Raw genomic sequence first — 141,357 nt, forward strand, 5'->3', positions numbered from 1 at the left:
AGAGACAGAAAGAATGGTTTAGAGACAAGAAAGAAATAATGGTTCGGGGAGGAGACAGACAGACAAAAAGAATGGTTCAGGGACAAGAGAGAGACACAGATAATGATTCAAGGAGGAGAGACACGCACAGCACAGTTCAGGGAGGAGAAAGGGTCGTAGACAGAATGGTTCAGGTAGGAGAGAGACACAGAGAGAGGATGGTTCAGGGAGGAGAGGGAGAAGCAGAGAGAACGGTTCAGTGTTCTTGTGTGAAGTACATTTTAATCTTTAGATTCCAGCTTTGTCTCCGGGCGAATGTAGCCTTGACAGCACAGCTGCATTGTCGTGTTTCGCTGACTGATGGCACATAGGAACATTGGAGTTAGAGAAGAAGCTGACAAATTCAGCACTTCAAGCTTTCGCCGCCATTCAATCAGATCATAGCTGATCTCCTAGTCTAAATCCACCTGTTACCTTCTTCTTGAAACCATTCAACAATTCAGACTCAATCGCTCTATAGGGCAGTGAGTTCCACAAATTCACCACCGTCTGCAAGAAATGGTTCCTTCTCAGCTCCTACATCTTGGTCAGAACCCATCTCATCCTTCTAAACTCTAGCAAGGACAAGCCCAAACTGTTTAACTTTTCCTCATATGTCAACCCATTCATTCCTGAAATCAATCTGGTGAACCTCCTCTGAGCTACCTCCAATGACATCATAATCCCTTCTCAAATAAGGAGACTAAAACTGGACACAATACTCTGGATGTGGTCTCACCAACAACTTAGATCTTGTATGAGTTGGCTGACAGCACCAATGCACATCTTTGCAACTGAGCTGCTGCCCAGGACGGTATCCCACTTTACGGTCCTGTTAGCAGGAGAGAATTAAAAAGAAATCAATCAATGCTTAGGTTTGGTCCTCACATCAAGCAGTTTATGTTTGCTGGCAAGGAGATGGCTTCTGTTAAACCCAGTGCCTCTCTCCCACGAACAAAGGAAAAACACCATTCTTATACATTTTTTCAAACATCTACACAGCCCATAAACAGCTGGACCTCGTCCAATAATATTGATTACAGATTACATACGGCAGTCACATATCCAATGAAAAAGGTATTATGTAAGGTGGGTGTGTGCGTGATCAGTTCATGCACAACATTAGCAGTCAATATTATCTTTCTCCCAGCTAGAGTCCTTGAGTGTACAATATTCCTTGTCCAGTAGGCCTTCTTATCATTTTCCGTGACTATCCTCCCTAATCCTCTGTGTCTAATTTTTATCCAAGACCTCAGATCATAGACCAGCACCAGTCACCAGTATCTATGGTCTATTGTACATAAGCTTATGCCCAAGCCAGTTAATGATGTTCAGGAATGTGGCAAAAAGCTAGCATCCATCTTGCATTGTTTTATTGTCCTGAGCTCCTGTTAACATCATGGAGTTTTCATGCATGCAAATTCATACATATTATTTATTACATATTTATTCCCACTAATATAAATTGCTATACAGGTACCTTTGAATAGAAGTTGTTATACAGGCACCTAAACCAGAGATATTGTTCCCACTAAACTCATTCTTTAAACCTCCCTTCAACAATCCCCCCTTTCAGTAAGCGGCTGACCCCACCAGCCCCTGAAACCAAAGTTATATAGAATATATTAAAATTTTGGATCACACAGGATTCCCTGCCTCATTGTGCTGCAGTCAAATGATTTCAGGAATAATTGTCAATTATATCAAATTGAATTTGACCGAATTACCGTGCCCACCATGTTGAGTCATGGCCCGTTCATCCTTTTGTGTTGCTGGTATTTCTTGCAAGACCAGCAAGTGATAATTCCCTATGCAAGGGCTAGTAGTAGTTGTAGGCCTACTATTGTGTGTGAAATGATTCGAATCTAAGGCTGTATATTAACATTTAGGCCCCAGTGCCACACACTCAGCCACCAGCAATACTATTTTGGTGTCTTTTTCCAAAGTCTGAATTTTTGTTTTGTAGCTGGTGGTTAGTTTAACGTCTGTGGTAGGTAAAATGTTAGAATCCGTCATTAAGGAGGAAATTGCGAGGCATCTTGAAGGGAATTGCTTGATAGAGCAGACGCAGCACGGTTTCATTAAAGGGAAGTCGTTTCTGACAAATTTACTGGAGTTCTATGAGGATGTGTCTAGGGCGGTGGATAGAGGAGAGCCGGTGGATGTGGTCTTTCTGGATTTTCAGAAGGCGTTTGACAAAGTACCTCATAAGAGGTTATTGCAGAAGGTCAGGGGACTTGGAGTTGGGGGTAGGGTGTTAGCGTGGATAGAGGATTGGTTGTCAAATAGGAGGCAGAGAGTGGGGGTCAACGGGTGCTATTCGGATTGGCGGATGGTGACTAGTGGAGTGCCCCAGGGGTCGGTGCTGGGGCCTCAGCTTTTTACCATTTATATAGATGATCTGGAGGAGGGAACTGAGTGTAGGGTGTCGAAATTTGCAGATGACACCAAGATTGGGGGAACGGCAAATTGTGCGGAGGGTGCGGAGAGTCTGCAGAAGGATCTAGATAGGCTGGGCGAATGGGCCAGGAAATGGCAAATGGAATTTAATGTTGGCAAGTGTGAGGTGGTCCACTTTGGTAGGAAGAATGGTAGGAAGGACTATTACTTACGTGGCGAAAAACTGCAGCAGGCGACGGTGCAGAGGGACCTCGGGGTCCTTGTGCATGAGTCACAAAAACCCAGCTTGCAGGTGCAGCAGGTGGTCAGGAAGGTGAATGGGATGCTGGCCTTCATCGTGAGGGGGATTGAATATAAAAGTAGGGAGGTCTTGCTGCAGCTGTATAGGGCATTGGTGAGGCCGCAGCTGGAGTACTGTGTGCAGTTTTGGGCGCCGCACCTGCGCAAAGATATTTTGGCCTTGGAGGGAGTGCAGAGGAGGTTTACTAGGCTGATACCGGAGTTGAGGGGGTTGAGCTATGAGGAGAGGCTGAATAAACTAGGCTTGTACTCGTTGGAGTTTAGAAGAATGAGGGGAGATCTCATTGAGACGTATAAGATGATGAATGGGATGGATAGGATAGAGGTGGAGAGACTCTTCCCGCTCAAAAAAGACAGTAGGACTAGGGGGCACAGCCTCAAGATAAAGGGGGGGCGTTTTAGAACGGAGTTGAGGAGGAACTTCTTCACTCAAAGGGTGGTGAATCTCTGGAATTCTCTACCCGTTGAAGTGGTGGAGGCTGCCTCGCTAAATATTTTCAAGAAGCGGGTTGATGGGTTTTTGATAAGAGAGGGGATTAAGGGTTATGGGGAGAGGGCCGGAAAGTGGAACTGAGCCACGACAGATCAGCCATGATCTTATTGAATGGCGGAGCAGGCTCGAAGGGCCAGATGGCCTACTCCTGCTTTTATTTCTTATGTTCTTATGTTCTTATGGTATAGGTTAACTTTAAATCTTAGCTCTCTCAGAGCTTCTGCTAGGTGTGGGATAGTGGCCAGTTCTGGTTCTTTACTGTCCTGTAAGGTATCTTGGATGGTGTCTGTAACATTAATAGCCTCTATGATTCGGTGCCTAACTTGAATGATCCTAGCTAGGCCAATAGTGATGGGCCGAAGGCGTGTGAAACAAAAGTTGGATTGGGGGACAATGCATAACAGGCCACTATAATGATATGAGGTCATGGTGGTGGAGACACAGTATTTGCCTTTGCCTGCACATCATGCGGGCAAACTGCCCAGAGGCTGGCTCGTATCCCTCAGAATGATTGAAGCTACATTCATCCATGTCTCACTGTCCCACAGGGTGGGGCCACACAGTAATGTCATCCCTCTACTTACACACCACAAGTGAGACTCCATAGAAGGAACTATTCTGATGTATGGCTGCTGTCTTGGTCAGGTGATATCGGAGGGAGGCATTTCCTCACACTACCCCAATGTTTTCCAGCTGGAACAAGGGAACTGGTCCTGAGCCCATTGTAACTATAAGAATCATCTGAACCATCCCCACCCCAGTAGATTCAATCATTCCACAATCAGGGACTACTGGGTATATTCTGGTGAGGCCTTTGAGGGTGCATTTTTCTAACTTCTCTGTCTGCCTGGCTATCTGTGCCAGGTGGGATCTGTCAATCCAACCGGGTACCTTCCCCCTTTGGATCTGACTGAGATTGTGTCCCATCTGTTCCACCATCCATAGGCCATATACATAACAAAGTTGTAATCGTGCAGTGTCCTCCCTTTCTCTGTCTATCAGATGGTTAATCATGCAAGCATGGTCCTCCAGCACTGTTATTGCATCTAACTGGATTTCCCTACCCACCTCCCCCAAAGTTGCTTGTGTCTCTTGTGTTTTCTCTGATCATTTTAGGAGATCCCTCATGACCAATTTAAGTTGCTTCATCTTCTCCTTAAACCCCTGTATTCTCAATGCATTCACTAGGGACATTCCTGTGGTTACTCCTGTGATCACGTCACTAACTGTTCATCTTTTTCTCTGCTGTTTCTGAACTCCGGTGATCCCCATGGTGTCAGCAGCCTGTCTCAAAACAATTTTACTTAACAAAATATACATGTTTTTGAATTGTTCTGAACAGCATTCTGGCATTTGAATTGCAGAAATATCGATCAGGGCAGATACACGTTCCACATTATCATATAAAATTTTTCCTTCATTTAAAAATACAATGCTGTTTTCTGGTCCCTTAAAAACCATGGGACATGGCATATTACTGGAGAGGGAGTCACAGTGGATGTTCTGATGGTGGAGTAGTAGGAGGGGAAAAACAAACATATAGGGACTGTGCCACTGCATCCATCTCCTCATAATATCTGCCTACTCCGAGACCTTCCTTGGGCAGTTGGGATGGGCCAAGTCCAGGTGCATGTATAATTCCAAAAATAGTAAAAAGTCTGGCAACACCAGGTTTCAGTCCAACCGATTTATTTGATAGTAAACTCACTAGCTTTCAGGTTAGCCCCTTCGTCAGGTGAATGGAGAGTTCTGGCCTCAGACAGAGCATATAAAGCACAGTTTACAGATTACTGATTAGAATGCAAATCTTTACACCTAACCTGCTGTTCAAGTCTTAAAGTGGCTGACAATGTGAGTGGAAGGAGCACTGATCACAGGCTAAAGAGATGTGTATTGTCTCCAGACAGTACAGTAAGTGAGGTTTTGCAAACACAGGCAAGTCACGGGGGTTACAGATAGTGCAACTTGCCTGGGTTTGCAAAACCTCACTTACTGTACTGTCTGGAGGCAATACACATCTCTTTAACATGTGATCAGTGCTCCTTCCACTCACATTGTTAGCCACTTTAGGACTTGAACAGCAGGTTAGGTGTAAAGATTCGCATTCTAATCAGTAATCTGTAAACTGTCTGTGCTTTATATGCTCTGTCTGAGGCCAGAACTCTCCATTCACCTGACAAAGGGGCTAACCCGAAAGCTACTGAGCTTACTATCAAATAAATCGGTTGGACTGAAACCTGGTGTTGTCAGACTTTTTACTGTGTTTACCCCAGTCCAACGCCGGCATATCCACATCATAATTCCAAAAACACATCCATCCTTATTCTGCACTTCCCTGTGGTTTACACAACTGGCGGTCCTATTGGAAGTACATTTGACACACATGCAATCCTCGCCCAGATAAACTTGTGATCAAGTATTAAAGTAAGTCCTATCTTTTCCTGCCAGAATGCAGATTCCGTTAGTGAAGTTGTACAATGTTCCATAGCCCATGGGATTTTGGCCTTCCAAGCTCTGTTGCATATGAAGAATCGGGTCGACATCGTTATGGCTGGATGTTTCTGAAGAGACTCCCAGGACGATTAGTCCACAAAGCTGAAGTACCCATTTGTATTTCATGAACTATGGGCTTAAAACAAAAGGAGCCTGGGGCGCCATGTGTTAGAAATTTGTACTATTAATTTAACTCCTTCCATGCAACCTGACGTCCTAAGGGTAAAAGGAGAGAATCTGATTTAGTTAGGGGAGTCTTAATATTTCTATTTCCGAAGGCTCCAGCTAGAGATGACTTGGTCTAGTCCACAATATTTAAAAATAACATAAACCCATATAAAAGAAAAATCAATGTGAATGTCCAATTGCAATGTGTTGCAGAGCACTAACTCACACCTGCTAATGTTCAGCATACCAGGTGTTTTCCCATATCAGGACTATGGTGGACTCAGCCATTATCCTTTGGATTATAACTCTTCAGTTTTCATATCAATACATGCACAAGTGTCACTGATCATAGCGATGTCATCGGATCTGGTCCATTTGGGTGCAACCTTACTTGTTCAGGGATCACTGTCACTAATACTCTGACCCTGCTGCTGAGCAAGTACGGCTGCCTGCATTCCATCATTTTCCTCACAGAAGATGTGGAATAGTTTGGTGACGTCAGACAATCCCAAAGCTGGGGTGACCAAACTGATCACAGTTTAAAGAGATGTGTATAACTCCAGAAAACTGTGATCAGTGCTCCTTCCACTCACATTATCAGCCACTTCAGGTCTTGAACAGCAGGTTAGGTGTAAGGATTCGCATTTTAATCAGTAATCTCTAAACTGTCTGTGCTTTATATGCTCTGTCTGAGGCCAGAACTCTCCATTCACCTGACGAAGAGGCAGTCCCCTCGAAAGCTTGTGAGTATATTATCAAATAAATAGGTTGGACTAAAACCTGGTGTTGTCAGACTTTTTACTGTGTTTACGCCAGTCCAACGCCGGCATACCCACATCATGTCCTCTGGAACAGAGCAGCAATGGATGTGATGCCAAAGAAAAGCCACTTATAGCAGAACAGGCCCCATGTGCAATTATTAGTGGTGGTTGGGAATCCTTCACTAGCCGTATCTGCAGCCTGAGATAGGTCCATCTTGGACATTTTTTTCCCCCTGCCAGGCAACTAAATAGGTCCTCTATGAGAGGAAGCAGGTACTGATCTGAACACAGAGCTGGGTTTAAAATCCCCACAGATTCTCAGTGATCCATCTGATTATACAACTGGAACAATTAGAGTGGTCAATTCACTGATGATCACTAGTTCCAACACCCCCAGATCCACCAGTCATCCCAATTCAGCCTCCACTTTAGACCTAATAGCATACAATATTAGATATGCCTTCCAACCCTTGGACCTGACAGTCCATCTGGTTTCAACTGTAATTTAACATTGACACCTTCATCTCTCCCAGGGATCCTTGGAAGATATCCTTTTTTTAATGTTTCTTGTAACCTTGTATTTGAGTTCACAATCTAGTTAGCATGTCCCAGTTTAATTTCAACTTCTGTAACAAGGAGCAAACACATAATGAAGGATGGTTCTGTACATTGGTCACTCTCTATACCTTCATGAGCCCATAATCTTTGTGGGGAACCATTTGCTCAGTATATGTTCCCAATGTGAACTTTGCAGGCTTCAATAGCAGGGCTTTTAACTTCTCCTGGCTGCTCCTTCTGAATCAGACACAGCTGCCCCCGCATCCACTTCCATTTTCACTGATTTCCCTTCCAGTTCAAGGAGAACCCAGAACCAATCGGCTTCACCTTCTACCAATAGAATGTTTAGCCTGAGTTTTTGTTCATTAAGACTGTTTGCTCTTTCTGCAGACCTGACTGACACCCTACCCTCTCCATGGCTGGCAGCATCAACTTTTTCTTCCAGTGTCTGGGCTTGGTTGCAGCCAGCAGTTCTGGGCAATGTGACATACTCACTTACACTTACGACATTGGGCCTCTCGTGTCATCAATTCGATTCCTTGTGGTCTGTCCTGCCACATTGGTGGCTTTCTACTTGTGGTGCCAACATCTGCAGGGCTTCCACTACCTTGTGTACCCGAGTGTTGACAAACAACTTTGCTGCTTCTCAGGTAGCTAATTCCATGCAAGTTGTAATCTCTAATGCAGACTGAAATTGTAAATTATTTTCAGCCAATAACTTCCGCTGAATGGCTTTGTGCAAGCAGCCACAAACCAGCCAGTCCCATACAGCATCCTGAAGTATGTTTTCAGACTTGCAGTGCTCAGCCAGTATTTTCAGAGTTGCCACAAATCATGTAATGAACTCCCCCTCGAGTTAGTCTCATTTGTAGAGTCAAAAATGCTAAACAATCATCAATGGTTTTGGAGAGAAATGAGACTTTACTACATTGCACAATTCCTGGAAAGTCTTCTGAACCAATTTGTCTGCTGGTAACAGACTCCTCAGAGCAGCGTACGTCTTGCTCCCTCTGGTACTCAAGAAGTTGAAGTTTATTTATTAGTGCCACAAATAGGCTTATATTAAAGAAGTTACTGTGAAAATCCCCTAGTTGCCACAATCTGGTGCATTTTCAGGTCTATTGCAGGAGAATTTGGCATAGTCAATACACCTAACCAGCACAACCTTCGTATTATGGGAGAATACCAGGCACCAGAAGAAACCCATGCAGACATGGGGAGAATATGCGGACTCTGCACACACAGTGATCCAAGCCGAGAATCGAACACAGGTCCCTGGCATTGTGAGGCAGCAGTGCAAAACACTGTGCCACTGTGTTGCCCCATACTGGTACTATCAGAATCTAAGCCACATTATTTGCCACCTAATAAGCTGTAGAGCGCTCTATAAGGTATCCAACTCAGGACCCTGTGATACCAAATCTCACTGCCATTTTGTTTTTTTTTGCTGGTGGGATGTTTTCCCACCAAAACCATGTAGTCCAGAAGCCTCCACCCACCATCGATGCAGCTACCTACACCCTGGGTCACCTCGGCATCCACTTTCACATGACTCTAACTTCAAAACTTCCTTCTGCTGTCACCGATAGCCAACTGCAGCCCAAATTCACTTGCTGCCCATTTCCCATGTTACTTTCCCTGGCAAGTCTTCCCAAAAGGACCATTCAGACTGAAATAATGCAGTTGGAACACCTACCCCTTCCTCATAGGGTCACAATACTGTCGTTCTTTCTCCCAGTGTCGATGTTTGACCGCCATGACCTTCACCAGAATGGAATGCCAGTGAACGTGTAAGCCATGACACTGGCTCATAGCCAGTTATTACATACTCTACCATGGACTGGGAGAGGTGGGCATAACAAATCACAAGGTACATTTGAAATCATCAATACTGGGAGCTGTTTACAGAAAATGTTAACACATTCACATCCATGTCTCAGACTTCCCAATAGGGTCCCACACTAGGTGGAGCTACTAGCTCAGGGGTCATCTGACCCAGATGCTTAAAGGGGCAGTTCACAACGTAAATTACAATGTACTATACATACACATATATATCACAAACACATTTAACATTCCCTATCTCTGAAACTTCTTCCAGACACAGAACCCTTCCTATCTCAGTATGCTCTTGCAACCCCTCTGTCTCCTTGTCTCTGTAACATCCTCCACCTTTTACAACCTACTGAATTCAGTAACATACTTCAGTCCCTACAATCCTCCTTGACTCTGTCATCCCCTCCACTCCCAAAAGCCCTTCCTTAATGCAGTAACTTCCTTCAGCTTTAAAACCCTCCCTATCTTTGTAACCTCCTACAACCCCTTCAATCCTCCCTACTGATGTAATTTTATCCGGTGACATAACCCACCCTACCTCTATCAAATTCTGCAGCCTCTAGAGCCTGCCCCATCTTGGAACTTCCTTGAGCTGCTCCAACACTCTCAATCGCTGTAACCTCCTTCAGTCCCTACAACCTTCCCTATCTCAAAAACCTCCTCCAGCCCCAACAATGTCTCCTATCTCTGTAAAGTCTTCAAGCCCCTACAACCTTCACTATATCAGTAAATTCCTTTAACCCCTAAACCCTCCCAATCTCAGCAACCTCCTCCAGCCCCTCTACCCCCCTATCTCTGTAACCTCCTCTACCCCATTCAATGCTCCATATTTCCAAAACCACTTCCATCTCAAACAATACTCCATACGTATGTATTATCTTCTAGCCACTACAGCCCTCCTTGTATCTTTAACATCCTCCAGCCGCTAAAATCTTTTCTATCTCTGTAACTTCCTCCAGTCTCACACCCTCCATATCTCTGTAATGTCCTCCAGCTCGACAATCAACCTCATCTTTATAAACTCAACCTGTCCCTGCCATCCACCTTACCTCTCCTATTTCTCCAATATCTACAATCCTTCATAGCTCTGTACCATCCTCCAGCTGTTACAACCTTCGCAATCCCTCTATCCTCCTCCAGCCAATACAACCCTCACTATCTATGTCATCTTCTCCAGCGTCTATAACTCTCCCTATCTCAGTAAAGCTTAAAGCTTATTTATCAGTCACCAGTAGGCTTATATTAACACAGGGAGATATTAAGTTGCAGAAATTGGTGTGAAAAGTTACAAAGACACAGAGATGGATTTCACAAGTGGGTAAACAATTTCAGATTCCGTTTTCTGAGCTTGCGTGAATGCCAGACACAGGAAGTAACATTCTAAATAATACAAATAAATCTTTCACCGAAACATATTCATGAAAAAGCTTCACCTTTCTTCCTACCAAACTCTTGCTACATAGCAAACACACAGTAAAATAAATCAGCCAATTCTTGCTCTCAGTAGCCAGTGGTTAAGCATGAAACTCCAAAGATTATGTTGATAGCTTTTACACGAGGTTGCATGGTTGCCAACTCTATGCTTAGATGCTTTCAATTTAAAACCATGCAAAATAGAACAAGATACTGCTGAGATTTGAACTTCAGATCTGTTGTTTACTGGGCATACATATTTACCAACTAAGCCACAGCGTTAAATAATTAGTGCCATTTACAATATAATGTTTTGAATTGGATTGTAGTATTTTGTTGTGAATATCTTTGTGCACCTCTTAAGGAGTTGCCTGACAGTGAGAATTAAGAACTTATATTTGATAGACAACATGGCTGTTGCTTTACAGCTTTGTGACGATTCTAGGGAAGAACATTCTTACAACTCACTGAAAACCTGAAAGATTTGAATTTGCAAAAACTGTACTTCTAATTTTCCAGCTTGTGCGCAGTCAACAAAAAAGAATGCTAAAATCTCCACTCACTGCTTTCTTGATCACTGCAGGGAAGTTGCAATCAAAACAGAACATGTTCGAAAAACTCAGCTGATCAGGCCGCATTAAGTTGTAAGTCCCTAACAATTTTCTTCAGGGCTGCTAACAGACCTGTTATGTATTTCTCAAGCTTTCTGTTTTTATTTCAGATTTCCAGCATCCATAATATTCTGCTTTTCCATGAGTAAATCTACATCATTTTTTTATTTGTTCATGGGATGTGGGTGTTGTTGGCTGGGCCATCATGTATTCCCCACCTTTGAGGGCAATTAAGAGTTAACAACATTGCTGTGGGTCTGGAGTCACATGTAGGCCAGACCAGGTAAGGATGGCAAATTTCATTCCCTAATGGACATTGGTGAACCAGGTGAGTTTTGTCCTGTGAACAATATTGTGAATAACATTGAGGCTTAAAATCAAATAATGAGGCATGATTGGGATTCAATTTGTATCCTTCATCTGCTGTTCAATTAGTTGTTATGGGTGACTATTGTGAGTTTCACACAATCCCTTTCAATTTGATATTAGATGTGATTTGGGGGTGGGATTTCTGTATAAACCTGTCAGCAAGTTGAATTGGAAATAATTTATTGCTCTCTTGCTCTGTGTGAATACTGCTGTTCTTCGCACATAAAAGATTAGACGATGACCTAATAGTGGTTTTCCAGATGATGTGAGGTTTGAAGAGAGTAAATGGAAAAGATTCCCTCTGTTTGAAGATCAATACCAGGCATCGTGGATTCAAAGTCATTAGAAAAAATAAAAAGGCGATTGGAATAGAGACATCATTTTTGTTTTGAGTTGATGGGACCTCAAATGTTTGCCCTGAAGAGATGGTAAAAGATAATTTCAACAATTTTAAATTGGAATTTGAAAGATATTTGAAGACAAACATCCTAAAGACACACAATAAACAAAACCACACTGGAATGATAAGTAAAGAACATGCAGAAAGGTAGCAGCACAAACTCACACAATGACATGCACACATGTGCGCAAGCACACAGACAACTACATGTGTAATTAGACACAGAATGGCTTAGACAAAGGGAGGGATGGCCAGAAAGAAGACAACTGAAACAGTAGTTCAACTGATTCTGGCTGTACCTACAGTTGACATTTTGTGTATAAGAATGAGAAAAGTGTGGGATATTATATTACTGGAGGCACAATTTGGCCAAAATAAACATGGAAACTGATTGAGAAGTGGAAAACAACATAGCTGGCAGGATTCAAATCTGCACAAGGGAATCCCAAAGGATTTCAATATGATCATGTCTGATCTATGCCAGTCTCCAGTCCTTCTCTGTACCATTTCACCAGAGCCCTAGATTCCTCAATCTACCCAATATTTACCTACGACTAGCTGAAATACATCTAATCGTCCAGCCTCCACTACCCTTTGCGGCAGAGAATTCAAAAGATTTACCACACTCTGGGAAAAGAAACTTCTACTCACCTCTTTTTTTGAATCACTGGCCCTTTATCTTGGAGCTATTTCACCTTGTTCAGACTCTCCCAATAGTGAAAACATCTCTATCCTATCCAGCCCACTCAGGATCTTATGTTTGAATAAGGTCACCCCTCACTCTTAAATACTTCAGAAATACAGACCCAGCCAATTTAGTCCCTCTTGATAGGACAAACTTCTCATCTCAGGAGTTAACCTGGTGAATCTCCTTTGGACTCCCCCAATGTTAGTATACCCTTTTAAGGTAATGGGACCCAAAACTGTACACAGTATTCTGGATGAGGTATCACCAAGTCCCGATATAATTGCAACAAACTCTCCTTATTTTTAAACACCAACCCCACTGAACAAAGGACAGATACTGGTTGCCTTCTTAAATACATGTTGGGCCTGCTTGCTGTTTGTGATTCAAGTACTAGAGCACCCTCTGTATTTCACTTCCCTGCAGTTTCTCTCCATTTAGATAATAATCTGTCCATTGCTTCCTCCTAACAAAGTGCATGACATCAAACTTCCCAACATGAAATTCCATTTGCCAGTGTTGGAGAAAATAAAAATCCTAGTAGACTAGAGAAGTTTCAAATAATCAGGGATTTAAGTCACTAATAAAATAGTGACCTCAGATGAGACAAACAGTTTAACAGAGAAACTGCCTGCGTGACAGCATATAAGAATGAGATTTGACAAGTATTTCTGATTCCAACATGCATTTCAATATTTTAAATGTATGAACTGTATTTTGTAAAGTAATTGTGCACATTAGTCAAGAGCAGGCCATGAGGGATGATGGGATGAAACCTTATCAGAGAGAACCACATTCTCGAAACAACAAAACCTCAGAATGTGCAAGTCCTTATCAGGATAATTTGCTAGCAGTCAGGATCTATACTTATGAATAAATTATTTCACACTGTTCAGATAAGCCAGTTCCCTACTCAGATGTGAGAACATACATCTATCTGGTTTGGCCAGTGACATAGCAGGAGTTGGTGGAAACCTTAATTTTGACCTTTGTTGCTAAGCATCAGGGGTCACTTGACAACAGAGGAAGAAGCATCAGCAATAGGAGAATGAAGCATCTGGATTCTATGGACCAAGGAAGTCCCATGATGTCAGAGAGTAGAATGCAATTGGCTGAGGTATGTGAATAGTGTTACTATTAACTGATTTATATTGAAGAATATTGGGTCATAATTAATGAAATGTGGCAAAATTTGATGTGAAAAATATAGAATTGATTGATCTATGTATTGTAACCTTGGAGTTATATTGGAAAGCTCAGAGCCGTCTCTGTCAAGAGGTATTGGAAGGACCAATGATATCTCTCTCTTCAATTGTTGGTTAATAAAGATACGTCTTTAAACTGGGGCACTGTTTTTTTTGTGAGTCTTTGTATTGACTGAGGTTTTGGCGATACTTAAACTCCAGAAAACCCCATAACCACCAAGTTTTCACCCTGTCACCCAGTTTGTCTATATCCTGATGCAGAATCACTATATTCTCATCACAACCTATTTCATCTATCTTCGTATCATTGGGAAATGTAGAAATCTTACATTCTGTTCCTACCTCCAGGGCATTAATGTAAATAGTGAACAATTGCAGGCCAAGAACTGATCCCTGAGGTACTCCACTAGTTAAACTCTAAAAAAGGTCTCATTTATTCTAACTCTGTCTTTTCAATCTGACAGCCAGTTTTCAATTCATATTAAAACTCTTCCTTCAATTCTATCGGGTAGAACGTGGAAAGGTCCATTGACCTCAAGTGGGATTTTACGCTTTCAGAATGACCGCTGCCATGAAATCACGTCTAGTGTATTTAGATTTCCAAATGGCATTTGACAGGATGGCAGAGAAATGGTTAGTATGTGAAGTAACAGCCCATGGAATTGCGTGTTATGCAGATAGGAAATAGATTTTGAATAAATGGGTCCTTTTCAAAGTGGAAATAGATAACTAGTGGAGTACCTTAGGCCTTCAATTGTTTCACTATATCTGCAGGCTCCCTGCCATCTATTCTCTGTTATATCTTAAAAACATTGAGCAAATTTGTCAACCATGATTTACCTTTCATAAAACCACGTTTACTAAATTTTATTATATGCAGCTTTCTTAAATCATTAGCTATGTCCTCTTTGATTATTGATTCCAACATCTTGTCACTAGTAGTTGTTGAACTAACTGACCTATAGTTTCCTGCCTTCTGCCTTTCTCCCTTTTTGAGTAAGTGTGTCACATTGGCTGTTTTGCAATCTTCTGGTATCCTTCTGGAGCTTAGCAAGTTACAATTAAAATTCAAGCAATGGGTCCACTATCTCTGCAGCCACTTCCATTAAAACCCTAGCATGTAGTTCATTGAGTTGTGGTGACTTAGAAACATAGAAAATAGAAGCAGAAATAGTCCATTTGGCATTCAAGCCAGCTCCACCGTTCATTTTTGTCATGGCTGATCATCAAACTCAATATTCTAATCCTGCCTCCCCACCATATCCCCTGATCCCATTAGCCCTAAAAGCTATATCTATATTGACTTGTCTACATTTAGCCCTTTGATTTTCTCTAATACTCCATCCCTTGTGATTGGGACTTTTGTAATTTCTGCCTGTCGTTCAAAGTTAGCCTATCTAATGATTTAGGAGTATTTGCAATATCTTCCATGGTAAAGACTAATACAAAAAATTATTTAGCATAATCCACCATTTCTTTGTTGTTAATTCACCCATCTCAGTCAGTTGGGATTCCACATTTACCTTAGTTGCCTGCTCCCTATTTATATGTCAAAAGAAACTCTGTTTGTTTTAATGCTGAATGCAAGTTTTCTCTCAAAAATCATTTCCTCTCTTATGAGCTGTTTACTGTTTAGTTGCTAACAAAAACTTCACAATCCTCTGGTCCACCACTACCCTTTGCTACTTCGTATATCCTGCTTTTCAATTTAACATTATCCTTGACCTCCTGCATCAACCATGGATATTGCCTCTTCCTTATTGAATCTCCCTTATTGATTGGGATAAACTCCTGCTGAGCATTTTGGACCAGTTGTTTGACTATATGAACTGCTCATCTACTGAACTGTATCTTAATTTGTATATCCTGTTCACCTTAGACAAACCACCCTCATACCATTATAATTACGCTTTTACATAGTTGTAGGCCTATGGCGATCACCCACAAATTGTACCTGGAATTCTGTTATATTGTGGTCTGGATTGAGTAGACTTGGGTTCTAACTCACTTGTATATGATATTCCAGTTTGTACATTTTGTTCCTCGCGCTTTCACTTCTGTTTGAATTTGAACCTAAAATATCGGTTCGGGCAGGAGGAGGAGGAGCTGGATGGTGAAAGACATTTCACTGCTCTGTCTGTCTCTCAGTCTCCTCCCCGTCCCGCCTCTCTCTCTCTTTCTCAGTCAGGTCGGGGCGAGCTGTATAATAAAGGAAGCTGCAGCAGCTCCTCTCTCATTCAGCAGCGATTTGACTGAAGAAGAATCATGTCTGGCAGAGGGAAAGGAGGCAAAGGACTGGGGAAAGGTGGAGCAAAGCGGCACCGCAAAGTGCTTCGTGATAACATCCAGGGCATCACCAAGCCAGCCATCCGCCGCCTGGCTCGCCGTGGCGGGGTCAAGCGGATCTCGGGCTTGATCTACGAGGAGACCCGCGGGGTGCTGAAGGTTTTCCTGGAGAATGTGATCAGGGATGCGGTCACCTACACCGAGCACGCCAAGCGCAAGACGGTCACCGCCATGGATGTGGTGTACGCTCTGAAACGCCAGGGCCGTACTCTCTATGGATTCGGCGGCTAAACAAATCCACCCAATTCTCACAAAACCCAAAGGCTCTTTTCAGAGCCACCCACATCCTCACATTGAGAGCACTGACCTTGGTACAGTGGTTTGGGATCGAAATGTTTGTAAATGTTTTGAAAGATCTGACATTTTGATTTTCAGTCATAAATTTTAAAGTTTTATTTGATATGTGTGGTGATACTCCAATGCCAACTGGATCATTCTGCCTGATCCTGTGCTTGTTCCGTTACTGAACCACCAGCATTATTGTTTCAGAGAGATGTCTGTGATTGTTAATGTGTATCTGATAGAATGACATACTGCCTGGGAGGCTGAAAAAAAAGGATAGAATGTGTCAAACTATATACTTGACGTTGCAATTTGTTAATCCATTATTACCATTAATATTTGCAGGTGTTTTAAGCTGATGTATCTTTAAGAACATAAGAAATAGCCTTACTCCTGCTCCTATCTAGCCCTTCGAGCCAGCCCCGCCATTCAATAAGATCATGGCTGATCTGTAAGTGGTTCAGTTCCACTTACCTGCCTGCTCCCCATAACTCTTAATTCCCTTATCGATCAGAAATCTATCTACTTCTGACTTAAACATATTCAACGAGGTAGCCTTCATGCTTCAACGGGTAGAGAATTCCAGAGATTCACTACCTTCTGAGAGAAGAAGTTCCTCCACAACTCTGTTCTAAACTGCCCCCCCCCCCCCCCTCTTATTTTGTGGCTGTATCCTCTAGTTCTTTTTTCCTTTCTAAGTGGAAAGAATCTCTCTGCCTCTATCCCCTTCATTATCTTATATGTCTCTATAAGATCACCCCTCAGCCTTCTAAACTCCAACGAGTACAGGCCCAATCTACTCAATCTCTCCTCCAAGGCCAATATATCCTTTCGGAAATAAGGGGACCAAAATTGCACACAGTACTCTAGTTGCGGCCTTACCAGTGCCAATTGCAGCAAGACCTCCCTGCTTTTATATTCTATCCCCCTCATGATAAAGGCCAACATTCCATTTGCCTTCTTGTTCACCTGCTACATCTGCAAACTGAGTTTTTGCGATTCATGCATATGGACCCCCAGGTCCTTCTGCTCAGTAGTATGTTGTAATTTTTCACCCTTTAAATAATAGTCTATGCCATTCCTTCGTTGATCTCCAGCAATTCACTTCCTTTCAATCGTCTAAAGCTTGTTTTTGATAATTCTTAGAAACCACAGAATCCCTACAGTGCACAGAGGCTTTTCGGCCCATGGAATCTGCACTGACTGTCCCAAAGAGCATTTTGGGCCTACCCTTGTGAAACTGCTCTGTACTCACCATAATGTCAACTTCTCAGAAGTGTAAGATTGCTTGGGTTTTGTATTTTGATCAGGTGTACCTTTTTCCAAACATTACATTCTTGCTTCATCGCACTATTTTCACTGTCTTCTCTTCTGTGTTCTATTCGTGGTCATTGAAACATGCAATTGACCAGAAGCTGAGATTGATATTTACCAGTCTTCACCGATGCGGAATATCCCTTTTGTCCCTTAACATGGAAATAAACAGTCCCATACACGTGAAGTTTGTGTGACACTCCATTTTGCGCAGGTCACTCGGAAGTTTTATCCCAGCTTGTTATAGATCTATCACGGAGTGAATCTGAATTTATTCCTGGCGTTAAGAAAAGTTTTTTTTTAAAACATTGAGACAATTCGCTTCAGTCAGTTTTCGTTAATTTCCGTTTCTTGTCCCTCAGAGATCGACGAGCATTTTAAATTGGTGAATTGTCAGTTTCGCAAATCAGGCCCCGGAAACCCTTGCCGCCCAATCACTCTTTACAAACTTGTCCACGGGATGAGGCAGCATCCAGTCAGGAGCAGAGGGCGGTGACTAGAATGTATTCAATAGACACTCACAGAGCGGCGCCAGCATTCTCAGCCTTTGTGTCCCACACAGTTACACATCATGGCCAGAAGTAAACAGACTCCAAGTCCTTTGCAGAAGGATATATTGGCCTTGGAGGGAGTGCAGAGGAGGTTCACTAGGCTGATACCAGAGATGAAGGGGTTGGCCTACAAAGAGAGACTGAATAGACTGGATCTATACTCAAAGAACAAACAACAACCCAGCACGGGAAACAGGCCCTTCGGCCCAACGAGCCCGCGCCGCCGCATCACCCTACACCTATTCTACCCTGCATGTCTACAAATGGAACCCCTAACTTAGCCAGATTCAGGGGAGAATAGTGTCAATTTGGTAAAACCAATCAGCCTAAGAGCACATCTTTGGGGTGTGGGAGGAAACCGGAGTGCCCGGAGGAAACCCACGCAACCACAGGGAGAATGCACAAACTCCCACAGACACAGGCCCAAATCCACGTATGTGCACAGCTAGCAGTGCTAGTCATCGAGCTGTTGCGGCGCCCGTCTACCAGTCCAGGATCAAGCACCCACACCGACACGAAGTGGTAGGCCACTCCCGGAACCTCCAAGAGCAGCCCATGCACGACCCACCGTGTGCATGCCCCTCGTTTGACAACGAGGTGGACCTCCACCTGCGGAATAAAAAGACAAAAACGTTAATCTCACAAGTCTGCTTTTCCGGTGTCTCCCGAGGTTCTAACCCTCATTTAATAGCCCCTACCATAACCCTCCATCCTCTTTTCACTCATGTGTCTATCTAAGTGAACCTTAAACGAGTCCAACATTCCTGCCTCCACCACCCTACTCGGTAGCGCGTTCCATACCCCCACAACTCTCTGGGTAAAGAACCTTCCTCTCACATCCAAATTATACCTCTCCCCCCTCACCCTTAAATCATGTCCTCTCGTATTTGTACCCAGTCTAGGGAGCAGTCTCTCACTATTGACTCTATTCCCTTCAGTATCTTATATACCTCTATCATGTCCCCCCTCAATCTCCGTCTTTCCAAGGAGAATAGTCCCAGTTTCTCCAACCTTTCCTCGTAACCCAGCCCCCCCATGCCAGGCAACATCCTGGTAAACATCCTCTGCACCCTTTCCAGAGACTCCACGTCCTTCCGGTAGTAAGGTGACCAGAACTGGACGCAGTACTCCAAATGCGGTCTAACCAATGTTCTATACAACTGAAGCATTAGACGGCAGCTTTTGTACTCTATACCCCTTCCTATAAAGGGTAGCATTCCATAAGCCTTCCTAACAACCTTCTCCACTTGTGTTGCAACCTTCATGGATTTGTGAACCTGCACTCCCAGGTCCCTCTGTATTTCTATACTCCTAATCTGTCTACCTTTAATCACATAGCTCCTGTCTGCATTACTCCTTCCAAAATGCATCACCTCGCATTTGTCAGGATTAAATTCCATCTGCCACCTATCTGCCCAATGCACCAACCTATCTATATCCTGTTGTATCACCTGACAATCCACTTCAGTACCCGCCAACCCTGCCATCTTGGTGTCATCAGCAAACTTGCTGATCACACCACCTACGCTCTCTTCCAAGTCATTTATGTATACTACAAAGAGGAGAGGTCCCAGTACTGAGCCCTGCGGCACACCACTGGTCACTGGCCTCCAGCCCGACAAGGTCCCCTCCACAACTACCCTCTGTCTCCTATTACCCAGCCAGTTCTCAATCCACTTAGCTACCTGACCTCGTAACCCATGCGCCTTAACCTTTTCTACCAGCCTACCATGAGGGACTTTGTCAAACGCCTTACTGAAATCCATATAGATGACATCAATGGCTCTCCCATCGTCAACCGTTTTTGTCACCTCCTCAAAGAATTCCACAAGATTCGTAAGGCAAGACCTCCCTCTAACAAAGCCATGTTGCGTATCCCTAATCAGATCACAACGCTCCAAATGCTCATACATCCTACTCCTAAGTATTTTTTCCATTAATTTCCCTACCACCGATGTCAAACTCACCGGCCTATAATTTCCAGGGTTATCCCTACTACCTTTTTTGAACAGCGGTACCACATTTGCTACCCTCCAGTCTTCTGGGACCTCACCTGTGTCCAAAGAAGAGACAAAGATTTGCGCCAGAGGCCCAGCAATTTCATCTTTCACCTCCCTAAGCAGCCTGGGATAAATACCATCAGGCCCCGGAGCTTTATCCGTCCTTACGCTACCTAAAAGCCCTAGCACTTCCTCCCTTGTAATAGATATTTCCTGCAACTGATCCTCAGCTCCCTCCAAGAGACCGCACGATTCCGAACCCCTCTCCTTTGTGAATACCGACGCAAAGTATTCATTCAGGAGCTCCCCCATTCCCTCCGACTCAATACATAACTCCCCACTTTTGTCCCTAAGAGGACCAATTTTCCCTCTAACTACTCTCTTGCTCCTAATACAGGAATAAAATGCCTTTGGATTTTCCTTAATCCTACCAGCCAAAGCCATTTCATGCCCTCTCTTCACCCTTCTAATTCCCCTTTTTAGCTCCCTCCTACTCTCTCTATATTCCTCTAGCGCACTCTCCGTACCCAGTCGTTTCGACCTAACATACGCCTCCCTCTTCTTCCTGACCAAGTCTTCAATACCCCCTGTAATCCACGGCTCTCTAATCCTACCTTTCCCATCCTTCCACTTAACCGGAACATACCTCCCCTGCAACCATTTCATTTTGCCCTTAAAAGCCTCCCACTTGCCAACCGTGGACTTGCCAGCTAACAGTCCCTCCCAATCAGTGTCCTGCAGCTCCCTCCTAATCCTGCCATAGCTCGCCTTTCCCCAGTTCAGCGCACTCCCGTTCGGCTGGCACTCGTCCCTTTCCATTTTTATCCTAAAGTAGACGGACTTGTGGTCACTGTTAGCCACATGTTCGCCTACCTCTACCTCAACCACCTGCCCTGGCTCATTACCCAACATTAAATCCAGTATAGCCCCTCCCCTCGTCGGGCTAGTTACATACTGCTCTAGAGACCCTTCCAAAACACATTTCACAAACTCATCTCCCTCCGTACCCCCAGCTCTAGGCCCCCTCCAATTCACTCCAGGAAGATTAAAGTCACCCACTACAACCACTCTATTCTTCCTGCACCTGTCCAAAATGCCCCTGCAAATGCCTTCCTCCACTGACCTCGGGCTGTTGGGTGGCCTATAGTACACCCCTAGCAACGTAATCGCTCCCTTTTTATTCCTCAACTCCACCCACAGTGACTCAATCCCTGTCTCTTCCATAATGTCCTCCCTCTGCACTACTGTGATGTTTTCCTTTACTAACAGTGCCACCCCTCCACCTCTCTTCAAACCTCCTCTGTCACACCTAAAACACTTGTACCCAGGAACATTCAGCTGCCAGTCCTGCCCTTCCCGTAACCACATCTCTGTTACAGCCACCACATCTAACTGCCTCACAAACATCAAGGCCCTAAGCTCATCCGTTTTCCCTGCCACACTCCTAGCATTGAAACAGATACAGTTCAACCCACGAGTGTCCCTCAGAACCTCCTTCTCCCTGATAATTTTCCTTTCACCCGACTCTCTCCCAGCCACCTCCCCACCCCCCTCCATATTAGTTTAAACCATTCATAAACACCCCAGCTAACCTCCCCGCTAAGACATTAGTTCCCCTCCCATTCAAATTCTCCCCACCCCTCCTGTACAATTGCCCTTCTCTCCTAAACACCTCCCAGTGATCCACAAAAGTAAAGCCCTCTACCCTACACCAATCCCTCAACCATGCATTCAGCTGCATGATCTCGTCATTCTTTGCCCTGCTGGTACTGGGCAGCAACCCAGAGAGTGCCACCCTGGAGGTCCTGCTCTTTAGTTTGGCCCCCAACTCCCTAAATTGCCTACTCGTTGGAGTTTAGAAGGATGAGGGGGGGACCTTATAGAGACGTATAAGATAATGAATGGGATGGATAGGGTAGTGGTAGAGAAATTCTTCCCACATAGAAAGGACAGCAGAACTCGAGGACACAGCCTCAAGATAAGGGAGGGGGGGCAGTTTAGATCGGAGTTGAGGAGGAACTTCTTCACTCAAAGGGTGGTGAATCTCTGGAATTCTCTGCCCCTTGAAGTGGTGGAGGCTACCTCGCTAAATATATTTAAGTCACGGGTAGATAGGTTTCTGACAGACAAGGGAATTAAGGGTTATGGGGAGACAGCGGGAAAGTGGAACTGATCCACTTCAGATCAGCCATGATCTTATTGAATGGCGGGGCAGGCTCGAAGGGCTAGATGGCCTACTCCTGCTCCTATTTCTTATGTTCTTTTGTTCTAAATCCACCGGAGAGAAAGTTCCCCGCCAGCAGCTGGCCACCAAATTACTGGGTGTTTCTTCCACTCAGCAATCTCCCTGATCACTGTGTGGGATGTATCTATTATCAGTTGTTTAGCAGTTGTAAATAATTTAAACTTAGCACTGGAGAGGCCCGAGTTTAATTAAATGCAGCAAGGTGAATCTTTGTGTTAACATCAAATCTCTCGCAGTAACCCGCCTTTCACAGGTACATTGGTAGCTTCTCAACTTAGTGAAAAAAAAAGGAATTCTCACATTCGCCAATAGAGAATGGATCGCCCTTTCACAGAGGAAGTGGGTGGCTCTGAAAAGAGCCTTTGGGGTTAAGATTTCAGAATGGTCGCTTCACTTGGTCTTCGGTGCCGCAGCGGTTTTCTTTGGCAGCAGCACAGCCTGGATATTAGGCAACACTCCGCCCTGAGCGATGGTCACTCCTCCCAGCAGCTTGTTGAGCTCCTCGTCGTTGCGCACGGCCAGCTGGAGGTGTCTGGGGATGATGCGGGTTTTCTTGTTGTCCCGGGCCGCATTGCCGGCCAACTCCAGGATTTCAGCCGTCAGATACTCGAGCACAGCAGCCAGGTAGACCGGGGCTCCGGCACCCACACGCTCCGCATAGTTGCCCTTTCTCAGGAGCCTGTGAACACGGCCCACCGGGAACTGCAGTCCGGCCCGGGAGGAGCGAGACTTGGCCTTAGCGCGAACTTTTCCGGTCTTTCCTCTTCCAGACATTGTCACAATCTCACAAAGACTTTAACAGAGAATGAGAAAAGCCGCCCAGATTCACTTCTCTTATAGCTTGGGGAGGGAGGGTGGTGCACACATTGCTGATTGGCTATGGGGAAAACCCTAATGAGACCTTCTCCACAATGTCCAGTCAGATATCTGTTTAAAGCACCAATCGGGAAAGGCCCCGGTGCTGAGGGCGGAAAGTAAGGCTGCCAAATTCTCAGATTCCGACCGACTCTTTATTTCAAATTTTAAGTACACGAAAATACACAGAAAAGGTTGAATAGGAATTGTAAAATTGCTAATACGCAATTCAGATTTCAGTTCAAGATTAGAATACACTCCATTTATTTCTCTTTATCATGCAGTTTCTGATGTTGTGTAGACTTTAACTGGCCCGAAGCCAAAAAAATGAACACACTGCCGGAAATCTGAATTAAAATCAGAGGGCGGAAAGTCGGGGGCCACGCTTTCAAATTCCAACCCATTTTTTTCACATTTAAAATTCCGCCAATGCGTGAAACAAATAATAAACCAGTTTTTAATGTGACTTTTAACATTCAGCTCTTCCTCTATTTCCTGATTGTGTGTGTCTGGTTAATAAGGGCAGGGCGGGAGGAAAAAAGCGAAGTTAGCAGAATGCCGAGACTTTTTTTAAGAATTCAACACGTGTGCGCTGCCGATACAGATCAGAAACGAGAACGTGCTTCCATCCGGAAACACCGCCTAATGACAATGTTTAGAAATTATCGTCTATAATTTTACTGGTTATAATTTTAATCACAAGTCGCTTTTACAGTGACCCATTCCGGCTCAATCTCGGTCTTTTTTGAAACTCGCTTTCCTGGCGGCGAGGTCCCATTTCTAATACTTCGGACGATAGTGGCGTCGATTTTAACAAATTAACACTGTAATATACAATATTCTAACACCGTCTCCGTGTGGTGCTCTGCTGCCTATTGGCGCCTCTCAGAAGCAGAGAACACATTTTGGTTTAAATTTGCCAGTATTGAGATTGAGGCTTCATAAAACATCGGGATTAACAGGGAATGAAATGATCGGTTACAGAGACAAAACCGGAACAGAACTAGAATTTTAAACGTGTACTTTATTTGCTCTCTCCCCTAAAGAGAGCAAGTGTCTGAATATCAACTCTTCTGAGAACAGGGGGGGTCAGTAGCCACAGTATTGATGAACAATCGTTAACAGACTCAACCAAACAGGCGAGAACAAAAAAAAATCTGACTGAAAGGCTAATGAAGGACAATTTGAAAAAATTCATAAAATTATGATAATATAGCTATCTCACAAAGTTGTGGGTGGCTCTTAGAAGAGCCGTTTGGTTGTTTCGGTGTATTTTTTATAATGCATTGTACATTTTCACTTGGAGCAGCTGTATTTAGTCACCGTCTTTGTTCTCTCCGACACTGTGTGCTTGGCCAGTTGCCTGAGCTGCAGCAGGCGCATCGTGGCCTACATTTCCCGGGAGCTGACGGTACTGCGCTTCATTTGATGAGCCCCGCGGGAAGCCTCGCCCGCGACCTTTTTTACTAGTGGTCGCCACTTCGTACACGCAGACGGTGTAACACTTTTGCTTGGGCGCCTTCTTCTTCTTTTTCTTCTTCCCCTTCCCTTTCCCTTTCCCTTTTTTCATTGTCCAATTCCAGGCTCTTTTAGTATACTTTTTGGGAGGCGGGTTTTTCTTCTCTTTAACCATTTCGCACGCACACGACAAATACAGAATAAATAATACTTTAACCGCAACCTCCCTTTTTTATAGACTAACGTAAGTAACTATGCAAATGAAGAATGGGCGGGAAACACGATCACCATTGGCTAAGCAGCAATGATGTGATGTATTCTACATATTGGATTGGTTAGTTAAAATAACCAATCATAGTTACTGCTGATCAGTCCACAAATTCTTTCTGCCGTCACGTGCTCCATTCCTTAGTCAGACATCCCCCCCCCCACCCATGCGGAGAAATCTCTCTGCTGGTAAAACCATATTATTCGACAAAATACTAATGACACAGTTCGCACCCTTTTCACTTTGTCACCAGCACCAACCGTTCCTCATTTCTTCCTGTCACTTGGATGTAGCAGTCCAGAATTTTTAAGTTCAAACTCAAAGGCTGATTAGCACTGCTACCTCACAGCGTCAGGAAACTGGGTTCCATTCTGGCCTCGAGAGGATCTGTGTGGATTTTGCACATTCTCATCGTGTCTGCATGGGTTTCCTCTACGTGCTCTGGTTCTTTCGCACACTCCAATTATTTACTAGTATCATAAGTAGGTTTACATTAACATGACAATGAAGTTACTGTGAAAATCCCCTAGTCGCCACACTTTGACGCCTATTCGGGTACATTGGTGGAGAAATTAGCACGACCAATACACTAAACCAGCGCCACTTTCAGACTGCGGGAGGAAACCAGAGCAATTGCAGGAAGCCCATGCAAATACTGGGAGAATGTGCAGAATCAGCACAGATAATGACCCAAACCAGGAATCGAACCCAGGTTGCTAGCACTGTAAGGCAGCAGTTCTAACCACTGTGTCACTGTGCTCTCCAAAGTTGAACATGATAGGTTGATTGGCTATGCTAAATTGCTTCTGAATGTTCCAACATTTGTAGATTAAGAAGTTAGCTGTATTAATACATTATAGGGATAGGGGGCTGAGTAAACTGTTCTTTCAAAGAGTAGCTGTAGCTTCGATGGGCTGGAATGGCCTGCTTCTGTACTGTAGAGAATATATGATAAACTGCGGCTCATGTGCACATTGCTGACACAGGTCCTCCAGCTGACATGGATAATATGCCAATGACAAAAACGTGACTGACAAAAAAACTCTGCAATCTAACTGACCCGCGTGCATATCTGTGGTTTTATTCTGTAGTAGACATTTTATGCTTCGTTATTACCATCAATACAATTCCATAATTTCCAGCTTCTGATGTGGAAGTTTTATTATTAACTCTGTTTCTCTATAAGTTTCTTGCAGATGTTCCAGTTTCCTCCCAAAATCCAAATGTGTGTACTTTTTGAATGCTAAGTAGCCCCTTAGCATTCAAAGATGTGCTGGTTAGGTAGATTGGCCATAATAAATTGCCCTTTAGTATCAAAAGATTGGCAAGTTAGGTGTTGTAACCATAGTTATGGGGAGATGGTAGAGGGCAGTGTCTGATTGGGATGTCTGGAGCTTCTTTCTGCACTGTAGGGATTCTATGGCTCTATGTCTGGGAGTTTTCAAATTAACCCATCAGCTGCTGAAAATTATGTGTGTTATTTTTACTCTGCTCATATCAGCACATGGAGGACGTAGGTTGTTCTCTGTAGCTGTCAGACTTAGTTAATTGCGTCAATCTGATTCTGTTAACCACGTGTAAGTGAGTATGTTATTTCATTTTAGTTTCTGTTTCTGATGAAGGAAATTATCGTGGTTCCAGTCCTTGTCATTTTTGGAGACAAAAACAGAATATGTTGAACAATCTCACCAGGTCTGACAGCATCTGTGGGAAGAGAACAGAGCCAACATTTCAGTTCTAGATGACCTTTCATCAGACTCAGAGCAAAGAGAATCAGCTGACATTTGTACCATGAGGGTGGAGTGGAATGGTACAACGCACAAATGGAATATTAACTGGGATACAGAAGGCTGAGAAGGTGCTAAAAAGTCTCCATTAAGTGATCAGAATGCAGGACAGCCAGAACAGAGGTGCAGATTGTTAAAGGACTGCCTGTGGAATATGGATAGGCCCTAAAAGGTGGGTGTGCGGGGGGACAGTATGGGAAAGGGGACAAGAAGAAGAGCTGGAATGGAAACTTGAGGTGAGAAAGAAGGGAGCAGACTGGAACGGCTCTGGCTCAAACAGGCTTCGGTGTGAACAGGCAGAGGCAAGGGTAGGTTCCAGTAAGTTTTTTGTTTCTTCAGAGTAGAAAGAATGCCAGACAGGATGTTGGAATGCTACTCTTGCAGGATGTGGGAAGTCAGGAGACCTTTGGTATTCCTGATAATGGCACCTGCTAGAGTCCAGCTGCATCTCCTAACAAACCGCATTAGGGAACTGGAGTGGCAGGTAGATTACCTCTGGAACTTTCGGGAGAATGAGGAGTTTATAGATAGTAACTTCAGGGAGGTAGTTGTGCCAAAGGCACAGAGCACAGGTAATTGGGTTACTGTCAGGCGAGGGAAGGGGAAGGGGCAGGCAGAGTAGGGTCCCCCTGTGGCCATTCCCCTCCACAACAGGTATACCGATTTGGATACTGTTGTGGGGGATGCCTTATCTGGGACAAGCTACGGCAGCCAGATCTCTGGAACAGAGTCTGGTTCTACAGCACAGAAGGGAGGGTGGAAGAAGAGGAGAGTGGTAGGGGACTCAATAGTCAGAGGTACAGACAGGAGGTTCTGTGGTCATCACAGACACTCCCAGATGGTTTGTTGCCTCCCAGGTGCCAGGGTCAGGGATGGGTCTGATCGCATGTACAGCATTCTCAAGTAGGAGGGTGATCAGCCAGATGGCATGGTACACATTGGTACCAATGATGTAGGAAGGAAGCGTGAGGAGGTCTTGAAGAGTGAGTGTAGAGACTGTGGTAGGAAGTTAAAAAGCAGGACTCCAAGGGTAGTAATCTCAGGATTGCTACCCATGCCATGTGCCAGTGAGGGTAAGAGTATGCGCATAAGAGTATGTGCCAGTGACGGATGCTCGGGCAGATGAACACATGGCTGAGGAACTGGTATACAGGGCAGGGTTTCAGATTTCCAGATCATTGGTACCTCTTCTGGGGCAGATGGGACCTGCAGAAGAGAGATGAGTTACAACGGAACTACAAGGGGACCGATATACTTGCAGGAGGGTTTGCTAGTTTTATGTGGGGGGGTGGTGGTTAAACTAGATTTGCAGGGGGGGTGGGAATCAGAGTGCCAGACCAGATAGTGGAGCGGGAGTGAAAATAAATGATGTTAATACTTCATGCAAAATCACAAATAAAAGGGTTGTGTGTGGTGGTAATAATCTTCTGAGGTGTGTCTATTTCAATGCCAGGAGTATTGTGGGGAAGGCAGACAAGCTGAGGGTGTGGATTGACACATGGAACTATGACATTATAGCCATTAGTGAAACTTGGCTACAGCAGATCAATGTTCCAGAGTTCTGATGTTTCAGACGTGATAGAGGCAGAGAGATGAAGGTGGGGAGGGTGGAGGGGAGGGGAGGGGGGAGAGGAGGGGGGAGAGGAGGGGGAGGGGAGGGGGGAGGAGGGGTACGTGGGGTGGCATTGCTAGTCAGGGAAAATGTTACAGCAGTGCTCAGGCAGGACAGGTTCACAGGCTTGCCTACCAAGGCCATGTGGCTGGAGCTGAGAAACAGGAAAGGTATGACCACATTAATGTGTTGTATTATAGACCACCCAATAGTCAGCGAGAATTAGAGGAGCAAATCTGCAGAGAGATAGCAGACAACTGCAGGAAACATAAAGTTGTGGTAGTAGAGGATTTTAATTTTCCACATATAGATTGGGACTCCCATTCTGTTAAAGGTCTAGACGTGTTCGTGTTTGTAAAATGTGTTAAGGAAAATTTTCTAAATCAATATAAAGAGGTGCCAACTAGAGAGGATGCAATATTAGATCTCCAATTAGGACAATTGACGGAAGTGTGTAAAGGGGGACACTTTGGTTTCAGTGATCAAAACACCATTTGTTTCAACTTGACAATGGATAAAGCTAGATCTGGTCCTCATGTGGAGATTCTAAACTGGAAAAAGGCCAAATTTGAAGAAATGAGAAAGGATCTAAAGAGTGTGGATTGGGATAGGCTGTTCTCTGGCAAGGATGTGATTGGTAAGTGGGAGGTCTTCAAAGGAGAAATTTTGAGAGTGCAGAGTTTGTATGTTCCTGTCAGGATTAAAGGCAAAGTGAATAAGAATAAGGAACCTTGGTCCTCGGGGGATATTGGAACTCTGATAAAGAAGAAGAGAGAGATGTATGACATGTATAGTCAACAGGGAGCAAATAAGATGCTTGTGTAGTATAAAAAGTGCAAGAAACTACTTAAGAAAGAAATCAGAAGGGCTAAAAGAAGGTGTGAGGTTGCTTTGGCAGTCAAGGTGAAGGATAATCCTAAGAGCTTCTACAGGTATATTAAGAGCAAAAGGACATTAAGGGATAAAATTGGTCCTCTTGAAGATTAAAAATCTAAAAGCATTTTACTCTTATATTAGGAGCAAGAGAGTGGTTAGAGGGAAAATTGGTCCTCTTAGGGACAAGGGAGGGGAGCTATGTATCGAGACTGAGGGAATGGGTGAGATCCTGAATGAATACTTTGCGTCAGTATTCACGAAGGAGAGGGGATTGGTGTCGTGTAGTGTCTTGAGGGAGCTGTAGATCAGTGGAAGGAAATATCCATTACGAGGGAGGAAGTGCTAAGGTTTTTAGGTAGCATAAAAACGGATAAAGCTCTGGGGCCTGATGGTATTTATCCCAGGCTGCTTAGGGAGGTGAAAGATGAAATTGCTGGGCCTCTGATGCAAATCTTTGTCTCTTCTTTGGACACAGGTGAGGTCCCAGAAGACTGGAGGGTAGCTAACGTGGTACCGCTGTTAAAAAGGGTAGTAGGGATAACCCTGGTAATTATAGACCAGTGAGTTTGACATCAGTGGTAGGAAAATTATTGGAAAAAATTCTTAGAGATAGGATGTATGAGCATTTGGAGCATTGCGATCTGATTAGGGATACGCAACATGGCTTTGTTCAGGGGAGGTCTTGCCTTACGAATCTGGTGGAATTCTTCGAGGAGGTGACAAAAACAGTTGACGATGGGCGAGCCGTTGATGTCATCTATATGGATTTCAGCAAGGCGTTTGACAAAGTCCCTCACGGTAGGCTGGTAGAAAAGGTTAAGGCACATGGGATACAAGGACAGGTAGCTAGGTGGATCGAAAACTGGCTGGGAAATAGGAGACAGAGAGTAGTTGTCGAGGGGATCTTTTCTGGCTGGAGGCCAGTCACCAGTGGTGTGCCGCAGGGCTCAGTACTGGGACCTCCTCTTTGTAGTAAATATAAATGACTTGGAAGAGGGTGTACGTGGTGTGATCAGCAAATTTGCAGATGACACCAAGATGGTAGGATTGGCAGATACTGAGGAGGACTGTCAGGTGGCACAGCAGGATGTAGATAGGTTGGTATATTGGGCAGATAGATGGCAGATGGAATTTAATCCTGACGAATGCGAGGTGATGCATTTTGGAAGGAATAATGCAGGGAGAAGTTATGTGATAAAAGGTAGACCGATTAAGAGTATAGAGATACAGAGGGACCTGGGAGTGCAGGTGCACAACTCTCTGAAGGTGTCGACACAGGTAGAGAAGGTTGTGAAGAAAGCTTATGGAATGCTAGCCTTTATAGGGAGGGGTATAGAGTATAAGAGCTGCCGTCTAATGCTTCAGTTGTACAGAACGTTGGTTTGACCGCATTTGGAGTACTGCGTCCAGTTCTGGTCACCTTACTACCGGAAGGATGTGGAGACCCTGGAGAGGGTGCAGAGGAGGTTTACCAGGATGTTGCCTGGCATGGAAGGACTGAGTTACGAGGAAAGGTTGGAGTAACTGGGGCTCTTCACTTTAGAAAGACGGAGATTAAGGGGTGATATGATAGAGGTATATAAAATACTGAAGGGAATGGAAGAGTAAACAGTGGTAGGCTTTTCCCTAGATTGGGGGCAATTACGAGAGGTCACAATCTAAGGGTGAGGGGGGAGAAGTATAATTTGGATATGAGAGGAAGGTTTTTCACGCTGAGGGTCGTGGGGGTATGGAACGCGCTACTGAGTAGGGTGGTGGAGGCGGGAACGTTGGACTCGTTTAAGGTTTACTTAGATAGACACATGACCGAAGCAAGGATGGAGGGTTATAGTAGAGGGTATTAAATAGGGTCAGAGCCTCGGGACGACACCGGAAATGTAGTTTTATATGTTAACGTATTGTCTTTTTATTCCACAGGGTCGGTCCACCTTGTTGTCAAACGAGGGGCAAGCACACGGTGGGTCGTGCGTGGGCTGCTCTTGGAGGTTCCGGGAGTGGCCTAGTACTTCACGTCGTTGTGTGTGCTTAATCCTGGACCAGCAGATGGGCACCACAACAGCTCAGTGACTCACTGCTAGCTGTGCAGATACATGGATTTGGGCCTGTGTCTGTGGGAGTTTGCGCATTCTCCCTGTGGTTGCGTGGGTTTCCTCCGGGCAGTCCGGTTTCCTCCCACACCCCAAAGATGTGCTCTTAGGCTGATTGGTGTACCAAATTGACACTATTCTCCCCTGAATCTGGCTACATTAGGGGTTCCACTCACATACAGACAGGGCAGGGTAGGTGTGGGAAGATGAGGTGGCGCGGGCTCGTTGGGCCGAAGGGCCTGTTTCCCGTGCTGGGATGTTCTTTGTTCTTTGTATTAGGGTGGTCGGCTATGTATGGAACCAAAAGAAATGGGGGAGTTTTTTTTTGCATCTGAATTTACTAAGGAAACTGGCATGGAGTCTATGGAAATAAGGCAAACAAGTAGGGAGGTCACGGAACCTAAACAGATTAAAGGGGAGGAGGTGCTTGCTATCTTGAGGTAAATCAGGGTAGATAAATTCCCAGGACCATACAGGGTATTCCCTTGGACCTTGAAGGAGACTAGTCTTGAAATTGCAGGGGCCCTGGCATATATATTTAAAATGTCAATATCCACGGGTGAGGTGCCAGATGATTGGAGGATAGCTCATGTTGTTCCATTGTTTAAAAAAGGCTCAAAAAGTAATCCGGGAAATTATAGGCCAGTAAATTTGACATTAGTAGTAGGTAAATTATTGGAAGGAGTATTAGAGATAAGATCTACAAATATTTGGATGGACAGGGACTTATTAGGGAGAGTCAGGGAATTATAGGCCGGTTAGTTTAATGTCTGTAGTTGGAAAAATGCTTGAATTCGTCATCAAAGAAGAAATAGCGAGGCACCTAGAAAAGAATGGTTTGATAGAGCAGACGCAGCACTGATTCATAAGGGGAAGTTGTGTTTGACGAATTTATTGGATTTCAATGAGGATGTGGCTAATGCGGTAGGCAGAGAGGAACCGGTGGATGTGGTGTTTTTGGATTTTCAAAAGGCGTTTGATAAGGTGCCTCATAAAAGGTTGCTATAGAAGGTTAGGGTGCATGGAGTTGGGGGTAAGGTGTTAGAGTGGATAGAGGATTGGTTGTCTAATAGGAAGCAGAGAGTTGCTATCAATGGGTGCTATTCTGATTGGCGGTTGGTGACTAGTGGAGTGCTGCAGGGATCGGTGCTGGGGCCTCAGCTATTTACCATTTATATAGATGATCTGGAGGAGGGGGCTGAGTGTAGGGTGACGAAGTTTGCTGATGACACGAAGATGAGTGGTAAAGCAAATTGCATGGAGGGTGTGGAAAGTCTGTAGAGGGATCTGGATAGGCTAAGTGAGTGGGCGAGGACCTGGCAGATGGAGTATAATGTTAGCAAATGTGAGATTATCCACTTTGGCAGAAATAATAGTAGGAGGGATTACTATTTAGAGAGCGAAAAGCTGCAGCATGCTACGGTGCAGAGGGACCTGGGGGTCCTTGTGCAAGAGTTGCAAAAACCCAGTCAGAAGGTGCAGCAGGTGATCAAGAAGGCAAGTGGAAAGCGAGCCTTTATAGCGAGGGGGATAGAATATAAAACAAGGAGGTCTTGCTGCAATTGTATAGGGTACTGGTGAGGCCGCAGCTGGAGTACGGAGTGCAGTTTTGGTCGCCGCACTTGCGCAAGGACATTTTGGCCTTGGAGGGAGTGCAGAGGAGATGAGGGGGTTGGACTATGAAGAGAGACTAAATAGACTGGGTCTGTACTGATTGGAGTTTAGAAGGATGAGGGGGGATCTTGTAGAGACGTATAAGATGGATGGATAGGGTAGAGGTAGAGAGATTCTTCCCGCTCAGAAAGGACAGCGGGACTAGAGGGCACAGCCTCAAGATAAGGGGGGTGGGTGCAGTTTAGATCGGAGTTGAGGAGGAACTTCTTCACTCAAAGGGTGGTGAATCTCTGGAATTCTCTGCCCGTTGAAGTGGTGGAGGCTACCTCGCTAGATATATTTAAGTCACGGGTAGATAGGTTTTTGACAGGCAAGGGAATTAAGGGTTATGGGGAGAAAGCAGGAAAGTGGAACTGATCCACTTCAGATCAGCCATGATCTTACTGAATGGCGGAGCAGGCTCGAAGGGCTAGATGGCCTACTCCTGCTCCTATTTCTTATGTTCTTATGTTCAACGTGGCTTTCTGCGTGGTAGGTCATGTTTAACCAATCTATTAGAGTTTTTCGAGGAGGTTACCAAGAAAGTGGATGAAGGGAAGGCAGTGGATGTTGTCTACATGAACTTCAGTAAGGCCTTTGACAAGGTCCCACATGGGAGGTTACTTAGGAAGGTTCAGTCGTTAGGTATACATGGAGAGGTAGTAAATTGGATTAGACATTGGCTGAATGGAAGACACCAGAGAGTGGTAGTGGAGGATTGCTTCTTTAAGTGGAGGCCTCTGCCACAGGGATCAGTGCTGGGTCCATTGTTGTTTGTCATCTATATCAATGATCTGGATAATAATGTCGTAAATTGGATCTGCAAATTTGCTGATGATACAAAGATTGGAGGTGTAGTGGACAGTGAGGAAGGTTTTCAAAGCTTGCAGAGGGATTTGGACCAGCGAGAAAAATGGGCTGAAAAATGGCAGATAGAGTTTAATGCAGACAACTGTGAGGTATTACACTTTGGAAACCTAGGTAGAACATACAAGGTAAATGGTAGGACACTGAAGAGTGCCATAGAACAGAGGGATCTGGGAATACAGATACAAAATTCTCTAAAAATGGTGTTGTAGATAGGATCATAAAGAGTGCTTTGGTACATTGGCTTTTATAAATCAAAGTATTGAGTATAAGAGTTGGAATGTTATGGTGAGGGTTCTGAAAGAAATGGCGGAGGTGATAGTGGATGCCTTGGTGGTTATTTTCCAGACGCTGGATTCCGGGGAAGTGCCGGAAGATTGGAAAGCGGCTAATGTTACACCGTTGTTTTAAGAAGGGTGCCAGGCAAAAGGCAGGGAATTATAGGCCGGTTAGTTCAACGTCTGTTGTAGGTAAAATGTTAGAATCCGTCATCAAGGAGGAAATAGCGAGGCATCTTGAGGGGAATTGCTTGATAGAGCAGACGCAGCACGGTTTCGTTAAGGGGAAGTCGTGTCTGACAAATTTATTGGAGTTCTATGAGGATGTGTCTAGGGCGGTGGATAGAGGAGAGCCGGTGGATGTGGTCTTTCTTGATTTTCAGGAGGCGTTTGACAAGGTACCTCACAAGAGGTTATTGCAGAAGGTAAGGGGGCATGGAGTTGGGGGTAGCGACTTAGCGTGGATAGAGGATTGGTTGTCAAATAGGAGGCAGAGAGTGGGGGTTAATGGGTGCTATTCGGATTGGCAGTTGGTGACTAGTGGAGTGCCCCAGGGGTCGGTGCTGGGGCCTCAGCTATTTACCATTTATATAGATGATCTGGAGGAGGGAACCGAGTGTATGGTGTCGAAATTTGCTGATGACACCAAGATTGGTGGAACGGCAAATTGCGCGGAGGGTGTGGAGAGTCTGCAGAAGGATCTAGATAGGCTGGGCGAATGGGCCAGGAACTGGCAAATGGAATTTAAAATTGGCAAGTGCGAGGTGGTCCACTTTCGTAGGAATAATGGTAGGAAGGTCTATTACTTACATGGCGAAAAACTGCAGCAGGCGACGGTGCAGAGGGACCTCGGGGTCCTTGTGCATGAGTCGCAAAAACCCAGCCTACAGGTGCAGCAGGTGGTCAGGAAGGCGAATGGGATGCTGGCCTTCATTGCGAGGGGGATTGAATATAAAAGTAGGGAGGTCTTGCTGCATAGGGCATTGGTGAGGCCGCAGCTGGAGTACTGTGTGCAGTTTTGGTCGCCGTACTTACGCAAGGATATTTTGGCCTTGGAGGGAGTGCAGAGGAGGTTTACTAGGCTGATTCCGGAGTTGAGGGGGTTGAGCTATGAGGAGAGGCTTGTACTCGTTAGAGTTTAGAAGAATGAGGGGAGATCTCATTGAGACGTATAAGATGATGAATGGGATGGATAGGCTAGAGGTGGAGAGGCTCTTCCCGCTGAGAAAGGACAGTAGGACTAGGGGGCACAGCCTCAAGATAAAGGGGGGGCGGTTTAGAACAGAGTTGAGGAGGAACTTCTTCACTCAAAGGGTGGTGAATCTCTGGAATTCTCTGCCCGTTGAGGTGGTGGAGGCTGCCTCGCTAAATATTTTTAAGATGCGGGTTGATGGGTTTTTGATAAGCGAGGGGATTAAGGGTTATGGGGAGAGGGCGGGAATGTGGAACTGAGCCACGACAGATCAGCCATGATCTTACTGAATAGTGGGGCAGGCTTGAAGGGCTGGATGGTCTACTCCTGCTCCTATTTCTTATGTTCTTATGTGAGGTTGTATAAGACATTGGTGAGGCTGAATTTAGAGTATTGTGTGCAGTTTTGGTCACCTAAATACAGGAAGAATATTAATAAGGTTGAAAGAGTACAGAGAAGATTTACAAGGATGTTGCTGGGACTTGAGAAACTGAGTTACAGAGAAAGGTTGAATAGGTTAGGACTTTATTCCCTGGTGCACAGAAGAATGAGGGGAGACTTGATAGAGGTGTATAAAATTATGATGGGTATAGATAGCGTGAATGCAAGCAGGCTTTTTCCACTGAGGCTAGGGGAGAAAAAGACTAGAGGACCTTGGTTAAGGGTGAAGAGGGAAAAGTTTAAAGGGAATATTGGGCGGGGGGGGGGGGCGCTTCTTCACACAGAGAGTGGTGGGAGTGTGGAATGAGCTGCCAGCTGAAGTGGTAAATGCGGGCTCACTTTTAACATTTAGGAAAAGTTTGGACAGGTACGTGGATGAGAGGGATGTGGAGGGAGGTCCAGGTATAGGTCAGTGAGACTAGGCAGAAAAATGGTTCAGCAAATAAGAAGGGCCAAAAGGCCTGTTTCTGTACTGTAATGTTCTATGGTTCTATGACAAAATGGATGAATAGAATGAAACACAATGAAATAATTTAAATAGAAATAAGCTCAAGGTGGAGGAGAGAGCTGATGTTCTGAAATTGTTGAACTCAATGTTCAATCCATAAGGTTGTAAATTGTCCATTTGGAAGATGAGGTGCTGTTCCCCCAGCTTGTGTTGGGGTTCAATGGAACATTGCAAAAGGCCAAGGGCGGACACGTGGACAGGAGAGCACGGTGGCGTGCTGAAGTGGCAAGTGACAGGAAAGTCCGGTCCTACTTGCAGATGGATGAAGATGTTCAGCAAAGTGATCACCCATTCTAATTTTGATCTCTCTCCAACATGGAGTAGACCACGTTGGGAGCACCAAATGCAATAGACCAGATTGAATGAGGTGGATCTGAAGCCTTAATTCACCTGAAAGGGGTATTTAGGACCTGGGGCAGCGAACAGGTTGAAGGTAAAGGGGCAGATGTTGCATCTTCTATGGGACATAGAAGATGCAACATGCATGCAAACATGCTGTGGACAGGAGTGTGAAGTGCTGGGTGGGATGGAGGAGTGGACCTAAGCGTCCCAGAGAGAATTGCCTGACAGGGGGGCAAGGGGAAGCTGTGTTGTGCAGTGGCATCATGCTGGAGTTGGTGGAAATGGCAGAGGATGATTCCTTGAATACAGAGACTGGTGGAGTGAAAAATGAAGACAAGAGGGACACTATCCTGGTTCTGGGAGGGAGGAAAGACTGTGAGAGCAGTGGTATGGGAGATGGGTCGGACGTGGTTGAGAGCCCTGTCAACCACAATGGGTGGAAAACCATGATTGAGGAGGAAGGAAGACATATCAGCAGTGCTACTTTGGAACTGGCATCAACAGAACAGATGTGATGGTGGGAAAGGAACTGAAAGAATGGAATGGAGTTCTGACAGATGTGAGGAGTGAAGAGCTGTAGTCAAGGTAGTTGAGGGATTCAAAGGGCTTCTTTGGTACAAGTGGATAATTTATCACCAGAGATGGCGATAGGGAGGTCAAGGAAGGAAAGGGAAGTGTCAGAGATGGACCATGTAAATGTGATAAAGGAGTGGAAATTAAAAACAAAATTGATGAGTTTTTCCAAGTCCAGATGAGACCATCAAGAGGCAATGAAATAGTTGCTGATGAACTGATAAACGAGTTGTGGGAGGGGACTGGAATAGGGAATGCTTCACCTAACCCATAAAGAGACAGGCCAATGTGGGTGCCCATAGACACATCTTTTATTTGGAGGAAGTGAGATAAGTTAAAAGAGAAATTGTTGAGTGAGAGAACCAGTTCAGCCAGATGGAGGAGAGTGGGAGTGATGGGGATTGTTCAGACCTCTGCTTGAGGAAGAAGCAATGAGCTGTGAGGCCATCCTGGCGGGGAATGGAGGTGTAAAGGGATTGGACATCCGTGGTGAAGAGGAGGTGGTTTGGGTCAGGGAACTAGAAGTCATTAATACGTTGTAGGGCATTAGAGGAATCACACATGTAGGTGGAAAGAGACTGGACAAGATGACAGAAAATGGAGCCGAGGTAGGAGGAAATGAGTTTAGTGGGGCAGGAACAGGCTGACATGATGGGCCTACTGGGGCAGTCCTGTTTGTGGATCTTGGGAAGAAGGTAGAAGTGGGCTACCTGGGTTTGGGAGACTGTGAGATTGGAGGCTGTGGAAGGAAGATCTCCAGAGGAGATGAACTCATTGACTATTCAAGAAAAAGTGGCTTCATGTTTGGTTGTCGGGTCGTAGTCCAAGGGGAGGTAGGAGGAAGGGTCCAAGAGTAGGCATTCAGGTTCTGTGAGGTAGAAGTCCATACACCAGACAACAACTACACTGCCCTTGCTGCTGATGACAAGGTCACACTTGAACCTAAGAGAATGACGTGCAAGTTCAGAAGGAGACAAGTTCGAGTAGTTGAGAACAGTGGAGGAATTTTAGACAGCCAATGTCATGCCAACAGTTCTCAATGAAAAGATCCAGAGCAGATATGTGGTCAGATGGGATCATCCAGGTGGAGGGGGAATTTCTGGAGGTGAATGAGGTGCTGAACAGATTGAGGACCCTTGCCCAAAAAAGTGAGCATGGAGACGAGAGCAGGAGAAGAAGAGTTCAGCGTCATGTTGAGCCGAAATTCACTTCGGTGAGTACACAAGGGCAGAAAGCCAAGTCCTTTGCTGAGTCATTCTGTGGTTCACTGATTGTTATCCTACTCAGTATCTGAGATTCTGGTACATGACTGGAATTTCACTCGTGATTTTCTTTTGAATTACTAGTATCTCCCACATTATGAGGACTCTAATCTGGACTGGGGAGGTTTTTATTATGGTGTATGGATTATGTCTGTATCTGTACATATTTTTATTTGATGTGTTTTGTGTATAAGTTAGCACCTGGGCGGCATAGTGATGAGAAACTAATTCTTTCTTTTGCATGTTATATTCAGAATTGTGAATGTGGATTTAAATCTGTACCCCTTTGATTTAGCAATCAGCATGTTTATTTTTCCTCTTACATTCCAATTTCTTTTCTTAAAAAATTTTATTTCTCCTTTTCCTACAAAACTGTTGTACTGATGGCAGTTTTGCTTGGGAGCTGTGAATTTCTGATATGTTAGTTGGCTTTCAGTCTGCAACTGTCAATTTCTGTTATGGAACGTAATATCAGTTACTTCCAGGCTGGTAAATATAGCATTATTATTAGCCTGTCAGCGTCTCGTGTTATTGTAAAAATACTAATGTGTGAATCCAGATTTGACTCAGCGCCTGTCAATTACAACTATGTAAATGAACGTTTCACTTTGTATATGGCAGATTCCAATGTATGAAAATCATTTCCTGCACATTTTATATTCTGGTAAGTTTATGTGGGGACTCTCTGAACCTGTCGCACTCTGATATATTCATTACTCTCTACTTGTCCTCTTTTGATATACTTTGTAACTGTCCTAACTTATCTATTACTTTTGACGTAACTCTGTACCATTTTATACTATATATACTTTTACTCAGCACCTGTCTGCTTCTGATAATGCGAGTCTGTATTTTTTTTAATCTATCTGTGAGTTACTTCATTATAATTCTGTCATAATTCCGTAAACATTTTATCTATAATATAATGAGGGTTTTCAAACTATATCTCTCTGTCTCTGGAATGTGGATATGACTGTTATTCACTATCTTTACCTGAATTGTAAGTGTTTTTTTTCCCCCTGTCTTGTTCCTCACATTTTAAAGTGAGTTGTACAATGTACGTCTTACAGGCACACAATAAATTGCACAAGATTAGGGCACATGGCTCAATGCTCCTGCCTCGCCACTCAATGTGATCACGAATGGTTTTGAATTTCAAACTGATTTTCCAAACTGTTGTTCCATACATTTCAGTTTCGCAAGTCACAGAATTCCATGGAATATAAACCTAATTTATCAGTCTCTCGTCATGAACGCGGTGAGCTTGAGGAAGAGTTCTTGAAATGCTGCCGGGATAGTTTCCTTGAACAGTGTGTGATGGAACCGATGAGGGAGCGAGCTATCTTAGATCTGGTGTTATGTAATGAGGCAGGTAGAATTAGGGACCTTGTTGTGAGGGATCCTCTTGGGAAGAGCAATCATTGTATGGTTGAGTTTTTGATGCAGATGGAGGATGAGAAAGTAGGGTCCCGGACCTGTGTCCTCTGTTTGAACAGAGGGGAGTACGATAGGATGAGAGAGGAATTGGCGAATGTAGATTGGGGGCACAGATTGGTCGGTAGGACTGCTGAGGAACAGTGGAGGATCTTTCAGGAGATCTTTTTCGGTGCTCAGCAGAAATTTATTCCGATGGTAAAGAAGGATCGTAGGAGAAGGGATAATCAGCCGTGGTTAACGAAGGAAATAAAGGAGAGTATTAAATTAAAAGCTGATGCGTTTAGAGTGGCTAAAAGTAGTGGGCAAGTAGAAGATTGGGAGAGGTTTAAAAATCAACAAAGATTGACGAAGAAGATGATAAAGAAAGGAAGGATAGACTATGAAGCTAAACTAACACTAAATATAAAAAAGGATAGTAAGAGTTTTTATAAATATATAAAGAGGAGGAGGCTGGCTAGTGTGAATGTTGGACCCTTAGAGGATGAGAGGGGGGATTTAGTGGTGGGAGATGAGGAAATGGCTGAGGCCTTAAATAAGTTTTTTGCCTCGGTCTTCACGGAGGAGGACGCGAATAGTTTGCCAGGTATTAAAGATAGAAGGATGGTAGGAGTTGAGGGCCTGAATACGATCACTGTCACTAGAGAGGTAGTGCTCGATCGACTAGCGAGACTGATGGTGGACAAGTCCCCAGGACCGGATGGAATGCATCCCAGGATTCTGAAGGAAATGGCAGAGGTGATAGTGGATGCCTTAGTGATTAATTTCCATACCTCGCCGGACTCCGGGGAAGTGCCGGAAGATTGGAAAACAGCTAATGTTACGCCGCTGTTTAAAAAGGGTAGCAGGCAAAAGGCAGGGAATTATAGGCCGGTTAGTTTAACGTCTGTTGTAGGAAAAATGCTTGAATCCATCATCAAAGAAGAAATAGCGAGGCACCTTGAGAAGAATTGTTTGATAGAGCAGATACAGCACGGTTTCATTAAGGGGAAGTCATGTCTGATGAATTTATTGGAATTCTATGAGGATGTGACTAGTGCAGTGGACGGAGGGGAACCGGTGGATGTGGTGTTTCTCGATTTTCAGAAGGCATTTGATAAGGTGCCGCACAAAAGGTTGCTACGGAAGGTTAGGGGGTATGGAGTTGGGGGTAAGGTGATAGCGTGGATAGAGGATTGGCTGTCTAAGAGGAGGCAGAGAGTAGGTATCAATGGGTGCTATTCGGATTGGCGGTTGGTGACTAGTGGAGTGCCCCAGGGATCGGTGCTGGGGCCTCAGCTATTTACCATTTATATAGATGATCTGGAGGAGAGGGCTGAGTGTAGGGTGTCGAAATTTGCTGATGACACAAAGATAAGTGGAAAAGCAAATTGTGCGGGAGGGTGTGGAAAGTCTGCAGAGGGATCTGGATAGGCTAAGCGAGTGGGCGAGGACCTGGCAGATGGAGTACAATGTTAGCAAGTCTGGGGTTATCCACTTTGGCAGGAATAATAGTAGGAGGGATTACTATTTAAAGAGCGAAAAGCTGCAGCATGCTACGGTGCAGAGGGACCTGGGGGTCCTTGCGCATGAGTCGCAAAAACCCAGCCTACAGGTGCAACAGGTGATCAGGAAGGCAAATGGGATGCTGGCCTTCATAGCGAGGGGGATAGAATATAAAAGCAGGGAGGTCTTGCTGCAACTGTACAGGGCACTAGTGAGGCCGCAGCTGGAGTACTGTGTGCAGTTTTGGTCGCCGCACTTGCGCAAGGATATTTTGGCCTTGGAGGGACTGCAGAGGAGGTTCACTAGGCTGATACCGGAGTTGAGGGGGTTGAACTATGAAGAGAGGCTGAATAGACTGGGCCTGTACTGATTGGAGTTTAGAAGGATGAGGGGGGATCTTATAGAGACATATAAGATGATGAGGGGGATGGATAGGGTAGGGGTAGAGAGATTCTTCCCGCTCAGAAAGGACAGCAGGACTAGAGGGCACAGCCTCAAGATAAGGGGGGGGGGGGCAGTTTAGAACAGAGTTGAGGAGGAACTTCTTCACTCAAAGGGTGATGAATCTCTGGAATTCCCTGCCCGTTGAAGTGGTGGAGGCCACCTCGCTAAATATATTTAAGACACGGGTAGATAGGTTTTTGGTAGGCAAGGGGATTAAGGGTTATGGGGAGAAAGCAGGAAAGTGGAACTGAGCCACTTCAGATCAGCCATGATCTTATTGAATGGCAGGGCAGGCTTGAGGGGCTAGATGGCCTACTCCTGCTCCTATTTCTTATGTTCTTATGAAGCCAGATACCAACTGTATGAACTTTTGCTGAACCATCTCAAATGTGAGTACTGTTAACCGTAGCAATTTGATTCTCAGAACTTTTTATGAGATTCTGGGTTTTAGAATTTATTGTTCTGCGAGTGGGCATTGCTATTGTTTGTCTCACTGTCAGAATAGTGTTTATTTTTCGACATCAGTCAGCCTGTGGTACTCTGCATGTTGTTTTTGATTCTTGACAGTAGAATCATTTTGTATGACAAGTGCTCTTAAGGATTGTGAATTCGGTGTGAGCATGCCACTATCTGTGTCATTCAGTGCCTGATACATTGCATAATTTTCAGACCACATTGTATTTGCTTGTTGGGTAGGTTCTGTATTCATGCAGATTTTATATGAACAAATTATTTTCCCAAATCTTCCATTTGAGAGAGTGTTTGTGACTTTGCGATTTATTATACAGATTTCAGTCCTGGCAGTTTCTAGAACAAAGAGCTGCATCCTCAATCTGTCGGCCTCTAGAATGATGTGTATATGTAAGAATCATTCTGTTATTATTTTTTCTCTGCTATGTGCTGGATGGAATTGTTCTTGTGTCTGTCTGAGGCAAGAATGTGAATGGCAGATTCATTTTGCAGCTATGATTCTCTGCTTATCAATATAAATGTACTTTTCAAATTGTGTCTCTTTTGTCATATGCAAGTATGGGATATTTTGTATCTGGACTTTATTTTTATATCAGGCATGGCTTTGGAATTTATTCCATTTATTATCTTAACATATTGATAGTTGTTTGTGATAATTTATAAAATGGATTTGATGCATGTTATAATAATTGATTAATCTCAGTAGCTAGATTTGATTTGTGGAACCGTGTTCGTTTGAATCTATATGAATAATAAAATGTGGATATATCAATCAGATTCATGGTGTCACGTGTAATTCCTGCAGCGTGTAGAAAAGGAATTGTCATTTCTGTTTCCTATAATGTGCTGGGATTTTTTTTATATATGTTAGACTGGATGCAACATGTGCCCTTGGCTGAATTATTGGGTAACTTATACAACTTCTGTTGATAAATTATACTTTGTCCATTCTAGCTAAGAATAGCTATTTAATTTCTGACAAATGTTACAAAGATTTTTAAATCTGCTGTTTTTAAATCCTGCAATTGAAGTCTCCTCCTGGGTTAGAGGGAAATGTAAAAAAGTCACCCAATGCTGTTCTGTTTGACTCTTGGATTGAAAAGTGATCTCTGATCTTGGGAACAGTGTGGGACTGAATAATTATATTCTTTGTTACAATAGGCCTGGTAATCTGGTAGTATCTGTGTACATATGAATGACACTTTTGCTGCATTGTGTCAGAATTATCTCAGCATTTCAGGTCTTCAATCTCTGTATTTTGAAATTGACACAATTATGCATCTACCTCAGTTACTGACTTCAGAAAGCATCAGGAATATCCATTACCCAGGTTTGCTTGCATCTTTCTTGTAAGTTTCAACCATCTACTATTTTAATGATTCTTGGCTCTAAAATGATTTACTAATTTACAGGCCTAGACTTCTGCTGCAACAAAGTTTCTATTCAAGAATTTTACATTGAAAACACGTCAGTGATAAGACATCTTTAAAGTTCTTATTTTAATAGTGACCTACTTCAATTCTGGACATATTTAATTAAATGCATTAAAATTATAGAAAATATGAGAATGCTGCATAAGTCGGGAATCAAATTATGGGCAGCATGGTGGCACAGTGGTTAGCACTGCTGTATCACAGCACTAGAGATCCAGGTTCAATTCTGGCCTCGGATCACAGTCTGTTTGGAATTTCCACCTTCTCCCCGTGTCTGATTAGGTTTCCTTTGGGTGCTCTGGTTTCCTCCAACACTCCAAAGATTGTACTAAGTCTCACAACACCAGGTTAAAGTCCAACAGGTTTATTTGGTAACAAAAACCACTAGCTTTCAGAGAACTGTTCCTTCATCGGGTAAGTGGGAGTTCTGTGCACAAACAGGGCATACAAAGACACAAACTCAATTTACAAAATAATCATTAGAATGTGAGTCTTTACCGGTAATCAAGTCTTAAAGGTACAGACAATGTGAGTGGAGAGAGGGTTAAGCACAGGTTAAAGAGATGTGTATTGCCTCCAGCCAGGACAGTTAGTGAGATTTTGCAAGCACTGGCAAGTCATGGGGGTCACAGATAGTATGACATGAACCCAAGATCCTATCAGTCTCTGCTCAGCAACCCTGTGTTGTTGTGTGTCTCCAAGGATTTGCAGGTTAGGTTAATTTTGCCATAATAAATTGCCCCTTAGTGTCAGGGGAATGAGCAGGATAAATAAGTGTGATTATGGGGATAGAGACTGGGTGGGATTGTGGTCAGTGCAGTTACAATGTGCCAAGTATCCTCTTTCCACACTGCAGGGATTCTATGCTCAATGGCTTGGAAGGAGCTCTTCTCACAGCTACCTGTTCATTGTACTTCACACTATGCTACATGCTCTCTATTTATAGAAATTCTGCATTTCCTTGATATTTAGAACTTCACGCATGAAGAACATAATAATTTGCAAACAGCTGAATCTAACTGTATGTATTTCCTGTTCCCTCACTCCAAGTTAAAATGTTTTTGAATGAATATTTACCTTCTATGCTTCACGTTCAACAGGCAAATGGCAACAATCCACAATAAACTAGATCTTGGCATCTGTGGACAGAAAATGGAAAGCAATGGGCCTCATGCTGCACCTGGCGCTGGTGTAGATAGCCTTCACCAAGAGGCAAATGCATCCTCATTTCCTTCATATAGCAGTTCACAATGCTTTTATTGTCTGCTGCTCCTGCAATGGAAAACGAACATTAGCTCTCAGTCACAGGGATTCATTTATGCATTTCTATTCTGTCCCTGTTTTCTCAGAAGGAAAAGTGATCTGGCTCCTTAAGTCAGTTATCTGATTCTCATTAAACTCCATGTGTTGATTTTTGCTTTGTGAGTGAATGGAAGTTCAAAACTGTTGTGTGAATTTAGAGGGTTGTGAGTATGTATTTTTCCCTCATGCTTTTTCCATCAGTTTCGGTTTTAGAAAATTATCAATAATTGACATGCGAGTGTGGGTCTTTATTTTGATTTGATTTATTATTGTCTCATGTATTAGCAGACAGTAAAAATTGTTGTATTTTACACACTATACATAGCATACCGCTCATAGAGAAGGACACAAGACAGTGCAGATTGTAGTGTTACAGTCATAGCCAGGATGTGGAGAAAGATCAATTTAATGCAAGGTAGGTCCGTTCAAACATCTGACGGCAGCAGGGAAGAAGCTGTTCTTGAGTCAGTTGTTATGTGACCTCAGACTTTTGTACCTTTTTCCTGATGGAAGGTGGGAGAGAGAATGTCCTGTGGGTGTGTGTGTGTGTGTGTGGGGGGGGGGGGGGGGGGGTCCTTAATTATGCAGGCTGCTTTGCTGAAGCAGTGTGAAGTGTCGGCAGAGTCAATGGATGGGAGGCTGGTTTGCGTGATGGATTCAGCTACGTTCATGACCTTTTGTAGTTCCTTGCAGTCTTGAGTAGAGCAGATGTCATACCAAATGTGATACAGCCAGAAATAATGCTTTATATGGTACATCTGTTAAACTTGGCAAGAGTCATAGCGGACATGCTGAATTTCCTTAGTCTTCTGAGAAAGTAGAGGCATTGCTGGGCTTTCTTAACTATAGTGCTTATAGGGAATGTTTCAGTTTTTGATAAAGGAATGTAAATATTACCCTGGGTTTCTCACTCTCAGATACGTGAGTGTGTCTTTGAGTCTATCTTTCAGTTTCTAACATGTAAATGTCTTTATACATTAAAAGTATCCATTTGTCTTATGTGAGTGTCACATTCATTCTGTATCTATTAATATTTTGTATGCAAATGTAGATTTACTTAGCTTCTTTCAGTAGTGTTATAGTGTTTGGTGTTTGTGTGCTTATGTTTCATTAATTTCTATTATTATGGAAGGGACTTTTCTCTCCAACTATCAGTTTCAACCTTAAAATTTACTGGTTTATCAATATAATCAACTGCTCTTATAGTTGTATGGCTTCATTCTATAACTATCCAGTCACATATGTATTGTTCTTTTACAATTTTTCACATGACAGTACTGTAAAGTTCACTTTATACCTTTCAATGTACTATGTGAGCATTCAACTTTCCCAGCAGTGTTTCCCAATTCACTCTACACGTTACAGTTGTGTGCACATGTTTACATGTTATAGAATCCCACAGTGTAGAAGATGGCCATTTGGTCCATTGAGTCTGCAGCAACCACAATATCACCTGCCCTATTGCCATAATTTTGACTTGGGCATATGATATTCTGTTCTGTAAGTGTGAGTTTAATCAGCAGCTGACCCTTTCAGGAATGAGAGTGTTGTATTCACTCTACCTGCTCATTTCCAGACTGTAATACAAACATGATTTTCCACTCACAAAGCCATGCTGACTGTCCCTAATCAGGTGTTGCATCTGTAAATGCCTGTAGATCCTGTCTCTCAAAATACCTTCCAACAATTTACCCACCACAGATGTGAGGTTCACTGGCCTGTAGTTCCTAGGCTTTTTCCTGCAGACCTTTTTAAACAAAGGCACAACATTTGCCACGCTCCAATCTTCAGACACCTCACCTGATGATTCAAATATATCTGCACGTTAATAATTGCTGTTGTGCAGCAATTTGATATGTGTTATTGACTGCAAGTTTTATGCTGAATTTAACATTTTTTGCAAAATATAGAAGGGTGATATTCTGCAAATAATGTGCCTGATTAGGATATACGTGCTTCAATCTCATTCTGTGTTTCTGAACTGTAAAATGTTTCCAGTATGTGTAGGTTCCATTCAGTATCATTAACTCTTTGGCACGTAATTGCAATTGTATATTCTTTCTGTAAATGTCAGGGTCATATATTTGGTCCATAAACTTATCCTGTGCCCCTTAGTTGATGGTAAACAAATGAGGATTTTAGTATTTCTCATCAATTTCTGGAATGAGACTTTAGGAGTTTAATATTTACTTATTAGATTCTAGGATATGTGTATTGTTTTTACTTTATATCTGTCATTGTCTGCTTCACTGTGAATGTCTGATATTTGAGTGCACTTTTTGCACTGAATTCAGTTTATACCTTTCAATGTATTTTGTGAACATTAACTTTTCTCACCAGTGTCTCCCAATTCACTCTACACATTACAGCTGTATGCACATGTTTGCATGTTATAGAATCCCATAGTATAGGAGATGGCCATTTGGCCCATCGAGTCTGCAGCAACCACAATATCACCAACCCTATCCCCATAACCCCATGTATTTACCTTAGCTAGTCAGGGGCAATTTAGCATGGCCAATCCACCTAACCTGCATCTATTATATCTAACCTTATCTGTTGTAGCTATCAATATATGTTTTCAGACTAAGTTTATCCTTCTTATCTTGAGAAGCTTGATATACCTGTTATTATATTTATGTTGTGCAAAAAGTGGTGTCATTCTGTGCCTCTTTATCTGTTTTGTGGGTTTAGCATTGCAACTGTCTGTCCACATCATGGGAATCTGGGTCCAGTCTGTATCTTTTTTATTCATCCATGGGACATGGACATCACTGGTCGGCCAGCATTTATTGCCATCCCTAGTTGCCCTTGAGAAGGTGGTGGTGAGCTGCCTTCTTGAATCGCTACAGTCCATATTCTGTGGATTGTCCACAATGCCATTAGAGAGGGAATTCCAGGATTTTGACCCAGTGACCGCGATGGAACAGTGATATATTTCCAATTCAGGATGATGAGTGGTTTGGAGGGGAACTTGAAGGTGGTGTCATTCCCATTTATCTGCTGCCCATGTCCTTCTAGATGGATGTGGTCATGGGTTTGACAGGTGCTGTCTAAGAATCTTTGGTGAATTGCTGCAGTAGAACTTGTAAGAACATAAGAAATAGGAGCAGGAGTAGGCCATCTAGCCCTTCGAGCCTGCCCCGCCATTCAATAAGATCATGGCTGATCTGTCGTGGCTCAGTTCCACATTCCCGCCCTCTCCCCATAACCCTTAATCCCCTTGCCTATCAAAAACCTATCAACCCACCTCTTAAAAATATTGAGCGAGGCAACCTCCACCACTTCAACGGGCAGAGAATTCCAGAGATTCACCACCCTTTGAGTGAAGAAGTTCCTCCTCAACTCCGTTCTAAACCGCACCCCCCCCCCCTTTATCTTGAGGCTGTGCCCTCTAGTCCTACTGTCCTTTCTGAGCGGGAAGAGCCTCTCCACCTCTATCCTATCCATCCCATTCAACATCTTATATGTCTCAATGAGGTCTCCTCTCATTCTTCTAAACTCTAACGAGTACAAGCCTAGTTTATTCAGCCTCTCCTCACAGTTCAACCCCCTCAACTCCGGAATCAGCCTAGTAAACCTCCTCTGCACTCCCTCCAAGGCCAAAATATCCTTGTGTAAGTGCGGTGACCAAAACTGCACACAGTACTCCAGCTGCGGCCTCACCAGTGCCCTAAACAGCTGCAGCAAGACCTCCCTACTTTTATATTCAATCCCCCTCGCAATGAAGGCCAGCATCCCATTCGCCTTCCTGACCACCTGCTGCACCTGCAGGCTGGGTTTTTGCGACTCATGCACAAGAACCCCGAGGTCCCTCTGCACCGTCGCATGCTGCAGTTTTTCGCCACATAAGTAATAGTCCTTCCTACCATTATTCCTACCAAAGTGGACAGCCTCACATTTGCCAACATTAAATTCCATTTGCCAATTCCTGGCCCATTCACCCAGCCTATCTAGATCCTTCTGCAGACTCTCCACACACTCCGTGCAATTTGCCGTTCCACCAATCTTGGTGTCATCAGCAAATTTCGACACCATACACTCGGTTCCCTCCTCCAGATCATCTATATAAATGGTGAATAGCTGAGGCCCCAGCACCGACCCCTGGGGCACTCCACGAGTCACCAACCGCCAATCTGAACAGCACCCATTGACCCCCACTATCTGCCTCCTATCTGACAGCCAATCCTCTATCCACACTAACACCCTACCCCCAACTCCATGCCCCCTGACCATCTGTAATAACCTCTTGTGAGGCATCTTGTCAAACGCCTTCTGAAAATCAAGAAACACCACGTCCACCAGCTCTCCTCTATCCACCGCCCTAGACACATCCTCATAGAACTCCAATAAATTCGTCAGACACGACTTCCCCTTATCGAAACCGTGCTGCGTCTGCATGGTTGTAGACAGTACAAACTGCTGCTACTGAGCATCGGTGGTGGAGGGATTGAATGTTTGTACATGTGATTCCAATCAAGTGGGCTGCTTTATCTTGGGTGGTGTCAAGCATCTTGAGTGTTGTTGGAGCTGCACTTATCCAGGCAAGTGATGAGTATTCCATCACACTCCCGACTTGTGCCTTGTAGATGGCGGATAGCTCTGGGAAGTAAGGAGGTGAGTTGCTCACTGCAGTATTCCTAGCTTTTGACCTGCACTTGTAGCCACTGTGTTTATGTGGTGAATCTGGTCAATGGTGATCTCCAAGGGTGTTGACAGTAGGGAATTCAGTGATGGTTACATCATTGAATGTTAAGAGGTGCTTGTTAGAGTGTCTCTCTTTGGTGATGGTCATTGCCTGGCATGTGTGGTGCAAATGTTATTTGCCACTTATCAGCCCACAGCTGGGTATTGTCCAGGTCTTGTTGCATTTGAACATGGACTGCTTCATTATCTGAGGAGTTGCAGATGATGCTGAACATTGTGCAAACATCCCCATTTTTGGCCTTTATGATGGAGGGAAGGTCATTGATGAAGCAGCTGAAGATTGTTGGGCCTAGGACACCCTTGTGAGGGACTCCTGCAGAGATGTCCTGGAGCTGAGGTGACTGATCCTCCAAAATCACAACCATATTCCGATGTACCAGATATGATTCCAACCAGTGGAGCTTTTGCCCCCTGATTTCCATTGATTCCAGTTTCACTAGGGCTCCTTGATGACAGACTCAGTTGAATGTGGCCTTGATGGTCAAAGGCTGTCACTCTCACCTCACCTCTAGAATTCAGCTCTTTCATCCATGTGAAACCAAAGTGGGTGTCATTGAGCAGGTTATTGCTCAGCAGATGATGCTTGATAGCACTGTTGATAACTACTTCCATCACTTCACTGATGATCAAGAATAGACTGATCAGTAATTGGCCAGATTGAATTTGTTCTGCTTTTTGTGTACAGGACATTTTGGGCAATTTTCTACTTTGTTGGGTAGATGTCAATGTTGTAACTGTACTGAAGAGCTTGACTACAGGAGTGGCACGTTCTGGAGCACAAGGCTTCAGTACTATTGCTGGAATGTTATCAGAGCCCATTGTCTTTGTAGTTCTACAGGTCCTGACCCACAATAAAACAGGTTTCCAGTTCCGATACCCCATACACAGCCTCTATCCATCCGGTGCTTTGATCACACTTGACAATATTTAGAATCTATCCACACCAGCACCGCTCAGAGGATGTCATTACCCGGCGCTACAAGTAGATTTCCTCAGATCTGGTTACAATTTCCCATTGTACTCACCATTTACTGAAACCAACAGCCGCTGCTAACACGTTTCTTTCTCCTTTCTCAGCTGGATGAGCTGGTGCCTCCGATCCGTGACAGTTACAGGATTGTTCCCATCCTCACTGTCCCGCCTGTTTTCCACCATTCACTGGACAATGCCAACAAACAAGCTGAGCCAGGAGCTGAACCGGGATTATACATCACAGGTTTGAGCAGAGAAAAGTCCGGTCATTTTCACTAGCAGCTTATTCACCTTGTGACTCCCTCAGCAGTGTCTCACACAGTCCCAGGAACTCCTCTCCATTCCCCCCGGCTCACTCCAATCCCGGAACAGGTTCCTGCTCCGCTCTGCCTCTTACAAACAGCTCCCGAATCTCCCTGAACTTCCCCCGAGTCAGTGAGGATCTCTGAGCCCCTCTGTGTCCACACTCCCCAATGGATGTGCTGCTGGGATGTGAACGCTGTTCCCTCGCTGACCTGGGCGCTGACATTTCCATTTCAGTCAGTTTCAAACAAAGGATTTCCGCTGACTGAGGAAATGGGCGGGGCCAGGGGAGGGCAGCGCGCATGCGTCAGAGCTGCCAGCAGGGCAGCATCGCGCATGCGCCTCTCTCCTCAATCATTCCGAGAACAAATGCAATTTGCTGAGTTATAATAAAGGGCAAAATACAGCGGATGCTGCAATCTGAAACCACAACAGAAAATGCTGCAAAATCTCAGCAGCGCTGACAGCATTTGTGGAGAGAGAATAGAACCAACGTTTCCAGTTAGGAAGAGGAAGGCTCCAAATACTCGCTCCATTCTCTCTCCACAGATGTTGTCAAACCTGCCGAGAATTTTCAGCATTTTCTGTCTTTGTCCCTTTTGCTCAGTTCCCCCCGTTTGATTTGCTCGCAGTTTGAGCAAAGGAAGCTGGATTGTGAAGGAAACCATGATGTGGAGATGCCGGCGTTGTATTGGGGTGAGCACAGTAAGAAGTCTCACTATAAGTCTGGTGTTGTGAGACTTCTTACTCTGAGGGAAAGGCAGAGAATGCTTCAGGTTTCTGGATAACCCTTATCTGAAGTTCAAACTGTGATCATTCCCTGCAGTGCTTTTGCTGTCCATCAGCACATCCTCACCAACACATCCTCACCTCGGTGTGTTTGCTGTGATATTACAGGAGCTAGTATCTGACCAGAACAGCCCCAGATTTATTCAAACAGACTGAAAATGCCACTGAGCACCTATTGAACAATTTGAGTGCGAATATTCCAGATAATTCCAGGGGATATAGGTGATGCGTTTCAGACATTATTGACCTGATCCTGAACATTCCAGGAGTTTGGCATTAATTATGTGCCTGCATCATGTACAGGATCAGTCAGAGATGAGTCACAATTTCTCCCGTCGCTTGGGAAGCTGCCAGAGTTTAGTAAGCTTGTTTTACATCGGACTTAGAGTTTTATATCCTTCGATAGTAACCTTTTCAAAGCCATTTCGTAAATGCGTTGTGCGGGAATGGAATATAATCTGGGATTGAAATGAGAGCAGTTTTACTCGTTACAGAAAGGACTGTATTGCGGTGGGAATATTACTGACAAGTCTGGAATGAATCGATCCGAGTTTCTAACTTGCTTGTATCTGATATTCCAGTTTGTACGTTTTGTTCCTCGCGCTCTTTTCACTTCTGTTTGAATTTGAATCTAAAATATCGGTTCGGGCAGGAGGAGGAGCTGGATGGTGAAAGACATTTCACTGCTCTGTCTGTCTCTCAGTCTCCTCCCCGTTCCGCCTCTCTCTCTCTTTCTCAGTCAGGTCGGGGCGAGCTGTATAATAAAGGAAGCTGCAGCAGCTCCTCTCTCATTCAGCAGCGATTTGACTGAAGAAGAATCATGTCTGGCAGAGGGAAAGGAGGCAAAGGACTGGGGAAAGGTGGAGCAAAGCGGCACCGCAAAGTGCTTCGTGATAACATCCAGGGCATTACCAAGCCAGCCATCCGCCGCCTGGCTCGCCGTGGCGGGGTCAAGCGGATCTCGGGCTTGATCTACGAGGAGACCCGCGGGGTGCTGAAGGTTTTCCTGGAGAATGTGATCAGGGATGCGGTCACCTACACCGAGCACGCCAAGCGCAAGACGGTCACCGCCATGGATGTGGTGTACGCTCTGAAACGCCAGGGCCGCACTCTCTATGGATTCGGCGGCTAAACAAATCCACTCAATTCTCACAAAACCCAAAGGCTCTTTTCAGAGCCGGCCACATCCTCACATTGAGAGCACTGACCTTTATACAGTTGATATATGTTTATCCTTTCTGCCAGATTTATCTCAACCTATTCTGATTTTTTTTCACTGACCCTGTGTCTGTCCCGCTGTGCTCTGAGCATTATTGCGGTTTGTTTTAGACAAATCAGAATCCCTGTAGTACAGAAAGAGATCTTTCGGCGCATCGAATCTGTACCGACCACACCTTATCCAGGTCCGATTCCAAGAATCCCACATGTTTACCTTACTACTTCCTCTAAAGCTATGGCTACGCTGAATGGACCAATCAAATTAACTCGCACATCTGAGGACTGTTGAGTAAACAGCTGTAAACCTACGCAAACATAGGCAGAATGTGCAAAGTTCACAGGTAGTGGGCATAGTAAGAAATCGCACAACACTGGTTTTGTACGACTTATTACTGCGCCCATGCCAGTCTAATGCCAGCAGCTCCGCAACATAGATAGTGATCCGGGGCCGGCATTGAACCCGGGTCCGAGCGATGCGAGGCGGCAGCCCTAACCATTATGCCACTATTCTCATGTGTATCTGGTAGACACATACTGGCCATGGGGAAGAAATAATAATGGATAGAACTAGTCAGATTGTTGTTGCAATTTCCTCTTAATCCATTATCATTAAAAAGTCTGGGTGTTTTTAGCTGCTGTATCATTCTATTCAATTTCTCCAATAGGTGGGAAAAAACCACGAGCCTCCAACTGTCTAAAACATATTTTAATCATTCTTTATATCCCACAAAACCTCAGTGCACAGAGACGACTTCACCGATTCTCCGAAAGAGTACCTGAGCCAGGCCTGTGGAACTGTTCTGAACTCAACATAATGTCGACTCCCCGAAGACGAGAATGCTTGTGTTCTGTTTTCTGATCAGGTGTAGGTTTTTTGCTCTCGCTTCATCGAACTGTTTTCACTGTCTTCTCTCTTGCGTTCTGTTCATGGTCCTTGAGTCATGAAACGGACAAGAAGAGGAAACTTACATTTACCAGCCTTCACCGAAACTGCGGATTACATCATTTCAAGCAGCATAAATGATGTTTACACTCCGGGGAATAAACGCAAATTCAGGCGCACATCAGAAAAGCGACCCCTTTGTTATCCCACCATTTTGTCCCTGCTGTTTTCAGCTAATCCAATAATTAGAAAATCACACATCAACATTATGAATTTGGTAACAAACACCGTTTATAAAAACACCCCCACCGTTCCACTGCATTAGAAAAATGAATAGACCGGTTGTCCCTTTAATATTTACGTGGCTTTGATATACATAGCTCCACAAACACGATAAAGATTTTATATCTAATACTCTACATATCACTCGGATTTTATCTCAGCCTGTTATAGGCCTATCACGGAATGATTGTGAATTTATTCCTGGTGCTCAGGTAGTGAGCAAACATTGAGATCGTGGCGATTTTTAAAATTGAGACAATTCGCTTCAAAGGCAATTTTTTTCATCTCCGTTTCTTGTCGCTCAGAGATCGGCGGGCTTTTTAAATTGGTGAATTATCAGAGTTCCACCAATCAGGCCCCTGAAATCCTTGCCGCCCAACTACGAGATGGGGCAGCGTCCAGTCAGGAGCAGAGGGCGGTGACTAGAATGTATTCAATAGACACTCTCAGAGCGGTGCCCACATTCTCAGCCTTTGTGTCTCACACAGTTACACATCATGGCCAGAACCAAGCAGACAGCGCGCAAGTCAACCGGCGGGAAAGCTCCCCGCAAGCAGCTGGCTACCAAAGCTGCCCGCAAGAGCGCTCCAGCCACGGGCGGAGTGAAGAAGCCTCACCGCTACCGGCCCGGCACTGTGGCTCTGCGGGAGATCCGCCGCTACCAGAAATCCACCGAGCTGCTGATCCGCAAGCTGCCCTTCCAGCGCCTGGTGCGGGAGATCGCTCAGGACTTCAAGACCGATCTGCGCTTCCAGAGCTCGGCCGTCATGGCCCTGCAGGAGGCCAGCGAGGCTTACCTGGTGGGGCTCTTTGAGGACACCAATCTGTGCGCCATCCACGCCAAGCGAGTCACCATCATGCCCAAAGACATCCAGCTGGCCCGCCGCATCCGCGGGGAGCGCGCTTAAACCCAGCGGATCCGCTGTTAGGCTTTGAAAGCCAGAAAAGAACACAAAAGGCTCTTTTCAGAGCCACCAAATCCACGAAAAAGAACAATAATCGGTGTGATGTGCATGTTCCGTTCTAGGGTGGCTGTTTTTGTTTTGTGTTAGCTCAGAGTCCGATTTTGTACTTGAATGAGATAAGCTTTTAAGATTCAGTTGTTAAATCAAAATATTACAAATCGAAAAATGGACATGTGGGCCTCGTTCAGTTGCTCTCTCCTGGCCCCGCCCATTTCCTCAGTGTGCGGAAATCCTTTGTTTGAAACTGACTGAAATGGAAATGTCAGCGAGGGAACAGCGTTCACATCCCAGCAGCACATCCATTGGGGAGTGTGGACACAGAGGGGCTCAGAGATCCTCACTGACTCGGGGGAAGTTCAGGGAGATTCGGGAGCTGTTTGTAAGAGGCAGAGTGGAGCAGGAACCTGTTCCGGGATTGGAGTGAGCCAAGGGGAATGGAGAGGAGTTCCTGGGACTGTGTGAGACACTGCTGAGGGAGTCACAAGGTGAATAAGCTGCTAGTGAAAATGACCGGGCTTTTCTCTGCTCAAACCTGTGATGTACAATCCCGGTTCAGCTCCTGTTTCGTTTGTTTGTTGGCATTATACAGTGAATAATTGAAACAGGCGGGACAGTGAGGATATGAACAATCATGTAACTAACACGGATCGGAGGCACTCAAATGAGAAACAAGAAAGGAACGTGTTCGCAGCGGCTGTTGGTTTCAGTAAATGGTGAGTGCAATGGGAAATAGTAACCAGATCTGAAGCAATCTCCCTGTAGCCCCGGGTAGTGACATCATTTGAGTGTTGCTGTGGATAGAGTCTGGGTGTTGTCTCGTGTGGTCAAAACACCAAAAATAGCGGATGGATAGAAGCTGTGTGTGGGGTAGTGGAGTCAGAAACGTTTATTTTTTTTGTTGGCCATGATCTCTAGAACACGTATTTCTTACTGATTAGCAATTGAAAAAAAATGTATTTCTTTCATTAACATTGCCTGAGCTTGAATTACAAGATAATGATTTCTTCCCCTAGGTGAACATCTGGAGATATAATTTCCAAGGCGCAAATTCATCACAAGAATAAGTTCCCCTATCTCCTTCAAACAGCTAGTAGGTGTAATATTATTGCTGGGACGTGCAGTCACAGTCAGGACATCATTCGACTGTTATTGACATCAGAAATAGTCGGAATTTCATTGATCTCAAGTTCTAGGTCAACATGTTTAATCCAATTTGCATACACTTAAGGACAGATGGAATAACTTTCCCCAATTCTCTCCTGCTCGGTATCCGTGATGGCAGGTGGGTCTCATTATCAGTCCCATTATCACAAAGTCAGAATGCACAGAAGTGGCACTTTGGTCCATTGAGTCTGGATCACCAAATCTAAATCTGCAATTTTCCACCCCTTGGCCCACAACATTGACTGAAATGACATTCAAGTGTTCATCGTTGTACATTTTAAATGTTGCATTTTCCCTTGTCTAGTACTGTCTGATGTAGTGCATTCCACCACCATCCAGGTGAAATATTTTTTCCTCAAATCACACTAAAAGAGCGACCTACCACATTACAGAAGTAGATGTTCAGCTGCCAATGAAATACCAGATGCTGCAGCTGATTAAAATATACATAATTAATCCAAGAATTATACACATTAGATTCGATTACAAGGATCTCAAACTACTGAGATGGATATTGTTTCATTTTCAATAATACACCATGTGCCAAGTCACTGTTCTCACCAATGGTCATAATACCAGATCAGAGCAAATGGAAAAGAAATGTTATTTTGAAACTTGCCCAAAATATTTTGACATGAACAGAGAACAAAATAATATCACTCACATAGGTGAGATAATCTAATGGTAAATAAACTGGGGTCCCATTATGAAGACAGCCAGTTGTAATGTAAAACCCATACACACATATTAGAGACGGTGAGATAGTGCAGATATTAATGGCCATGATTAAAAAAAGACACATTGAAAGCCTTCTAGTGCAAATTAAATGGGAACACACACAGACACACACTTACGTTCCAGATGCTGTCAATGGCATTCTTATGCCAACAAACTTTGTGTGAAATGTTAAACAGAAACATTTGATTCAAGATGTTATAGGTACAGAATATAGCCACACCACCATGAAATAACTCGATGGTTATTGAGAAACATGATACTTCACAGACTTACTACTGGGTTGAAAACAAATGTTTGCACACCAAAAACAGTAACAGATATTAATGGAGCACACACGCTCAAGCATAAGGCACATGTGTGCACCAGGACACAGAATGCCTCTTGCATTTACTTTTAGATGCAGAATTAACTTGACACTCGTAATAAATAATTTAAAGGATGTAAAAACATGCCCACAATTCCAACATTGAGAAAGACAATTCACTAATATTCACAAGTTCCATACAAAATTAAAACTGATAATTACTTAAATCAAAATCACATAAGTTATTGATAGATGCAGAATAAATCTCAAATTCACATGCCAGAAATTGACAAAGAGAAAGCGAAAAATAAACACATGTACAAACAAGGCTGTTTCAAAATAAAACCAATACTCAAAACCAGAGGAAATGTCCAGGAACAATGAAACACCAGCCCTCTGCTAACAGAAACTGACAGGAAATGTGCAAAACTCACATTTGCACAACAGAAAATGGTTGGTAATAAATACAGAAAGGAATCAATTTGACACAAATGAAAATTTCCACAACAGTTCAGAACTCTCATTCAAATTTATGAAATGTTAGGACAAATGTAGTGTTATGGCAAATGTAAGTTTTAATGTTAAAGGCAAACAAATGCATTTCATTCTGCCAACAAAATTTTGATAGGCACATATTTTAGGAAAGTCAGACATTGCAAAAACCATCATATGCAGTGTGATAAAATCAAAAACAAGAACTATGAAGCAAAATCACTCTTTCTTGCCACAAGACAAGAGGAACAGAATAAAATAATAAATGTAACAGAGACTGCGAGCTAGATATGAAAGCAAGTATGGCATGAAACAGAAGAGAGAACAAGCTTTCATAGCAGAAAATAATCGACACGTTATTAGTAAAAAAAACCTCTGTATTGGAAACTGATGGTGATGTTGTAACGAGACAAATACACAATGAAATTACACTTCAAACACAGCAGATGAGACATATGCAGATCAAATCCAGATTGTCATGACATATGCAGGCAGTCACAATGCAAAACTCGCAATGCAAACAGCAAGACAGAACAAAATCACTTTTTCCACAACATGAATATAAATACAGGAATAGCTCGCTTCTCAAGACAAGAAGGATCAGCTTAGTCCAAAAGCAGACATAGATAGCTACTTTAAAATCACAAATATACATGTGCATACAACTGTATTGTGTAAAGTGAACTGGGAGTCACTGGTGAGAAAGGTGAATGCTCAGATAGTAAATTAAAAGGCACAAAGTGAACTTTGAACTCCAAATATTAGAGTTTCACAATCAAGGCTGTAGCAGAGATTGACAGGAAATAAGGAAATCCTCATTCACTTACCATTACCCAAGGGACACAGGATAAATTAACAGACATAGTTGTGACCCTGGCATTCACAGAGGGGGAATATAAATTTGCAAATACATGCCACAGAGTTAAAACAAATACTAAATAACCCACACATAGGCATACCAGAAACATTTTACATTTGAGAAAGATTTGGTGATTTAAAGCACATAATTCCTAATTAGCCACACAATTTACACAATATCAGTCATATTTATGTTAGAGAATGGAAAATTAAATAAAACTCACCCCCCCCAACAACAACAACAACAACCGCCGTGCCCACCCCCCCTCCCCCCGCGCGCGCACGCACACACACACACACTCTCTCTCTCTCTCTCCTGAAATGTCACACAACAGTTCAGAGTGTATATATGGTACAATGAGAATCAAAGGCCAGATCGAGGGAGTATGGTCACTTTTCCTTCCCAGAAAATAGAGATGGTATAACACAAATGAGTCAATCCCAGTGACTGAGAGCCAATGTCACTATTGCAGAAACAAAAAACTGCAGAAAATAAACCATTGTGAAGTGATATATGGAGGACAATAAGATAGTGACTGCACTTGCCTCTTGGCGAAGGGTATCTTCACCAGCTCCAAGTCCATCATCAGGCCCATTGATTTCCAGTGTTGTGTTCATAGACTGCAAAATTCAATTTATTGTTGATTATTGTTGCTAACTGCTGGTTGATGAGCCTTACAACAAGTTACATGTATATTCAGAAACATTTTACCTTGGAGTGAAGTAACAGAAAACTAGTACCATCAGATTCAAGTGTTCACAAATCATTATATTCATCAAAATTAAAGTTCTAAAGATCAAGGGTGTGAAGGATTTCTATAAATGCAAATGATGTAGTATAGCATGAAGTACAATGGTCAGATAGCTGTGAGAATCAGTGTCTTCCACACCATTGACCATAATTTGATTCCCAACTTTTGAAGTGGTCCTATATTTTCTGTACTTTACTGCATTTAATTAAATATTTTCAGTAATGAAGTAGGTGACTGTTAAAATAAGAGAAGCAAAATGGTTTTATCGTAAAATGTGTTTTGAATGTAAAATTCTGTTTGTTTCTCAAATAGAAAATTTGTTGTGACAAAAGTATAGGCTGGAAATTAATTTGAAGTCACAATAATCATTAAAACAGAAGTTGGTTGAAAAATTCAAGAAAAACTTGAGCAAACTCCTGATGTCTGCAGAAGTCAATAATTGATGTAAGTACATAGTCATATCAATTTTAAAAGACAGAACTTAAACACCTGAAATGCTGAACTAATTCCATCACAATGTAGATAAAGTGTCACTCAAAGTACACAGAGATACTGCCAGATCATCAGGCCCAATGTAACAAAGAAAATAATTATTTAGTCCCACACTATTCCTAATAAGAGAACACTTTTTGATTGGATTTATTATTGTCACATGTATTAAAATAGTGAAAATTATCATTTCTTGCATGCTATACAGACAAAACATACCATTCAAGGAGAAGGAAATGAAAGACTACAAAATGTTGTGTAATAGTTATACCTAGGGCGTAGAGAAAGATCAACTTAATGCAAGATAAGTCCATTCAAAAGTCTGACTGCAGCAGGGAAGAATTTGTTCTTGAGTTGGTTGGTACATGACCTCAGATGTTTGTATCTTTATACCAAAGGGAGAAGGTGGAAGAGAGGATGTCTGGGGTGCTTGGGGTCCTTAATTATGCTGGCTGCTTTGCTGAGGCAAAGGGAAGTATAGGCAGAGTCAATGGATGGGAGGTTGTTTTCTGTGATGATTGGACTACATTCACAACCTTTTGTAGCTCCTTGTGGTCTTGGGCATAGCTGAAGCCATACCAAGCTGTGATACAACCAAGAATGCATTCTATGGTGCATCTGTACAGGCTGGTGAATTGTAGCTGACATGCCAAATTTCCTTTGTCTTCTGAGAAAGTAGAGCCATCGGTGGGATTTCTTACTATTGTGTCGGCATGGGGGGACTGGGACAGGTTGAGTAAAATAGAGCACCTCTGAGCAACTTTACCAACTTTCCCTCTGACCCAGGTGACAGCTGGAGAATCAATTACAGGATTTAAAAATGCTAGACTTAAATATCCTGTGTGATATTGTTCAAAAAATAAATAGCTATTCTTTACTGGACCAAAGTATAAATTACAGGAAAAAAATACAAATTGCAATGAAATACAAGAATTTAGCCAAGTCTACATGTTTAATATCAGTCCAACATAAAAAATCCAGAATATTACATAAAACGGAAAGAAAAAAATGACAATTCCTTTACTGCATGTTGCAGGAACTACATGTGAGACCATGGATCTGATTACATTCTAACACAATGCCTGAGATAAAAATAAAGTTCTGACACAGAATATCCCACACTTGCATATGACAAAACAGATAGATTGAAAACTACACTTAAATAGATAATTAGAGAATTATAGCTGCAAAATGAATTTGTCATTCACATTCTTGCTTCAGACAAATAGAAGGGACAATAAACCAGAGACAAAAACAATGCCAGATGGATTCCTACATATACATACTGTACTAGAGGCTGACAGATTGACCATGCGGCCCTTAATTATACAAACTGTCAAGATTGAAATCTATATCATAAAACCCATACTCTCACTGTCTGAAACTGAAGAATCTTGTTCATAAAAAGTATGCATGGATACAGAATCTCCCCTTCAACCAAATACAAGGTGGTCCAAAATATTTCAGGCACTTAAAGACAGAAAGTGGCACATCCATACCCAATATCAAAATTGCAGTGTATTTAAATGAATTATACATTCAATATCAGGCGGATCTTGATGAGAACTGAATTAATTCACATTCATATTTGCTTTGAGGGAATGACAGGTACATTCCCACACACTCAATGTTCAAGAAACTGACAAGCTATGCAATAAACCCACATCATTGAGATTAAAAGTAAAATATGCACAGAGCTATTACCACAGTAATATATGTAGTAGATTTTTAAAAGTCCATTGACAAATACCTTGTTCTGCAGTCAAATAACATGACACCAAAGAATCACTAACTGAAAGGTTTTGACTGAATCGCAAAACTTCAACTTCACATTTGTTCCAGCCAGATTCTGCTGGAACTCAGTCTCACAAGTTGTACCAGAAAATGTTAGAAACTAATTTAATCCCAGTTTTGCATATATTACAAATACTGAGCAATAGGCAGAGGGATGAAATACAGAGCTTCACATATAATGTGATAATGGTGTGTGCAGAGTAATGCAGATCGTTCAGCATTCACAGGAAGGAGAAATCGGAGAACATACACCTGATTTTACAATCCTTAAGATCAATCAGCAAGCAAAATAATTTCTACTGTCAAGAATGGAAAACAACATGCAAAGCACCACAGACTGACTGATATAGAAGGAAAACATTATTCTGGAAACGAACCAAAAATAGCTACACCCACGTGCAGAATGATAAATTCTAAAACCAAGAAACCGATAAAAATACCTGAGGAAAAATTTATCGTGTTTAACAATACTCACGTTTGAAACTGTTCAGCAATGTTTCATTAAATTAGCACCTGGGTTCAGGGTGTCCTATGATGAGAGATTATGGATTATGTTCCCTAAATTTAGTCTTTTGAGAAGCTGAAGGGTGTCGGACAACAGTTTAGAAAATCAGCTTGAAATTCAACATTATTCATGATCACGTTGAATGGTGGGGCAGACTTGTTGGGCCATGTGCTCTAATCTTATGCAATTTATTGTGTTCCTGTAAGAGGAATGATAAGAACATAAGAAATAGGCCATCTAGCCCTTTGAGCCTGCCCCGCCATTCAATAAGATCAAGGCTGATCTGTTGTGGCTCGGTTCCACATTCCCGCCCTCTCCCCATAACCCTTAATCCCCTCGCTTATCAAAAACCCATCAACCCGCGTCTTAAAAATATTGAGCAAGGCAGCCTCCACCACTTCAACGGGCAGAGAATTCCAGAGATTCACCACCCTTTGAGTGAAGAAGTTCCTCCTCAACTCCGTTCTAAACCACCCCCCCTTTATCTTGAGGCTGTGCCCCCTAGTCCTACTGTCCTTTCTGAGCAGGAAGAGTCTCTCCACCTCTATCCTATCCATCCCATTCATCATCTTATACGTCTCAGTGAGATCTCCCCTCATTCTTCTAAACTCTAACGAGTACAAGCCTAGTTTATTCAGCCTCTCCTCATAGCTCAACCCCCTCAACTCCAGAATCAGCCTAGTAAAACTCCTCTGCACTCCCTCCAAGGCCAAAATATCTTTGCGTAAGTGCGGCGACAAAAACTGCACACAGTACTCCAGCTGCGGCCTCACCAATGCCCTATACAGCCGCAGCAAGACCTCCCTACTTTTATATTCAATCCCCCTCACTATGAAGGCCAGCATCCCATTCACCTTCCTGACCACCTGCTGCACCTGCAGGCTGGGTTTTTGCGACTCATGCACAAGGACCCCGAGGTCCCTCTGCACCGTCGCCTGCTGCAGTTTTTCGCCACATAAGTAATAGTCCTTCCTACCAAAGTGGATCACCTCTCAATTGCCAACATTGAATTCCATTTGCCAGTTCCTGGCCCATTCACCCAGCCTATCTAAATCCTTCTGTAGACTCTCCACACCCTCCGCGCAATTTGCCGTTCCACCAATCTTGGTGTCATCAGCAAATTTCGACACCATACACTCGGTTCCCTCCTCCAGAACATCGAGATAAATGGTAAGTAGCTGAGGCCCCAGCACCGACCCCTGGGGCACTCCACTAGTCACCAGCCACCAATCCGAATAGCACCCATTAACCCCCACTCTCTGTCTCCTATTTGACAACCAATCCTCTATCCACGCTAACACCCTACCCCCAACTCCATGCCCCCGACCTTCTGCAATAACCTCTTGTGAGGTACCTTGTCAAACGCCTCCTGAAAATCAAGAAAGACCACATCCACCGGCTCTCCTCTATCCACTGCCCTAGACACATCTTCATAGAACTCCAATAAATTTGTCAGACACGACTTCCCCTTAACGAAACCATGCTGCGTCTGCTCTATCAAGCAATTCCCCTCAAGATGCGTCGCTATTTCCTCCTTGATGACAGATTCTAACATTTTACCTACAACAGACATTAAACTAACCGGCCTATAATTCCCTGCCTTTTGCCTGCCACCCTTCTTAAACAACGGCGTAACTTTAGCCGTTTTCCAATCTTCCGGCACTTCCCCGGCATCCAGCGACGTCTGGAAAATAACCACCAAGGCATCCACTATCACCTCCGCCATTTCTTTCAGAACCCTCAAATGCATTCCATCCGGTCCTGGGGACTTGTCCACAATCAGTCCCTCCAGTCTGTCAAGCACTGCCTCTCTAGTAACAATAATGTCATTCAGGCCCTCCAGTCCTACCACCTTTCCATCGCTACACCCGGCAAATTATTCACGTCCTCCTCCGTGAAGACCGAAATAAAAAAGTTATTCAAGACCTCAGCCATTTCCCCATCCCCTACCACTAAGTCCCCTCTCTCATCCTCTAAGGGTCCAATGTTCACCTTAGCCAGCCTCTTCCTTTTTATATATTTATAAAAACTCTTGCTATCCTTTTTTATATTAAGCGCTAGCCCAGCTTCATAGTTTCTCCTACCCTTCTTTATCAATCTTTGACGACATTTAAACCTCTCCCAATCCTCTTCTCACCCACTACTCTTAGCTACTCTAAATGCCTCCGCTTTTAATTTAACACTTTCCTTCACCTCCTTCGTTATCCACGGCCTATTACCTCTCCTCCTATGGTCCTTTTTAACCATCAGAATAAATTTCTGCTGAGCACCAAGAAAGATCTCCTTAAAGATCCTCCACTGCTCCTCAGCAGACCTACCTTCCAACGCGCTCCCCCAGTCCACATTCGCCAATTCTTCTCTCATCCTACCGTGCTCCCCTCTGTTCAAACAAAGGACGCCTGTCCGGGAACCCACTTTCTCCTCCTCCATCTGCACCAGAAACTCCACCATACAATGATCACTCTCCCCAAGAGGATCCTTCACCACAAGGTCCCTAATTCTTCCCGCGTCATTACATAACACCAGATCCAAGATAGCTCGCTCCCTCGTCGGCTCCAACACACACTGTTCAAGGAAACTATCCCGGAAGCATTCCAAGAACTCTTCCTCGAGCCCACCGCGTCCAACATGGGTCGACCAATCAATATGTAGATTGAAATCCCCCATAATTATCGCCGTTCCATTCCTGCACGCCGCACTTATTTGCGCGTTAACAGCCCGCCCCACCTCCAGATCATTATTCGGGGACCTATAGCCGACACCCACCAGAGTCTTCCTCCCTTTGCTGTTCCTAATCTCCACCCACAACGATTCCACTTTCTGCTCTGTTGTACAGCCTATTTTACGGTGAGGAAGAAGACAGAGGAAAAAAACGCCTATTCAGGGAAAAATAGTGATGTACAAATCTGTGTTTTTAATTCTGTAATCAATAATACACAAAGTCGACTTTAAATACTTAAAACACAATTCCCTTTTTCTGTACTCACTTAAACAATAGTAAATGCTTGAATGCATAAACCAAATACTCACTCTGTATTACTTTATATAACTTCAATTAACTATTCATCCAAAGTAGGCAATATCCACATTCCAGAGTTAGAGAGATATTATGAAAACATTCCATCAATTATGAAATAAAATGCTTACAAAATTATGCAGTTATATAAATCGGCGGTCTCACGTTCAATGAAAAAAAAATACATTACGTGATCCTGCTAATTTCTGCTATTTTCCACTCATTGCCCTGCCTTCGTTAACCACACACGCACACACACACACAATCTGGAACGAGAGGAAGAGAGCTTGGCTGACTTTTAAAATCACACCTTAAAAGCTGGTTTATTACTTAAATTACTTTTTGTGAAAAAAAAATCGGTTGGAATTTGAAAACCTGGCTCCTGACTTTCCGCCCTCTGATTTTCTGGTTTTTTTATTCCGAGTTCCCGCAGAATGTTGCTGCAGTTAATGTTAGGCTTATTGTCAGTTACAAAGAAATGTTAGATATAGTCAGAAATTGATTGATCGAGGGAAATTGTAGATTAAGAGCTAAATGAAGTGGATTCTAATTTTGAACTGAAATCTGAATTAGATATTAATTTTACAAATCCCTACTTGTCCTTTTCTGGTTTTTTTGGCGCTCATTTGAAAGCATGAATCGGTTGTAATTTAAGAATTTGGCGCCCTTACTTCCCTCCCTCAGCCCCGTAGCCTTTCCCGATTGGTGCTTTAAACAGATATCTGATTGGGCATTGTGGAGAAGATCTCATTAGGGTTTTCCCCATAGCCAATCGGCAACGTGTGCACCGCCATCCCTCCCCAAGCTATAAGAGAAGTGAATCTGGGCGGCTTTTCTCATTCTTTGTTAAAGTGTTTGTGAGATTGTGATAATGTCTGGAAGAGGAAAGACCGGCGGGAAAGCTCGCACCAAGCCCAAGTCCCGCTCCTCCCGGGCTGGACTGCAGTTCCCGGTGGGCCGTGTTCACAGGCTCCTGAGAAAAGGCAACTATGCAGAGCGTGTGGGTGCCGGAGCCCCGGTCTACCTGGCTGCTGTGCTCGAGTATCTGACGGCTGAAATCCTGGAGTTGGCCGGCAACGCGGCCCGGGACAACAAGAAAACCCGCATCATCCCCAGACACCTCCAGCTGGCCGTGCGCAACGACGAGGAGCTCAACAAGCTGCTGGGAGGAGTGACCATCGCTCAGGGCGGAGTGCTGCCTAATATCCAGGCTGTGCTGCTGCCCAAGAAAACCGCTGCGGCATCCAAGACCAAGTGAAGCGACAACTCTGAAATCTAACAACCCAAAGGCTCTTTTCAGAGCCACTCACTTTCTCTCTGAAAGGGCGACCCATTCTCCATCAGATTAATAGATTCTCAACTTCGCTATCTAGTTTTCCACTGTATTAATGTGGCTTGTTAAACTACCAATCCGTGAAAGGCTACGATATTATGAGAAGCCTGTTGACATACAAGGAAATAAACTCAATTGCAGGAACAGCGAAAGACAAAATTAATGGAAGTTAAGACACCGATATATACTCCGTGCTGTAGCTCTTTCCCTGACAGACTTGGTGGCTCTGAAAAGAGCCTTTGTTTGATTGGGGCTGAGCTGAGTTTTTAAGCGCGCTCCCCGCGGATGCGGCGGGCCAGCTGGATGTCTTTGGGCATGATGGTTACTCGCTTGGCGTGGATGGCGCACAGGTTGGTGTCCTCAAAGAGCCCCACCAGGTAAGCCTCGCTGGCCTCCTGCAGGGCCATGACGGCCGAGCTCTGGAAGCGCAGGTCGGTCTTGAAGTCCTGAGCGATCTCCCGCACCAGGCGCTGGAAGGGCAGCTTGCGGATTAGCAGCTCGGTGGATTTCTGGTAGCGGCGGATCTCCCGCAGAGCCACAGTGCCGGGCCGGTAGCGGTGAGGCTTCTTCACTCCGCCCGTGGCTGGAGCGCTCTTGCGGGCAGCTTTGGTAGCCAGCTGCTTGCGGGGAGCTTTCCCGCCGGTTGACTTGCGCGCTGTCTGCTTGGTTCGGGCCATGATGTGTAACTGTGTGGGACACAAAGGCTGAGAATGTGGGCACCGCTCTGAGAGTGTCTATTGAATACATTCTAGTCACCGCCCTCTGCTCCTGACTGGATGCTGCCCCATCCCGTGGACAAGTTTGAAAGAGTGATTGGGCGGCAAGGATTTCAGGGGCCTGATGGAACTATAACTGACAAATTTTCAATTTGAAAAAGCCCGCCAGTTTCTGAGGGACAAGAAACGGAAATGAGAGAAAATCGACTTTGAAGCGAATTCTTTCATTTAAAAAAAATCCAACAATCTCAATGTTTCCTCACTGCCTTCGTAGCAGGAATAAATTCAGATTCATTCCGTAATAAACCTATAGCAAGCTGGAATGAAACTCCGAGTGATATGCGGAAAACAGAGCATCACACACAAAATCTTCATCGTGTTTGTGGAATTATTTATATTAAACCCGACTGGAAGTTCAAGGGACAACAGGGCTATTTTGTTTTCTAATGCACGGGGGTGGAGGGGTGTTTTTATAAACGGTGTTTGTTACAAAATTCATAATGTTGGTTTTTGATTTTCTAATTATTGGATTAGCGGAAAACAGCAGGGACAAAATGGCGGGATGACAAAAGGGTTGCTTTTCTGATGCGTGACTGTGACTCTGCGTTTGAATAACTAAGTTTGAATAACTGTACACGCTTGGAATGATATGAATCGCAGCATCGATAAAGGTTGGTAAATATAAATTTCCTCTTCTCAAGGGCCGTGAACAGAACGCAAAAGCAAAAGGACAACCTGATCAGAATACAGTAAGAAGTCTGACAACACCAGGTTTAAGTCCAACCGATTTATTTGATAGTAAACTCACAAGCTTTCGGGATTTTCCCTTCGTCAGGTGAAGTTCAGGCCTCAGACAGAGCATATAACAGCGCACACAGTTTACAGATTACTAATTAGAATGCGAGTCTTTACAACTAACCTGCTATTCAAGTCTTAAAGCTACAGACAATGTGAGTGGAAAGAGCATTGAGCACAGGTTAAGGAGATGTGTATTGTCTCCAGACAGTACAGTCTGCGTTCTTGCATCTTTGTAAAAACTTGATATCTGTGTCGATATGCGCAATCTTCTTGGAGATCCTCTCCACTTGGACAAACCCCGACAGCTTGTGAGTTTACTATCAAATAAATCGGTTGGACTTAAACCTGGTGTTGTCAGACTTCTTGCTGTGTTTACCCCAGTCCAACGCCGGCATCTCCATATCAGAATACAGAACACAGGCATTCTGATCTTCGGGGAGTCGACATTATGTTGAGTGCAGAACAGTTCCACAAGGGCAGGCCTGGGTAACATGCTGTTTCGGAGAATGATTGCAGACTCCATTGGCAGAGTCGTCTCTGTGCACTGTAGGGCTTCTGTGGACTCTAAAGAATTGTTAAAAATAAGTTCTAACCAGTTGAAGACACACGAATTTCGCCTGACCTCGAGTAGAAATGGATTAGAATGATACATCAGAATAAAATATCCAGAAGCTTTAATGGTAATAAAAGATTTACAGGAAGTCGCAAACATGTACATATTCCATCCATTGGTATTTCTACCCCACAGCCAGCATGTGTTTTTCTATCAGATTCACATTGAGAATCGGAGACCAGTTTCAATTCTGGTCTCGGTTCACTGTGTGTGTAGAGGTTGCACACTCGACCCGTGTCTGCGTGGGTTTCCTCCCACGGTCCAAAACGTATGTGGTTAGTTTGATCGGTCATGTAAAATGAGCCCTTGTTGCCAGGGGGATGAGCAGTGTATAAACGGGAATAGGTTCTGTGTGAGATTGTAGCCGGTACGGATTCGATGGGTCGAAGGTTCGAATGGTCTTTCTTTACTGTAGGGGTTCTATGACTGTCTGAAACAAGCGGCAATGATGCTTCGATTGTTCAGTAGCAGGATACACACACGGTCAAATACCGAATGACTCTCACACTAAATATTAAACCATGATAAATTATAGAAGAGATGAAGATATAACAATGAATATTGATAAAAATCGCAAACAAATGCCAACCCACCGCGGTCAGTGCTCTCAATGTGAGGATATGGGCGGCTCTGAAAAGAGCCTTTGGGTTTCGTGAGAATTGAGTGGATTTGTTTAGCCGCCGAATCCATAGAGAGTGCGGCCCTGGCGTTTCAGAGCGTACACCACATCCATGGCGGTGACCGTCTTGCGCTTGGCGTGCTCGGTGTAGGTGACCGCATCCCTGATCACATTCTCCAGGAAAACCTTCAGCACCCCGCGGGTCTCCTCGTAGATCAAGCCCGAGATCCGCTTGACCCCGCCACGGCGAGCCAGGCGGCGGATGGCTGGCTTGGTGATGCCCTGGATGTTATCACGAAGCACTTTGCGGTGCCGCTTTGCTCCACCTTTCCCCAGTCCTTTGCCTCCTTTCCCTCTGCCTGACATGATTCTTCTCCAGTGAAATCGCTGTTGAATGCGAGAGGAGCTGCTGCAGCTCCCTTTATTATACAGCTCGCCCCGACCTGACTGAGAAAGAGAGAGAGAGGCGGGACGGGGAGGAGACTGAGAGACAGACAGAGCAGTGAAATGTCTTTCACCATCCAGCTCCTCCTCCTGCCCGAACCGATATTTTAGATTCAAATTCAAACAGAAGTGAAAAGAGCGCGCTGAACAAAACGTACAAACTGGAATATCAGATACGAGCGAGTTAGAAACCCGCACCGATTCAACCCAGACTTGTCAGTAATATTCCCGCCTTAATGCACTCTTCTTTATCATGAGTCAAATTGTCTGCTCCCATTTCAATCCCAGCTCCTACACAACTGGACCGGTTGAGAATTTTAATATTGAAGAATATAAAACGCTAAGTCTGATCTAAAACAGGCTTGCTGAACTCTGGTAGATTCCCAAGTGCTGAGATAAGTTATGACTCATCTCTCACCGATCCTGTACCTGATGCAAACATAATCTCAAACTCCTGGAATGTGTCAGAGGATCAGATCACTAATGTCCGAAACGCATCGTCTCTGGTTCTGGAATTATCTGGAATATTTTGATCAAATTGTTCGATAGGTGTTCAGTGGCTGACTTTTTTTCAATCCGATTAAATTAATCGAGTACTGTTCTGATCAGATGTTAACTCCTGCGGTATCACAGCAAACATCGATTCGTGATGAGGATGCGCTGATGAACAGCAAAGGCACTGCAGGGACTGATCTCAGTTTGAACTTCAGGCAGAGATTATGCAGCAACTTGACGCATTCTCTGCCTTTCCCTCACAGTAAGAAGTCTCACAACACCAGGTTTCTTGTGAGACTTCTTACTGTGCTTACCCTAGTCTAAACCCGGCATCTCCATATCATGGTTTCCTTCACAGTCCAACTTCTTTGCTCAAACTGCGAGCAAATCAAACGGGAAGACTGAGTAAACTGGAACAAAGGCAGAAAATGCTGGAAGTCCTCAGTGAGCGGAAATCCTTTGTTTGAAACTGACTAAAATGTAAATTCTCTTGTGTAGGAGCTGGGATTGAAATGGGAGCAAACAGTTTGACTCGTGATAAAAAAGAGTGCATTGAGGCGGGAATATTACTGACAAGTCTGGATTGAATCGGTTCGGGTTTCTAACTAGCTTGTATCTGATATTCCAGTTTGTAAGTTTGACAGCATCTGTGGAGAGAGAATAGAATGAATGTTTCGAGCCTTCCTCTTCCTAACTGGAAACGTTGGTTCTATTCTCTCTCCACAGATGCTGTCAGAGCTGCTGAGATTTTGCAGCATTTTCTGTTGTGGTTTCAGATTGCAGCATCCGCTGTATTTTGCCCTTTATTATAACTCAGCAAATTGCATTTGTTCTCGGAATGGTTGTGGAGAGAGGCGCATGCGCGTTGCTGCCCTGCTGGCCTCCCCTGACGCATGCGCGCTGCCCTCCCCTGGCCCCGCCCATTTCCTCAGTGAGCGGAAATCCTTTGTTTGAAACTGACTGAAATGGAAATGTCAGCGCCCAGGTCAGCGAGGGAACAGTGTTCACATCCCAGCAGCACATCCATTGGGGAGTGTGGACACAGAGGGGCTCAGAGATCCTCACTGACTCGGGGGAAGTTCAGGGAGATTCGGGAGCTGTTTGTAAGAGGCAGAGCGGAGCAGGAACCTGTTCCGGGATTGGAGTGAGCCGGGGAAATGGAGAGGAGTTCCTGGGACTGTGTGAGACACTGCTGAGGGAGTCACAAGGTGAATAAGCTGCTAGTGAAAATGACCGGGCTTTTCTCTGCTCAAACCTGTGATGTATAATCCCGGTTCATCTTCTGGTTCAGCTTGTTTGTTGGCGTTGTCCAGTGGATGGTGGAAACAGGCGGGACAGTGGGGATGGGAACAATCCCGTAACTGACACTGATCGGAGGCACCAGCTCATCCAGCTGAGAAAGGAGAAAGAAACATGCTAGCAGCCGCTGTTGGTTTCAGTAAATGGTGAGTGCAATGGGAAATTGTAATCAGATCTAAGGAAATCTCCCTGTACCGCCAGTTAGTGACATCCCTGAGCGGTACTGGTGTAGGTAAGTTCTAAATGTTGTCAAGCGTTATCAAAGCACCAAAAATACCGGGTAGATAGAGGCTGTATCGGGGTCGTGGAATCAGAAATTGTTTTTTTTGCTGGTTGTGATCTGTAGAACATGTACTTCTTACTGATTTTCAATTGCAAAATATCTTTGACTCTTTCATTGACATTGACAGAGGTTGAGTTACAAGATATGTGTGTTCTTGCTCTAGGAGAACATCTAAATAAACAATTTCCAAGATGCGAATTTAGCTAAGAATAATAAGTTCTCCTATCTCCTTCTAACGTCTAGGGGGTGCAATATTAATCCTATGATAAATTCAGAATAAAACTCAGTCAATGACCCACGTATCAAATTATTGAACGGCAGCAATTAACAATGTCCGAAGTAAAATTCCCATACACAAACACAATGTTCAAAACGTGTGGTGAGATAAAGGAAACTCACAGACACAGGGGGATCCCACATTCACTTGACCTGATTTAAAGAGTGTAGACAGAAAAAAACGTTCTCCCAAACCCACTGTACACACACACACACACACACACACTCACAATGTGCCAGAAATACTCAGCTGATCTGCTATCATCTGGAAATTGCAGAAATAATTAGTTTCTATCTCAATAGGTTTGGACTGTCATGCTTAGCATTTCCAGCATTGACACTTTTTTCTTGAGATTGCCATCATTGGCTTATGAATTTTTTTTTGCATTAATTAAAGCCTTCATGCCAAAATATGAACAGCATTCACATAGCTTAAACCAACTAATTCTCTCCAAAAACCTTGTTCAGTTTATCTGATACTGACCAGAAAACAGATAACTATACAATTTGCCCAACATTGATTTGCATGCAGAATAAAATACACATGTCACTAACAGAAACTAGCTAGCACAGTTTAATACCTGTACTGGAACTTCAGAGTAGAACATTCACAATAAGTCCAGAGTATCCCAACCAATCCCCTACATAAACAATGCAAACCATCACACTTGCATCACAGTCTTGAAAGGAGCAGGTAGAACGAATGCAACATTCTCATTCCTCAAAGGGTCAGCTGCTGATTAAACTCTCACTTACACAACATAATATGATCAACACAGGTTAGTGCCAATACTCTCATGTGAAACATGGTAAAATAACAATACATACGTGACCGGATAGTTACAGCATGAAGCCATACAACTAAAGGAAAAGTTGATAATATTGATAAACCTGTTAATTCTAAGGTTGAAACTGACACTTGAAGAGAAAAATCCTTTTCCACAATTAATGAAACATAAACACAATCACCATAATACTGCTGATAGAAGCTAAGTAAATCTCCATTTGCATACAAAATATTAATAGATACAGAATAAATGTGACACTCAAATAAAATAAACTAATACTTCCAATATATACAAAACATGTTAGAAACTGAGAGGTAGACTCAAACACATGCTCACACATCCTAGATAGTGAAACCCAGGGTAATATTTACATACCTTTATTAAAAACTGAAACATTCCCTATAAGATCCACTGTTACATATCAGTTATTGACAGCAGTCCACAATGGAAACTGTTAGAAAAAGTGCAAGGAACAGAAACATACTCACACTCCTGAAAATTCACACAGCACATTTGAACTTAGACTCACTCACAAAGCAAAAGCCAACAGATGGAGGATCAAAGGCCAGACTTAGGGAGCCAGGTCACATAAATGAATCCCACTGACTTAGGGCTGAAGTCACTTACCTTTTGCAGGAATTGCAGAAAATGAAAGCATTGTGATGTCCTATATGGAGGACAATTAGATGGTGACTGCATTTGCCTCTTGGCAAAGGTTATCTTCTCCAGTTCCAAGTGCAACATCAGGCCCATTTTTGGTGTTTACAGGCAGTTTATTGTGGAGTGTTGCCATCTGCTGGTTGAAAGTGAGCCACACAACAAGGCAAATATTCAGAAACACTTTAACTTTGAGTGAGACAACAGGAAACTCATAAGCTTTCAGATTTTACCTGTCTTAAGTGTTGCGGAGGATGGGTTTGGACACACTGCTGCCGAACATTCCAAGTAGTTGGACCATATCACCGCACCTGTCCTTTGTGGAGATTTTTTTTCCCAGAAACACACCTTTGACCACATGGCAATCAAGCAGTGGTCAACACATAATGTCCTCGAGGCCCTGAGGGAAAAGGAGATGGTGGATCCTGTCAGATGGTTCCCTGAGCAGACTGTCAGTGTCATCTGGTACAATGTCTCATGACCAGAACATTCAAACAAGCACCAAGACCTGGCTTGGCTGCTGGTGAGAAGGGCACTTTCTGTCAGACCCTACATGCATGCCCCAGGTCTCAGTACCATCACACGCTTCCCTTGAAGTGCCTGTGGGGGTGATGATATGGTTGCACACCTCCTTGTGGAATGTGCCTTTGCAAAGAAGGTCTGCAGTGAGATGCAATGATATTTGTCAAGGTTCATCCTGACCAGCTCCGTGACACAGGACTCTGTGTTCTATGGTCTGTTTCCAGGATTCACACCAAGACAAATATCAACTGCTTCTGGAGGGTCATCAACTCAGTGAAGGACACTGTTTGGTCCGCCCAAACCTTGCTGATCTTCCAGTGCAAAGATTTGTCCTCGACCAAATGTTGCAGGCTGGGACATTCCAAGGTCCAGGACGACCTGCTGAGAGATGCTCTCAGGCTTGGGGCAGCCACCGCAAATGCACAATGGGGAAACGCCACTGCTTAAAGCCTTCTAACCAAGGCAAACTGAAGGGCAGTAACTGTAAAAAAAACCTTGGACTGCATAATTGTGTGCAACTCTGTAAAAACAGCGCACAGTGAAATGTAAGGAATGTATATAGTTTGTTGAAAAACTGAATTATAATGCATGTAATACCTTGAAAATGAGCTCTGTAAAATATTGAAGTTGAGGAAATCATAAATATAACTTTTTTGCACTGTTTGTAATGATTGGAAATGTAATTTCTGTAATGGCTTATTTCAGAGTATTTATGAATAAAATTTATTTTTGACAAAAATAAAACACAGGAAACTCATATCATTAGATTCCAGTGTTTGCAAATCATTAGATTAATCACATTTAAAGCTCTGAAGTTCAAGGGTATGAAGAATTTTTACAAATACAGAGTATGTAGCATAATGTGAAGTACAATGGTCAGACAGCTGTGAGAAGAGCTGCCTTCCATGCCATTGACCATAGTTTGATTCCCAGCTTTTGCAGAGGTCCCATTTTTTGATACATCTAATGCATTTAATTAAATATTTCCAGCATTGAAGAAGATCACTGTACAATAAAAATATCAAAGTAGTTTTATCATAAATGTGTTTTCAATGCAAAAGTCTGTTTGTTTCTCGAAAAGAAACTTTAATGTAACAAAAGTATTGGCCTGTAAATGAATAAATTATTTCAATGGTAAAAGAGATCGTTAGTTAAATAGTAGTTGGATGAAACACACAAAAAAAATTGAGGGCAAACCCAGGCAATGGATACTCCTAATGTGTGCTTAAGTCAGCAATTGAGATAGATATATGATAATATCAATTTGGAAAGACCGAATATAAACAGCTGATATGCTGAGCTAATTGCGACACAATGTAGATAAAGTGTCACTCACAAAGTGCACAGAATACCAGGGAGGCACAATAGCACAGTAGTTAGCACTGCTGCTTTACAGTGCCAGGGACCCAGGTTTGATTCCTTGCTTGGGCTACTGTCTATGACTCTATAACAAAATCAGCATGAATACAGATTTACTCTACAATCATATAAAATTTGCTCTGAAAATTATGCAATGTACCAGGCACTGAATGACACAGATAGTGGCACATTCACACCCAATTTCAAAATCTGCAAGAGCAACCATCAAACAAAGTGATGCTCTGAAAACTTACTCTGAAAATCATGCAATATATCAGGCACTGAATGACACAGATAGTAGCATATTCACGCCCTACTTCAAAATCTGCAAGAGGAACCATCAAACAAAATGATTCCTACTGTCAAGAATGAAAAACAAAATGCAAACTACCACAGAATGACTGATGCAGAAGGAAAATATTATTCTGAAAGTGAGGCAAACAGTAACCACACCCACTTGTAGAATGATAGAATTCTAAAACCCAGAATTCCAATCAAAAGATCTGAGAACCAAATTACCATGCTTAACAATACTCACATTTGAGACCGTTCAGCAAATGTTCACTAAATTGGTACTTGAGCTGAGCGTGCTGTATGATGAGAGATGAACAAACTAAGACTATATTCCCTAGAGTTTAATCTTCTGAGAAGCTGAAGGATATGGGGAAACAGCTTGGAAAGTCAGCTTGAAATCATTGATGATCACATTGGATGGTAGAGCAAGTTCGATGGGCCTCTTGCTCTCATCCTGTGCAATTGATGGTATTGCACAATGTAGCTATTACAGGTACATTGTGTAACACACTTTACAATGTGAGGAATAAGACAGAGAAACAAAGTACCCATTCACAGTTCAGATTAAGATAGTGAACAATAGGTATATCCATATTGCAGAAACAGATAGAGTTTGAAAATTCTCAATCGATTATGAAATAAAATGCTGAAGGAATTATGACATAATTATAATGAAGTAACTAACAGGACAAGAATAAAGTCCAGGCTTACGTTATCGGAAGCAGACAGGTGAAGAGTAAAATAAACATATGTATATATATAAAATAAAATGGTACAGACTAACACCAAAAATAACAGATCGGACATGGACAGTAACAGAGTACATCAAAAGAGGACAGGTGGAGAATGTTGCATATATCAAAATGCAACAGGTTCAGGTAAACATTAACTTACCAGAACATAAAACATGCAGAAAAAAATATTTTCCCCACATCAGAAACTGCCATGGAAAAAAAGTAAAGCAATCATTTACATAGTTGTAACTCTCAGGCATTGAGGCAAATGCAGATTCACACATTAGAAACTGACATGCAAAGCGTATTTTAAAATAACAGATGAAACACTGACAGACTAACAACGATGCTACATTTACCAGCCTGGACGTAACTCTTACCATCCAGGACAGAAGCTGACAATTGCAAAAGGCAAACCATATTAACATGTCAGAAATTCACAATTCCCAAGCAAAACCGTCGTCAGTATAACAACAAAATGATAGAAAAAGAAGAAACAAAATTATAAAGAAAACAAATTGGAATACAAGGGGAAAAATAAACATGTCTATTGCTGAATCTAAGTGGTACAGACTAAAATCCACATTCATACATCTGAATACAACATGTAAAAGAAAGGATCAGTTTCTCATCATTATGATGGCGGGTCCAAATTATAAACAAAGACACATCAAATATCAATTATGTATAGATACAGACATAAGTCATGGTATGTAATTTAAAGAAAATCTCCTCGGTACAGATTAGAAACCTCACAACGGGAGAGGTACTGATAATTTGGCACGTTAGCGCAATGGTTAGCGCTGCTACTTCACAGCTCTGGGGTTTTAGGTTCGATTCCTGGTCAGGTCACTGTCTGTGTGGAGTTTGCATATTCTCCTTATGTCTGCATGGGTTTCCTCTGGGTACTCCGGTTTCCTCCCATAATCTGAAAGACGTGCCGGTCAGGTGTATTTACCCGAAGAGAGGCCGGAGGGTGTTAACTCGAGAAATTTCACAATAGCTTCATTGCAGGGTAAATGAAAGCCTTACCTGTGACTAATAAATAAACCGTTTTTAAATGTGAAAAAAAACCTATTGGAATTTGAAAATGTGGCTCCTGACTTTTCGCCCTCTGATTTTAATTCAGATTTCTGGCAGTATGTTACTTCAATTCGTTTTCAACGTCCTATCAGTTCCAGAAAATTCGCACACATAAAATCAGAAACTGACTGATAAAGGGGAAACTTTAGATTAGGGAATTAGATGGAGTGTATTTTAATCTTGAACTTGAAATCTGAATTACTTTACATTTTTGACAATTCCTACTCGAATTTTTCAATATATTTTGGCGCTCATTTGAAATAAAGAATCGGTTGGAATTTGAGAATTTGGCGCCCTTACTTTCCGCCCTCAGCACCGGGGCCTTTCCCGATTGGTGCTTTAAACAGATATCTGATTGGACATTGTGGAGAAGGTCTCATTAGGGTTTTCCCCATAGCCAGTCCGCAATGTGTGCACCGCCATCCCTCCCCAAGCTATAAGAGAAGTGAATCTGGGCGGCTTTTCTCATTCTCTGTTAAAGTCTTTGTGAGATTGTGACAATGTCTGGAAGAGGAAAGACCGGAAAAGTTCGCGCTAAGGCCAAGTCTCGCTCCTCCCGGGCCGGACTGCAGTTCCCGGTGGGCCGTGTTCACAGGCTCCTGAGAAAGGGCAACTATGCGGAGCGTGTGGGTGCCGGAGCCCCGGTCTACCTGGCTGCTGTGCTCGAGTATCTGACGGCTGAAATCCTGGAGTTGGCCGGCAACGCGGCCCGGGACAATAAGAAAACCCGCATCATCCCCAGACACCTCCAGCTGGCCGTGCGCAACGACGAGGAGCTCAACAAGCTGCTGGGAGGAGTGACCATCGCTCAGGGTGGAGTGCTGCCTAATATCCAGGCTGTGCTACTGCCCAAGAAAACCGCTGTGGCATCTAAGACCAAGTAAAGCGACAACTCTGAAATCTCACAACCCAAAGGCTCTTTTCAGAGCCACCCACTTTCACTGTAAAAGGGCGACCCATTCTCCATCCGATTTATAGCGAGTTTCTGAGAATTTACCTTTCTTTCCACTAACGCGAGCTGAACAGATGCCACTTAGTTTGTGATAGGGTGGGTTATTGAGGAGCCTGATGTTTGTACAAAGCTTGTGCAGAGTGCATTGAATTAAACTCGGGCATGAAATTAAATTAAATGCACATTGCTACACAACTGATAACAAATGCCCCCCACTTGCCTCGGAGCGGGTAGAAGATATACAGAGAAAGAAACCAAATATATATAATCGGTGCTGCAGCTCTTTTCCTGACAGGCTTAGTGGCTCTGAAAAGAGCCTTTGGTGAACTGGGGGTTGAGCTGAGTTTTTAAGCGCGCTCCCCGCGGATGCGGCGGGCCAGCTGGATGTCTTTGGGCATGATGGTGACTCGCTTGGCGTGGATGGCGCACAGGTTGGTGTCCTCAAAGAGCCCCACCAGGTAAGCCTCGCTGGCCTCCTGCAGGGCCATGACGGCCGAGCTCTGGAAGCGCAGGTCGGTCTTGAAGTCCTGAGCGATCTCCCGCACCAGGCGCTGGAAGGGCAGCTTGCGGATCAGCAGCTCGGTGGATTTCTGGTAGCGGCGGATCTCCCGCAGAGCCACAGTGCCGGGCCGGTAGCGGTGAGGCTTCTTCACTCCGCCAGTGGCTGGAGCGCTCTTGCGGGCAGCTTTGGTAGCCAGCTGCTTGCGGGGAGCTTTCCCGCCGGTTGACTTGCGCGCTGTCTGCTTGGTTCGGGCCATAATGTGTAACTGTGTGGGACACAAAGGCTGAGAATGTGGGCGCCGCTCTGTGAGTGTCTATTGAATACATTCTAGTCACCACCCTCTGCTCCTGACTGGATGCTGCCCCATCCCGAGGACAAGTTTGAAAGAGTGATTGGGCGGCAAGGATTTCAGGGGCCTGATTAGTGGAACTCTGACAATTCACCAATTTAAAAAGCCCGCCAATTTCTGAGTGACAAGAAACTGAAATTAAAGAAAACTGACTTTGAAGCGAATTGTCTCAATTTAAAAAAAAAATCGGAACAATCTTACTGTTTGCTCACTGCCTTCGTACCAGGAATAAATTGAGATTCATTCCGTGATGGACTAATAACAGTTGGGATAAAACTCCCGAATGATATACGAAAATGTGTCAAATAAATTCCCTCTTTCTGCTCTAGGGATTCTGTGGAATCTAAAGGATGATTAGGGTGCCTCTGTGGCACAGTGGTTAGCTGCCTAGGACCCGGTTCGATTCCCGGCTTGGGTTTCTTCCGGGTGCTCCGGTTTCTTCCCACAATCCAAATTTTAATCAGATCTCTCCCAGCTGATGAAATGTGTTTGAGTTGTGAGATAGGCTTCACCCGCCAGGATTCCTCTTTACACACCCTCCCTCTGAATCTGTGAAAAACATAATCTAACTTAAAGTGTGAGTTACCCTCACCTCCCCCACCCCACGGAGCCACTCCCGGGTCAGGGAGAGGCAGTAATATCCCTGTGTGTGAGCGCAGAGAGTGGGGTGGGGGGTCCAGGTCTAGAACATGTCAGCGAGAGTACTGGATTAACATTTCTATCTGAAATCTGCTCCCAGCGCCGGGACAGCGATTCATTGACTGCGGGGGGGGCGGGTTCAGCTCTTCCCTGAGAGAGGTGGGTGGCTCTGAGAAGAGCCTTTGGGTTCACAGGTTTGGGATTTGCTCGGCGAATTTCACTTCTTTCCTGCTTTCTTAGACTTTGCTGCAGCCGCTTTGGGTTTGGCCTTCGATGTCTTTACCTTGGTGACCTTCTTCACAGCAATCTTTTTCTTGGGGGATGCTTTCTTCACGCTCTTTTTTGGAGTTGTTTTCTTGACTGTTTTCTTCACTGTGGCTTTCTTGGCTGCTGGTTTCTTTGTTGCCGATTTCTTTGTTGCTGGTTTCTTTGTTACTTTCTTGGCCACCGCTTTCTTCACTGGGGTTTTCTTGGCCGCTCCTGCCTTTACCTTCTTGACAGTTTTCCGCTCCGCTGTTTTCTGAGCGAGTTTGTAGGAGCCGGAGGCGCCAATACCACTCAGCTGAATCAGCTTTCCATTTTCCACATTCCTCTTTAAACTTTGCCTGATCTGGCTCCCCCGTTTGCCCACGTCCACCCCTTTGATCCGCAGCGCCTTCTTGATGGCGGCAGTGGACATCCCCTTGCGATCCTTGCATTCCGCCACTATCTGGAGGATCAGATCGCCCACACTGGGACCTGTTGCTTTCTTCCGGGGAGCCGCTGCCTTCTTCTTCTTGGCTGCCTTGCCTGTGGCGGCGGCTGCAGGAGCCGTTTCGGCGGCTGCACTGTCGCTCATGTCCGGAACTCTTCACCAAATCTCTCCGTCAATGTGAACTGGATGAGAAATGAAGCGTTTGGTGGCGGCACTGAGCAACTTAAAGGCAGCGAGCGGACGGGGCGGAGACAAGCTGCTGTCAGCTCCAGGCTGCTGCTGCCTTCTCTGTGTTTCTCTCTCGTCCCAAACTCTCAATTTCTACTCAAATCCCGGCTCCACATTGTCCCAGGTTCAATCCTCGTTGTGTCTGACACCTTAATGCCTGTTGTGGAAAAGATTCCACCCGGATTGAAGGCTGCATTTCAGATTAAATCCCGTTTCTCTGCTGTACTTTTCGCGTTCTCTCGCCCCATCGCTGTCATCTCACTTACTTTTCGACTGAAATTTGGAAACCGACATGGAAATTGCGTTGAAATCTAACTTTGAGAAGTAGGAGGGACACAGGGGGAGAATTTGATTGAAAAATATTTTTGTTTTAAACAAGAATGATGCCGAGATCTCACAATCTGAACGGACACACAAACACAGTGATATTCTCCTGTTTTCCCCGCCCCTATCTCACACTCTCTCCTGCACAATATTCCCATCTACTCAATCCCAGGCTAAAATGTTTTTGAATTTTAAACTTCTCAGGACATGTTGTCGCTCTCTTCCACACTTCCCCCCCCACCCCACGTTATGTTGGTTAATTGTAAATTCTCCCTTCATTTTGTTAATCTCTCTGTATTTCCTGCCCTACATACTGTGTTGTGTTAACCTCACTCTCCAGCAGCAGCCAGATGTGATTTCATGCAATTACCTTAATCGTGCAGCTTTCTTCAAGGTGAAAATGCAAATGATCTCTTCACTAAAACTGGGGATTTCCAGTTTGGGTAATCCTCTTCCACTGCTCTGTAACGCTATACCCTGAACTCAAACAACAGGGACGCCCAGTTAAAGAATAATTCCACAACCGCTGGAATTGTTGACAATCACAGACAGACTCTGACCATTCTGATCCTAACTGGAGATTCAAAAACTAAAGATAAAATCAGGACATCCTGGGGTGATTGGATAGTGACTGTCTCACCCACAACATGGCAGTAGTATTGACAGTGAGTGCCAGTGTTATACATGTTTGCATTTTGTCCACAACACACGCAACAACGTATTGAAGATGAGAAAGAGCGAGATATGAAGACACATAACTAGAGACAGAAAGAGGGAGAGATGGTGATACTCAGAGAGAGGGAGATACCGAAAGAGAGAAACAGAGGTTTAGAGTTAGACGGAGGCAGAAAGAATGAGAGGAACATTGAGAAAGACGAAGATACAGAAATAGAGAGATAGGGAGATACGTAGATTCAGGAAGGAGCATAGAAACATAAACAGTGAAAGGATAAACATAAACAGTGAAAGAAACATAAACAGAGGGAGCGATAGAGGGACAGAAAGACACAGATAGAGACTAAGAATTGGGGGGGTGAAGAGAGAGAGAGAGAGATGGGGAGACACATAGAGGCACGCGTAGAGATACATCGAGTATCAGATTGAGAGGTGGAAATAGAGTGACAGAAACAAAAAAGTAGACAGAGGTAGAAATGGAGACAGACTAGAACTACCAGAACTAGAGGGCACAGCCTCAAAATAAGGGGGGGGGGGCAGTTTAGAACACAGTTGAGGAGGAACTTCTTCACTCAGAGGGTGGTGAATCTCTGGAATTCTCTGCCCGTTGAAGTGGTGAAGGCTACGTCGTTGAATATGTTTAAATCGTGGATAGATAGATTTCTGATTGACAAGGGAATTAAGGGTTATGGGGAGCAGGCGGGAAAGTGGAACTGATCCATTTCACATCAGCCATGATCTTATTGAATGGCCGGGCAGGCTCGAAGGGCTAGATGGCCTACTCCTGCTCCTATTTCTTATGTTCAGACATACAAAGACAGAGAACCACTCTCTCTCTCATACACACACACACATATATAAGTGGGGGACTTTGCAATCAAGGTAGTGTGGAAAGCCTAGGAAGTGTGCAAGAATGTGATCAAGAACGCTCTCAATAGTCGATCAGTTTATTAAAAATGAACACCACTGATGTCGAAACCTCAATCTCCATACTGGTATCAAAGTGAAACTCCCTTTTGACACTGAGTTTTTAGCCTGTTACAAAATTGATACAATAATAGACTATTTACAGAAGGTGGTGAATGAGACATTCTGACGCCTGGTCAGAGAATTTTAAACAACTCCCAGCTAAATGTTGAATAGACTCCGGTTTGTAAAATTGAAACTGGAATTAGTAATACAACGAAGAGCAATAGAACGAGAGAAGACTACGTCATAAAACTTGATTAATCAATATCTTAACTTCGAGCTAATTTCTGTTAGTAACTTGTCACGGCAGCTTACCTTAAAAGTTCAGATATTGGAAGGTTGGAGCCTTTGTTATAGGCTTGAATAAATACTGGAAATGCAGGATAAACTCAGCAAGCCTGGCAGCATCTGTGAAGAAACAGAATTAAGGATCCGGATTGGAATGACCTTTGTAAAGATCCCCAACATTAACTTTGTTTCGCCATCGACGCTTCCGGAGTTGCTGGGTTTATCCAGCATTATTTGATTTTAATTCAGATTTAATTAAAATTTCAGTTTCTCGTCAGTTACAACAAAACCCCACACATAAAATCAGAAACTGTTTGAAAGGGAATTTTTAGATTAGGGAGAAAAATGGAGCGTAACTTTTTGTTATAATTACCGCGTGATTTTTCCTGAGTATTTTGGCGCTTATTTAAAATTTGAAATAAAGAATCGGTTGGAATTTGAGAATTTGGCGCCCTTACTTTCCGCCCTCAGCACCGGGACCTTTCCCGATTGGTGCTTTAAACAGATATCTGATTGGACATTGTGGAGAAGGTCTCATTAGGGTTTTCCCCATAGCCAATCAGCAACGTGTGCACCGCCATCCCTCCCCAAGCTATAAGAGAAGTGAATCTGGGCGGCTTTTCTCATTCTTTGTTAAAGTCTTTGTGAGATTGTGACAATGTCTGGAAGAGGAAAGACCGGCGGGAAAGCTCGCACCAAGCCCAAGTCTCGCTCCTCCCGGGCCGGACTGCAGTTCCCTGTGGGCCGTGTTCACAGGCTCCTGAGAAAGGGCAATTATGCGGAGCGTGTGGGTGCCGGAGCCCCGGTCTACCTGGCTGCTGTGCTCGAGTATCTGACGGCTGAAATCCTGGAGTTGGCCGGCAATGCGGCCCGGGACAACAAGAAAACCCGTATCATCCCCAGACACCTCCAGCTGGCCGTGCGCAACGACGAGGAGCTCAACAAGCTGCTGGGAGGAGTGACCATCGCTCAGGGCGGAGTGCTGCCTAACATCCAGGCTGTGCTGCTGCCCAAGAAAACCGCTGCGGCATCCAAGACCAAGTGAAGCGACAACTCTGAAATCTAACAACCCAAAGGCTCTTTTCAGAGCCACTCACTTTTTCTGTGAAAGGGCGACGTTTCCGTTCCCTTCGTAACTAATTGAGAATTTCTCCGCAGCTTTCCACTTTAGTGAGCTGAAGTGAAGAACGAGGTTCAGAAATAAAATCGCAAAAAAAAATCACTGCCTTAGCGCCAGGGTAACATTCAGATTCATTCTGTGACAAACTGAGATACGAGTCCCAGTGATATGCGGAAAACAGAGTGTCCTTGCTTCATAAACACCGATTGAAAACAAGCGAATTGTCCCACTGATCGAGTAGAAAAATGCATAACCCACAAATTTTAATGGTAATAAACGCTTAATAGTTACAGTAATTAAACAATTCCTGACACGGGATCAACGCGGACTGAGTGCTTCAGAAAAGGCCAAAATCGAAACGGAGAACAGGTGATGGAAAATCTGTGTATAGACTTATAAACATGATGAGTCCCAGCTACAATACCAAGGTCAGTGCTCTCAATGTGAGGATATGGGCGGCTCTGAAAAGAGCCTTTGGGTTTCGTGAGAATTGAATGGATTTGTTTAGCCGCCGAATCCATAGAGAGTGCGGCCCTGGCGTTTCAGAGCGTACACCACATCCATGGCGGTGACCGTCTTGCGCTTGGCGTGCTCGGTGTAGGTGACCGCATCCCTGATCACATTCTCCAGGAAAACCTTCAGCACCCCGCGGGTCTCCTCGTAGATCAAGCCCGAGATCCGCTTGACCCCGCCACGGCGAGCCAGGCGGCGGATGGCTGGCTTGGTGATGCCCTGGATGTTATCACGAAGCACTTTGCGGTGCCGCTTTGCTCCGCCTTTCCCCAGTCCTTTGCCACCTTTCCCTCTGCCAGACATGATTCTTCTTCAGTCAAATCGCTGTTGAATGAGAGAGGAGCTGCTGCAGCTCCCTTTATTATACAGTTCACACCGACCTGACTGAGAAAGAGAGAGAGAGGCGGGACGGGGAGGAGACTGAGAGACAGACAGAGCAGTGAAATGTCTTTCACCATCCAGCTCCTCCTCCTCCTGCCCGAACCGATATTTTAGATTCAAACTCAAACAAAGTGAAAAGAGCGCGGAACAAAACGTACAAACTGGAATATCAGATACAAGCTAGTTAGAAACCCGGGTCTATTCAATCCAGACTTCCCAATAATTGTGGGAATCATCCCGAGCGGAACAGCACACTCTCCAGCTGATGTCGACCAAACCAAACATCCCAACTGGGGAAATGTGTGGATCCCTCAGCCAATTGAGCAACAATTGATCAAACAGGGGCAGGTTAGCTCGTCCCAAAGGACGGCAAGTACATAGTCTGGATCCTGCTTGCGGACAGACCGAAGATGTTCTGCGAAGTGGTTACCCAGTTTGAGTTTGGTTTCTCCGATGTATCACAGGCACTCTACAGTGCAGAAAGAGGCCATTTGGCCCATCGAGTCTGCATCGACCACAATCCCACCCATCCCTGCATCTTTATCCACTAATCCCTCTAACCTACAAATCTCAGGACACTAAGGGACAATTTTAGTATGGCCAATCGACCTAACCCGCACATCTTTGGACTGTGGGAGGAAACCAGAGCATCCGGAGGAAACCCACACAGACACGAGGAGAATGTTCAAACTCCACGCAGGGAGGAGGCAAAAGGCCAGGTGATGCACCTTCTATGATTGAATGGAAAGGCATCATGGGTAAGGGTGTGATGGACAATGGTGTCCGGGACAGCATGGTCCCTGCAGGATACTGACAGTGGTACTGTGGGAAAAATGTGTTTGGTGATGGATCATACTGGAGTTGATGAAAATAGGATGTTCCATTGAATGTGGAGGTTGGAGCATGAAAAGTGAAGGCATAGGAAACCTTATCCTGGTTCTGAAAAGGAGCAGAGAGGATGACAGCAGTGGCCGGGGTGATGGTTCGGACACAGTCAAGAGCCCTGTCAACCACAGTGGATAGGAATCCCCTTAGCAACACCATTTTGGAAAGTGGTACCATTAGAAAATATGCAAGAGAGGTGATCAGAGGTATGAAGAGCTGCAGTCAAGGTAGCTGTGGAAGCCAATGGGCAAGTAATGGATACTATTGGACAGATTAACACCAGAAAGGGAGACAGACATATCAAGGAATGGAAGTATCGGAGATGGGCCATGGGAAGGTGGTAGAAGAGCAGAAATTGGAAACAAAATTGATCATTTTTTTCCAGCTTCTATTGAGAGCATGAAACAGCACTAAAACAGTCATCAACATTCAGATGAACTAATTGTGAGAGGGGGCTGGAGTAGGGCTCGAGCAAGGAATGTTCCACAATCCCTAAAATGACAAGCATAACCCATATGGGTTCAGAAAGCCACACCTCTTATTTGAAGAAAGTGAAACAAATTAGGTGAGAAATAGTTCAATGAGAAAATAAGTTCAGCCAGATAGAAATGAGTGCTGTACGGGGATTGTTCAGACCTCTGTTCGAGAAAGGAATGAAGAGCCCTATGGCAAAGAGGAGATGCTTAGGCCCAGGGAATTGAAGTTGTTGATATCACATAGGGCATTAGAGGAATAATAGAACTAGACAGGAAGGCACTGGACAAGAACAGAGAAGATGGAGTCAAGATAGGAAGAAATGAATTCAGAGAGGCAGGAACAGGCTGACACATCAGGCCTATCGGAACAGACCTCTTAGCAGATTTTGGGAGGGAGGTACAATTGGGCTCCCCGGAATTGGGAAACTATAAGGCTGGAAGATGTGAAGGGAAGATCTCTCAGGGAGATAAGTTCAGTGACATTCCAGGAAGCAATGGTTTGATGATCCGTAGCGAGGTCATGGTCAATACCTGGTAAGCGTAAGCACTAACATGAGATTTGGTGTTAAGCCTTTGTATGGTAGAAGTCAAAATGCCATAACAGCACCCTCCACCCACCACCCCTTGTTGGTTGTTTTCAAGATTAAATCAGAACCTCCTCTTTGTCTATGTCATTTTATTTAATTTAATCTCAGACCTTGCTGATTTTCATAACCACATCGGCCCTCGCGCTAGTGAACACCTACACAAAATATTCATTTAGAATCCTACCTAAGTTCCCCAGCTCCACACATAAGTTACCACTGTGGTCCTTACTGGATTGTACTCTTCCCACAGTTATCCTTTTATGCTAATGTACTTATAGAACAATTTAAGGTTTTCCTTTATTTCACCAGCCAGCATCCTTTCATATCCCCTTTGTGCTTTCTTAATTTCCCTTTTAAGTTCTTTCTTGTATATTGTATACTCCACCAGAGCTTCTTTTGTATTGAGCCCTCGATTTTACCATAGGCCTCCCTTTCATTCTTTAGCCAATGCTATATATTCCTTGATATCTAGGGTTCACTGGATTTGCTTGTCCCACTCTTCTTATTTATTGGAACATGTTGGCCCTGTGCTCTCCCTATTTCCTTCTTGAATGTATCCCACTGTGTTTTGCCATAGATTTACCTAAAAGTGTCTGCTCCCTGTTCACTCTGGCCAAACAATATCTGATCATATTAAAATTACCCTCTCCCCAGTTTTGAGCTTTGAATTCTGGCCCATTCTTCTCCTTGCCCAAACAATGTTGAATCTAATGGAGTTATGATCGCTGTGTGCAAAATTCTCCCCTACTGATACTTCAACAAATTGCCTGGCTTTGTGATCTAAAAGTAACTCCAGGACCACCCTATTTCTTGTAGTACCTTCTATCCAATGGTTTGAAAAGTTCTACTGGACATATTTTAAGGTTTTGCTCCCCCTCAACCTTTCACACTATAACTAGCCATTTAATGCTGGGGAAGTTGAAATCCCCAACTGTCACTATCATATTACTTTTGCACTTCTCTGAAATTTGATGTCACAGTGGTTAGCATCATTGTCTCACAGCTCCAGGGGCTTAGGTTCAATTCTAGTCTTGGGTGACTGTCTTTGTGGAGTTTGCACATTCTCTCTGTGTGTGTTTCCTCCGCTTCCTTTCCACAGTCCGAAGATGTGTGGGCTAGATTGATTTGACCATGCTCAAATGCCTCTTTGTGTCAGGGGGATTACAGGGATAGGGTCTGGATGGGATTGTTGTCACTACCGACTCAATGGGCTGAATAGACTGTAAGGATTCTATGATTCTATATCTGCTTTTCTATTTCTCCCAGAGCCTAAAGAACATTCCCAGCAACGTGATTGATCTTTTTTGGTTTTTAAGTTCTATCCGTATTGCTTCATTTGAAAAGCCTTTTTAGATATTGTCTCTCCTTTCTGCCATAATTGATCAAAATTGCAACTTTTACTTCCTTCCTTTTCTTGCGTGAAGATCCTCTATCCTGGAATATTGAGTACTAATCCTGTGCCCCTTTCAACTATGTCTCAGTCACCACATTGGTATCATATCCCAATGTTTTAATTTGTGCCTCAAACTATGTGTCTTGTTCATCAGAGTCCTTGCTTCAAAATAAATAACATCCAATCATGCCAAACTCCCTTGTGCCATCAGTGGCCTGTAACTCACTGCTCACTGGTCTCCTGATTCACTTGCTGACTCTTCTAATTTTAGCTGTACAGCTCCCCTTGCAGAACCTTCTCTCCAGATTTCACCCGCACTACTGAGTTAGTTTAAACCCTCCCCAACAGATGTGCAGGTTGAGTGGATTGGCCAAGCTAAATCGCCCCTCAGTGTGCCAAGATGTGTAGTTTAGGGGGATTAGCTGGGTAAATGTGTTGGAGTTATGGGGATAGTGCCTGTGAAGATGCTCTGGCAGGGATTCAGTGGGGACCTGGTGAACAGAATGGCCTTTTCCTGCATGATAGGAGTTCCATGAGCAACACTAACAATCCTCTGGGTAATGTTCAGACTAATTTCTGTTCAGGTGCAAACCATCCACTTCATATAGGTCCCACCATCCCTAAAAACAGTCCCAATCTCCCAGAAATCTCAAGCCCTTCCTCCTGCCCCATCTCCCCAGCCACACATTCATCTGGAGTAACCTATTTCTAAACTCAGTAGCATGTGGCACTGGAAGTAATCCAGAAAATACGATCTTCTGGGTCCTGTTTTTAAATCTACTTCCAAATTCCCTAAAATCTGATTGCAAGCCCTCATCCCTTTTTCTACCTATATCATTGTTATCAATATATACCAGGACCTCTGTCTGTTCACCTCAAAACTTCAGAATGCTCCACAGAATGGAGAGCTGGTGTGTGGACACAGATCTAGTGCATGAAATAATCCAAATATAAAGGACAGATACACAGGACTGATGCAGGATTAGATAGAAAGAGAGACAGAGGGATGCTTACAATGCCTTCGGAAACAATGTCCCAAATTTTATTCCCCCCTTTCCTGACTGGATGGTAGAGGTCAAGCTATGAAGTGAGAAAACCAGACTAAGTGTACAATATCAGCAGCACTGGGAGCAGCTCTGGACAAGGTCCTACATGGGAGACTTGTAAAGAAGCTAATTCACATGGGATAAAGGGTAATTTGAAAAAGTGGAGTCAATATTGGCTCAGTAGTAGGAGATAGGTGGTGATGATAAAACGTTGGTTTCATGAACGGAAGCCAGTGTGCAGTGGTGTACCACACAGATCTCTGTTGGGCCCCCTATTATTTGTCATTTAGATAAAGGACATTGATGACTATGTGGTAGGATTAGTATGCGTGCAGATGACACAAAGATTGGATGGGTGGTTAACAGTGAGGTGGAGTGTCTAAGATATAGGCAGAATGGTCAAAGGGACAGATAGGTAGCATATAGAATTTCACTCTGAAAAGTGAGAGGTGATGCATTTTGTACCAAGAATTCAAGATAGTGTCCTATCATTCATTGAATACTATGAAGTTCTGTGGGACAAAGGGACCTTAGCATGTTTGTTCACAGATCTCTGAAAAAGGAAGGGGAAGTCAATAGGATGGTGCAAAATACATATGGGACACTTGTCTTTATCAGTTGAGACATAGATTACAGAAGCAGGGAAGTCATGTTGGAGTTGTATAGAACTTTGGTGAGGACACAGCTAGAGTATTATGTTCATTTCTGGTCACCACATTCTTGGAAGGATGCGATTGCAATGGAGGGGGTGCATAGGAGAATCACCAGGATGCTGCCTGAGATGGAGCATTTAAAGTTATGAAGAGAGGTTAGATCAGCTTGGGTTGTTTTCTTTGGAGCAGAGAAGACTGAGGGGCGACCTGATTGAGGCGTACAAGATTAAGGACGAGCTGTTCTCCTTAGTTGAAGGGCCAGTCACAAGGGGACTTAGGTTCAAGGTGAGGGGCAGCAGGTTAAGGGGGGGATGTGAGGAAAAACTTTTTTACCCAGAGGTTGGTGATGTGCTGCCAGGATGGTGGTAGAAACGGGTTGCCTCATATCCTTTAAAAAGGATTTGGATGAGTACTTGACACATCATAACATTGAGGGCTATGGGCCTAGAGCTGCCAGATGGGATTAGGTGGGAGTTCAGGAGTTTCTAATGTGTTGGTGCAGACTCAATGGGCCAAAGGGCCTCTTCTGCACTGTATGATTCTATGAACTTTAAACACGGGGCCTGGGGGCAACCCGAAACATTCGCCATTTTAAACACAGCAACTGGGGAGGGGGGATGGACCCTAACCATTCACAACTTTAAACAGAGACTGGGGAAAACCCTAAACATTCACAACAATTGTGTGATTTAGATATCCTTTCTCTTCCAGAAACTGTTACCATACAAATCAGATTCCAACAGAACCATCTTCAAATTGTTGTGAACTCCTGTAACGCTTTCTCAGCACTAATCACATTGTCATGGATGTTAATTATCTACAGGTATGAGCTGTATTGGAAGCTGCAGTGATAACCCTGTTCTCAATATGGTGGCTTCTGATAAACCAGATGTTTCTAATTTACTGAAGCACGTCAGAGATGGGGGCGGGACCCTATATATTCACAACTTTAAACACAGACAGAGGGAACCCCAAATATTCAAAACATTAAACACAGGAACTGGGTGAACCCTAAACATTCACAACTTTAAACACAGGAGGTTGGGCTGATGTGAAATTCTGTCCGAGCAGGGCTGCACTCAGACAATATTCCAAAGCACAGTTGTCTCCTCAAGAATACATGTGATGTCAGGACCAAGTACAAAATCAGTGCATTAATACTATAATAATCCTGTGGATACTCTAAGTTAAACTATAATAATGTTGTGAATATTATAGATTAAGACAATCAAAATCTTGTGAATACATTACATCAACACTTTAATAACACAGCAATATATATATATATTTAGACTATAATAATACTGTGAAGTCTCTATATGCAGAGTATAATAATGCTGTGAAGTCTCTACATTCAGACTATCATGATAATATAATGAGGATAAACAGGCCTGTTGGCCCAACTTGTCCATGCTGTCCTTTCTTTTTTAAAACCCCTAAGCCAATCCCAATTGCACACATTTGGCCCATATCCCTCTATACACATTGTACCCATGCAACTAGCTAAATGCTCTTAAAAGACAATACTGCATGTGCTACCTCTGGCAACTTGTTCCAGACTCACCACCCTCTCTGCAAAACAAAAAGCCCCTCTACACACTTTTGTATCTCTCCCTTCTCGCCTCTCGCCTTAAACCCATGCCCTCTAGTTTTAGACTCCCCTACCTTTGGGAAAAAATATTGACTATCCAGCTGATCTGTGCCCCTCATTATTTTATAGACATCTGTAAGGTCACCCCCTCAGCCTCCTACGCTCTAGAGAAAGAAGTCCCCCCATTGGAGGAATCGAGCTTTGACATTTGTGCCTGTTGCCATGTGGGGAGCTGTGGGACCACAAGGGATTTGGGATTTGGATCCAGAGGAAGGGGAGATCTTGTAGCTGAAGCTGAGAGTGAAGCTGGATTGAAGTGGGAGGCTGAGGCCTCACTTGGATCCCTGCTCATTCTGGATACTGATGGGACCAACCTGGCAACAGCCTCCCTGAATGAGGCTGAGGGAAGGATAGAGGAGAGGTCTCCAGGGGGTGTGGAGTCTGAGGTGGTCCTGATTGTGACCCTGACTGTGACAGCTGTCTCTCTGATCTCTGCTTCATTGATCACCTTGTTCCTGTACAGGAAACACAAACAAACTCTGTTCAACCAGTCATCAAATGATCAATAAAACACTGACTCCTTGTTTCTAGCGAAAAAAAGTCCCAGACTATCCAGCCTCTCCATATAACCCAACCCTCAAGTCCCTATAGTATCCTAGTAAATCTTTGCTGCACTCTTTCTAGTTTAATAACATCCTTTCTATAATAGGATGACCAGAACTGCACACAGTATTCCAAGTGTGGCCTTACCAATGTCTTGTACAACTTCAACAAGACGTCCCAACTCCTGTATTCAATGTTCCGACCTGTGAAACCAGGCATGAACACTCTCACTGATTCTCACCGTCACTGGCTGGGGAGTTAAACTGCACACGCTCGGATAGTGGACTCATCGCATGCGCATTGAGCTGCCCCGCCGCCGGGTTTGCCGGTATCGGTTGTGATTGTCCTCACCCGCATTGGCGGCTGGGATTCTGGGGGCTCGCGCAGTCTTGTGGCTTAACGGCCGCAGCGCGTGAACCGCCACAACGGCAGGCACGCGAGTTCCCCATTTCCGATTGGTCAATGCGGCTGTCAATCACAGTGAGCAACCAATAGAAAGGTCCGATCATCCAGTATTCGCATTTACCCGGAAGCGCAGCGGGGGAATGTCTTTTGGCAACTTGTGTGGAGAAAGGAGGCAGGATTCATGCTTCAGAGAGGGCAGGTCTGATCTGAAATGGGGAAACTGCCTTTAGGCTTTGAGAGGAACAGTTCCTCATTATCTTCGCGTAACTAATTTGTTTTCTCCTTTACGGAATCCCGGTATTGTTGGACAAGGCCAATATTTCTGATACATCCCTAATTTCCCTTGAGAACGTGGTGCGGAATCACCTCCGTAACCATTGTAGTCCATTTGGTTAAACTCCTGAATCCTGCTGTCTTTCTGGTAATGCTGCTGGGCACATTTTCCAGGGACTTGGATTGGATTCACTGCTCCAGCTGAGCCTGAACTGATGATTGTTAAATGTTTTACATAATCTGCTCATTTTAGTAAAGCAAACTTTATTTATAAAGGAAAATGTTTTAATCATTTGTCTGAACCTGTCCTATTATCTTTCAAAATTCCCTGATTATAAAAATGTCCTGTTATCTCTAAAAATTGTGTGTGTGTGTGTTGTTCCAGGCCTCTCTGTCAATGCATACCCCATAAAATTGTACCACGTTAATTGGAAAATTGTAAAATATCTTGAATATCTAATCAACTAAGTGGGAGAATTAAGTTTAGAGTGTGTTTATTAATGTCACAAGTAGGCTTACATTAACACTGCAACTAAGTTGCTGTGTAAATCCCCTCACACTCCTGAGCACCCAGAGGAAACCCACATAGATACGAGCGAATGTGTAGACTTCACATAGATAGTGACCCAAGGTGGCAATTGAACTTGGTCTCTGGCTCTGTGAGGCAGCACTATGCCCTCCCATACGCTGGCAGATTGCTTTTGGGAAATGGAGAATATGGTGATTGTGGATTTAGATGAGACGGAGAGAAGGTTGGTTTTTGAAACTGTCTATGCTGTATTGTAAGATCATTCTCTCTGCATCTTATTCCAGTTCCCATTTGTTCCTGGTACTTGATTTGTCCAGTGTGTGAACGTGCCTGCTGCTGTGACCATGATGACTCCTCTACAATTATTAATGTCTTCTGCTGTCTGCCAGGTATTGAGTGTCAGTGTTGTTAGTGTCTTAGTGCATTGACTTCCAGTCTGCAGGTGTCTGAATTTCAAGAACATAAAAAATAAAAGCAGGGAAAGGCTGTATGGTCCCCTGAGTCTGTCCTGTCAGTCAATATGATGACAGCCATTCATCTGTCTCCACTCTATTTGTCCAATTTTTATTTCCTATGATCCCACGAGGGATCAAAAATCTCAATTTCAGTCTTGAATAAACTGAGCAATAGAGCTTCTACTATCTCTGAGATAGACAGCTCCAAACATTCACAACCCTCTAAGGGAAGAAATTTCTCCTTGTGTCTGTCCTAAATGATCCACCCTTTGCCCTGAGATTATATCTGCACGTTCCCTCCCCTACCAGGGGAGACAGTCTTTCAGTGTTAACAGCACCAAGCCCCTCCAAACTATTTTATGAATCAAAGACACCAGCTCTCATTCCTCTAAACTCAGAGAATGGACACAATTTACCCTGTGTGAAACTCAGGAAGCCAACTGGAAAGGAATGGTGTTTTATTTGACAAAGTAAAAGTTAAATCACAAGTCCCTTTTGGGATGATAGAATACTGGACCCACTCAGGAGTCTGCTTTATCAAGGGCTCAGGATACAGTTTCTATCTGTTTAGATAATTACCTATCATCATGGGAACTCCTATTCCACGAGTCCTATTGGTAGATCAATCAGGGATTCCCCAGGTAAGACCTGGAGGCTTTCAGACTCAGCCTGTCATCATTGAGCAACTCTCTGATTCTCCTGTTTACATCTCTCCAAGGCCTATATTCTCCCTATCTCTTTAACTTCTTCCAACCCTGTAATTCTCAGCATCTTGTTCACCTAACTCCATGAAGTCTTCCCTTTGTATTTCTCTAATCTTTTGTCATTCTTCATACTACCAAGACCTATTTATTCCTCCAAATTTGATTTTGTGTGCATCCTCTACTCCCTTTGACCTCCCCATCAGTGGCTATGCCTTAAGCTGCCAAGATCTGAGCTCTGCAATTCCCTCCCTAAATTATTTTCTTATCTCCTTTTACGTGGACTCTTAAATTTTTCTGCTCACCCACAGTTCTTTATAACTTTGATGCAGGGAAATGCAAATGCTAATGGAACTAAAAGATGACATGTCCTCTGGACTTAATACAGTGCATCCTGGGGTCCTAAAAGATGTAGCTGCAAAGATAGTGGTACAATTGGTTGTAATCTTCTAATATTCCATAGTTTCAGTAAAGGTACCAGTGGATTGGAAAATTGCAAATTATTCAAAAAAGAATGAAACTATAGACCAGAATGTTTCATACTTTTCATTTTAAGGATTACTAGAAAATATTATGGAAACACTTAGCAGTATATTTAGCAAATCCCCATACAAAGAGGCAAGACTCAACATAGAATCATAGCCTCTTTCTGCACTGTAGAGATTCTATTTGGTCCATTGGCTGCACCGATAACAATCCCACCTAGGCCATATTCCCGTAACTTCACATGTTTCCCCTGCTAATTTGCCTGACATGAAGGGGCAATTGAGGACGGCTAATCAACCTAAGCCGCACATATTTGGGGTGTGAGGGGAAACCGGAATACCTGGAGGAAACCCACGCAGACATGAGGAGAATGTGCAAACTCCACACAAACAGTGAACCAGAGTCCCAGAGCTGTCAGGAAGCAGTGCTAACCACTCTATCACTGTGTTGCCCATGATTTTGTCAAAGGTATTTAACAAAGTTATTGGAGTTCTTTGAGGATTTGATGTGGTGGTGGATAAATCAGTATTTTTATAATCCATTTTACTTTCACTATTCCTGATTCTAAAGGACCTGCATTTGTTTTCAAAAATCTTTTTTTTTTAAATATTTCTGAAAGCGTTTACAGTTAATTTTTATGTACTCTAAGTCAATTTTCCCCTACTGAATACATCTTTTTGTCCTCCTTTGCCCAACTCGAAACTACTCCCAATCCTCAGATCTGCTTTTTTTTCTGGCCGATTTCTATGCTTGTTCTGGATATAATGCTATATCTACATTCCCTTATATGCCATGGTTTGATCATTTTCCCTGTTTTTTTTTCCTGTGGCAGACAGGCATGAAAACTGTTGGAGATCACCATATGTTCTTTAAATGTTTGCAATTATCTTAGCACCATCACCCTGCAAGTAACGTTCCCTAATCTATCACAGCTGTCCCAAAAATTAACATTCTGTGTCCATTTGTACAATATAACCTTCAATTAGACAGATGTTATACACTTTCTACACATAATGGAAAGTATCTGACCCTTTATATAACATAAAAGTAAACATACATGATGCTCTTCCTATAGAACATGTAAAGTATGCATGTCCAATTATTTAATATAGTATACAATTAGGCAGATATATATTTTGCATGCAAAAGGAAGTGTCTGCTTCTGTACAAATAATTTAATATACAAATAGAGAAATATCATAAACATTACACAGAAAATGGTGATTATCTGTGTACATATATGTCATAAAATGGAGAATTAGCTAGATATTCTACAGCTCTGATTTATCCAACTATGGGAGCAACAGGAAGCACTGGTGGACAAAAGAGTTTCAGAATTAAATTGAAAAATATAACAATCAAAACAGGGGCAGAAGCAGACTCTTAGGCCATTTGACATTGTACCCTCACTCAATTTGATGATCAATTACACTAACAGGTTAACCTAAACATGGGGCATACATTTGGTGCATTGTAAAGATCCTTCTTTGCAATTGTAAACTACACCATACTTGAACAGGGATTGCTTCATTATGACAGTGCTGAGGGAGCTGTACTCTTAATCTAACCCTATGCTCTGTCTTTAATGGAAGCATTTTCTGGGCATACTGTAGGAAGACACTGTAGAGAGGCACGGTATCTGTCTGGGAATTGCTGACTGGGAGAGTGTAGAAGGAGCTTTACTCAGTATGCAACACTGTTTTGTAGTTTTATTGGAAATGTTTCATGGGAACAGTGTAGAGAAAATCCTATCCTATTTCTATGCCATTTTGTCTTTGCCTTGTGACTGTTCGATTGAGAGAATGTTGAGTGAGCGTTACACTATATCCAACCCAGTGCTGTACGTGCCCTGCAAAAGCTGTTGAGGGGGCGACTTGACTATGTCTAACCCAATGCTATATCTGTCCTGGGTTTGTTTGACTGGGAGCACGTAGAGCAAGCTTTATTCCATGTCGAATCCAGCCTTCTATCTGTGCTGGGGTGGTGATGGGTACGGCTTAGAGGAATGTTTACTCTATATCCAAACCTGCAATGTACATACCACGGGAGTGGCTGTTGGAACATTGTAGAGTGATTTGTTCTTGTCCTTTAAATCAATTTTCCACTGACCTTAGAATAATTGCTGAAGAATGTAGTGGAAGATTTGGGTTGTATTTAAACTGTGCTTTCAACACGTGGGACTGTTTGATAGGCATAGTGGAGAGGAAGTTTCATTTGGCATCTATCTCATGCTAATGTAGTGTTTAGAGTTTTTATTTAGTCCTTGCAGAGGTAGTTTGAGCCTGTGCATAAATATGGTCTATCATTGTCATCTAAATGTGCAAAGAAATCATTTCACATTCTAATAAACTCCAATGCATTTTTAATGTTTTCGTTTGACCAGCATCCTAATTTGCCATTGAGCCTCAAAGTTTGTTGTAATCTTATAATTGTCTCCTGTCGCCCTCAGCATCTGTGAAATGCCTTGTCCACCACCCAACCCAGAACTTCTATTCTCCTCTTCCTGCTCCCTGACAACCGCTTGCCCATGTTGCCTCTATTACAACTATCCGAAGGGTGAGATATCACTGCAGCTCAGCCAATCAGAGTGCCTGGTGGGTGGGTATTTGAATGCCGTTATGAGTCAAGTGCGCCTCACATGACTAGGGAGCAAGGTCTTTGAACATCAGTGCCAAAGGTAAACACCTGTCACTGCTGAGGAGTGTGTGTGGGTGGGTGTGTGTATGGGGGGTGGGGGGCATGGTTGGGGTGTGTTGTTAGCAGTGGGGCTCAGTGGGACGGAAATAATACAAGTTTGATAATTCCTTATACCAGAATCTTGTTGGGATTAAAATCCTGTAGTTATTTTAGTTTGGTTCCTCAGATAAAATCAGATCAGGTGTGGGTGAACTGATTTAACAGCAATGTTGCGTGTTGATAGCAGGTTTGATTTATTTAGTCTGTATATTGCTGAGTTTTGGAACTGAAGTATAAATAGTTAAAATTTCCACATAGAAACCAATAATTCAGTGTTCACATATAGCAACATTGCAGTGTAGATGTCAATGAATGACTCTTATCAGGATATTTACATCAATAAATAAAAGCCACCATTTAAAAAAAACACAAAAGCTTAACCAACCATTTGAAGTTAGACATCTCAAAAACCAATTAATATCCACCAGATTTATTTGTGATTCAAAATAAACCTGTTGGACGTTTTCCTGGGATTGTGAGACTTCTTATTCTGCCCATCCCATTCTAACACTGGCATTTCCACATCATGACAATCATCCGGAGACATTCCAGTGTGAGAAAATTGAAAATAATGTAGGAGTCCAACAAAAAATAGTTCTGAAACTTCGATTAGTGCGCACAGTTTTTCTCCAGAAATGATATAGAGTTGCTGAAGAGTGTGCAAAAATACAAGGATACTTGCAGGACTGCCAGTTGATGCCTAGCACTTCAAAATAGAATGGGGACGAGGGTAAATAGAGGACTTTGAAATTGAGAATGGTTTTGATAGAATTAACATCCACATTTCAATTACAATAAATATGTGAGAGCTTCAGTATTAGATATTCACTAATAATTCCACTGGGTTATTCAGGAGAAACATATTTAGATAGAGTGGCATGAGCAAGTGCATCTTGCTGTCACACAGTTTAGTTGAGGTGAATAGTAATGGCACTTTTCAGGGAAACCTCCACACACCGAGGGCGGATATCATAGGAGGAATGGTGTTTCATGAGGAAAAATGGAAGAATGGTCGAATGGAATATAGAAGCTACATGGCCTGTTTGATCCAAAAGTCTGTTTCACTGCTAGTTTTCTATACATGACCCTGTAAGTATTTCTCAGTACAACCAGTTAGAATTTTTTTTCTGCATTAGACAACTATGAAGTTATTGAAAACTTTTATTTATGTAACTAATTTTTGAATTAAGTTTGTTGGAAACTTTATTCCCTCATTCAGTTCCTCTCTCATTATACTTTGAGTCAGGGCATAAATAAATGTGTTTGTACATGAACTGAGAAGTTTTAACATACTCCCTAAGCTAAAGACCATACTCAGAGGGTGGGCCCAACTCTGGACATCATTGGAGTTGGAAATATTCGCTTAAAATAACATGATCACTTCTGTCATCCAGAAGAGAATAAAACTTCCAGACACACAAAGTAAAATCATAGATTTCCACTGACCTTCCATTTCTGGGTGTTTGTGTTTCTCAGCACTGCCTTGACGGCAGAGGTTCCTCCGGGCTTTACTCGACAGTAAAACACATCTGACGATCAGAAAGAAAGGGAGCAGTGGAGTTGAGATATTGTGGAACCAGAAGAATGCCAGCTGGCCAGGAAGAATATAAGAATTTTCCATTTCCACACATCCAATAGGAGTATATAATTCATAAGAATTCATATATGAAGTAATAGGAGATATTAGTTAATAAACTCAACATATACACACTACCTATCACCATCCTCGCAGTTTTCAATGTGGAATATTTGATTGTAAACTGATGGCAGCAAATGGAAATAAAGCGATCAAAAGTGAAAGCAACAGAACATTCAGGCTGACAAATATCATTGCTTGCTGAAGTATACAAGGGACAGTGTGAGGCATGAAGCTGTAAATTGCATTAAAGGTGTCATTTATCACCATGCTGAAGATGATGACCAGAAGACCTGCTGCTGCCATTGCTATTAGGTAGCTGGTGATACTGAATCCACATCTTCCTTGGCAAAAAATGATAATGTTCACTAAATTACCTTTAGGAAATAAAAACAAAAAAACTGAAGTATTGATTGTGCTTCTAAACAATTCAAAATTAACCTGAATTTAGTTTAGGTGAATTCGACAAAGGGAGTGAGAGACTATCTGATAGCAGTTCTCCACCCACCATCCATTCTTTTTGAAATTGTTCCACTCCTAAGTGAAATGAAACGTCCATTTTTGAATACCAGTCCCCAACAGCTGTATTGAGCAATGATTGCACTGTTGATCCCTCTGTGAAACTACAACAAGATGGCTCAAAGGTTTGTCCAGCTGCCTCACAGCACCCGGGTCACGTGTTCGATTCCCAACTTGGAGTGTGCATGTTTTCCCCCTGTCTGTGGAGGTTGCTCTGGTTTCTTCACACAGTCTGAAAGATATGCTGGTTCAGAGTATTGAACTGAAAAGGAGCCAGGGTATGGCAACTTGGGGAATTTCACAGTAATTTCATTGCAGTGCTAATGTGAGCCTTATTTGTGACTAATAAATTTTTAATTTTATAAATTCAGGGAAAAAAAGGCCAATGATGGTAAGGAACAAATGCAAGGAAAAATTAAACTTTTAAAAGCCACAAAAATTACACCATGTTTCTTAACCAGCACAGCTATTTGACAATACTTAGTGAGGTTTCAAGATGAAAAGACCAACAGTTGTGAAATGGATAAATAACCATTTTAAAATATGTCATCCCTTGTTTCTGTAATGCGTTCTTTCAAATCTGATTATAATGTGCTCCAATGTGAGACCTTACTCAGCGTTACAATTTCAGGCTCAGTGACCTGATCCCCTACCTTAGTCTGACAACCTATCCAATGATCTTCGAAAATCATTGACATAAAGAATACACATTACATTGTTTTCTAGAATTACATGATGGATTCTGGTTTTCCAATCTTTTAATCAAATGTAGCAGTTGACGACATGCCCCACTCCTAATCAAATGGAATTGCTGATATTAAAAGCAATAGAGATATATGGGTGAATGTCAGTCCTACCAGCAATGCTAAAGACAGGTCTGAAATCAACCAAGTTGTTCGATATTAAATATAAATTTCATAGGGTTTTACACTTGTCTTAATTATCTGTATTTGATAAATAAACGTATTTTCAACAGATGCACCTCATTTCATTTATCTATTTCATTTAGAGATTTGTTATAATTCTGGTGATGCATTTATGTGTAGAGTGTGGAGTTTTAATAATTGAGACTAGTACTTGTAGCAAACGGGGTATTTCTGATTCCCTCTAATATGTTCTACTGTGTGTTTTTTTTTAATTAACTGCCAGAAATAATCTCGGACTCTATATTCCAGGGAGATTTCCTCCCAGTTACTCTGCTATCTACCTGTAAGACAGAAATATTGTTTCAGGGAAATCTGAAATGCAATCACAGTCAGTGAATTGTTGGGAAAAAAAATCAATTTCAATGTCCTCTGAAAACATATTTTTACTGGAGAGAAAGGTCAACAATAACAAATAACACAGAAAGCAATGTTAGTTCAACAGCCACAATGTAGTAACCTTAAAACAGATTAGATTGAATAACAAACTTATATTGACATACCAAGAATTCCAATTGTTGCTATAATGCAATAGAAAAATAGACTGTGTTTTGTAAAGTATCATTATTCTATCAGTGGCTGACATTATCGTGCTGTCTTATGAGATTCAGTGTCTGATTCCTGTTGGAAATAAAGGGTACATATTAAACTATGGTTTCCGAATATTCTGAAGGAACATATATTTATACATCATGGAATCATGTTTGCATTGATGAAGCTTCCCCAGGATAATTATTAGCTGATGCCATTGGAAAAAAAATCATTGCATAACTGTTAGCGCCTCTGATAATTCTTTGAATTCCTCTTGAGATGATTTGAGTCCACAGTTGATAGCGGAATTTACAATTTGACTTTTTTTGCCTGTCCTGTAATAGTTTTGAAAAATATGAAAATAAATATCTTATTTTCCACTCTTCAACTAAACAATATAATTTTGGCAATTTACATACTCTGTTATAACTCCAAAATCAAACACATTTTATACAACTTATTGCATGCTCACAAAAGTGAATTATACAACTCAAACTTGGGCAGCATGGTAGCACAGTGGCTAGCATTGCTGCTTCACAGCTCCAGAGACCTGTGTGTAAACTGTTTTCCTGTTAACTTAGAAGTAATTAAAAAAAACACACATTTAACTTAGTGCTAGTAGTTCTGTCAGTGCCTTAATGTCGAATGTTTAAAAAATTTACTCACCTATTAGTTTTCCCCTTACAACATCTCTTTCAGATATATTGTCAAATATTCCTTTAATTCATTCTAAAATACTGTTTGGACACTTAAGAATTTTAATAAAATGGTTGCACTCAATATCTTCTTTTTGCGTGGAGTGCTGGAATAAATTAAGTCAATTAAATTTGCTGAATGATTGCTGTTAATGTCAAATGGAGAAAAAAAATGTCCTCTGCACAAATGAATATCCGTCACAGTGAATCTGCATGCCGATGTTTTTAAAAAAAAAATGCATTTGGAGATTCTAACATCTCTTACTTAATGCAATGAGTGAAAATGATAGCACAATTGATGGGGATTGCTTTGTTGATTTCACCTGACAATTTATTTATGGATTTTGTGAATGGGATTTTGTGATCGTTTTAAACTTAATTGGAAAACAAACATTTCTAAATCTGCTTCTTCTCCTGACTGTAAGCATAAACACGACAACTGTATTGAGATCTCAAGCTGCACAACATTAGTCCTAGTCACTGAACAGCAGAATTAAAACTTTTCAGTCCAGTTATATTTGTACCACAACATGTTTCATATGCAGCGATGCTTTTCATTTGAATTCCAGTTGGATATTTTAATGAAATCATTGAATTGGTCTGTAGGAATGATATAAAGTGGAACCTGATTTGTAAATTTCTAATTATTTCCATGACCCAAAGTTCTAATTTCCTTCTACCGAATTTATGTCCTATTTCTTGAGTGGGAAGCGGCTCGCACATATGGAGCCGACTGCTAATAATTGGGCAAACACAATGTAAGATCCAAGTAATTAGATATGGATATAGGCAATTCTGATTTTAAAAATCATGTTTCCACCCCTGATAACTTTGGTTGAACTGAAATAGATGTTCTGTTCTTTAATTATTTATAGAAAGTGCATTCGTGGAGGAATAGATGGCTGTTATGGATTTAAACATTATGTTGTTCAAATGAGACTAGGATCAGGAATATGCAAGGAAATCTCAAAGCTTATCGTAATTTTGTGACAAAATTCTGACTTCCAGATTGGAAGCATTGGCTGTCTTCTCCCTCCACAAATGCAGTTGGACCTGCTGATATTTTCCAATATTTTCCGTGCATATATGGTTCCAGTGCAGTTGCCTGCGTTTTTAAGTGAAATTTGCTGGATGGTAATTTTAGATGACAATTACTCTGTAGATTTCGGATTATAATTCTTTTGGCTGAATAAAAATACTTCTCATCTGTCCCTTTAAAATCATATATTCATTGATCTTTTTAAAAATATATTTGTTGTTTCAATTCAACTGATATTTGTTTTGATTCTTTTATTGAATGCTTTTGACTCAAGTTTTGAGGGATTGTACTATGACAACAGGAAGTAGTTGTGATAGTGATGGCTTTGACCATTGCAAATAAGATTTGCTGCGGGCATTTCAATATTTGTTTCCTTAGATCCAGTTGACTGCTATAAGTGCTGCCTATTGTAAGTATTATGGCCACTAAAATAATAATTTTTGAGATAGTTTCAATGATATTTTCTTACCTAATTTTATTTGCATTCCTCATTTTGAATTCAATTTGTGTCCATGTGTATGAGTGTGTGAAAACAGATTTAAATTGAGACATAATCTGTCTCTGCATCTGGACAATGCAAATACCATTGGCAATAAGAGATTGTTTAAGCATAGCAAACAAGTTCATGCAAAAATTTAGAAAACAACTATCAAGTGATCATAGAAAATATAATTTGTTGTCAAAACAGATGTCACTTTGAAAGAATACAAAATTACATTGTCACATAGAACTACTATAGGAAGCATTATCTGACATCATCACTGAGCATGTTTGTTTTCAGATTAACTAGAATCAGTGTTAGTTGCAGTCTCCAGGTGAACAGAAAACTGCTTTGTTCGGTTTCATTAACCTATATTTTGTGTGTCTCTTTGAATTGTGTTGGGCATTGCTTCTTTGAGTCATTCTACTTGAATTTTTGGTGCATTCATAAGAACATAAGAAATAGGAGCAGGAGTAGGCCATCCAGCCCTCCGAGCCTGCCCCGCCATTCAATAAGATCATGGCTGATCTGTCATGGCTCAGTTCCACATTCCCGCCCTCTCTCCATAACCCTTAATCCCCTCGCTTATCAAAAACCCATCAACCCGCGTCTTAAAAATATTTAGCGAGGCAGCCTCCACCACTTCAACGGGCAGAGAATTCCAGAGATTCACCACCCTTTGAGTGAAGAAGTTCCTCCTCAACTCCATTCTAAACCGCCCCCCATTTATCTTGAGGCTGTGCCCCCTAGTCCTACTGTCCTTTCTGAGTGGGAAGAGTCTCTCCACCTCTATCCTATCCATCCCATTCATCATCTTATACGTCTCAATGAGATCTCCCTTCATTCTTCTAAACTCTAATGAGTACAAGCCTGGTTTATTCAGCCTCTCCTCATAGCTCAACCCCCTCAACTCCGGTATCAGCCTAGTAAACCTCCTCTGCACTCCCTCCAAGGCCAAAATATCCTTGCGTAAGTACGGCGACCAAAACTGCACACAGTACTCCAGCTGCGGCCTCACCAATGCCCTATACAGCTGCAGCAAGACCTCCCTACTTTTATATTCTTTGAATTGCTATTGGTTTTGTTCATTTTAAGTCATATTATCTCTGGAAGTTCATATCGGTGTTTAAGACAAAGCACACAGTCGTCATTAGTATCTATATTCCTTGGGAGTTGTGCACTCAAAGACCATGTGTGATGGTTATATTTGTGATTTACTTTCAGTTGTTATATTCAGACTTAAGTAAGGAATGCCTTGTTGAATAATGGGCCTTTTAGAGTCTACCAATTTCCTTGGGGTGGAAGAAAGCACACAGTATACTTTACAAAAGGTGACTAAAACAAAGCTTTTGGAATTGGGACCAATGTTGCAGTTGACATTAAATGAGAGCTTAAGGAAGGTAGAGATAATTGTGTCGATTGCTCAGCATTTAAAATTGCCAAACACACAGTCAGGGCCATTGAACTTCAATTATAAATGAAACAGTTTGAGCATTTAAAATAATTACAGCATATTGAATTCAAAATAAAAAAGGAGAGAGAGAGTAGCAAAAGTCAAAGAAAGGGATGTCATTGGCGCAGGGGAAGAAAAGAGGAAAGGAGGAACAGCAAGCAAAATAAATGAAGCAGTTCGAGTTGCAATAAGAGAAAGAAATTTAAACTGCCTGAATTACGTTAAGAGTAAAATAAAAAGAAAGACGGATAGCCCAAGCAGAAGACAAAGAGATGAAGGAGAAAAAGGGAGATAACTTGAACATCGGAAACTAGAAATAAAAAGTAAGCATATGTTGAAAATAGCGGAGGTAAATGGAAGAGGACAGTTTGAGGACAGTGATTAGGATGGTGAGGAAAAGAAAGAGCTTCATAGTTAATGGCCTGGTGGGGAGCTGTTTAAATATATTTAAGCGTTGCCAAAGTTTACTGAGAATGTTGTAAAAGGCTCTTTCATTTCATTTGAGGAAGAATGTAAACAATTGAAATGGCCACACCATGCAGGCGTTACTGAGTCAAACAAAGTTGGTTGGTATAGTTAATGAGCTCTTTGTATCACTATCGGAGCAGGTAAATTGGGATTATAATGACGTGAGGAAAGCTATCCTCCATGCATTTTTTTTACTTTATGTATTTATTAGTGTTACAAGTGGCCTGACATTGACACTGCAATGAAGTTACTGTGAAAATCCCCTCATCGCCACACTCTTGTACTGTTTGGGTATATGGCCAAACATGTCATCTAAAATGACAATTTATAAAGCACTCTGGGACAATTGGACCATCACTGAAACAGGAGGCTGCAGCTTAAAAGGCAGAGATAAATAGGCTGCAGATCAGACGACTGAATACAGAAGAAATAGGTAATCCCAAAGACAATGGACACTCTGTGGTCAAACATGCTTGTTTAACAGACAAAGGGGAGCCTTAACCCCTTATCTGTGATCTATGTGCCTCCAGCACATACAAGCATGGCCGTTGTGTACATATCCTCAGATTGGTGTGGTAGCGTCTGACTGGACCCTTCGATCAGGGTGATCAAGCTTTGGTCGATTGATTGACGAGAATCAGGAGACTATTCAAGAAAGACACAAAACCACGGGGGGATAAAAAGTAGTTATATAACAGAGGAAGATTTCTCTCTCTCTCTCTGATCTCATGAACGAGCTACAACAACGGTGACCATCGTCAGCACAGGAGAGACACCACACCCGAGAAGGAAGGAAGACCAGGGCCAGAGTGCCAGACCAGACCAAAAGAAGATACTACTCAGAGGATTACAGAGACCAGCACACAGATAAAGGCCAATATCTGCCTGGATACTTGCTAGTCGTGGAAAGTTAAGTCAAGGTCTACAATTGGACTTGAATTTTAGTATTTCTGTAAGATAACTTATTGTTGGTTGGGTGGGTGATTATTGATTGGGCGATTAAATAAATATTGTTGTACTAACAAGTCTATTCGCAATTCTTTGCCCACCATATAAGGGTTAAAACAGACTGTGTAGCAGGCACAACAAGTGCACTCAGGCAGAGTCTAGCATGACCAATGCACCTAACCAGCACATCATCTGTACTGTGGGAGGAAACTTGCCACGAGGCATTTAGTCAAAGGTCTTTCTGATGTCCACGTAGAGAACATCCACTGCCCTACCCTCATCAATCATCTTCATCACTTCCTTGAAAAACTTGATCAAGTTTGTGAGACACGACCTCCCCTTCACAAAAGCGTATTGCCTCTCACTAATACATCCACTTATTTCCAAGTGGGAATAAATCCTGTCTCGAAGAATCCTCTCCACTCATACAAAGCTCACCAGTCTGAAATTACCTGGATATGTCATTTACAGCATGGAGCCACACGCGTGGAGAAATCGTGGCATGAGTAATTCAAAGACTCAGGGTAATGCTGTGGTGACCCGTGTTCGCATGTCATCATGGCACATTGCAAAATTTGAATTGAATAAAAATCTGGAACTAATTATCAAATAATGTGATCCTGAAAACATGATTTGATACTGGATTTGATACTGTAAAAGGATAAATTTGCAATTTGCCAAAAGTTAATACATATATACTGGCCATGTTAGACATATTCACACATGCAGACACACATCCAGATTAAGCAGTAACACATGTATACACACACACACATACACTCACAAGCAGATGCTAAAATGTCTTGCCAGTGTGAGTGCCAGCGAGAATGACAGATTGAGGAAATGTCCTGTCAGTGTGAATACTAGGTCGACAGGCATACAGTGAAAGGTCTTGTCAGTGCAAACACCAGAAGGGAAGATGGAATAGTATTTCATGTGAGAGTATCGGCTAGACTCGCAGACAGAATGGTCTTGTCAGTATAAATCCCAGCAAGATGGGCAGATGGAATAATCTTGTCAGTGTGTGTAGCAGCCAGGCGGGCAATTTGGGAGATATCTTGTCAGTGTAAGTCCCAGCTCGACTGGCAGCTGTGGAAAGGGCATCTCATTATGAGTAAAAGCATATAGAACAGATTAGGAAAGGTTCTGCCAGTGTATAACAGCTAGATGGGCTGATGGGATAATATTTTGTCAGTATGAATACCAACTAGACGGGAAGATGTTGGCATGAATCCCAGTGTGAGTAACGTCTATACAGACAGATTGATAAATATCCTGTTAGTGTATGTAAAAGCTATACAGACGGATAGGGAAATGCTCTTTCAGTGTGAGTAAAAGCTAGGCCAACAAATGGAGAGGGAACTTGTGAAGCTGAGTACAACCTAGGTGGGCAGGTATGAAAATGACTTATCAATGTAAGTAGGATCTATCACATGGAAAGTGAGGGGTCAATATTTGCCAGGATGAGTAGTTCAGGAATGGACATACAATTGAAGTCATAAAATATGCTGTGCAAATTTGAGACAATTGAATTTGATTAATTTTGTTTTCAAACATCTGAAATTATTTCTCAGCTCATTATCTCAAATCATAATCTCATTTTTAAATTATTGTCGCATTGAAAACTTTGGGGATAATTAAAAATATGTATTATTTCCGTTATTACATCACACAACCCAATGAAACCAAACTGAAGTCATCAATGTGCCCCCTTTAAATATATAGCATTGCAGTGACCCATTGCCACATCACACAAAATGAATTATGCAATGGAATTAAGGGGAAAAACACCATAACAAAAATAAGACCCATGAGGAATACATCATGAGTGTGCAATCACGTATTTTAGGATGCACAGAGATGGGATGGAAACAAGGTGCAGATCTTCGAACTTACAACATATGAGTTTCAATACAAAATGTGGAATGTAGCAAAGTGCTGGAAATTAATGAGACTGGGATAGAGTAGCATATTACAATTAATTACATCGATAAATGAAAACTGTTGTGCAACTATTCCCTTTATTTGTGGCTTTATTTTCTTTTCAGACTCTATTGCTCTAATTTACAAGTATTCAGGTGCAATTGATGAACAAATTCCTTCTCTAATGAGACACAGATGTCACCCACTATTTTCATCATTGTTCTCGAGAAGGCTGGTGGGAACTTGATGGCTGCACCTGCACACGAGGCCTCTTTACATTCACTCCATTTCTATGACATCATCCTTTCTTTTTGACCGCTTTTCATGACAGAGACTTCATTTTCTCTGTGAAATATTATCTGGAATTCTGTTCATTCATTGCAAATGAAGCTCAGGATTCAAACTGGCTGGCAAAATGATGCAAAGCAGCCACATTTTCAACAGTGTCACCATCTACTAGTATTGGCTTGTTGTGTGAGGGTAGGGGGGATTTGCTGAGGGGGGAATGGCCCTTTTGAATCAGTGCAAATGATGTTATATTTCCAATCTCAATCCTCTGCTCCGATTTTATGATAAATCACTCCCATTCCATATTAACAGATTGCAATCTATTTCCATTGAAACAAAACTTTATCAAATTTTAACACACGAGAGTTGTAAATAATGTTGAAAATTTTGGAAGTGGCCTAGGATTCTGTTTCCCATCAGTGAACAGAATGTCGTTTTGAAGTAAATGAGCATTTCAGCAGAGTTTTGAACTGCTCTCTGAACTTGGCTTGTGTCACAACATAAATACCAGTGTTAGTGCAGCAACTTAGCAGTTGCAGCATGAAGCCCAATTCCATCACAAAATAATCTAGATATATTGATTTATATCCCATATAATACATGCGACTCCATACGGAATAAAGCATCAACATTGACCATAACAACATAAAATTGGCCGAAATAAAAAAAAGTAAAATGATGGATTTCCTCCGACTCTCCATCCCTGCATCTTTGGGGCTGTCGCCACTGTTGTGAGTGCGGAGTCTCCTGCGGGATTTGCTGCTCACTAAAATGTGTCTGACAGTGAAAACATTGAGCAACAGAATCAGGACAAATGGAACACATGGATTTAGAATGTGATGGAGGAACTCAATTGTTGTCCAGACTGGAGATTCCAGAACATCCCCTGTGTAACCACAAAACCAGGGATCATTGTCTAGTACGTACCACCCTGTTAACATAAAATACCAGAAAATATTCTTTAAACAGCTCAACACAGTGACTGTTCCCAAAACCACAGCCGCCGTTTTCTCACTGCAATATTTATTTTTCAGATCCTGGCAGCAAATGGCCACAAATCGATCAAAGGCGAAAGTGACAGTGAACCAGACAGAGCAGTCAGTGACTGTGTAAAGCAGGGCAGCGTGGATATTGCACAGGGGGATGGACTTCAGAAAACTGAATTCTCCCGGATGAACAATTGGAATTTGCCTGAATATCAGGTCAAGGATAATGACCAGTAGATCTGCCACTGCCATCGCCACCAGGTAACGAATGACACATTTAGAAAGACCACATCCACTGCGAAACAGGATTACAATTGTGAGGAGGTTAACTGTGAGGAAGGAAATCAAACAATGACGTTATGCATCAGGGTGAGAAAAAATGCACCCGGTTGATTATGGATTATTGAGAGTTTGCAATGTACGACTACAGACTTTGATTTGTTGAAATATTTGGTGCTGAATGAACAAACAGAATGGACTGTGAAAAAATAGTGGGGGGGGGTGTGATTAATTAACAGAAAACAACATGTGTCGTCGAGTAGACGTGAGTGAAGTGATGCATATTAGTCATCTCGGCGTGAGTGTAAGGGTTTATGAGTGAGTTCACAGCTGACATGAAAATTGGAAGAGTAATGGTGGCACAGTGATTAGTGTTGCTACCTCACATTCCAGGGACGCAGGTTTAATTCCAACTTTTGGTGAATATCTGTGTGAAGATTGCGTTCTCACTGTGTTTGTGTGCATTTCCTCCGAGTGCTCCACTTTCCTCCCACAGGCAAAGATGCGTAAGTTAGGTGGATTTGTCATGCTAAATTGTCTCTTAGTATTCAAGGATGTGTAGGTTAGTGGGATAGATGTGTGAAATTGTGGGTGTAAGACAAGAAATCACAATGTCAAAGAGTCGGTGCCGACCCAAGTGTCCAAATGGCCTTTTTGTGCAATGAATAGATTCTGTTCTATTCTATTCTATTCTATTCTATTCTATTCTAGTCTATTCTATGCTGTGCCATTCTATTCCATTCTATTGTATTGCATTCTATTTTATTCTCTCCTATTCTATTCTATGCTATGTCATTTTATTCCATTCTATTGTATTGCATTCGATTCTATTCTATTCTATTCTGGTATAATCTATTTGAGTTTATTCTATGTTACAGCCTTAGATTACAGGATAATACATATGATCTGATAAGATGAGCACAAAGTGGCAAATGAAACAACCTTGAGAATGTGAGGTGATGCATTTTGGAGGAAAAAAAAGATAAGGCTACAGAGAACATGATGACTGTTAGCACGATAGGAAGCACAAATGTTGAGAGAAACATTAATGTGTATGTAGACCCCTGAAGACAGCAGGATAGGTAGGTAGGGTGGTGAAAATGGTATATTGACCATTTTTACATGAAACAGAGAATAAAAACACTGGGAGGTTATGATGGAGATGTATCAAACTGTTATTAATGCAGCTTGATGAATGTGTTCAGTTCCGGCTGCCATGCAATGAGAAGCATGTGATTGCAGTAGAAAGAGAGCAGAAGAGATTCAGCAGAATGTTGTCTGGGCTGAATCATTTAAGCTTAGGCGGATGCTTGGTTATGCTGTTTTCGATAAGGAAGAGAAGCCTGAGGGGCAAACCTGGTTGAGCTATACAAAATTATGAGGGGAAAAGATAGTATCATCGAATCATAGAGTGCAAAGGCTTTTTGTTCCATCGAGTCGCCACCAATGGTGAGAAACACCAAAACAGTAGCACAGTGGTGTGGCTTGGTAGCACAGTGGATGGCACTGCTGCGTCACAGAGCCAGGGACCAGGGGTTGATCCCCGGCTTTGTCATTGTCTGTATACAGTTTGCACGTTCTCCCCCTGTTTGTGTGTGCTTCCTCCAGGTGCTCTGGTCTCCTCCCACATTCTGAAAGATGTGCTAGTTAGGTGCATTGACCCGAAAAGGCACCAGAATGTGGCGAATAGGCATATTTCACAGTAACGACATTGCAATGTTAATTTAACACTTACATGTAACCAATAAACAACATTTAAAATTAATGTTAAACCCAATTACTGGCACTCGGCCCATAATCTGCCATTTTATGAAGTGCCAAAAGCTCATCCGTGTGCTTTTTAAAGATAGTGAGGCAATTCACCTCTGTAACCCTCAAAAGCAGTTCATTCCAGACTGACACCATCCTCAGCATAAAAACGTATTTTTTTCCCCTTACATTCCCCCCAAAGCTCCTGCCCCTCGCCTTGAACAATGACCTCTGGCCCTTAGCAAAGGGGAAGAGATGATTTGCATGCACTCTGATAGTGCCTGTCATATTTTATAGCTTGATGAGATCATCTCTCAGTCTTCTCTGCTCCAACAGAAACACATAAGCCTACCCTAAGCTTATAACTTAACTGTTCACCCTAGTTATCATCCTTGTTAATCTCTCTGCGCCCCCTCCAATGCAATCTCATCTTTCTTATAATGAGGTGCCAGAACTGCACACAGTTCTTGAGGTGCACCCGATCAAAAGTTCTATACAACTCCAACATTTCTTCTGTGCTTTTGTTATCTATGCCTCAATTGATAAAAGCAAGTGTCCCATCTGCCTCTTTCACAACTCTACATTCAACCCTTCCATCTTCAGAAATTTCTGAACAAACAAAACAAATTCCCTTCGTTCCACAGAACTTCCCGGTTCAATGTCGTTCAATGAATATTTCCTTGTCAAATTACACCTTTGAAAGAGTTGCATCTCACATTTTTCAAGGTTAAAATGCATCAGCCATCCACTTGCCCATTTGACCATCCCCCCAGTTTCCTATTGTAGCCCAAGACATTCAGCCCCACTATTAAGCACCCGACCGGTCATTGTGTCATCAACATTTTAAATTCTATCCCCAGCCGCGCCCCCCCCCCCCCCCCACCAAACCCCTCCACGCACAGACACACAGTCACATGTGCCATTTATACAAATGACAATATGGGAGACAGCACAGACTCCCCTGATAAGCCACTGGACAACAAATTTCCGTCACTAAAGCACACTTCTATCATCATTCTCTGCCTCCTACACCTCAGCGATATGTTTGATAGGAAGAGACATACTCCTCTGAGTTAGAGTCTATAAACAGGGGGCATAGATTTAGGGATAAACAATAGGAGATTTAGATAGCCATTGAGGAAAAAGATATTTCACCTAGAGGGTGCTGAGAATCTGATACTCATTGCACTAAAGGTTTGTAGAGGTGGAAATGCTCACAACTTCTTAGAATTATTTAAATGAAGACTTGAAACGCTATAGCATTCAAGGCTACGGTTCAAGTGCTGGAAAATGGGAATAGGATAGGTGCTTAATGGCCAGCATAGGGATGCTGGACCAAAGTTTCTCTTTCTGACCTGTCAAATTGCATCAGCATTTAATTCCATGATGGGTATTCCATACCAGGGGTAATCGCGTACACGATTTTGCCAAATGACATTGGGATAATGGGATATTGGGGTAATGGCGGGGGGTCAATGGGTGCTATTCGGATTGGCGGATGGTGACTAGTGGAGTGCCCCAGGGGTCGGTGCTGGGGCCTCAGCTATTTACCATTTATATAGATGATCTGGAGGAGGGAACCGAGTGTATGGTGTCGAAATTTGCTGATGACACCAAAATTGGTGGAAAGGCAAATTGTGCGGAGGGTGGGGAGAGTCTACAGAAGGATCTAGATAGGCTGGGCGAATGGGCCAGGAAATGGCAAATGGAATTTAATGATGGCAAGTGCGAGGTGGTCCACTTTGGTAGGAATAATGGTAGGAAGGATTATTACTTACGGGGAGAAAAACTGCAGCAGGCGACGGTGCAGAGGGACCTCGGGGTCCTTGTGCATGAGTCGCAAAAACCCAGCTTGCAGGTGCAGCAGGTGGTCAGGAAGGCGAATGGGATGCTGGCCTTCATAGCGAGGGGGATTGAATATAAAAGTAGGGAGGTCTTGCTGCAGCTGTATAGGGCATTGGTGAGGCCGCAGCTGGAGTACTGTGTGCAGTTTTGGGCGCCGTACTTACGCTAGGATATTTTGGCCTTGGAGGGAGTGCAGAGGAGGTTTACTAGGCTGATACCGGAGTTGAGGGGGTTGAGCTATGAGGAGAGGCTGAATAAATTGGGCTTGTACTCGTTAGAGTTTAGAAGAATGAGGGGAGATCTCATTGAGACGTATAAGATGATGAATGGGATGGATAGGATAGAGGTGGAGAGACTCTTCCCGCTCAGAAAGGATAGTAGGACTAGGGGGCACAGCCTCAAGATAAAGGGGGGGCGGTTTAGAACGGAGTTGAGGAGGAACTTCTTCACTCAAAGGGTGGTGAATCTCTGGAATTCTCTGCCCGTTGAAGTGATGGAGGCTACCTCGCTAAATATTTTTAAGACGCGGGTTGATGGGTTTTTGATAAGCGAGGGGATTAAGGGTTATGGGGAGAGGGCGGGAATGTGGAACTGAGCCAAGACAGATCAGTCATGATGTTATTGAATGGCGGGGCAGGCTCGAAGGGCTAGTTGGCCTACTCCTGCTCCTATTTCTTATGTTCTTATGTTCTGTCCTTATTTAGCTCAGAACTCTCAATTGAAAGGGTCTGCTGTCACTTCAAATTGGTGCTGATAGTTTTCCAACTACCGAGGTCAGCCGAACAGGCCTTTCATTATCCTCTCTTTCCAAGGCTCCCAATTTGAATTAAGCTGCAACACTTGCAAACATCCAATTGCTTAGACCCTCGCCTCTATCTAGTCAGACCTGGAAAATGCTCGACAGACCCTGAGCTATTTCTTGCCTTGCATATTTTAATGACCAGAAATACATTTCAGCTCGCCCTGGTTATTGATCCTCTTTGCTGTTGTATAATTGTTCCTTCAACACTGCCCGCATTGCATCGAACATTTTAGAGACAAGTTCATTTACAACATCCACGGCAGACCTGACTACCCGAAACATAAACACACACACACACACACACAAACACACACAAGCACGTACACACTCTTGTGAGGCGGATGGCATTATTCACGACGAATCAGAACAACTTCCCTCTACTTTTGGTTACTTTTATTGTCCTTTTTGGTAGGCGATGCTATTTACTGATTATCTTACTTGTAAAATATTGACAGAACTTATTTGTTCTTTCGTTTATTTATTTTAACAAATCTGTTTCCTGACGTCTATTTACTTTAATAATGTCCTTTCGGAGATCACGGATCCAGTCCTATGCTCTCACCAACTTTTTACGTAATTGAATTTTTGTTCTCCATCAGAAAACTTCTTCTACTTGTCTCACTCTGTAAATCCATTGAGATTCGGTGTGTATCGAATGGAGTGGCCGCTCCACGTGCGCCCCCTCTCAGTCTCTGAATACACAAAGTGCCATTTCCCACTTCATTTCCCACTTGAATATTTCAGACTGATCTGACGCTGGCCTGAATTCAAGTAATGTTTTCTGTCCACGTTTGCTGAACCGTTCTTCCATTAAGCAGAATTGGCTTTGAACTAAGTAGAATTTGAACTAGTCGTTTTTCATCGTCCATTTCTGTAATTATGCTATCACTAACTGATTTACGGACACGACTAACAAAATGTTCTATCTTCTTTTTGACTGCTTTGCTTCATTTGAAAAAAAACGAAGACCAGCACCATAGCCTGCCTTGTATGCCTTGCTGCAAATGGCCGCTTTAATTTCCTCTCCTGACGGCACATTCGGAGTTCTATCACCTTCCACCCTTTTTCTCCCAAATAGCAGAGTTGATATTCCCATAGTTGGAACGTTCCACGGCTACGTTGCTATGTTTCTGTTTCCTGGAATTCATGTTATACGTTTGTTCTTCGATATATGTTGAAGCTTTGGGGGTCTATCTTGCACCTGTGACTGCTGTTTTTCGCTCAGTATTTAATGCATATGGCCACAGATTATTAATTTTCTATCCTCCTGACACTTCAGCAGCGAACATTTTCCACATCGCTCCCCCCACCTCCCCACCCAAGCAGTTGATTCAGCAAAGAAAATTGTGTATCCTTTCGACGTACCTCACTTTCAATGTGATCTGACAACGGCATCGGCAGAATTGTTCAGTTCCCCATCCTGTCACCTTCATATCTGTGCCCTCAATTCATCAAATTATTTTGCTTTTCTCTATTATTTGAAATGCGTGTACTCGATAACAGCCAATTTTGGAAATGGTCGCGTGGAAACTAGAGTTCCAGTGAGACCATGTGACAGGTTTGCTGGAGGATTTGATGAAAACTCACATTGAGGTTGTTTTGGGTGGCATCAGCCATTTCGTTTCAAACCTCACTTTGCCTTTTCAACTACGGAGGCTGTGTATTTACAAATAACATATGAGACTGTAAATTGTAACTTCTGTTACTTTGAAACCCTGGGTATCTCTTTGAAAATATGCGTAGGGTGAAGGGGTGTATTATTATAGTCATTTTCCATGTTTTTTTTTGTTAATAGTTATATCCACGTCTAATAGAAGTTGATGGCTGATGAGTCCGGGGTCCATTCTGTGACGTAATTATCTAATAGTAAATGAATTGGGATCATCGTCAAGGGTGCCGATCTGACACTCTTGGTAATGACTTCAGATCACATCACGTACTTCGCCGAACATCTGCAGACAACACATGTAAAAGTCAAATCTAAAAGCAATCTACCAGACAAACCTGCAGCTACAACAGCCTGGACCTCACAGATTTCAAAACATTCCTATTGTGCAGTTGCGAAAGCTGATCGGTCGCTACATCCGCTCTCTGAGCAATGAATTTTCTTCTAACTAAACGACCTGGACTATTGATCCTGAAGCAGAATTTTGCAAACTGCCTCAGCTGCTGGGAGGGATGGAAATTTAGCAGATGAGGCTTGTTATTGAAAGGAGTCAAACAGGTAATTTTCAGCGGGTCAATTGCCCCTTATAGAGGGTGGCATAAGGAGTTAGCTAAAGACATGCGTCTTTGAAAATCAGAAGTAGGTATAATGTGGGTCGCCACTGAATGTGGTCAGAAAAAATGGATAAGCGTAATTGATATGCTTAGTAACGTGAATTAATTCACTGTGAATGCCATTAAACAAGACATGGTTGTCGGTGGAAAATGCCGTGGACTGCATTCCTCTTGTGAACAGGACAACCAAATTGCCATTTTTTTTTCTGAGATATTTTTCTACAAAGTGTCGCAATTTTTTTGTGATTATTTCCTCGATCTCCATTCTGTGCCACGAGCCAGTGGGATAACATTTTTTTTTAGCAGAATCAACGTAAATCTAAACGTTTTGAGGGATATGGCATTGGCCAAATAAAGAATTCATTGGCCATATAAATAGTGTGCTGAGCAGCAGCTGCGGTGTTCAGCATCATCTGATAAACGAAACAGCACCTGATTCGGCAAAACCACTCCATAATCTCTAGCACACAAATAATAGTAATTGCCCTGTTACCGGTGTGAGTACAACTCCAAAAACATTTCATGTCATTGGCCTCTAAAGAATTAAGCAGCCGACTTGATTGACATTCTATCCTTCATTGACTCCAACCACCACTGATGCACAGTGACGATCAAATTACAATTTCAAGAATCAGTGCAGTAACACATCAATATCCTTTGCAGCACAGAACCACCTAGAAAGACAAAGGCAACAGGCACATGGAAACACACCAGTTGGAATTTCCCAACCAAGCTACTCATCGCCCGGATTGGAAATATATCACAGCTTCTTCAATACCACTTAGTGAAACCCGCTGAAAGATTGTCCTAACAGTTCTGTTCTTGTATGTGCAACTCACGGATCATCTTTGTTCAAGAATGAATTTCAGTGCAACATTACAATGGCAAATAGGGATGGTCAGAAAATAAATGTCATTTATGAAAGGCCAAAGCCTAATTATTTTCCTAATATATTTAAAAATGCTGATTTCCTGGGCTTTAAGACTAGTTGCTTTCAGGAACAATGGATAAAATGAATAAAATAGGGTAATGTGAACGATTCTGGCCATATACTGCTGTTTTAGTTTCAGCATTTGTTTCAGCATCTGAAACTTGAAAAAAACAGTCAGCACGACCATTCAGGAGCTGGAGAGCATTTCGTCCTCTCCCAATATTCGTGATGGAAAATTTGAGCTTTTGGTTCAATGTGCAGACCAGTTTTCCTATAGTTTAACCCAGAGTCCTCAGAGTTAATTGACGTGCAGCATGACGAAGGGAAGATGAATATAACTAATGATTTGGCTGTCCTGTAAATCAAGAATTATCTGATTTTTATAACTGATGGATTGTAATTAATAAAATATTGGGTTCAATATAATTGATTTTTGTACTTTAATAAGTGACGAAATTGCGACATTTCAAAGTTAACTGTGAAGTAAAATCCGGATTGCTGTATTTTAAATGAAACTCATATAGAATTCACACTTTTGAATTTTATAGTCAATTTCAAAGTCATCACTAGTTATGCGAAACCTTACATTATTTTGTTTTCAATAAAATAGATATAAAGGGATACGGGGAACAGGCTCGGCGGTGCATTTGAACCAGTGGAATATCAGTAATGATCTGATTGAATGGCGGAGCAGACTCAAAAGTCTGAATTTGCCTATTTTGCGCCTAACTCTTATGTTTCCGAGGTCGATGTTGCTATTTTCGCCTGAAACACCAATTTAATTTTGAACCGTTTGGTATATGTTGCCTTTTTCAGCCTGCTGATCAAATTCATCACTCTACACCACCACATATTAAATATCAACTGACTTCCACACGTTTGTCCATGTCTTCCTGGAGTCTGTTACTATGTTCCTCATTGATTCTCATATTCACACATACTTCAACTTTTCAACTGCTAATGCTGCCACCTGTGGGGGGGTGGGGCTGCAAAATTTATCCAAGACGAGGAGAAAGTACTTATAACTGCATGTGACATTTTTTTTTCACGTTGTCACAGCCTATTCGTTTACAAGCGTTCATGTGCGGTACTTTCCAAATGTGTGCAATCCATTAAATCTACTTCCGCAATCCAAACGTAAAATTAATCCAACCACCACCAGGAATATTCAGCGTCAATTCCAAGTAATTTCAAACAAACTAAGAAAGTAAGGCCAGAGAAACGTGAGTTAAAGAGGTGACCAGGAGATGGGAGGATATAAATTCTGACAGAAGGAAAGGGGATGAGTGAATGGAAATGGAAGGAGGGGGAATATGATGAAGGGCAGTGAGTGGATGGTTGGAAAATGAATATTGTCTGGGACAAAAAGGAAGATGAGAAGAGGCAGATGATAAATGCAGCGTACTGCAGAGGGAAGGAAAGATGTATTTATTTTTTATTTTATGAAGTAGTATAACACTTCATATTTCCGGCCACTGAGTTATAGAACATAGAACTTTACAGTGCAGTACCGGCCCTTCGGCCCTCCATGTTGCACCGACCTGTGAAAACAATCTAAAGCCCATCTAACCTACAGTACTCCAATATCATCCATATGTTTATCCAATGACCATTTTAATACCCTCAAAGTTGGTGAGTCCACTACAGTTGCAGGCAGGGCATTCTACACCCTTACTACGCTGAGTAAAGAATGTGCCTCTGACATCTTATATCTATCACCCCTCCATTTCAAGCTATTTGCCCTTGTGCTAGCCATCTCCATCTGAGGAAACAGGCTCTCATTGTCCTCCCTATCTAATCCTCTTATAATCTTATATGCCTCTATTAAGTCAGCTCTTAACCTTCTTCTCTCTAACAAAATCAGCCTCAAGTCCCTCAGCCTTTCCTCATCAGACCTTCCCACCATACCCAGCAACATCCTGGTAATTCTTCTCTGTACCCCTTCCAATGCTTCCACATCGTTCTGAAAATGTGGCGACCAGAACTGTACACAATACTCCAAGAGCGCAGCGCCAGAGCTTTGTACAGTGCAACATGACTTCACCGTTCCGAAACTCAATCCCTCTGCCAATAAAAGCTAACACACAGCATGCCTTCTTAACAACCCTATCAACCTGAGCGCCAACTTTCAGGGATCTATGCACATGGACAGCGAGATCTCTCTGCTCATCCACACTACCAAATATCTTACCATTAATCCAGTGCTCTGTATTCCTGTTACTCCTTCCAAAGTGATTCACTTCACACTTTTCCGCACTGAACTCCACTTGCCACCTCTCAGCGCAGCGACACTGGGCAGTAATCAGTCTAATAAACATTTGCTGCACTCCTTCTATGGCAAGAACATCGATTCTCAGATTAGAACCTGAAAACTGTGCGCAATACTTCAGGTGTGGCCTCACCGATGCTGTATGCGATTGCAGTAAAACATCTCAAATCCTCTCGCTATGAAGGCTGAAATGCCATTTGCCTTCTTTCCCGCCTGCTGTACCTCCGTGCTTACTTCCAGTGACTGATGCACAATAACATCATGTCTCACTGAGTATCCACCTCTCTCAATTTTCACCCATACAAATGATAATCTGTCATCTTATTATTGCTACCAATGCCGATTGCCTCACATTGATCCATTTTATACTACCCTTGTCATGCAGTTGCTACATTCTCAGTCTGTCCAAATCATAATGAACCATCTGTGCATCCTCCTCACAGCTCACAATCCTACATAAAGTTGTGTCAACTGTAAAGTTAGAGATATTACATTTGGCCTCCCCTTCAGATTCGTTAATATGTAATACGAATAGTTGGGTCCTACCACAGATCTCTGTGGTAGCCCTGCCTGGCAGCAGAAAAATGTTCACTCGTATCAGCTATTGTTTACTACCTGCGAACCAGCTCCTTATCCATCTCAAACCAATAATAGGAATACCATGTGTTTTAACTTTTTATCGTAGTCTGTTATGCGAGAGCTAGTCGAAAGAGGCTGCCTCGCTAAATATTTTTAAGAAGCGGGTTGATGGGTTCTTGATAAGAGAGGGGATTAAGGGTTATGGGGAGAGGGCGGGAAAGTGGAACTGAGCCACAACAGATCAGCCATGATCTTATTGAATGGCGGGGCAGGCTTGAAGGGCTAGATGGCCTACTCCTGCTCCTATTTCTTATGTTCTGAAAGCCTAAATAAACAGCAACTACTGGCTCTCCTCTGTTAAACCTGCTCGTTACATCCTCAAGACGTAAAAGGATTTGAATAGATTCATCAAGCCTGGTTTCCTTGGGTAATCCGTAAAAGGCAATGTATTTGTACAAACGCCTTAGAATTAAATCACAGCCAGCAGTTGCTATCACATCAGGGATAATGGAATTGCAATCGCTCTGAATCCAAGGAAATTCCTCATCTGCACATCAGGGACGTTGATTGATTCACAGTTAAATCTTTATTCCATTTGTAACATTATATATCTAATAAAGTACTTTGGGGGAAGTTCTTAACTGCCACCCAATAGAATGCGATGAATGGATGGATTGGGAGAAAGGGTAGGAAATTGTGAGCGAGGGACATAAAGAGGGATGGAGGGAGAGAGGTCAGGTAGGGTGGAGAGATGGATGGAGGAGTGGACGGAGGGGTGGATGGATGGATGGATGGATTGATGGATGGATGGATGGATGGACGGATGGACCGAAAGATAGATAGATAGATAGATAGATAGATAGATAGATAGATAGATAGATAGATAGATAGATAGATAGATAGATATTTCCAACTATCAGAAGTCCACACCTTCCTCCTGTCTCATTGCTGTTCCATTTATAATGCAGCTGATAAATGCATTCATCTGATCCTTTCTCTCTTTTTTCCAACTTGGCCATTTTTAACATTTCTTTGATTAAAGATAAATCTTCCAGAGTCTTTTTGATTTTGTCCCAGGCAGTGAACTCTTACCCCCACAGCTCTGGAGCTTGAGTTTTTTTTTGTTAATGAACTAACCTATTTATTGTGGTAACTGGATATTTCACTTCAACTGCTCTCTGAATTTGGACTGAGTCGTGACATAAGTAACTGCGTTTGAACAACAACTTAAATTTTGCAACATATAAGTAATTGTTTGAAAGTTATAATAGGTTTCATCATCTAAGCCATCTGCAATATCAAATGTATATAAAATGTACACAAACAGCAGAAGTATGAAGCTGCCAAATATGCTGCAGAGTAAAATTATTGACAACCTTCTACTCTGCATCTTTTGTTCACTGTGATTCTCTCCCTTACTCTGACCCTCAGGTCCTTACATACTCGACTGACCACTAAAACGTGTCTGACTATCAAACTGTTGAGCACCAGAATTAAGCTGAATGGTATCAATGGGCTTAAAACCTTTTCAAAAATTTTGAATCCAGTTCATCTTGGGTCAGTAAAATAGCTATCCTTATTAGAACACCGTCACAATACATTATCGATAATTCTTCTAGGTTTAAAGTTAAAATAAATGAGACTGTTTTGTAAACAGGGCAAAGTGCAGATTGTTGCGAGAAAGACAGCCACAGTTCTCTTGGTGCAATATTTAGATTTAAGTTTTTGCCAACAGATGGCGACAAATCGATCAAAACTGAATGTAATGGTGAATCAGACAGAACAGTCCAGGGCTGCATGGAGAACAACATAGCAACTGGAAATTGCCTTTTAGTATCGGGGAGGCGTTCGTATAAATGCATGGGATTATGGGGTTAGGGCCAGGGTGGGGTTGTGACCTGTGCAGATGATGCGCCGAATGGCCTCTTTCTGGAAGATAACCAGTAGCCCAGCCTCATCTGTTCTCGATATAAGTGACTTCTAAATGCCAAAGAAAATTCGAGGCAGAAATCAGCCTCCATGCCTGTCCAAAATTGGGGAACCATTGATTTTTCGGACTTTTTGCATTCCACCACGAAATAACACCTCAACATCTTCCTCTCAGAATCTAATATATTTCAATAAGCAAAGAGAATTCCAAACTGCTTTATCTTTCCAGGTACAGCAGGTGCTTCCATACAAGGAATTTATCTGATACACCTTCTCGGAACGACTTTCAATGGCAGCAGATGTCCCATAATCAAACTGATCTGAACTCTGTATGATACTGTAGACATAGTCACTTCATTGTCTTGCACGTTTGCATCATGATGCAGACTTGATTCTATTCAATGACTACCACGGCTCACTTCTAAATAGAATTTGAAAGACCATAAGCTTATAAAATACAGGTGTAGAATTAGGATATTCACTCCATCGAGTCCACTCCGCCATACGATCATGGCTGATATACTTCTCATCCTTATTTTCCTGCCTGTTCCTCATAGCCCTTTAACCATTAACAATTCAAAATCTGTCGAACTTCTCCTTAAATTTACTCACTGTCCCAGCATTCACTGCACTTTGCAGTAACGAATTCCACAGGTTCACAACCCTTTGGGAGTCGTAGTTTCTCCTCAACTCTGTTAAAAATTTGCTGCCCCTTCTGCTCAAACTATGACCTCTCGCCCCAAAATGCCCCACCAGCTGAAGCATCGCTCCACGTCTACTTTATCCATACCTTTTAACATCTTTGATCTCCCCTGATTCTTCTAAACCCCAGAAAGTATAGGCCTAAATGTCTCTTCATATGGCAAATCCCTCTTGATTATTGATTTGCTTTGATTTATTATTTTCGCGTGTATTAATATGCAGTAAAAATATATTATACCCTGCACGCTATATAGACAAAACATACAGTTCATAGAGAAGGAAACAATTGGACGCAGAATCGAGTGTTACAGTCATACCTAGGATGTAGAGAAAGATCAATTTAAGCAAGGTAAGTCCTCTCAAAAGTCTGACGGCAGCAGGGAAGAAGCTGTTCTTGAGCCATTTGGTACGTGATCTCCAAATTTTGTGTCTTTTATTCCGACGGAAGAAGTTGGAAGGTGCGGTGTCCGGGGTGCACGTGGTCCTTAATTCTACTGGCTGCTTTGCCGAAGCAGTAAAAAGTGTAAACATAGTCAATGGATGGGGGATGGTTTACATGATGGATTCAGCTACATGCTCTACCTTTTTTAGTTCCTCGCTATTTTGAGCAGAGAAGGGGCCATACCAAGCTGTGATACAACAAGAAATAATGTTTCTATGGTGCATCTGTAAAAATTGGTGGGAGTCGTAGCTGACATGCCAAATTCCCTTAATTTTCTGAGAAAGTAGAGGCGTTGGTGGACTTTTCTATTTATAATGCATAATGGGTGGACCAGGACAGGTCTTTGGTGACCTGAATACCTAAAAGCTTGAAGTTTTCGACCCTTTCTACTTGCCCCCATTGATGTCGACAGGGGCATGTTTTCCTTTACGCTTCCTGAAGTTAATGACAATTTCCTTCATATTGTGGACATTGAGGGAAAGATTATTGCTGCCGCACCTGTTCACCAGGTTCTCTATCTCATTCCTGTACTCTGTCTCGTCATTGTTTGAAATCCAACCCACTACGGTGGTGTCGTCGGCAAACATGAAAATCAGATTGTAAGGGGAATGTAGCTACACAGTCATAAGTATATAAGAAGTATAGTAAGAATCAGTTCTGGAATCAATTTACTGAACTTCCTCTGAACTGCCTCCAATGCTACTACATCCTTTGACAACTAAGGGGACCAAAGCTCTGCACAATACTCCAGATGTGGTCTCACCAACGCCTTTTGTAGTTGCAACACTATTTCTTTATCTGTAGTTTCTATTCTTTTAGCTAGAAATGCAACATTCAAGTTGTTTTCTTTATTATCTGCTCAACGTACTCAGTGTTGTGAATGGGTCCGTCAGCACAAGATGTTCATTACATAGAACATAGAACATATAACACTACAGCACAAACAGGCCCTTCGGCCCACAAGTTGTGCCGATCATATCCCTACCTACCAGGCCTATCTATAACCCTCAATCCCATTAAATCCCAAGTACTCATCCAGAAGTCTTTTAAAAGACCCCAACGAGTCCGCCTTCGCCACCACCGATGGCAGCCAATTCCACTCACTCACCACCCTCTGAGTGAAAAACTTACCCCTGACATCTCCTCTGTACCTACTCCCTCGCACCTTTAACCTGTGTCCTCTCGTAGCGACCATTTCAGCCTTGGGAAATAGCCTCCTCTTTCCTGTATAATGTGCAGTGACAAAAATTAGCAAATCCCTTTCCTTGCTCTCAGTTATTGCCGGCAATAATTCAATGAGCTTCGTTAAACATTAACCTCCAAATGTTATATTGAACCAATCAGCCTTCTTTTATATCATCACGCTAATTCAGATGCTTCATTTGGACTCTGTTACAATGATTTATTCTTCATAACATCTATCTCCAGGTTGTTTTTTTTTATTGGTCTGTTTTTCCCACTACTCTTTATTTTTCATCCCGAATGTTGCATTCGGATAGTTGCTATGCAGCCGCTTACAAATTTACCTGGATTTTTTTTTCTTTACCGTAAACATTACAACTCTAGATTTTTGTGCATCATGAATAATTTTCTACCTTTCCTTCCTCCCGCACAGAGGTTCAATTTTGTGCATCCTGTACCATTCCGCCCTTCTTTGGTTTATAGCCTGTTGTATGCATATTCTTACTCAGTTCTGAGGCAAAGTCAGCAGCGTAAACCGTTCATTCAGTTTCTCTTCACAGATGCTTCCTGACCTGCTCAGGATTTCTAACATCTCTAATGTTTAGATTTTGTTTTTGAATGGGTATTATATTGCAATTAGTTTGGACGTGACTTTGAGGACAATTAATTGGTAGGGTACTAGAGAAAGTTGCATGGCGCACAGCCTTTGCACCGAGCTAATATGGTTTAACTGGGCCGACACTGTTCACAGCCTCCGTGATTGAAATGTTAACATTCTACCGTCAGCTCCCAAACCTGGAATGACTGTACAGAGCACTTTCCGAGGCTGGACCCACGGCCCTTTACTATACTCCTTATACACGGATGACTGTGTGGCCAAATTTTCCTTTGCCCCGATTTTCAAGTTTGCTGAAGACGCCACAATTGTGGGTCGGATCTCAAACAACGAAGAGACAGAATACAGGAAAAGAAGATAGAGAATCTGGTGAACTGGTGCGATGGAAATTATCTCTCTTTCAATGTCAACAAAACGAAGGAGGTTGTCATCGTGTTCAGGAGGCTAGTGGAGAACATGTCTCTGTCGACATTAACGGAGATGAAGTAAAACGGTCGAAAGCTTCAAGCGTTTATGGGCCCAGATCACACACAATCTTTCCTGGCCCCAGACATGCCGACACTATAGATAAGAAAGCCCAGTAATGCCTCTACACCCTCAGGAGACTAATGAAATTTGGCATAACAGCTACTACTCTCACCAACTTTTCCAGATGAGCCATTGAAAGCATTCTTTCTGGATGCATCATAGTTTGTTACGGCTCTTAGTCTGCCCAAGACCGCAAGAAACTCCAAAATGTCAATAATGTAGCACAATCCATCACCAAAACCATCCTTCCATCCATTGACTCAATTACCACTGACTCAGCAGAGCAGCTAGCACAACTAAGGACACCACGCATCCCAGACATACTCTCTTCCACCTTCTTCCATCGGGAAAAAGATACAGAAGTCTGAGGTCACATGCCAACTGACTCAAGAACAGTTTCTTCCCTGCTGCCATCATACTTCTGAATGTACTAACCTCGCATTAAGTTGACCTTTCCCTAGCTATAACTATAACGCTACTTTCTGCACTCTCTTGTTTCTTTCTCTATGGACGGTATGCTTTGCCTTTATAATGCACAAGAAAGAATACTTTTCACTATATACTAATGCACGTGACAATATTAAGTCAAATCAAAATCAACTCATGTCATTTCTTCTTAAAATCACACAATCCTCTAGCCTCAACTAATTTCTCTGGTTGTGAGTCTCACACATTCACCACTCTGTGGGTGAAAAAAAAATCTACTCATCTCAGTCCTTAAAGGTTCATCCCTTATCTTCAAATTAGGACTCCTAGTTGTGGACTATCCCACCATTGGGAACATTGTTTCTGAATCAACTTTTGTCCGTTAGCTACCCTCCAATCGGCAGAAACAACCCAGAATCCAAAGATTTTCGGACAATTAGCACAACGGATCTACTATTTTCAGGGCCACCTCTGTAAGTGCTCTGTGATGAAATTATCAGGACCTTGAGATTTAACCATCTTCAATCAAATCGATTTCCCGAAAACGATTTCTCCACCGATTTCCTTCAGCTCCTTACTTTGTTTTTTCTCTCAGAACTTCCAGTACATTATTCATGTCCTCCCTCGTGACGAGAGAAATAAAGTACAAATTTAAATCCACAACCACCTTCCTGTAAGAGACACACATTTGTGTTTATCAGTCGTTTCTTCTTTATGTACCCAAATACATTTTACAGTCAGTCTTTATGCTTCCCGCCATCTGATTTTAATACTCTATTTTCGCCCTCTTAAGCAATTCCTTGTTCCTTCTTTGCTTAATGTGAAACTGCTACCAATTTTCAGGTCTATTGTTTTTTTGTCGAAAATTTGTACGTTTCTCCTTTGAACCTAAACTATCTCTAATTTCCCTTGTAAGCCATGGTTTGGTAACAGTTCCCACAATGGTCTTGTGCTAAACAGAAATAAACGACTTTTGGAGTTCACCTATTCATTCTCTAAATGCTTGCCATTGCCTGTCCGTTGTCCTTCTTTTCACTAATGTTTCCCAGTCCATCATAACCAATTCATGTCTCAGACCATCATAGTTATCTTCATTGAGATTCGGGATCCTGGCTTCAGAATCAGCTACATAACTATCCACCCTAACAAAAAAATTCCATCATATTATGTTACAGTATCACGAGTGAGCTTAAATTAACACTGCATTGAAGTTAGTGTGAAAATCCCCGAGAACCACACTTCAGCGCCTGTTCAGGCACACTGAAGGAGAATTTAGCCTGGCCAATGCACCTAAACAATACATCTCTTGGACTGTGGGAAGAAGCCGGAGCATCCGGAGGAAACCCACTCAGATGCAAGGGGAACGTGCTGACTCTGCGCATACAGTGACTCAAGCTGGGAATTGAACTCAGATACTCTCGTACCTGAGGCAGAAGTGCTAACCACCGTGCCACTGTGTGATGACTTTAAGCGGAATTGTCTCCAGCTGTGTTGAATTAAAAGAGGCAGCACCAATACTGACAGATTCTACTCTCCATTTGTGAAGTAAATACTATATTGGGGGTATTTGCATTACATTGTCCAATAAACAAATCACCAGCTTCTCTTGTTCTGGGGCATCAAATAAATAAATGAGCTAATGCAGTCTATGTGTTAAATGGATGTAACTAATGTATACTAATGAAACCTGACTGCTCCCTGGAGGATTACTTTGTGCATAAAAATAGAGTTCACTCCCAGTACCTCAAGCCATGCACTAATCACAGACTTTCAGCTTTGTCAGCCAATGTTTATTCACTCCCTCAGAAAATGGGACAACTTACTATTCTGCAGATAAGGGAGATTTACTACCCGATTCTAGTATCTGTTGGTGTTCCCGGTGAGTTATTGTAATTTACATGTTGTTGACCTGTATTAATCCCCTCCCTGTTCTTCCTGCTTATTCAATGGGGATGCTATTTCCTGTGTGACTGTCCCGATGGTTGCTGAAACCAACTCGTGAACTCTTTGCCTGTACTTGGCATCTTCCCCTCACCGACAATTCTCACTGATTGTTGCAACAATTTTTCAAGTTTGCACACAGGGGTGTTAGTGGATTTCTGAACCACCTTGCTATCCGATGCAGAGTTAGGGGCTGCCGCCGTTTATGAAATGGTGTCGGCAGGTTTCCCAGGAGTGGCACTGGTACCTCACAGTGCCAGGGGCACGGGTTCGATTCCCGACTTGGGTGACTATCTATGTGACGTCTGCATATTCTCCCCGTGTCTGCGTGGGTTTCTTCCGGGTGCTCTGGTTACATCCCACAGTCTGAAAGACGTGCTGGTTAGGTACATTGGCCGTGCTAAACACTCCCTCAGTGTAATCAAGCAGGAGCTGGAGTGTGGCATTGTTAATGTAAGCCTACTTGTGAGTCTAATAAACTAAATTAAGAAAAAAAGCTTAATGGCTCCAATATAAGTGCTGTCTCATGTGGCTCTGTGTGGATAATCACACTAACCACAGTTAGTAGCTGTCAAGCAGGAACTCTGTATGTATCCATTAGATTATAGTACTTATGTGTTTACATCTCTGTTGATAACAGCAAACCTAATGACGATTGTGATCCTTTTCCGAGGAAACTGTGGCCTCTCCAAATGCATCGCTGTCTATATGGTAAACATGGCATCGGCAGATCTACTGGTCTTGATCATTAATGTAATGATGTACTATATTTTCAGTTACCATTTCCCATTTTCTTTCCTGTCCCACACTCCCGTGTGCAAGTTCATTCTGTACATGACTGTTGTTACCCTCGACTTGTCTGTCTGGTTCACCGTCTCCTTCACATTTGACCGTTTTATAATCATCTGCTCCCAGAAATTTAAAACGAAATATTGCACCCAGAGAACTGCGGCTCTGGTTATAACACTGACCTATATCTTAATCCTTATAAAGAACATCCTCGTATTTTTTGCCTATGAGTCTGAGCAGATCATTAACAAATTGTGGTGGGGCTGCCGGGCAAATCTGGCATTTTTTTCATCACCTTTAGGTGCAGTGAGCTTCTGGTTTCATGCCATCTGGCGCCTTTGGCTCCCGTTTACTGTCATTGTCTTGTTTAATTCTTTGACAGTCAGACATGTTTTGATGGCCAGCAGAGCCCGTAGAGGACTCCGGGGTCACAACACTGAGAATCGGAATGATTCCGAGATGGAGAGCAGAAGGAAATCCATCATTTTACTCTTCACTATCTCGGGCAGTTTTATATTGTTGTGGCTGACAGCCAATGTGAGCTTTTTAACCACAAGACTGACAAACACAACTTACTACCGAGGAGACCGCACAACGCCTTCATATATCGCCACTGAAACCGGAGCTATAATAAAACTTCTGAATTCCTGCACAAACACATGTATTTATGCAACGACCCAGAGGAAATTCAGGGAAGAGCTAAAGAAGGTGCTGAACTCTCCATGGACATTGATCAAGAGATTGTTCAAAAGTAAAGCAAAACCAGTCTAGAATACATCTGGCATACTGGAATTCTATTTCAGCTCCTATCTTAGTTTCAAATATGACTCACTCCTTACGATTCTCACATCATTAAATGTCAAAATTAAACAATTTGACAAAGATGTGCAGGTTGGTTGGATTTGCTTTGTTAAGTTGTCCCTTACTGCCCAAAGATGTGAAGGCTACGAGGATCCGCCATGCTAAATTGCCCCTTAGTGTCCAAAGATGTGCAGATGAGGAGGGTGGCCATTTAAATTGTCCCTTAGTGTCTACAAATGTGGCTAAGTGGATTGACCATTCTAAATTGCCCCTTACTGTCCATAAATGTGGAGATTAGGTAGATTAGCCATCACAAATTGTCCCTTAGTGTCAAAGATGTGGTTAAATGCATTGGCCATGCTAAATTGCCCCTTAATGTGCAAAGATGTGGTTAGGTGTATTAACCGTGCTAAATTGCCTCTTCGTGCCCAAAGGCGTCATTAAGTGCTTTGGCCATGGTAAGTTGCCCCTTAGTGTCCATATATGTTCGGGGCAATAGCTGGGTAAATGCGTGTGTTTACGGGTGAGGGTAAGATGCTCTGTCAGAGAGTCGATGCAGATTCGACGCACCAAATCATCTCCTCTGCACTTTAGGGATTCTATGAATTACGAATACCTGATAAAGATAAAGAGATTTCTTCTAAAGGTGATGAGTTTTAGATAATTGATCAGGACATGGCAGACTCAATCTTTTCAATAGAAGATGCTTTCAAATTCATGGTGGAAATTGAGACGATAGGGATTTCCATTGTAAAGTAAATGAATCAGCAAATTTCTACAGTGAAGAAATGGCTATTTCGCCTGTCAGGTCTACACTAACTCTCCGACAGGGTATCTTGCACAGACTTCTCCCCCACCCTATTCCTGCAAGCCCACACACTTACCACGGCTAATCCATCGAACCAACATATCGTGGGACACCAAGGGACAAATTAGCATGACCAATCCACCTGACCTGTGCACCTTTGGACACCTGAAGGCATTCAGAGAACCCGAAGGAAACCCTGTGCTGTGGGCAGCACAGTGGCACAGTGGCTAATGTTACTATCTCACTGCACAAGGTTTGATTCCCAGCTTGGGTCACTGTCTGTGCAGAGACTGCATGCTCTCCTGTATCTGCGTGGATGTCCTCCAGTGATCCGGTTTCCTCCCAAGCTCCGAAAGATGCGCTGGTTAGGTGAATTAGCCATGCCAAATTCTCCCTCAGTGTATCCGAACAGACGCTGGAGGGTGGCAACTAGGGGATTTTCACAGTAACTTCATTGCAGTGTTAATGTAAGGCTACACGTGACGCCAATAAAATAAAGTTAAACTGTTTTGCCCTGGAAGAGAAGGCTTTCAGTAGGGTCTGACCTGAGTTTTATTGGTAGTGTTCGAAGCATTTGCTTTAAGATTCAATAATCTTGAGCGGGCAAGGTTTTTTTTAAGTGGAGATATATGGCGAAGTTCATCAAAATTCAGTGCTTAGGATTTCTTTGGATTTTAGTACGCATTAATGAATTGCATTTAGGGTGCATTGCGGGGGGGGGGAGTTATAAAACATGCTCTTGGCACAAAAATAGGGAGTGTAATAAACAGCAGGAGTGGTACTAAAGTCTTGTAAAAAGTCTGACAACACCAGGTTTTAGTCCAACCGATTTATTTGATAATAGACTCACAAGCTTTCGGGGTTAGTCCCTTCGTCAGGTGAATGGAGAGTTCTGGCCTCAGACAGAGCATATAAAGCACAGACAGTTTAGAGATTACTGATTAGAATGCGAATCCTTACACCTAACCTGCTGTTTAAGACCTGAAGTGGCTGATAATGTGAGTGGAAGGAGCACTGATCACAGGTTAAAGAGATGTGTATTGTCTCCAGACAGTACAGTAAGTGAGGTTTTGCAAACCCAGGCAAATCACGGGGGTTACAGATAGTGCGACATGAACCCAAGATCCCTGTTGAGACCGTCCTCATGTGTGCGGAACTTGGCTATCAGTCTCTGTTCAGCGACTCTGCGCTGTCGTGTGTCGTGAAGGCCGCCTTGGAGAATGCTTACCCGAAGGTCAGAGGCTGAATGCCCGTGACCACTGAAGTGTTCGCCAACAGGAAGGGAACAGTCTTGCCTGGTAATTGTCGAGCGATGTTCATTCATCCGTTGTCGTAGCGTCTGCATGGTCTCCCCAATGTACCATGCTTCGGGACATCCTTGCAACGTATCAGGTAGACAACGTTGGCCGAGTTGCAAGAGTATTTACCATGTACCTGGTGGATGGTATTCTCACGTGTGATGATGGTATCTATGTCGATGATCCGGCATGTCTTGCAGAGGTTGCTGTGGCAGGGTTGTGTGGTATTGTGGTCACTGTTCTCCTGAAGGCTGGGTAGTTTGCTGCGAACAATGGTCTGTTTGAGGTTGCGTGGTTGTCTGAAGGCAAGAAGTGGGGGTGTGGGGATAGCCCTGGCGAGATGTTCGTCTTCATCAATGATATGTTGAAGACTCCGGAGAAGATGTCGTAGCTTCTCCGCTCCGGGGAAGTACTGGGCGACGAAGGGAACTGTCCACTGTGTCCCGTGTTTGCCTTCTGAGGAGATCGGTGCGGTTTTTCGCTGTGACGCATCGGAACTGCCGATCTATGAGTCGAGCACCATATCCTGTTCTTATGAGGGCATCTTTCAGGGTCTGGGGGTGTCTGTCACGGTCCTCCTCATCTGAGCAAATCCTGTGTATACATTCGCACAGTTCCGCACACATGAGGACGGTCTCAACAGGGATCTTGGGTTCATGTCGCACTATCTGTAACCCCCGTGACTTGCCTGGGTTTGCAAAACCTCACTTACTGTACTGTCTGGAGACAATACACATCTCTTTAACCTGTGATCAGTGCTCCTTCCACTCACATTGTCAGCCACTTCAGGTCTTAAACAGCAGGTTAGGTGTAAGGATTCGCATTCTAATCAGTAATCTCTAAACTGTCTGTGCTTTATATGCTCTGTCTGAGGCCAGAACTCTCCATTCACCTGACGAAGGGACTAACCCCGAAAGCTTGTGAGTCTATTATTAAATAAATCGGTTGGACTAAAACCTGGTGTTGTCAGACTTTTTACTGTGTTTACGCCAGTCCAGCGCCGGCATATCCACATCATGACTAAAGTCTTGGACAGGCTTGCAGAACTGACAATCACCAGGGTTTGCATAGAAAAAGTAGGGTGATACATTTTCGCAGGCAGAATATGAATAAATCATACAAATTGAATGATGCCTGTTTTAATGAGGTGGCCATGCAGTGAGATTTGTGGATGTTATTACCTAAATCCTTGAAGGAGGCAGGTCAGTTGCAGCTTTATAAATCTTTGGTTAGGCCACACTTAGAGAATTGAATCTGATTCTGATTGCCACCTTACAGGAAGAATGTGAACGCTTTAGAGAGGGTGCAGAACGGATTTACCAAAATACTGTCTGGATTAGAGGGTGTGTGCAATAAGGTTGACAGTCAGAATCCAATTTTCCAGAGTTGAAATGTCTAATACTAGGGAGGATGCACTTTCGGCGAGAGGGGGAATGTTTGAAGGAGATGTGAGGGGCAGGTTTTTTACACAGAGTGATAAGTGTCTGGAGCATGCTGCCAGGGGTGGTGGTTCCAGCAGATAAAATATGAACGTATAAGGGCCTTTAAAATAAACACACGAGTATGGAATGGAGAGAACGATATGGACCAAAGGCAGGCAAGAAGTAATTAGTTTTATTCAGCGTCATGGCCGGCACAAAATGGGCCGAATGGCCCGTTTCTATTCTGTACTGTTCGTTGATGGATAAATAAAATTTTCAAAAACTTGGGTCCAGGTTTGCCAGATGTAATTGACTGTCCTAAGAGGTAGATGGGGGCTGGGGCCCATTAAGATGGAGCTTCCAAAAGGGTGGTTTGCATGTTCCATTCGTTCGATAGCTGACTTGTGATGCAGAGGGATGCCAACAACATGGGTTCAATCCCCGGAGCAGCCGACGTTATTCATTTTCAAACTGGCCCTTCGCCTGAGATGTGATGATCCTCAGGTTAACTTCCAACTAGTCAGCTCTCCCCGTCTAAGGGTCTGCGGGAGTGGGGGGCGGGGGGGGCACCCTATTGTCATCTGGCACTAATGATAACTTTTCCATTGTCCTGCAGTGGAGAGATGCGAATGTCTGGGTTTTGCCACGAGATGGCACAATGGAGTCGACCGCAGGCTGGAGCAGGCGAACTGGATTTAAGCCGGAGGTGCCCGGGTTGAATGGCACTGTTCAGTTAGCCGCTGTGTAAAACTGTCCCCATTCATTCTTTACAGTGACTCGCACTGCAATAGGGAAAAGACAGTTAGTTCATCAGCAGCGCAGAATGAGTTTGCAATTTTCACATCGCATTTAGGAACAAACAGATTTGCAGAAAATAGCAAATATCCTTGAAATCTGTGACATCGTTGGAACGATTTATTTGTTTAAGTATGCATTCCCTGTTTAATGCCAGCATGTGGCAGCTCACTGAGTCTCACAAGAGGATTTAATTGTTAATAAATCCAATTTTACAACACTGGTGTGCCATTGCACGTAAATAAGTCGCATCCATGTGTTTCACAGTTTGTGTGTGCAAGCGCTCCTGGTTCCCCTGGGTGCAAAGGCAGTTGTGAGCCGACTGAAGGGTGGAGCAGGGATTAGACGAGCTGAAAGGCCTCCTACTATTCCTGAGATCTCAGTCGGGGTGGAAAGCAACATGGGACTTCGGAACAAGATGGGGTAGGGGCAGCTTTGCATTTTGAATTCGCCCTGGGGGCAGGGCCCCTGAAGGGTTTGTGTGGGAAAGGACTGAGGGCCCCAGTGTTAATTCAGTGCTGCTGTCTCACATTGCTGCATTTGGAGTGTTGAATGATCTGGGGGAACTGGAGACTTCCGGCAGCTGCTTCTGGGCTACCAGTTGTTGCATAATCCCCCACAGGGCACAATCTTTCACAAACAGCAATTTCCCTCTCTCTCATCCCTGTCCCCTCCACCTCCCCCCTTCCTCTCTCTCTTCCCTCTCCCTCTCTCTACTGCTCTCTCCATCTTTCTCCCTCCATTCCTCTTTTTATCTCCCACTCTTCCTCCCTCCCTCTTTCCCTCATCATCCTCCCACCTTTCCTCTCCCTCCCTTCCACTATCTCACTCGACTCCCCATTCTTTTCCTCCTCTTTCCCTCAAACATCTCTTTCACCCCCCCTCCGTTTCTTTCTTGTTCCCTCATTCTAGCCGCTCCTTCCCTCTCTTTCTGTCCCTCCCTTCCTCTCTCTTCCCCTTTATCCTTCCCTCTCTCACACTCTCCTTCCCACCTCTCACTCTCCCACCTCCATCTCTCTCTCCCTTCTCTGCCCGATCCTGCCTCCTCTTCCATCCATACAACTCGCACCCTCTACCCCATCTCTCTCCCTCCCCCCTCTCCCCCTTTCTCCCCCTCGCCTCTTCACCCTTCTCCCTCCATCTCCCCTCACTCTCCTCCCCACCCTGCCTTCTCTTTTCGTCCTCCTCTCCCCTTCACCTCTCGCCCAAACACCCACCCCACTCTCTCCTCCTCCTCTCAGCCTCTCCCCTCACTCCCACTCCCTCTCTTCCTCAAACCCTGGATCTCCACTCCCTCCATCCCTCTTTCGCTAGCCTTCTCCCCTCTCCCTTCCCTGCCTCCATTTCCCCTACTGTCTCTCTCCCTTCACCTTTCCTTCCTCTTTCTATACTCTCCCTCCTCTCTACTCATCTTTCTCTTTCCCCTCCTTCCCTCCTACCACCTCTCCCTCCCTCCACGTTCCCTCTCTACAACCCTCATCTCTACACACTCCTTCTCTACCACTTCCCTCACTCTCGGTGCCCTCCCCCTCTAACCCCTCCCTCCCGCTCTATCCCCTCCATCCCACTCTAAACCCTCCCCCTCCCTCCCTCTCTACCCTATCCATCCATCCCTCTCTACTCCCTCCCTCAATCCCTCTCTTCCTGCTCCCTCCATCCCTCTCTACCCCCTCCCTCCGTCTCAACATATTCCCCCCTCTCTATCCCCTCCCCTTCTCCCTACCCCCTACTTCTCACCCTGTCTATCCCCCTCTCTCTCCCCCTTATGTCTCCGTCCCCTTCTCCCTCCCCGTCTCTCCCCCTCTCTCTGCTCCATCTCCTTTCTTCCTACTCTCTCCTTCCCCTGCCTCTCTCCCTCCCCCTCTTTCCCTCCCTCCACTTCTCTCTCCCTCCTTTCCCTCCTCTCCTTCCCAACCCCTCTCTCCCTCCCCCCCTCCCTTCCCCTCTCTCTTACTCTTCCTCCCCCCTCTCTCCCTCCATCCTCCCTTTTCTTCTTCCCTGCCCCTCTCTCTCTCCTTCCCACTGTTGCTTGTGGTTTCTGACTAGCTTACGCTCCATGACACTCATTCCCTCATGCTGCCGGTGTACTTGTAAGTTAACAACACGCTAACCTTCAATTGATCAAAGGAGAAAGTGGGAGAGGGTCCCGCTGGGGCCTCACCTCCCAGAAAATGTCTGCATCAAATTCATATCCTCCTAACCCTCACCCATCCCCTACACACGCCCCACGCATTGAAGATAGTGGAGGACCTGGGAGATGCTGCCTGTCCTGTGGAGGGCTGCACTCTATCTGTGCCACATCGGAAGCTCACTCACAACTCACTCATTCATTCATTCACTCAAGTGACTATCACTGTTTGCAGTGCAGACACATGGATTTGGGCCAGTGTCTGTGGGAGTTTGTGCATTCTCCCCGTGCTTGCGTGGGTTTTCGCCGGGCGCTCTGGTTTCCTCCCAAACCCCAAAAATGTGCTGTTAGGCTGATTGGTGTAACAAATTGTCCCTAAATTAGTCTTCCCTCAATGTGGAATGCCATAAGCATAGACAAGGGTCATGGGTGGAGGGGGGACTCGGAATGTTAAAATGGGCGGCGCGGGCTCGTTGGGCCGAAGGGCCTGTTTCCCGGGCTGTTATGTTCTTTGTTCTTTGTTCACTCACTCACTCACACACTCACATAATCATCCATTCACTCAGTTTGAATGCTTCTAAGATAAAAGCAAATATTGCGGATGCTGGAATAGTAACCGGCTAGCGATCATACCACTAGGCCTTCGCCTCCCCGGGGGTTGTGTAATGTTACTCTTTCAGCTGGACACTGTTTTTTCTGCTGGGAGTGGGGGAATTCACTTGGGTTTTAATTCCAAACCACTACCGGCGCCCGGTGGGGACCGGATTGCGTTGAAACTGTGTTACTTTTGTAGTCGAGTAGCTTGCTGATTGGATGAGCTGTCGAAAGGTGTGAGGGCGCATGTGAAACATGTCTCAGCATCTCCAGGAGAGGAAGGAAGAGGTGAAAAGGATGATGGCATGCTTTGCCTGAATAAATTCACCCCTAACCCATCAGATTTCTGAAAATTTACAAATGTTTTACGAGTCTTTCAATTTTTGCAATTGTTGTCAAGCACTTAGTTAGTCAAAATTGGCTGGAGGCAGATGCAGTTTGGCAGGGGTAAAAGGATATAAAATAGTTTAATCAAACAAAAATGTTCGGAAAGGTTAGATAAGTATAACAATGGAAGTGAACAGCTATTGTTGTTAACACTTTTTACTTTAAGGATTAATTGATTTAGCCACCATGTGTACTGAAGTTATGTTTGGATAAGTGAAGTCATTTCGGGCAGTTTGGAAGGAAAGGTAGGGTAGTGTTTCGATGTGTTTTTTTTTGTTAAATAAACCCTGGATAAAATCTCGAGGTCCCCATCAAAGAGCAAGCATCGTTACTTAGTGATTTTCAAGCTAATGGAATGAGAAGTTGACTGCCGTTTAATATAAGACAAGCTCACATTGCACCGTGCATAAGTGTGGAATGTACGGATGTGAAAACCAGACAAGAAAGTCTGAAAGTTTAAAAAAAAAGCTCGGTTAATCTTTCATTCCACCATTGGAGCAGGACGCTTGGAGAAAATATTACAAACCTGCAGGAGCCCAAGGGGAGTTACTGGGGTTGGGGGAACGGGTGGCCCTGTGGAACAGTGATTAGCACTGCTGCCTCTCAGTGCCAGGGATCCAGGTTCGATTCCAACCTTAGATCACTGCCCGTGAGGTGTTTTCACGTTTTTCCCTGTGTCTGTGTGTGTTTCCTGCAAGGGTTCTGTCTTCCTCCCACAGTCTAAAGATGCATGGATTAGTTGGATTGGAATTGCTAAATTGCCCCTTAGTTTCAAGGGGAAGCGTTGTCTTAAATACACGAGGTTGTGGGGATGGGGCCCGGATGGGATTGTGGCCAGTGCAGGCTCGATGGGCCAAATGGCCTCCTTACGCTCTGTAGTATGATTCCATTTTAAATTCTCCCTCAGTGTACCTGGACAGGCGCCGGAGTTTGATGATTAGGGGTTTTCATGGTAACTCCGTTACAATGTTAAAACAAGCCTACTTGTGACACCAATAAATAAACGTTAAACTCAAACTTAAAAATGTTTTCACAGCATGCACTTAGATTAGCAGTTCTAATCCCCATCCCTAATTGCCCTCGAGAAGGTGATGGTAAGCTGTCTTCTTCAACTACTACAACCTCACATGGCATAGTTACCACCAGCAGCAATGCTGTTCCGAAAGGAATTTCAGGATTTTGACACGACTACAGTGCAAAAATGGCGATGAATTTCCAAGTCAGGATGAATAGTGAGGAGAAATTCCAGGGAGATGCGATGTCTCCAAGCATCCACTGTCCTCAGTACTTCACGGTGATGTAAGTCATAAGTTTGGAAGGCGCTGCCAAAGTATGCGACGGCTGCAGCGGGTGGGTTCGGGTCCCTGGTGGAAGGTGTGGTTACCCAGGTCCATGGATGGGGATAGTCCCAGGCCAATAGAAGGGACTTGTCCAGAGCCCATGGTTCCCAGCCCAAAGTTGACCCTCCAGCTGTCCCAGTACAGGGGATGATGAGTATATGATCCTGGGATGGGCATTGGTTTAAGCTTAAGTGTTAGTCTCACAGTGTTAGGCAGTAACTGTGAAATCCCCCAGTCGCCACATGGAGATTGTCTGGCTGTTACCAGAATCCTTTGACTTGCGGACCACCCCAGGCATCTTCTACTTATCTGTCTATTTAAAATGAACCATGTCCGCAAAGACATGTTGACCCATAATTCCTACTTGCGGCAAAAAGTTGATTTTGTTACCCACTTAGCTCCGTTCAAATATTGTGTTCTTCCCCTCGATGGGACCAGCAACCATCGGTCTTCTGCGGGGCAATCTCCGCATGCGCAGCGCGACGCAGATGGACACAAAACAGTAGGGCCAGACTGGGAAGGCCCATTGGCGCCCAGCTTGGAAATAGCAGTTCCGCAATGCAAACAGAGTACAAGCATTTTCTGCTACTATAACGTTATGTTTTGGTTGTTTCATCTTTGTAAATAAAACGTTTTTTAAAGCTCTTAATGCTACTATTATTGGCTTATTTGAAGTACATTTTAAAAAAAGTATTGATATGTTTCGAGGTACTATTTAATAAGTTCAAATGAAAAATCGTTTTTCTTTTAATCTGTGAAACTCGTTTGTAAATCTGCATTGCATCATTTCATTCCTTTCTGTGTGGCATGTTTAGAAGGAAATGAACATGGAATTGGGAAGAAGAAATTTCAGATCTTCTGGAAATTAGTCCCAGTGTTTTTTTTCCAATTATTACTGATTAACTTGCAATGAAGTTCAAGTTTGTTTCTTTATTTTTGCTTGCAAGTCGCTTTCAGGACCTCATGGTCTAAGAAATATTTAATAACACTGAAGGTTCCTTGACTTTTGCGATCTTGGAATTATTTTGCTTTTTACATCGCGATACTGCATGCCTATTCCTTGTTACTCTGGGTGTAATTTAACATTTGATTCCAGTTATTGTTTTTGATATTAATGCACACTTTTCTGCAAATTCGGGATTTCTTGATTATCTTCCAGATGCCATTCTTTTGCGACTGGTGAGCGTATAGTTTCCTGTCCAGTGCATTGTGACCTACCCCATGCCCACTTTTATGTCATGAGCATACTTGCTACTTGCGTTCGCATTAATCATAAGATTCATTCTGTTCTTTATCCCGTACCGGCATTGACATGGGTCACCAGTTTGTTTGGCAGTCTCGTATGTCAAGTTGAAAGTTAACGTTAAATGCATCTACTCCTGAGGTGTATCCACGATTGTTAATTGTCTTTGATCAAACATATTACCGTTCTTCAAATGCTATCTTCCACGTGCATCTCGTGCTGAATCGCTGATGCTGCAATATTCCTACATGTTTTCCTGCATTATCTTTCCAAACACTGAACACATTTGCTGTGGAGTAGATATTAAGATCATATATTACTTTTTTTTAACATTCTTTTGACTGACTTCTAGTGGGTGGCAGGTGGCACAGTGGTTAGCGATGCTTCCTTATAGTACCAGGAACCAGGGTTCAATTCCAGCCTCGGCTCACAGCTTGTGTGGTGCTCACAATTTCTTTCTGTGTCCCCGGGTGTTTTATCAGGGTGCTCTGCTTTTCTTCCATAGTCCAAAAGACGTGCGGTTTAGATGCAATGGTCATGTTAAATTCTTCCACAGTGCACCTAGGGACTCTGCCCCATCAAAAACTGTAGCAAGAAGACTCAGAACGAACTGAGGGAGAAAAATACCTTCTCATTTCGGTCTTAAATTTGTTTCCCTGCTACTATGAAGTTATGTTTTGGTGCTTTATCTAAAAAAAACATTCAGGCGCACAAACTGGCTGAAGCTTGCAAAAGCACACTCATGCAGATATGCAAGGGCAATGTTCGCTTTTTAACATCTGCACCCATTATGTACTCCCTCGGTCTCACGCTGATCATGAAACACACACTCACAAGGAGATAAATTCAATTAATAAAATCTGCACCTGCTGTACACTTTTCGTGTCTCACCCAGAACGTGAAACATCCACAAATACACAGAATGAAACATTATGATGGTACTGTGCCTTTAAAAATATATATTTTTAATTAAGTTCTCCACACTTTGTCAGCAAGCCTTTTGTTATTGTTATTGGCACGAGCTGCTTGATTCAATGTAGTTTTGTTGCTGCTTTAATGGTAAATGTGTTTTTGTTTATTCTTACCATGGCCCTAGCGCACTTTCTGGGCATTTGTGGCTTTTTGAATTATTGCGTCAAGAATGATTGACAGGTCAGAAGGGACGGATTTTTTGTTCTACTTTCAGTTTCGTTCCAATTTCGAGGCCGTCCTGGTTTTCAAGTTCTTTTTTCTCTGTCTCCTTGGTGTTTTGAGAAGCAGTTCTAACTTCAAGCTTGCCTGAATGTGTGT

General features: G+C 43.2%; 13 protein-coding genes and 2 long non-coding RNA genes across 15 annotated transcripts; 8 read left to right on the forward strand and 7 right to left on the reverse strand.

Annotated features, from left to right (window-relative positions):
- Window positions 1–15,809: 15,809 nt before the first annotated feature.
- Window positions 15,810–16,302, forward strand: LOC145345403 (histone H4). Its single transcript, XM_080193219.1, has one exon. It carries the CDS (start codon window positions 15,976–15,978, stop codon window positions 16,285–16,287), a length of 312 nt encoding a protein of 103 aa, XP_080049345.1. The 5' UTR covers window positions 15,810–15,975; the 3' UTR covers window positions 16,288–16,302.
- A 6,536-nt stretch (window positions 16,303–22,838) lies between these two features.
- On the reverse strand, window positions 22,839–23,237 carry LOC145344740 (histone H2A-like). The gene has a single exon (XM_080191848.1). It carries the CDS (start codon window positions 23,220–23,222, stop codon window positions 22,839–22,841), a length of 384 nt encoding a protein of 127 aa, XP_080047974.1. The 5' UTR covers window positions 23,223–23,237.
- A 2,722-nt stretch (window positions 23,238–25,959) lies between these two features.
- On the reverse strand, window positions 25,960–51,328 carry LOC145345404 (uncharacterized). Its single transcript, XR_013887058.1, has 3 exons — window positions 50,809–51,328; window positions 44,852–45,046; window positions 25,960–26,733 (listed from the first exon to the last, which is right to left on the reverse strand). It is a non-coding gene; the product is annotated as an uncharacterized LOC145345404 (long non-coding RNA).
- A 1,288-nt stretch (window positions 51,329–52,616) lies between these two features.
- Window positions 52,617–52,979, forward strand: LOC145345405 (histone H4). The gene has a single exon (XM_080193221.1). It carries the CDS (start codon window positions 52,668–52,670, stop codon window positions 52,977–52,979), a length of 312 nt encoding a protein of 103 aa, XP_080049347.1. The 5' UTR covers window positions 52,617–52,667.
- A 1,748-nt stretch (window positions 52,980–54,727) lies between these two features.
- LOC145345336 (histone H3) lies at window positions 54,728–55,138 on the forward strand. The gene has a single exon (XM_080193151.1). It carries the CDS (start codon window positions 54,728–54,730, stop codon window positions 55,136–55,138), a length of 411 nt encoding a protein of 136 aa, XP_080049277.1.
- An 11,040-nt stretch (window positions 55,139–66,178) lies between these two features.
- LOC145344736 (histone H2A-like) lies at window positions 66,179–66,586 on the forward strand. Its single transcript, XM_080191843.1, has one exon. It carries the CDS (start codon window positions 66,179–66,181, stop codon window positions 66,563–66,565), a length of 387 nt encoding a protein of 128 aa, XP_080047969.1. The 3' UTR covers window positions 66,566–66,586.
- Window positions 66,587–66,906: 320 nt separating this feature from the next.
- LOC145345337 (histone H3) lies at window positions 66,907–67,317 on the reverse strand. The gene has a single exon (XM_080193152.1). The coding sequence runs from the start codon at window positions 67,315–67,317 to the stop codon at window positions 66,907–66,909; it is 411 nt and encodes a 136-aa protein (XP_080049278.1).
- A 2,039-nt stretch (window positions 67,318–69,356) lies between these two features.
- Window positions 69,357–69,752, reverse strand: LOC145345406 (histone H4). Its single transcript, XM_080193222.1, has one exon. It carries the CDS (start codon window positions 69,750–69,752, stop codon window positions 69,441–69,443), a length of 312 nt encoding a protein of 103 aa, XP_080049348.1. The 3' UTR covers window positions 69,357–69,440.
- Window positions 69,753–78,105: 8,353 nt separating this feature from the next.
- LOC145345408 (histone H2A-like) lies at window positions 78,106–78,539 on the forward strand. Its single transcript, XM_080193224.1, has one exon. It carries the CDS (start codon window positions 78,121–78,123, stop codon window positions 78,502–78,504), a length of 384 nt encoding a protein of 127 aa, XP_080049350.1. The 5' UTR covers window positions 78,106–78,120; the 3' UTR covers window positions 78,505–78,539.
- Window positions 78,540–78,919: 380 nt separating this feature from the next.
- On the reverse strand, window positions 78,920–79,330 carry LOC145345338 (histone H3). The gene has a single exon (XM_080193153.1). It carries the CDS (start codon window positions 79,328–79,330, stop codon window positions 78,920–78,922), a length of 411 nt encoding a protein of 136 aa, XP_080049279.1.
- A 949-nt stretch (window positions 79,331–80,279) lies between these two features.
- LOC145345339 (histone H1-like) lies at window positions 80,280–80,900 on the reverse strand. Its single transcript, XM_080193154.1, has one exon. The coding sequence runs from the start codon at window positions 80,898–80,900 to the stop codon at window positions 80,280–80,282; it is 621 nt and encodes a 206-aa protein (XP_080049280.1).
- Window positions 80,901–83,853: 2,953 nt separating this feature from the next.
- LOC145345407 (histone H2A-like) lies at window positions 83,854–84,285 on the forward strand. Its single transcript, XM_080193223.1, has one exon. It carries the CDS (start codon window positions 83,899–83,901, stop codon window positions 84,283–84,285), a length of 387 nt encoding a protein of 128 aa, XP_080049349.1. The 5' UTR covers window positions 83,854–83,898.
- Window positions 84,286–84,863: 578 nt separating this feature from the next.
- LOC145345409 (histone H4) lies at window positions 84,864–85,176 on the reverse strand. The gene has a single exon (XM_080193225.1). It carries the CDS (start codon window positions 85,174–85,176, stop codon window positions 84,865–84,867), a length of 312 nt encoding a protein of 103 aa, XP_080049351.1. The 3' UTR covers window position 84,864.
- A 7,853-nt stretch (window positions 85,177–93,029) lies between these two features.
- LOC145344741 (uncharacterized) lies at window positions 93,030–116,519 on the forward strand. The gene is made up of 4 exons (XR_013886971.1): window positions 93,030–93,190; window positions 93,980–94,084; window positions 110,012–110,224; window positions 116,434–116,519. It is a non-coding gene; the product is annotated as an uncharacterized LOC145344741 (long non-coding RNA).
- Window positions 116,520–128,331: 11,812 nt separating this feature from the next.
- On the forward strand, window positions 128,332–130,023 carry LOC145345340 (putative G-protein coupled receptor 139). Its single transcript, XM_080193155.1, has 2 exons — window positions 128,332–128,401; window positions 129,104–130,023. Exons 1-2 carry the CDS (start codon window positions 128,332–128,334, stop codon window positions 130,021–130,023), a joined length of 990 nt encoding a protein of 329 aa, XP_080049281.1.
- Window positions 130,024–141,357: the final 11,334 nt, after the last annotated feature.

Source organism: Carcharhinus amblyrhynchos, chromosome 7, assembly GCF_965287045.1.
Source record: "Carcharhinus amblyrhynchos chromosome 7, sCarAmb.v2.hapA, whole genome shotgun sequence".
Classification (NCBI taxonomy): domain Eukaryota; kingdom Metazoa; phylum Chordata; class Chondrichthyes; order Carcharhiniformes; family Carcharhinidae; genus Carcharhinus; species Carcharhinus amblyrhynchos.

Bases quoted from the DNA above. Each gene is read 5' to 3' on its own strand.
- LOC145345403 (XM_080193219.1), top strand. From the start codon at position 15,976: ATGTCTGGCAGAGGGAAAGGAGGCAAAGGACTGGGGAAAGGTGGAGCA.
- LOC145344740 (XM_080191848.1), bottom strand. From the start codon at position 23,222: ATGTCTGGAAGAGGAAAGACCGGAAAAGTTCGCGCTAAGGCCAAGTCT.
- LOC145345405 (XM_080193221.1), top strand. From the start codon at position 52,668: ATGTCTGGCAGAGGGAAAGGAGGCAAAGGACTGGGGAAAGGTGGAGCA.
- LOC145345336 (XM_080193151.1), top strand. From the start codon at position 54,728: ATGGCCAGAACCAAGCAGACAGCGCGCAAGTCAACCGGCGGGAAAGCT.
- LOC145344736 (XM_080191843.1), top strand. From the start codon at position 66,179: ATGTCTGGAAGAGGAAAGACCGGCGGGAAAGCTCGCACCAAGCCCAAG.
- LOC145345337 (XM_080193152.1), bottom strand. From the start codon at position 67,317: ATGGCCCGAACCAAGCAGACAGCGCGCAAGTCAACCGGCGGGAAAGCT.
- LOC145345406 (XM_080193222.1), bottom strand. From the start codon at position 69,752: ATGTCAGGCAGAGGGAAAGGAGGCAAAGGACTGGGGAAAGGTGGAGCA.
- LOC145345408 (XM_080193224.1), top strand. From the start codon at position 78,121: ATGTCTGGAAGAGGAAAGACCGGAAAAGTTCGCGCTAAGGCCAAGTCT.
- LOC145345338 (XM_080193153.1), bottom strand. From the start codon at position 79,330: ATGGCCCGAACCAAGCAGACAGCGCGCAAGTCAACCGGCGGGAAAGCT.
- LOC145345339 (XM_080193154.1), bottom strand. From the start codon at position 80,900: ATGAGCGACAGTGCAGCCGCCGAAACGGCTCCTGCAGCCGCCGCCACA.
- LOC145345407 (XM_080193223.1), top strand. From the start codon at position 83,899: ATGTCTGGAAGAGGAAAGACCGGCGGGAAAGCTCGCACCAAGCCCAAG.
- LOC145345409 (XM_080193225.1), bottom strand. From the start codon at position 85,176: ATGTCTGGCAGAGGGAAAGGTGGCAAAGGACTGGGGAAAGGCGGAGCA.
- LOC145345340 (XM_080193155.1), top strand. From the start codon at position 128,332: ATGGGACAACTTACTATTCTGCAGATAAGGGAGATTTACTACCCGATT. The intron at 128,402-129,103 runs GTGAGTTATTGT...TGTTGATAACAG, and splicing joins AGTATCTGTTGGTGTTCCCG to CAAACCTAATGACGATTGTG.